Here is a 144179-nt window from a genome sequence, read left to right on the forward strand (position 1 = left end):
TGCAGACATGCCCCCAGACCAATTTGACCTGGGTTATTCCTTGATTGAGGCATTCCTTAAGGATGTCTCTAGGCCATGAAAATTGACAAAGCTATTTAGGGCACATACATTAGTAGAATGCAAGGTAGAAAACTTATTCTGACCCCAATAGATGCAGGAAAAGTATTTGGCAAAGTTTAATATTACTTTGTGGCAAAAACTCTTTTTAAAAAAAATCATTTTTTTGTATTTGTTTTTATTTCATTCTTTTTTTAATTTTTTATTAATTACACTTTATTCACTTTGTATCCCCCCTGTAGCTTTCTCCCTACTCCCCTCCCAATCCCTCGCTTCCTTCCCCTTCTCCATGCATGCCCCTCCCCAAGTCCACTGATAGGGGAGGTCTTCTTTTCCTTCCTTCTGATCCTAGTCTATTAGGTCTCATCAGCAGTGGTTGCATTGTCTTCCTCTCTGGCCTGGTAAGGTTGCTCCCCCATCAGGGTGAGGTGATCAAAGAGCAGGCCAATCAGATTATGTCAGCGGCAGTCCCTGTTCCTATTACTATGAAACCCACTTGGACACTGAACTGCCATGGGCAACATCTGTGCAGGGGTTCTAGGTTATCTCCATGGATGCTACTTGGTTGGAGTACCAGTCTCAGGAAAGACCCCTGTGCTCAGATTATTTGGTTCTGTTACTCTCCTTGTGGAGTTCCTATCCTCTCCAGATCTTACTGTTTCCCACTTCTTTCCTAAGATTCCCTGCACTCTGCCCAAAGGTTGCCCATAAGTCTCAGCATCTGCTTTGATAGTCTGCAGGGCAGAGCCTTTCAGAGGTCCTCTGTGTCAGGCTCCTAACTTGTTCCCTATTTTCTCCTTCTTCTGATGTCCATCCTCTTTGCCTTCCTTGATGGGGATTGAGCATTTTAGTCAGAGTCCTCCCTCTTGATTTTCTTTAGATGTACATATTTTAGTAGGTTTATCCTATATTATGTGTCTATATGAGTGAGTATATACCATGTGTGTCTTTCTGCTTCTGGGATAGCTCACTCAGGATGATCTTTTCCAGTTTCCATTTACCTTCAAATTTCATGATTTCCTTGTTTTTTATTGCTGAGTAATATTCCATTGTGTAGATGTACCACAATTTCTGTATCCATTCCTCAGCTGAGGGGCATCAGATCTTCTGGAGGTATCTCCATCCCTGATCTCAACCTGTACTATAGAGCAACAGTAATAAACAATTGCATGGTACTGGCATAAAAACAGAACAGTGGATCAATGGAACCAAATAGAAGACCCAGAAATAAACCCTCACATTTATGGACATCTGATTTTTGACAAATATGCCAAAACCATTCAATGGAAAAAAGATAGCATCTTCAACAAATGATGTTGGTCTAACTGGATGTCTACAAATAGAAAAATGCAAATAGATCAATACTCATCACCCTGCACAAAACTAAAGTCCAAGTGGATCAAAGACCTCAACATAAAACCAGACACATTAAATTGGTTAGAAGAAAAAGTGGGGAAGAGCCTTGAACTCATTGGCACAGGAGACAACTTCCTGAACAGAACACCAACAGCATAGGCTTTAAGAGCAACAATCAATAAATGGGACCTCATGAAACTGAAAACCTTTTGTAAAGCAAAAGACACTGTTGTCAGAACAAAACGACAGCCTACAGATTGGGAAAGGATCTTCACCAACCCTATATCTGACAGAGGATTAATATCTAGTATATATAAAGAACAAAGAAGTTGAAAAGCAACAAATCATGTAATCCAATTTAAAAATGGGGAACAGAGCTAAACAGAGAATTCTTGATAGAGGAATATTGAATGGCAGAGAAACACTTAAAGAAATGCTCAACCTCATTAGCCATCAGGGAACTGCAAATCAAAACGACCCTGAGATTTCATCTTACACCCATCAGAATGGCTAAGATGAATAACTCAAGTGACAACACATGCTGGAGAGGTTGTGGAGAAAGGGGAACCCTCCTTCATTGCGGGTGGGAATGTAAACTTGTACAACCACTCTGGAAATCAATCTGGTGCTTTCTCAGACAACTAGGAATAGTGCTTCCTCAAGATCCAGCTATACCACTGATAGGCATATATCCAAAAGAGGCTCAAGTACACAGTAAGGACATTTGCTCAACCATGTTTGTAGCAGCTTTATTTTTTAATTTTTATTAATTACAATTAATTCACTTTGTATCCCTCCTTCCTGCCCTCCCAACCTCACCCTCCCTCCCTCTTCTCCACCCATGGCCCTCCCCCAGTCTACTTATAGAGGAGGTCTTCCTCCCCTTCCTTCTGATCCTGTCTATCAGGTCTCGTCAGGAATGGCTACATTGTCTTCCTCTGTGTCCTGGTAAGGCTGCTCCCCCCTCAGAGGGAGGTGATCAAAGAGCAGGCCAATCAGTTCATGTCAGAGACAGTCCCTGTTCCCATTACTATGGAACCCATGGCAGTTTAGTGTCCAAGTCGGTTCCAAAAAAATCAGTCTTAAAAGGAAAACTTTCCCAACATAATAATCTGTTGTGAAACTCACACAATAACCTCCATGATCAAGGAGAAAGGCAGAAATGTTGTACTTGATCGCTCATACAAAACAAGTCTGTGCACCCTCTTCTCTTCTTTTTACATTATGCTTCCAGTGTAAGTAAGAGCTGAGAGACAGACAAAAGAAGGAAATAAGAGGTCTCTAAGCCGGGAGGAAGAAAAGCTACACTACCTTCACAGCATGAGATTTACAGTGTTCAGGAAACTCTAATGATTTCAAACACACAAATGTTAAACCAATAAATGGATTTATTAAAGTTGCAATGTGCAGAAAATCCACATCCCCAAACTACTTGCATCCTTATGCCTGTATGAATTAATATTAAATAAATCAAGAAAAAAACAGGCTATGGTGACACACCCTGCAATTTTAGCACCCATGATTGAGACAAGAGGATCAGGAGTTGAGGGTCAGCCTGGCCTGCATGTCAAAACACTGTCTAAAAGTTAAACAAATGAGGCTGGCAGACAGCTCAGTGGATAATGGTGCTTTGCTTCCAAACCTGACAACCTGAGTTCTATGCCCAGGGTTCACATGGTGGAAGGAGAGAACTGACTCTCACAAGTTATGCGTGCATACCATGGCATGCACACTTCCACACACAGAAGATAGGCACAGGAAACAATCCAATGTATGATATTGTCAATAAAAAAAAAATAGTTAGAAGGGGCTGGCAAGATGGGTCAGAGGTTAAGAGCACTGGCTGTTCCTCCAAAGGTCCTGAGTTCAATTCCCAGCAACCACATGGTGGCTCACAACCATCCAAGATGACGTATGGTGCCCTCTTCTGGTATGCGGGTGTACATGCAGGCAGAACATTGTATGCATAATAAATAAGTAAATAAATAAATAAATCCTAAAAAATAATTAGAAATATATTTATGGAAGGAAGTAAAAGATGTATACACTCAAAACTCCAAAGCACTGAGGAAAGAACCTAGGGATAATGCAAAAGGGTGAAAGAGTAGTGGTGCTCATGAGCTGAAAGAGTTAATGCTGTCAAAAGGCCCAGACTATTTCAAGTATCCTACAGATTCAGCACGAGTGTTACCAAAATTCTAATGCTTTGTTTACAGATAGAGAAAAGGAATTCCTATGATTTATATAGAGATACAAATGGCTACAAATAGCTATAATGAAATTAAAATATAGACCTAGTAGGGAACACATGACATGATCTCAAATTTTATTATAATACTATAGTAATCAAAACATTGTCGTCATGGCATGAACATATATATGTATGTATAAATAGCTCAGAATGGAAATCCCAGAAATAAATCTAACCACTGTCAATCAAATAATATTACAAGACTACCAAAGCCACATAGGGAGTGAATCTTTTCACTAAATCATGTTGGAAAACTGGATATTTACATGTAAAACAATGAAATTGGACTTTCTCACACTGTACACACACACACACACACACACACATACACACAGCACAAAAAACTAGTAGCAGAGCAGAAATGTTTTATCTCCCACACACATGACGAAGCTCTTCCCCTCACTGGTCATCAGTTCATTGGAATCTTTCAGCTCCAGTATAGATTTAGGGACACCATAGTATACACAGCCTTTCATTGATCCATGAGAAAAAAAATCTAGGTGGAGAAGCTCAGAGGTTTGTTCCTTCAGCTCTGCAGTCCTCCTTTGAAGGTCTGCAGAACATGCCAAATCCCAAAGGACCTTGACTTGGAGCCAAGGCCAGTGGACAGCTGCACAAAAGGAGCCCATATGAGCCGCGAGCCCCCAAATGCCCGCTTCTGTGCCATGTGGGATGAAGGTTGTCCAGTTGTGTCACCATGGCTGGTTTAGGCACTGATGTGAATGGCTCCAGCAGCGTTGTACCTTTCAGGCAAGGACTCTGCCCACTGAGCTACATCCCAGCCCATTATAATTCTTGATTACTCAAACACACACAAATTTACCTTCAACACCAGAGACCTGTGCTTTGAAATTTCTAGCTCAAGAGGCACCAGGAAAATATTAGCCCCCTAACCACCTGATGGGATGGAAATGACGCAGCAGTGGCCACAAAAGGACAAGTAAGTTTCATGGAACCAAGAGAGAGCTGTCCTGGTATACCCTCTGCCCTATCCAGCATGGTGATGAGAGAGGCTTAGATCATTGTTAACCTTATTTCAGAGCCTTCCCTGAGTCCGTCACAAGGCCTCCAAATCTTCTCTAGAGCTATTACATCTTTGCAAAGCCAGGCAGAGGATGAGACATTGGCTGGGAGTCTGCTCACCAGAGCTGTAGCCACCCCCAAGCCCCCGCTTGCTGAACTTTTCTATTTGTGGCTTGTCTCTATGATTAATTAACTAAGATTGTAATCTCATTGATCAGGGCTCAAATGATGTTGGCTACAATGTCTAATGTATTGATGAAGCTAAGAAATGTCAAATAGCCATTTATATCATGGCCATGCTCTGAGAACTTGTGTTCGTCCACTAATTAGGCGTGCTTTGGCAGGATGCCACTGGTTTTACCTGTGACTTAAGAGGAATACAGCCTTCTTAAGGGCAGAGTCTCTATCCACTAGGCTCCAGAGGCAGAGCTACCTCCAGACTGTGAGCTCTTGAGTCCTTAAAGTTCAAAACATGAAAACCAAACATTTAAAAATAAAAGTGCTTAAGGCTTAAAACCTAGTTTTTCATCTCAAGCACACAATTTCAGATACTTGTGTGGTCTTGCATTTTGATGATATCCTATCATTGCAGCCCAAGAAACCTCCATATCAGTGCTCTGGGCTCTGTGACCCACCTGATTCTATATCTAGTTAGTTATGAATCCCCAACAGTCTGCAGCCCAGAATCTTTTTTTTTTTTTCAATGCAGTTTATTCAGGAACCTTGAACAATCATCTGACCCTGGGGAAAGCCAGCCCACAGCTTAAATAGCCTCTGGGTAGCCAACCCAGGCGTGCCACGGGGGCAATGCAGATAGGTCCACATACATGGAAGCAAGCCAGATCCTCAGCCTTAGCCAAATGTGGAATTGTTCGTGACAGAGAGCACTCACCATCGGGAAGGTGGAAGGCGGAAACCAGCTCCATCTTTAAGGCACAGCATTCCGCAGCTCTCTACACTTCCCCCTTTTTGTTTTAGACGCATCAGGCAAGAGTAGAGGTCTGATCTCTGATATTAGAAATAAATTGGGACTTTGTACTGATGTTCATTTAGGTGTCATCCACCCAAAGAGCATCAGACCCGTCCGATACCTTTTTCTCAGAGGCGGGACCTGGGGTATCAACCCGCATGCAATCAGACATGCTCTTCTCTGGGTCCAAAGCGGCTGACCCTGAGTGCAGTGCTTAGCCTCGCATCCTGAGCTTAACATTTTAGCTTTTTATGGTATCCAACCATGCTTGGGGAGAATGTCCTGCTTCAATGGCTGTAAAGGCCTGAATGATCATGGCTGCATCACACTGTTGTGAGACTCTAATCTTGCATATATACCACAGGCAAACCAAGGAGACCAACACCAGAAGGCCTGCTAATGCTCCCATGCCTGCCCATTCCTTCAGATGATTCATGGCTGCAGCAATCCATGATGATAATCCTGTGGCTAGTCCTGCGTCCACTCTGGTAGAATTAACTGTGATAATGGCCACTCTCAGCTGCTCCATCGTAGTATCGAATTCTCCAGTCCAATTACCTAAAATATAGCTCGACAATTGTTTAGACAGATTTGCAGCACAGGAAAAATTCTCATGTTATATGCTAGTGACTCAAAGTCCAGCATATTTTCATTGACAGCCAAGTTGAGTGATTTGCCATAGGGTATCAATTTGCTCCTGCACGAGGTCAATCCTCTGATTGAACACCATCAAGCTTCCTTTTAGTTGAGCATTAATTCCTTTATGTACAACTAAGGCATGAGCTACATTGGCTAAATGATTATTCAGGGTCTGAGCAGTCTGCCCAGTATGACTCATGGCTAATGCCCCAGTGGTAGCTCCAACAGCCGCCAATGAGATAGTAGTAACAATGGTGCAGCCCAGAATCTTTATGCGCTTCTTCTATATTGCCTTGAGAGCAAACACACTTCTGATGTAGGCTGTGAGATTTGTTCCAAGTTGAAACTCTGAATCGATAATTTAGGTAGCTCCTGACTTTGAGGAAAGGTGCCTGACCGCTTTTTTTTTTAAGCCTAAGTGCTCTGGCCTATCTATGTTTGAAGAACAATCACTTCTTGCTTGTACTGCATGCAAAGCAGTGCAAGATGGCAGAAAGAAGTGGCTAACAGCCAACCATTGAAGAAGCTGCCTGTGCATCCCCGTAGAGAAAGAGAAGTGAAGCCACAAAGTATAGCATCAGCGTATTGGTTTGCCATCCCACCTTCATGACTATGTCAAGAATCCAGAATGCTGGACTCTGAGATTAGCACCATGAATCTGCAGCTACTCTCATATTGCAAGTATCATTCCCTACGCATCAGAGGCAAATCATCATTTAGAAGGCTAGGGTGGTGTGACCTGGTAGACAACAGAACTTAATGTGAAGAACTATACACAACAATTTCAGCTGCATCTGTTCTGGCCCAAACTCTCCAAGGAGCTCAGTAAATTTTGTTAAATAACTACATCAGTTAAAAACAATACAGAAATGTGAGTTATAGATATATAGACTGAAGGTGGCAACTATTTAAAAAATATTTCAAAGTTCAAAATTAAAAAAAAAAAACAAAACTTCTGTATGTCCACTGCACTGAGCAAGTGAACATGTCTGTCCTTGTCTGTGCTTCCTAGGCTCATGCCAAACAAGGTCTAAATGAGAATTCTGTTTCAACCTAAACTCTGCATCCAAGAGAGGAGAAATGCTTGAATTACTCTACCTCCCACTTCTGTAACTCTTCAGACTTCACTTTAGCAGTCAAATGTCTCATATTAAAACCATCTATGGATGCCAGATGGCAAAGTTTCTAAAACAGTAGGGAAACAAACAAAGGGCAGGAGAGAAGCTTTAGCAGTTAACAGTGCTCCATTTGTGTAAGAGGGTTTCAGGGCAGTGCCCAGGACCTATGCTGGGAGCTCAAAACTACCTATAACTCTACCTGGGATCTCAAGTCCTCTTCTGGCTTCCACGCACACATACACACGTGTGTACACAGACACACATAGACACATTAAAAAAGAACAAGCAGCATATACATAGGAGAATTACTAAAATAGCTGACAGTACCTTATATTGTAACTTTTTAAAAACATTTTGTATTAGGAACTATTTTTGGAATGACTGTTGGTTTTTGTCAGAGTCTTCATTTCTTTGTAATAAATAATCATTACATAAAATGTATAATTACACTTCTAGTTGTGCATCACACTGGCAGTAAGTTCATTCACAGTACTGTGTACTATCACTATCATCCATCCATTTCTAGAACTTTCCATCTTCTCAAACCAAAAACTCGGTTTTCCTTAACCCCCAACCCTCATCCCTTCCTTGTGGTCCATACTCCATCTCCATTAATTTGACTAATCTATGTAGTTGGTGTGGACTCGTGCAAGGATCTGTCTGGCTCACCAGGCTGCCTATGTCTTTGGAGTTATCCTCCATGAATCCTTTGTCATTTCATGTCTACTTCCTGAAAGCATTAAATTGTATATGGACACCATATTGCACTTACCCATTCATCACTAAGGATATTGGGGTATTTGTATCTTTGGACTGCTATAAATAATGAAGCTATAAACATGGATGGAAATGGGCATGTTCAAGTCTGGCTTTATACTCTTGGATGCATGTTTAGAAATAGAACCACTAGATTATACAGTAGCTGTCTAATTTGCATTTGTTTTGCATAGCAGGTGTAGCATTTTACATTCACAACAGTTTTGGACACAGGTTCTAGTTTCTCCACTTTCATGAAACAGCTGTTATTTTTTCCTTTGTTTGATAATAGCATCCTGCAGACAGCATGCAGCACCTCTCGTGTGACTTTGATTGGAATCCCTGAATGATGAGTGACATTAAGCACCTTTTCATGTTCATCTTATATGCTGAGTGAAAATGCCTACTCAAGCTCTTTACAGATTGTTAAATTAGGCTGCTTGCTTTTCAGTTGTTGAAATAATGAATTCCTTATATTTTTATATATTTATAATTCATTATCAGACACGTGATTTGCAAACATTCTCCCATCTTTGAACTACCTTTTGGCATGTAGGGTGCTACCGTTTGATATACAAAAGTCCTTAATTTTAATGAAGTCCAGTTTGTTTGTTTTTATTGTCTGTGATTTCAGTGCCAGATCAAACAATCATCGGAATACACTTTTGCGTGTGGAGTATCCCTTTTTCCGGGTTTTACTTTTTCATCTATGGTGACTAAGTCACTTCCCACGCTGCACACAACAAATGGCCACCCTGAGCCGCTCGGGGAGCACATGGACACACGTCGTTGAATAGCCCTTTATGACCATTGATTTAAGAATTTGAAAATAAAATTAGTGGGTCAGCTGTTTAAAACTGTTCAAGTGTTTTCTCCGACTACCTACAAAATGCTGTCAGGAGGGGAGGTGCAGGTGGCGTGCGCCATCTGGCTTGTGTGCTATGAGGTAAACTTAGATTCCTTGAAGAGCAGCAAGCTCTCCTAACCACCAAGCCGCTAGCTCCTGCAGATAGATTTTTAATTGCAAAATCTGTTAGACTTGGACATTTGGTTATGACTTAGACCTTTAAAACATACAACTTAGCAAAAACTTAAGTCAAGTAATTGCGTTTGAAAGCCCAGTATTCTTTAACATAGAGAGAATGAATTACCAGATACTTGCCCATCGTGAAGTGAAATATTGTTTAAGTTTTTCCAAATAGACTTTAAGGTTTTAGGTTTTATGTTTATTTGCAGTTGATTTTTGTGGGAGGCTATCAAGTTTTCACACAATTTTTTTAACGTTTTTCCCTATGGTGTACTTTTGACACCTTCGTTTAAAAAGAAAAAACTAAAACTTGTTTCATTGACCTACATGCCTATTTTTGTACAAACACCATACTGTTTTAATTTCTATAACATTGTAATATATTTTTAAATGAGAAAATATGACCTCAAATAATACGAACATTGTCCCCCTGTGCTTTCTGTAACTGTCTTATGACATTCCTTACATATGTTAGAATGTTTCAATTTGTGTGAAAAACAGTAGTATATTTTTTTAAGAACTGAGACGGAGTAAAATTTATTGAAGAAATGTGTGGAAAGTCTAAAGACCTTAATCTGGACAGTGATTTGGGAGTCTATCCATTAAGGAATAAACAATAAAAATGAACTTAGGAAGGGAACTGAATCAACCCAAAAATCTACTACACAGAAAAAAAACTATCAACAAAGTGAAAACCTACAGGATGTAAAAAAAGAAAAAAAATGCTGGAGAGCATGTGGAGAAAGGAGATCCCTCCTCCATTGCTGGTGGGAATGTAAATTTGTACAACCACTTTGGAAATCAGTCTGGCACATTCTCAGACAAATAGGAATAGTACTTCCTCAAGATCGAACTATACCACTCCTAAGCATATATCCAAAAGAAGCTCAAGTACACAACAAGAACATTTGCTCAACCATGTTTGTAGCAGCTTTATTCATAATAGGCAGAACCTGGAAACAACCCAGATGCCCCTCAATGGAGGAATAGATACAGAAATTGTGGTACATTTACACAATGGATTACTACTCAACAATTAAAAACAAGGAAATCTAGAAACTTGCAGGCAAATGGTGGGAACTACAAAAGATCATCCTGAGTGAGGTATCCCAGAAGCAGACAGACACACATGGTATACACTCACTTATAAGTGGATACTAGACATATAAGATAGGATAAGCATACTAAAATCTGTACACCTAAAGAAGCTAAACAAGAAGGAGGTTCCTGGGTAAGATGATCAATCTTAACTTAGAAAGACAAATGGGATGGACATTGGAAGTAAGAGAAAACAAGAAACAGGACAGGATCCTACCTACAGGGCCTCTGAAAGACTCTACCTAGCAGTGTATCAGAGCAGATGCTGAGACTCATAACCAAACCTTGGGCAAGTGCAGGGAATCATATGAAAGAAGGGGGACTTTATTAAGACCTGGAGAGGCTGGGTGTGCCACAAGAAACAAATATATCTGGGCACAGGGGTCTTTTATGAGACTGATTCTCCAATCAAGGACCATGCATGGATATAACCTAGAACCCCTGCTCAGATGTACCCCATGGCAGCTCAGCATCCATGTGGGTTTCCCTAGTAAGGGGAACAAGGGCTGTCTCTGACATGAACTCAGTGATGGGTTCTTTGACCTTAACCCCCAAGGGACAAGCAGCCTTGCTAGGCCACAGAGGAGGACATTGCAGCCAGTCCTGATGAGACCTGATAAACTAGGGTCAGATGGAAGGGGAGGAGGACCTCCCTTATCAGTGGACTTAGAGAGGGGCAAGGAGGAGATGAAGGAGGCAGGATGGGATTGGGAGGGAATGAGGGAGAGGGCTATAGCTGGGATACAAAGCAAATAGCCTGTAATTAATATAAAAAATAAAAATTATATATATATAATTTTATATATGTATGTGTATATATAATATATAATTTATATATAATATATATAATTTATATATATGTGTGTGTAAAAGAAAGACCTGCAGAGGATAGGAGCTCCACAAGGAGAGCAACAGAACCAAAATATCTCCCCACAGGGGTCTTTTCTGAGACTGATACCCTAACCAAGGACCATGCATGGAGATAACCTAGAACCCCTGCACAGATGAAGCCCATGGCAGCTCAGTGCCCACTGGGTACCCTAGTAATGGGAACAGGGACTGTCTCTGACATGAAGTGATTGGCTTGCTCTTTGATCACCTCTCGCTGAGGGAGGGGCAGCCTTACCAGGCTATAGAGGAAGACAATGAAGCCAGTCCTGGTGAGACCTGATAAGTTAGGGTCAGATGGAAGAGGAGGAACCTCCCCTGTCAGTGGACTTGGAGAGGGGCATGGGTGGAGATAAGGGAAAGGGGGTGGGATTGGGAGAGAATGAGAGAAGGGGCTATAGCTGGGATACAAAGTGAATAAACTATAATTAATATTAAAAAATTAAAATTATTAAAAAATGGAAAAAGAAAATATTTTAAATCCATGTATCTGATAAGGGTTAATATGTAAAATACACTAGAAACTCAACATACGTAAGCAATTAGCCAAGTACAAAAATAGGTGAAGAACCTGAGTAAGAATTTCTCAGATTAAGGCACAGCCTTCCAGTCTATCTGGAAGCACTCTCTACATCTCCAATCTGAAATATGCAAAATAGAGCTTTACACTGCGATATAAGCTTGGAACCACTAGGATGTCACTATAAACAAAAAGTTAAGAGAAAACCAGTGCTGGTAAAGATGTGGAGAAAAGGAACCTTGAGTTCTACTGGTGCAAAGGTCAGTTGGTATGACCATTATTATATTACCATCCTACTAGCAATCTCTAGTTGGTATTCACTTTCAAAAGATGAAATGAAGATAGCAATGGCACACCCGCACTCGTGTGTTCGTCGAAGTAGAGCTTACAGTAGCCAGGACAACACGAATGTCCATTGGCTGAGGGATAAAGAAAATGCCATACATGGTGGAATATTAAGTCTTTAACAAGTGTATCAGCAGAGATGAACCTGGAGAGTATGTTGGATGGGAGACAAGCACTGCACCCCTTACACATGGAATCCTAACAGTGAACCCCCAGAGACAGAAACTAAAGCAGCAGTTGCCAGGAGCAAGGTGCAAGGGAGAGATATTGCCAGAATAACTGAATTTCAGTTAGAGGTGGTGAGGTCAGGAGACCCATCTCATGATACATATGGTACCAACGGTTAATAAAGCGTGCACACATGGAAAACTGGCTAAGGCTGAAGAGACTTGGTATTTCCATCTCAGGTCCATAGTGAGCACGGGTGGCAATAAGCACATGAACAAGCTTTACTTAGCATTCCAGGATGCAAACATGAATCAAAAGATAACAGCAATAAATAATGGCAATTTACATCTTCATTAAGAAGTTAATGTTAAAATTTTCAACCAAATACAAAATAGTTTTCAAAAATTGGTACTATAGTGAGGAAAATACAGTTAATATTGGTTAATGTGGCTTTTGCCACCTGGGACTCTGTGACGGCTACTTCTAAGGTTGTGTATTTACCATTGTTTTGATGTGAATGGTAAATTTTAAGCCAACAGGAGCCTAACACTGCACCGCAATTACCAGGATTGTGAATGAGCCACATTCACTCTAGCATGACGTTAGCTCTGACATGATCTTCTGAATTAACACTAATATTAAGCTGCCCGTCTATAACCTCCATTGTCTACATCTTAATATATTTAATAACTGGAAATGGTCCAGGAATGAGTATTGACTAGCTGATCCAGCACATACCGCCTGTCCATCCTCCCCTCCATCAGTCCAAACTCTATCTTCTAACAGAATTCATAGAGAGAATATTCATCAGCAAAAAAAAGTCGTTTCATATTCTTGATTAGTCATATAACTTGCCTCCGTCAGCCAGATTCAAAAAATAATAATCTTTCCTACTTAGATATGCATGTTGAAGTCTGGATACTTAGTTAAAAATAAGTTCTCATTTTATAAAGCCTATCTTTACAAAATAATTTAAGTCTGTCTTAAAAGACACATGGGTACTGTGGGGGTTTTATGACTTTGGTAAATTGCACCTGACAAAATAATGAGGATATTAAATCCGTGTCCTTGGAGAGCATGAATGGTGGCGTGGAAGGGTGGGAGAGCAAGTTTAGCCAAGTTTAACACACAGCCTTCTCAAGCACTGGATCTGACCTCTGACATCTGTGGTTTATATTTGTTCACTCTTGTGAATTTTTTGTTCTAAGAACAACTTGCCAAAAAATGAGGGATATCTCTTAGGCATTGAGTGGCTCTTGAAGGTCAAGTGTACATGACTGGAAATTTGCATCAGCCAGACTGTCTTGGTGACTAAAGGGAATGTCTTAGATGAAGTGTGCTGTTGCTGTGTCTGATTCCCTTCTGCAAAAGGCACAGCAATATTGACAGGAAACTTGCTTGTGGGGGGCTTTTCTCAGCACCCTCGTGGTGAGTACATGACCTCACCCCCTCCTACACCAAACCAGCTACATCTCAGTTGTCAATACAAGTGATTCCACCAGAAGTAGAAAACCACTATCAACTTCTTACGATCAGGGGTGAAAGTATGCCTTTCGATTCTCATTGTGTTAATTGTCTTGAAAGTTCATGTAAGGCAGCTACAGGGACATTTTGATAGGCAAAGCACTTCTGACATACCTGGGTGGCTGCACAACTTTTAGCTCTTTACTCAGTCCAACAGGTCAAAATTGTAATAGTTCATTATGTGGTCAAAAGCATGTATTAAACTTGGCTATCCAGATGAGAATGAGATTTAAAACCACAACTTAAATCTATCTATTCTTTTAAAATTACTTTTGAGATCATAATACAATTACATCATTTTCTCTTTCCCCTCTCCAGGTCTTCCCAAATACCCTCCTTGCTATCTTTCTAATTCATGAAATATATTTTTCCAAAATATATGACACAACCTGTTTAATCTATACGTTATTTGTGTGTATGTTTTCAGGGCTGACCATTTGGTATTGGATAACCAATTGGTGTGCTCTTCCCTGGGGAAGACTACTTCTCCTGCTTTCAGAATTCCTGAGCTACCTGTAGTTCTCTGTAGAGGGTTGAGTCCTTGTGAGCTTTCGCCCCTTCCATGTTAGCATGTTTGTTGGAGATAGTCTTGTTCAGCTTATGTTTCGGCAGCCATGCTGGTGAGACTTTGTGGTGTAGCTCCTGACATTTCCAGGAGTCTCACAGCAAATCCCCTGTTCCTCTGGCTTTTACAATCTTTCTGATCCTTTTCCCACAATGATCCCTGAGTCTTGGATGCAGGAGCTGGGTGTAGATGTATCCATTGGGACGAGGCTCCACAGCTCTTTATTTTGATTAGTTGTGGGCTTTTTGTAATGGACTCCATCTGTTGCAAAATGAAGGTGTTGGGTTTTTTTTGGTTTGTTTGTTTGTTTTTTTAATGAGTAGTGAGAGGACGAGCGTTTTCATGGTCCCAGCAAGTCTCCAAACGAGGAAAACAACCAAGAGTCCTACCCAGCTATGATACCTATGAACCATCACAATGACTGTTGACGCATGATAATCCCAAGGGTGCAGTAGTGATGCACACAGACCTTGGCGATAGATAACCAACAGCTCTCTGATTGGACTTACGACCCTACCCACTCAACAAGAAGGAAAGCATGCCTGGTACTGGAAACCTAGCCAATCCATAACTATATTCTAATTGTTTGTTCCTTATACCCATTGATAACAATTTAGTTTTCCATTCCACAAAAGCACATAGAAAATGTGGGATAAAAGGGAAAGGAAGAAACAGCAGAAGAAACAAAATAGTAAGGTAAATGTAGTACAGAGAAGGAAGAACATTAACCCACTCTTAGTTTGCTTTCTATTGCCAAAATGAAACACTATGACCAAAAGCAACTTGAGAAAGAAAGGGTTTATTTCACTTTATAGCTTAATAAAGAGAAATCAGGGCAGGAAGTCAAGACAGAAGCCTGGGGGAAGAAACTGAAACAGGAACAGAAACCATGGAGGAACACTGCTTACTGACTTTCTTAGACTGCTTTCTGACACAACCCAGGGCCACCTGCCTATGGGTGGTGCCACCCACAGTAGGCTAGGCTCTTCTGCATCAATCATTAATCAAGAAAGTGCTCTACAGGTGATCTGTAGAAGCTTTTCTCAGTTGAGGTTCCACTTCCTCAGTGTCTCTACATTGTATCATGTTGACAAAAGTTAATCCGGATGGGGCTACAATGCCTTCTTGTAGCTTAGGAGTCGGAAGCCTACAGAGAGGTAAGGAACACCCAAGGCCTCAGGAGGATACTTTCTTCCAAATAAACAAATAACTGAAATTCAATGGGACAATAAAGGAAGGTGACATTGTATGCCAATGTTTAAGTTTACTTAATAAATATTAGTAAGTAAATAAATATAGATGTATTAATGTCATTTTTTTAAAAATTGCACAGTACCATAAATCAACTTTCATAGATCATTACTTACAGTAAAATGAAATTAAAAATTCTCTTAGATTTTCATCTTTTATTGGAAAATATAACATTTAAAGAATATTGAGGGAAAGGGCTTAAGAATGGAGGGGTGTGAGAGTTTGGGAAAAAATTAGGGGTAATGAGGAAGGTTAACCCAAAATAGGGGTTATATAAGACAATTCGGAATATTATCTCACATCCTAATGCAGAAAAAATAAGTTAAGAGACAGTACAACACATTAAAAGAGGAGGAGGGAGGATATTGAGGGTAAAAGGATTAAGCTGGGGTGAGGAAGAGGAGGCTGAAGTGGTCAAGTTAACCAAAACTAAGGATGCATTTAAAAAAATAAAAATAAAACAACCCTCATAGAACCCCACTAGTTAGCAAGCTAATTTCAAAATGCAACTTAAAAACAAAACTTAGAACAAAGTCACCCTGCACGGGTGGACAATGTCATTCCCAGAAGATAGGGTTGTTAAAAGAAAATTGCAGTGCAAGGTACAGTATCCATTTCTACATGTTACTGGTCAAGGAGACCCAGAGGGCTTCAAAACAACACAGGCGGCTCCCCCTGCCCTCGGTTCCCCGCCGTAACTAGGTGGCAAGATCCTGTTGTTGCACCACACACTTGGCCTGCAGGATACTCTATCTCAAACCGAACAGGAAAGTCCTTCTCTGATGGCTAGCTTTCTCTGTGCCCAAAGATCATATGTAATCCCCTGGGGAAAGGACAGACATCAATGGTCTTTCCTAATTCTACACTCTGAACCCTCTAATACCAACCTTCCAGGCAAGGTGTATCTGCTGATACCATATCCGTACATCTGTTATTGGGCAGATAATCACTTTCTGACTGGGTTTGACAGCCCTGTTCCCCATGAAAGAATCTCATGGATGGAATTATAATCCTAGTCAAAAGCTCGTGGCTGGAGAGGTCACAGCTCCTTATACAGATTATGCTATTATTATTTTATTAAATGTTCATGCTACAAATTGCCTTCTAAATATTTGTATTTATAGCCATAGACCTACTCTTAAACTTTGTTTTTATTTCAGTGGACAGCAATCAGTGGAGAAATGCTAACTGATCAAAGAGACTGGAGGCTCCTCCTAAAACCAAACGTCCAGATTAAATCCACCACCATGGCTCAGAGAACACTGCAGAGGAAGCAGAAAGAACGTAAGAGCTGAAGGACAGGAAGGAGTGAGGTGAAATTCTGTCTTCTGGACATGAATGCAACCAAAATTATGATCTCACATCAGCTGTGGTTACCTGCACAAGACCCTTATAAAATTAGGCTAGCAGAAAATCAAGCATAGATGGAACAGAAAATCTCCAGGTCTGTCCCCAATATTTGGGAGCTTTGGCGATGGATAGCTGCTGGTAGGTTTTTCATGCTCCAGTGGATAACCCAACAATATATGGGCAGCAGTAACTAGATTTAGTAGTTTATAAGTAAAACGTGACAACTCACAAAAAAGAAGAATTATCTCCATCCCAGGAGTGTTGTTTCTTGGCACATACCAAGCCAAACATAATAAAATACTATGTGATAAATATTTAACTAGGAAAAAAAAACCATTTCAAAGCTGAGTTTAATTACAAGTCACTATCCGTAAATAATAACAAAGGAGTACGGAGCTCACACTCAGTCCAATTTCCTAACTGTAATCCCATGGCATATATTGATGTGATACAATAGCAAACACTTTGCTGTTTTGATTTTAAGGATCCATAAATATGTGTTCATTTTACCATTACAAGTTTTCTTATTAACTGTAGTAACTTGGTAAGCCTTGGTAAGAAATCTATATGGAATTGAAACCTCCCATGAGTAGGAATCCATTTGCTAATGCATGTTTTCCTTGATATGACTAATTTCCACTCCTGTGAAATGCTCAACTAGCAAACATGTAGTTGATGGCTGTCCAAGTCACTCTGGCTTTGAGCCTAGACCCAACCTCTCACCAAAGGAAATTCAGTCTCAGTAGCATAACAACCACATCACAGTTAAAAATTAACATTTCCTTTCAGCACATGAAACCAAACAGCACGTCCTGAGGATTATACACCATAAATAGTTAGACACAGCAGAAGACGAGTTGCTCCAATAATATTAGTGTAGTTGCAAATAAGAAAACCCATTTCTGTGATATACAACATAGATGAAATATACCTCATAAAAGACTGCCTCAATTGATACATAAATAGCATTTGACAGCATTCAAGATCTGTTTATGATAAAGATATTCAACAAAGTAAGAGTGTAAGGGAGACGTTGTCATGTGTTAAAGGGCAACTAAAAATCCACAACAGACACCATACGTAATTGAGAAAGAGCCTATCTAACATAAAAACCAGGGGAGATGTATGCTTTCATTCTATTTTCAGCGCTTTGCTGGACCTCCTAGCAAGATCAATCAGGCAAGACACAGACGCAAGAAGGACCAATGTCAGAATCGGAAATGAGGATGTATTGCAATCTCTATTTGCACATGATATAACTTTTGCATAGAAAAATTTATAGAATACACATACAAGCTACTAGAAATAATAAATTAAACAAAAGTTACATTTTTATACCTCTGCCATAATCTGTTAAAAATAAAATAATTTTATTTACACCATATAAGAATAAAATACTGATAAATTTAACTAGGAGCTTAAGTCAGCCTGAACAGGACAGAGCTGGCCACAGCCAGGGCCCAGGTATGCACCTGCCTTAGATGCTGCCAATAGGAGACTTAGATGCTCAGATTGCATCAGACAAAATACAGCAAGACATTGTCTATTTTAAAGTTCAGTATGTAAACTAGCAGGTTTGGAATCATACCCAGGTGGGGCTTCCTGCAGAATGAATCCTGTAAGCGTGTGCCAGTGTAGCAGCCATCCCACACTACATGACGACACTTCTGGCAGCACCGGCAACTGTGCATGTGTGCCCTTTCTTCTGAGTGAGCGCAAATGGAGGCCTGCTGGCCTGGAGTGCAGAGTTCTGGCACTCATCAGAGCCAGATGAGGGACACAGATTGTGTATCCCAAGCAACTACATTTTAAAACATGTACAAAGTTATTTTTAACCTTTTACAGCCCTCTTTGGTTTTCAAAGTTCAGAAACAATATTAAGCCTTTGCTTGTCTATTAGGTTCAGAGATGCAGATGAAGGCATGACCTGCCAACTCTGGATAACAAAGCAATGGGTCACTGTATTAGATCTAACGAGGAGACCTCACAAGAGCCAGGGGAGAGATCATCTGAATGAGAAATTCAGCATCCCAACTCAGGGGAAGGGCGTGTCTGAATCATTGGACAAACCCAGCTGAGTCAGAAGTTTGCCCCTTGGTCAGCTGAGCACATGTGCAACAGGAGAGGAGTCAGAAGAAGAATGTGCCAGTCAGCGTGTGGCATCTTGGTCAAGTGGGGAGGTTCTCACTTGAGATAGAGAAGGACTCACTTGAGTCAGGAGGGACTACAGGAGCAAATAGGCTGGTCCTTGGAGAATGCCAGGGCAGATAGCTGTCCAGGCTTGGATCTATCCCCATGCTCTCCTAGAGCCCTGTGCCTCCTGTCTGTTACTTCCCAGTGTTTCCTGTTCCCCTGAAAATCTGAAGACAGGCCACAGTTTTATCTCACCCCAGAGATGGCAACAATGAGAAACTTGGTAAGCCTTTCTGAAGTGTATTCTACTGGTTCCCATTGCACCTTTCCCTTCCTTCCCTGCAGCATCCCGAAGCATTCTCTAAGGAAATCCCTACTAATCACATGAGATGATGGGGAAGGGACACAATAAGTTCCCGAAGCATCCTTTAGCCGCTATCTTTTCACATTTATCCCTGACGATGCCTCATTCCCATGTCATTTTTCATGGCATCCAACTGAAGCCCTCTTTGATTCTGTATCATTATTCACCCTCTGTCTTCCTTCTGAAGGAAATGGGCTTTTGAGGCCCTCCACCATGTCTCTCTGCAGGCACTTCCATTCTTCCACTTGCTCTTTAGAGACAACTGAAAGAAAAAGTCACTGTGGCCTGCATATGTAGTGGGAGGAGAGGTAGAAAACCCACCCTGCTCTGTGAAATGACCCATGAAAGCAAAGGCTGATGCTGTAGCAGGATGCAGCTGGAGTAATGAAAGCCAACATTTTACAGCCTGATTTACCTTACGACAATGCTCTAGAAATTCATGTTTGATGGTATCAGCTGATGCTTAACAGATATCAACCAAACCAGAAATGCTGTATTTAAATCTCCTGGAGGAATCATCGACTACTTTGGACTTTTGTTTTGTGAAGGGAGTGAGGCAAACCCGTTTTTGTATCTAAGTATGGAGTAGATACTTTTACTTATTTTATGTTGTTGTTTTTAGAGTTTTCTTAAATTAAGGTGAAGTTTTCACGCAGTCAAGTACACTGACCTGGAAGAGAAGTTTTGATACTGTGGTAAAGACAGTCATGAACGGACCATGCCAGTCTTACTCATTTCCTGAAGCAGCTGTAAAAAATTACTGTCGAGTCCATGGCTTAAACAGTGCGATTACCTTACAGTTAGAGCAACTTGATGGACACAGTGGACACACAGGCAAAGCCACAATCACTCAAGGACTTGTTCTCTTTAGAGCCCCTGCTGGTGCTCCTTTCTCTTCCGGCTTCATCAGCACTATCCTGACAGGGCTAGTGTCCCTGAGTCACACCCATCAGCCTTTCTTCCCTGCATTGTGGTTTTGTCTGGTCCTCTTCTCTGTTCAGTCCTTCTGTCATCTGGACACTCGTGCCTACCCTTAGAGATCACCCAGATCATCTGGCATGGTAGATGACTTTCTCTATCCTAACTGCACCACAGTGCGGAGGCCTTTTCTTGTGAAGGTCACAACTCCAGGGTCAAAGCCTGGGCATTTTCATGGATCTGGTTACCATGGCAGTTAGAGAGTCTATATCCAGTGCTCCCAATACCTCCTATTCAGATAGACCCACTGCTCTCCTTTCCCTAAACACAGATGGCCAGTGCTTCGGCTTCATGGAAGGAGAAAAGGCGAGATGTGATCTTGGATGCCCAAGTTCTTTCGTCAACAGACATTTCTCAGTTCCCTACGTCATGTGAATGCCAGCAGTCACAGCCTGTTGCACTATAAACAACGTGCCAGTGGGTGGTATCACAATGCAGAGCTTGGCAATTATGAGTGAAGTTACTAAAAATGTTTTTAAGTCTTTTAGTAGACAGATGTGTGTTGATATACTTTTTTTTATTTTTTTTAATTACACTTTATTCATTTTGTATCCCCCCATAAGCTCCTCCCTCCTCCCCTCCCGATCCCACCCTCCCTCCCCTTTCTACATGCATGCCCCTCCCCAAGTCCACTGATAGGGGAGGTTCTCCTCTCCTTTCTGATCTTAGTCTATCAGTTCTCATCAAAAGTGGCTGCATTGTCCTCTTCTGTGGCCTGGTAAGGCTGCTCCCCCCTCAGGGAGAAGTGATCAAAGAGCAGGCCAATCAGATTATGTCAGAGGCAGTCCCTCTTCCTATTACTAGGTAACCCACTTGGACACTGAACTGCCATGGGCTACATCTGTGAAGGGGTTCTAGGTTATCTCCATGAATAGTCCTTGGTTGGAGTATGAGTCTCTGGGAAGTTCCCTGTGTTCAAATTTTCTTGTTCTGTTGTTCTCCTTGTGGAGTTCCTGTCCTCTCCAGCTCTTACTATTTCCCACTTCTTACATAAAATTCCATTCACTCTGCCCGACAGTTGCCCATCAGGCTCAGCATCTGCTTTGATAGTCTGCAGGGCAGAGGCTTTCAGAGGCCCTCTGTGGCAGGTTCCTAGGTTGTTTCCTGTTTTCTTCTTCTGGCTTTCAGAGGCCCTCTGTAGCAGGTTCCTAGGTTGTTTCCTGTTTTCTTCTTCTGATGTCCATCCTCTTTGCCTTTCAGGATGGGGATTGAGTGTTTTAGTTAGGGTCCTCTCTCTTGCTTAGTTTCTTTAGATGCACAGATTTTAGTTTGTTTGTCCTATGTTGTATGTCTATATGAGTGAGTATATACCGTGTGTGTCTTTTTGATATACTTTTAAAAAAAATCTTTTATTTACATTTCTGATATCTTCTTCCCACCCCAATCTACTCCACCCCAATCCCTTCCAACACCCCAACACTGGAGAGGAGAAAGGGTTAGTGGGAAAAGGGGCGCAGTTCTTTCTTAGCTGCTTCCTGTTGATTAGGGTCGTCGGGTTCCTTGGAGCCCATCCAATCCTTGTTTCAGGAGATCTCCATCTTCTGTCTCACAAAAGCAACTAGGAGCAGCAAGGGGGAATCAGGAGCAGCCTTATTCTTTCTCTACTCTCTACTCTCTGAGCTCTGGCACTTATTCTCTCTCCAGAGTCCTCAGATTCAAACTGTCTGCAGCTGGCAAAGAGCTCCTCTCAGAGCCCACATGAGGCAAATAGTCTGTGGCTGTGGACCATCTGAATCAGTCCCACATCCCACACCTGGGACCAAAACAAAACATGTTTATATCCACAGCAGATGTGTTTATACAACTTGGGTAAATATAGGTGTAGCATTATAATCATATAGCAGGTATAATTTTACCTTGCTATAAACTGTCAAACAGTTTCTAAAGCCATTAACCCTGCCTTATAATGTATGAGAGTTCAAGGCTTCTATTATCACCTCAATATTTGGTGTGGTGTTTTTTGTTTGTTTGTTTGTTTGTTTTGTTTTGTTTTTGTTTTTTTATTTCAACAGACGCTAGCATTCTGTGAATTTAAGTCACACCACTCTAAAATCTAATGTTTCTAAGAAGCCTTTCACACCCTTGTGGGATACACAATCTTCTTAAAGGGGCTGGTTCTATAAGCTTCTCAATGAGTTATTTACATAACCAGTATTCAAACCCATTGTCTGATATAAGCATTATGAATGTTTTCTGCCAGTCTCTGACTAGATTTTATATTTTCTAAATAATGCAATAAGATTTAATTTTCTAATCTGTTTGCAATAACGTAAACAGGCTTCTCTGAAGTGGCCAGAATATGCTCCGATGTGCGTTTGCTTTCTTTTCGACAAGTTTGTGGGTTCTTTGCATATGAAAATTAATTTGTTCACATGTACAGGGAGAGGTAAGAGTAAAGGTTGTATTTTCGATATTTACTCTGAAAATCTAGCATCAACTGAAAATATATTCCTCTCTCCTCTTTAGCTTCTTTAAAATTTGTGTGGTAATTCGAGTTGCCATTCCGAGACAACAGAATCTTATGTGCTGGCTCAGAGCTCTACTACCCCAACCTTGGAGTGAGTCATCAAATCAGGCCAGTGGTCTCTGACTTTATTACCTTTTACACAATATTTGAGATATTCTAGGTCCTTTAAATTTCCCATCTAAGTTTTAGTTTTCAGAAGTGGCCCATTGATATTTGAGTTGGGTTTGTTTTGATGCTGAAACACCAACTTTTGGATATTTCAATTCTTCATATTTTGAGCCTCTGTAATTTAAAAAGTAGCTCATCTCTCCACTGAGTTAACCCTTCTTCAATTTTGTTTACATATCTGGACAATTTTTACATAAGATGTTCCTGAATATTTTGTATTGTTTTTTGATCTTAATATAAATAAAGTTCATTTCACTTTCCACTTGATTGATCAGCTACGAAGAAATACAATTAACTTTTTGTTTTGTATCTTATGACCGTGTTGCATTGATTTCTTGGGTTTATTTATTTATTTATTTTGCAGATTCCTTGGCTTTTTCTGTATGAACAATTATAAAATGAGATCAACAGCACTTGTTTCTTCCTTTCCAATTTATGTGCATTTTATTATATCATGTTTGTCTACACTAACCAGGAGACCTAGTACAATGCTGACCTGAAACCACAAAGAGCACGTTGTCCTGTTCCTGGTTCCAGCTGGAAAATGCATTAGCTCACTATGTACAGAGGTGTGGGATTTTTCACTAGGCCCTTGTCAAACCAGGAAATCCTCTGATAATCTTTCCTTGAATTTGCTGAAAGTTTATAAACCACAAATGGGTTTTTAATTTGTTTCCATTTATTAAAATATTCGTGTAACTTCTCTTTTGTTAGACTGCTAACATGCTGTGCACAGTGATTGACAATCTTTCATTCTTGTAACTTATTACACTTGATAATATTCACTCTCCTTCATTTAGTGCACTTAGACTCTTGGGACTAAGCTAGTTGGCAATTCTGGCCTACATTTCTTTGAGGGAGTGGTTTTGTCCTGCTTTGGTGTTAGCACTGTGTGGACATATTACATGCTGGAGAGTATTCTTTGTTCTGAACATTCAGAAAGAGCTTATATCAACTTCTGTTGTTCTTACAGTTTTACTGTTGCACCTTGAAGTCTCTTTGCAGCAAGGTGCTTTTATAAGCTTAGATAATTTTTAGCACAAAAGTTCAAAATCTGTATTACGTACGTGGTATGGTTGATTTCTCATTGCTGTGACAAAAATCATCTTAAAAGAAGACTTATTTACTTCAGCTCACAAGTCTTGGCTTTGATGATCGTGCTCACACTCAAGTGACTCCATTACACGAGGAATGGGGTGAAGCTGAGCGTCATGGTGCCTGGAGTACGTGGCCAGAGAAGGTGGGTGTGTAGAGAAAGGGTTGAGTAGGAGGACAAGGTTGTGCATTTATGGTGGGTAGGCTTGTGGGAAACAAGACTGAATGTGTGGACATTGTAGACATGAACAAGACTATAGCATGGTGCCACACACGTTAATGGGTGTATTCCTGCCTCAGTTATTCTCCTCTGGAAATGCACACCCCTCAACACACACACACACACACACACACACACACACACACACACTAAATTTCACTAAGCTATGATGCAGTTCTTTGTACAATTAAGTTGACAGTTGTGATTAGCAATAATGTGATTATTCAGTCTTCTTTTGTATCAACTATGGCAAGCTTATCTACAAAATAATTTTTTTTCTTTTTCTATAGCTATCAAATTTATTTGAGTAGCTTTGTTTATAGCGTTCCCTGTATTTTTTGGAATCATGGAAATAATAATATTTCTTTTGCCATTTCAAAAATTGATAATTTCTGTTATTTTATTTTCTTGTTAAGAATTTATAAATTTTATTATTTTTGTAAAGAAAGGCCTTTTGGTTAGCTTTAGTTTTTCTTTGTCATTCACTTACTTAGTTCTTTATTTTTCCCTACATTTTATTAAGCTGGGTTTAGCTGGCATCTTTTTTTCTAGATTTTTAGGCAGAAATATAGAACAATTTTAAGCTCAACTTTTTTTAACTATCAATCTGGTGTTTCTACCTAAATACTGGTATTTCTATATTTTGGGGGGTAGGGTTAAAATATTTTCTAATTTCCTAGTTTTTTGTCATTTATCCCTTGAGTTATGTGCAAAGGTGTTTATGTATGTGGGAGTTTTATAAGTTTTTCTTGCTTCTATCTCTTATTTCGAACAGAATGTTGATAATCTCCACTGTAATTTTGTCTGCTTCCCCTTTTGTTTTTCTGGGGTTTTTTTTTTCCATTTTTTAAGTCTCTGCACATAGATTTATCATTATTGGTGATTATGGCATCTTCCTACAGATCTGCCTATTTTGATATTTTAAGATTCCCCTCCTTAATTTTCCATAAATGACTTTGCTCCTAATTATACATTGTCTAGACCAACAGGGATGTATCACTTATACTTATTTCTTAGCATATTATTTAAACTAACTTGTGGGGTTTTTGTTTGTTTGTTTCTTTGTTGTTATTTTTAGTCAGTCTCTTAAGGAGCAACCAGCTAAGTCTCATAGTTTTATTTTCTCTGATTATCTATGCTTTCAAGTAAACATAACTTACATAAGTATTTGCATTTAATGCATAGTTGCCATTAGTGATTTTGAAACCCGGAGCCCCAAAGCTGCCTTGCTTGTTCAGATTTTCTGAGACATGTAATGTCTCAGAATGAGGCTCTGTTAGATATTGTTGGTTCTTGGTTTGTAAGGCTGCCACAGGCCACCCCCTAACTAGCTGTGGCCATCAGCAGACCTTTACTCGTCCACAAATAAGCAAGACACCAGGTTACCTAGCCCAGGCCAGAAGTTCCACATACCTGAGCTACAAATTTGTGTACTAAATAAAATGTTACGGCTTGAATGTGTAATATTCCCACAGGCTGGGAGTGATGCTTTGGAGACTGTAGAGTCTTACAGACTTGAATCCTGGCCGGCAGGGACTTGAGAATTAGAGACTGGGCTTTTTCCCTTCTGGCTGTCTGCATCCTGGTTCAAAGAAGGGTGAGCACACCTTGACACGACCATCTACCACTGTGCCTTCTCTGCCATGGTATTTATTTAAACTGTTGGGTAAAAGGAAACCTGTTTTCCCCCTGAAGTTCCTTTTACTGAGTTATTCTGTCACAGCGAAGCAAAGAGAAGTAACTAACGCACTTGCATATCCCGAACTAATTGATTTGCTGTGTCACTGGCTGCTGCTAAATTAATTGATTGTACCAATATGCCTTCCTCCAATTGCCTCCCTTTTAATTTAGGCCAAATGTTTCCTTGCCTGAAACTTTTCCCACATTCTGCATCCACTTATAATCTGTTAAGCCAGCCTCTCGCTAATTTTTAAATGTTAGATATGCTTTAGAAGATGATGTGTTTGAGACCGTGGACTTCTCAGATATCTGCCAGTCTTCAAGAGAAGCTATGCCTTTTCAGCTCATCCCTAATTGCCCTTTAAGAGCTCTGATTTTCCTTTGCTTGTATTTATTTATTCTTTTTTAATACACTATTTTATTAATTATTTGATAATTTCATATATACATATATATTTGTTTTGATCATATTCAGAACATTCTTTCCCTGATTTCTCCCAGGTCTACTTTCTGTCTCCCCATCATTCCCCAACTTGTCTCCTCTGTTTTTTTTATAAACCCCCAAGTCCTCTTTGTGATGCCCATATACTCAGTGGGACCATCCACTGAGCACTGTAGACTACCTTCCAGGGACCAAACCCTCAAAGAAAACTAACTCTCCGTTCCTCCCGCAAACCAGCAACTGTGGCTCCTCAGTTGTGGGTGTGGATGCATGAGCCACTCCCCTTCTGTGCTAGAACTTTGTTTGCTTGATCTTACACTGGCAATCACAGCTACTGTGAGTTCATGAGTGCAGTGGTGCTGCCATCTTCTGAAGGCGCTTTTGCTGTGGTGCTCCCTAACTCTGAACTCTTACGCTCTTTCCATCCCCCTCTTCCACAGTGGTACCCAAGCCTTCCAGTAGTGTGAAATATAGATGTATCCTTTGTGGGTTAGGACTCCACTTAGTCTCTGCACTTAAACCAGTTGTGAATTTCTGAGTTAACTGCCATCCACTGCCCGCACAAAGAAACTTCTCTAATGAGACCTGAAAGCTGCACTAATCTACAGATAAGGGGACATTTAGCAAAACAATAGCATATTCACCACAGGGCCTCCCGAACCATAAATTCTTGGTGAAAATTATACTACCAAACATTTTAATTTGCCTGTGGACAAGGCCTTAAATCCTTAAAAAAAAAAAAAGTTCCGTTGGTCACTCTCTAAACATTTATTTTGTTGTTTCCATGGGCATATCTTGAGGGGAGGATCATTTCTTTTTTTAATTGAAAATATTTTTTTCATGCAATATATTCTGATTATTGTTTCTCCTTCCTCAACTCCTCTCAGACCTTCCTTACCTTCCCATTACCCAAATCCACACCTTTTCTCTATCACTCTCCTGTTAGAAAACAAAAGGCACTCCCACAAAAAACATAAAAAACACATATACATGCAGAGGCACATTCTCTCTCTCTTTCACACACACACACACACACACACACACACACACACACACCACATCCCACAAAAACACAAAACAGGAAACCATGACATTTAAGCCAAAGACCTGTCCTTACCTCACATGGTTTATAGTTAAATGAGCTCCCTCAACAGCTTATGAAGTACTCTCTGGTCCTATGAAAAGCTGGCCATCAGGGAAGAATTAACTTGGTGTTTCCACAGCCTGCCATCAAAGCATGTGATGTTTTCAGTAGTAGTATCTGGTGGACATCCCACAGCAAGGGCACCATCCTGTGTTGTTTCAAGGATCTCGGGGACATCCCAAACAACAGCTCCATGCAAGCAAACCACATCGGACACTGGGATTTTTACTTGGCAACCTATGGCTTCTGGGAGGAACACTGTTCCCTGTGTAGGACAAAATATAATTAAATTCTACATGTATACATACATACATGCCTCCTGTGCTCTACCCTCCACTATCTCTTCTTGACTACTCCCGTTCTTTCAAATACCTAGAGCTTTCCAATATTCTGATATCCCCTTTGTAAAACAACTAATATCCTCCCACATCCCTGCCATATCTGTTACTGAATAAATACAGTAGTAGGGGCCACAATATTAATGTGAAAAAGTAATGGTACTAAAATAAAAATACATGGAAAAAATTATATATTTACAGATTTCTTCATGTTGCTCTTAATAAAGATTGAAATTTTCCCAGGGGGAAAAAATAGGACCCATTTACAGAAGTGTCTATTATTAAATTACAAATACCCAAATATAACAACTTTGTGTGTTATCTTATAAGCACATGTCATAAACATGTTTCACTGACAAAACAAAAACTCAAATTCTCTTCTGCCCCTCGAGAGCTGGCAAGTGACAAAGCTCTGCCAGGACCGGGCAGAAGGGCTCTCCACTATGGCCACAGGCTATCAGACCTGTGCTGAATCACTGAGTCCCTTGTGATGAGGAAAAGGGCTACACAAAAGCGATTCTCAATATAAGCAAAGAAAGACATGTGTGTTTTGATACCATTTTTTTGAGCACAATAATCTTTTTCTAATGTAAATCGTAAGGTTCCTAAGGTTCTCTGACATCTAGAGTATTGGCCACTGCTCTGCGCTAAGCTGCGTTTTTTGCCATGCCCTCACATTCTCAAAGCACAATGTTTTATTTATGGGAACGCTATATAAAACTTGCAAAATTAAATAAAAACAAACAGATATGCTTTTCTTCTGAGTCATGAGGGCTCAGAAATGACCAGCTCTGTGTGAGCTCCTGAACCTTACCTTCAGAAACAATACCAAGTAGACGCAAAAGCCATCACTCTCTTTCAAGTCATGTAATATTTCTATTAGACTTGACATGCACAGAGAGTTTCGAGTTCAGCAGATGGCAAGTCATGGGGGCTTAAAAATGAGATTTCTGGCTTCTAGATACTGAACCTACAAACCATGAAAGTTTACATTCTGGATGCAAGAAACAGGATGGGGTGTTAGCTGAGGCTCCAACAAGGCCTTACTCAACGACTTGCTTTCATGAAGAACTCTTTGTCCAGCCTTGCTCATGGTTGCCACAGTGTGACCTCAGAACTTACACCAGGTGAACAGCCAGAGACTGAATTCCATCTTTACCTTTTTGGATTCGCAAACATCCAAAATGGGTCTATGGAGATCGTTTTAGGTGGTTCTCCAAACTCCGGAGTGCTGAGGCAAGGCCTGGTGGGAATCAAAGTCTTCTTGCCCACTTGGAGTTAGTTTATACTACTTTTAGAAGCTTGTGTGAGGTAACAAGTGCCAAGTTGCAAAGTCCCTTTGAAGCATGAAAACGACACTGGCCGACAAATGCCATCCAGGAAAACCAAAGCTTAGCTTAAGGTGAAAGCGATTCCAGCACCAGGCGCCTCTAAGAGACGTTGCTGCTTCTTTCCAAATGCCCTGGTCTTCTTCCACTCCCTCTTCAAATATGGAGTCTACCTGTGGACAAATGTAAACTCAGGAAAACTCCGAGGATAAAAACAAAAACACTTCCTTCCACGCATACCTCCATAGTCCTGGGGGCAAGCAGTTCGCATGGAGCTGTCCATTCTGGAGCTATGAAGGCGACGCACATCCATGTCACTGTCATGCTGCCATCCAGAAGCCAAAGACCTAAGCTCACCCAGTCCTCTCCCCACAGGAACTCCAAAACTCAACCACTGGAGGCTTGAAAAGATTAGTCCCTCTCAAAAGTTCTGCTTATCAAAATAGATTCTGGGTTAGTGATTGTATTTGATCCCGAACTCAAAGCAATGTAGATAATTTGGTAAGTAAAAACTGAGTACTGCCGTTGTCACCAACATCTTCAAGCAAAAGCACTTTCCCCAGATATTCTCCATGAGGCACTGAGGACTGGTTGCTGAAAAAGAAAGAAAGAAGATGTGGATTCTGGCTGGAGTGCATATGAGTTCATTTTGAAAGTGTCTGTTGCTATAAGCTAAAAATAAAAATAAAAATAATTTGCCAAGTAGCTTGTCATGAAACATAAGCGAGTGGGCACCTAGAGACCCAAAGTGGTAACTCCTAAAAGTCCAATACATTTTGATGTGTCATGTTGTTAAAACTTTAGATACTTACTATATTTTGAGCTTTCCCTTGTGACATAGATTCTGACCTGAAAGTGGACTATGGTGCTCTGAGTTGGGTTAGAAGGAGACTAGGCTCCATGTTAAAAATTTCTTGTTACTAAGTAACTCCATTTCCTGTCACCCAGTAGGCTGGGCGTGATGAACAGCAAATGTGAAGCATACCTAGGTTTCACAGGCTAGTGAGGCTCGGAGCTTGGACCACAGAGCTAGTCTCATTCCTGCCAACTCTTTCCAAGTACTTTACTCACTGTCCACAATGTCAGTGGGAAGTGAGTACTTCTATTTAGAACATAAAAATCTTTGTATGTGCTGATCCAAAGCTTCAAAGATGAGTGTCGTGAGAATCACCCAGACACAGCAGCCCAGTTTCTTTGTGATTGACTGCAAGAAGGCTAGGAGAATAAGACCTACCTGTGCTTCACATGCACCAAAATTTAAAAAAAAAAAAAGAATTGGGGGGAAATTATTTGCCCATAAGTACAAAGTCATAACTCTTAATAGCCTTGTACCAAGATCCTCTGGGCTTATCCTGAAGTTCAACAACACTCCAAGCCCTAGGAAATGTTAGAGTCTTTAATGAGCAGATGGAATTCATGATCATAGGAACAGTAGACTAGGTTTCGCTGTGGCTAGGACATAACCTCCAATATGGAACATGTGTCACAAAAGCCTGGAGACGAGAAAGAGGCGGAGGTGTTGACTCTGCCTCTCTAGCTTAGGGACATCAGAGACAGCCGTGCAGTCAGAGTGACGCACTCAGGCTAGCAAAAGCAATGAAACCATGAACTGGGAAATAAGTGTCTGTTTCTACTTCTTCATTTTGTTTGTGTTGTAAGTAGGAAAGAAGAGAATAAACAACTCAAGTTTATGGAAAAGAATTGAGATTCGTGGGGCTGGAGATATGGTTCAACAGATAAGAGCACTGACTGTTCTTCCAGAGGTCCTGAGTTCAATTCCCGCCAACCACATGGTGGTTCACAACAATCTGTAATGGGTTCTGATGCCCTCTTCTGGTGTGTGTGTGAAGACAGAGAAATCATATGCATAAATTAAACAAGCAAACAAAACAACGTTTACAAATGTCTGTGGCAGGGTTTAGATGGCATTAAGCTGTTTGGTAATAAAGACTCAGCCTTAACAGCGCTTTACCAAATCTGTGTGTTTGAAGAGTGAGAACTCCAAGAAAGGGAGGGGATGCCAAGTAGTTCTTCAAAGCTTCCGTCCATAACCAAAGCAGCATAGGCAGGTTTCTCCTCTGGATGCCCCAGGACTTCACCCACTTCCTCTTCCAACAGGAAATTTGTTGAAGTCCTGAGTAGAGCCCTCCCAATGATGACAGTACAGAGAGGTCATCTAGGCCTGAGAAATAGGTTCCCTTTATCCACCAGCTTCCCAGCACCCACATGACAGCTCACGACTGTCCATAACGCCAATTCCAAGGAATCTGACACCTTCACACTAATGTACATAAAAGTAAACAAAATTTTTAAAAGCTTTAAAAAAAAGAATAAAGAGATAGGAAAAACAAGGTTTCAGTGCTCAGCCAAGTTTTATGGAAAGGGGAAAAACACACACACACCAAAGCACACAGAAACAGATTCTCCACAAGTGAGGGAACAGTTGGACAACACAAGCCGGTCTTGGTGGGAAAAAAAGAAAACTCCAAGTTGGATGTGTGGGGAGGTAAGGTTGAAAAGCGTAGACATGGGAGGAGTTTGGAAACTAGAGAATAATTTCGATCAAAATACACTGTAAGAAATATTAAATTTAATAAATAGCTATTACTTAATTTTTTAAAGCAAAGAAAGTCTATGGATATATAAGCTCAAACTACTCTGATTTACATTGCTTAGGAATTCATACAAGTGATAATACATTAATATTATTATATATTAAAATTTCATATTATAATAAATTATATAGATAGATACAAATATAGATATCAAAAAGAAAGATTCCATTGCAGACCTCCTCTGGTATCAGCCTCTTCTAAGCCAGTGTGTGCTTGCTGACTGGACCCCAATAAATGTCCAAGGCTCTAGACCCTATCTTGCCCAATTCAAGGAGGAACCCTTTTCAAAAAGTCTGGTTTTCCCTTCAGCTCTGCTTCCTTGCATGCATGAGAACTTCAAAGCAAAGTAGGTGTGACAGCCTGGCCTACCTTTGATTAATAGCTCAGTCCCTTGCTTGCTGCCCTTGGGAAACAACTTTGTCAGGCTGTTTGAAGTGTCAAGTCTGATCTGAAATGAAATCTCACACTTTAACAGGCCTCTTATAATTAGCATGTACAGTATCAGTTGTGCTGTCCAGGAGGGTGAGTGGCTGAATTGTGCCAGGTCCCTTACACCACACAGTGTTTTCTGGGAGGGTCTGGCTGGCCACTTTCCAGCCTTCCTGCTGGCTCACTGTGCTGTTTACATCTGGGTGCTTTTCCTGTCACTTGCTAAGCCACCAGAGGAGGATGAAAAATTTTAGTCCTGTTGGTGCATAAGATATTTGGCCAGAGTCCAGAGAAGTGGCCCGTGGGCTGCTATGCCACATGATTATGGAATTCTGCCTTTATTTGGGAACCAGACAGGGTACAAGCAAGATGAGTGCAAGCTACGAGCACGTCTGATGAGGATTTGTTTGGTTTGTCCTTCTCTTCAGTGCCAATGAGCAAAAACTCTATGAGCCTTGATCTTCCTTGCCCACGCACACATTCAACAGATGTCTTGCGTTATAGACATAATGCTGAATGGCATGAAGCTCATCTAATCAGAGTTCATTAAGCATGTCCATATAAGGCATCCAGATCCTGGCCAGCTTGTCCTTTCTGTCAGGCCACAGATACTTGACAATTCACACTGAGACACTAAAGAGGGGCGCATGTGCCCTGGTGTCTCCCTGTAACTGCGAAATTCACTTTACAAAGACAGGAAATAATTTTTTACTTATTTTTGCTTTTTTGAAACAGGACTCTTCCCCCACCCCAACATCAGATTCTGCAAGCATCTGGTTGTTGTTCTTTTCTGAAAACAACATAAAATGTGGGTTTCCTAGCCACCCCCTCTTACATTATCCCAACTACAACCGTGACTTGGGTTTCAAATGAATGCATTTCTAAGTGTGAGGGGTTATCTCTATAAAGCAAAGCTGATAAGTTGTGAGGCAATGGGAAGCCTGAATCCTGAAGGGTAACACGCCAAAAACAATTTTCTTCCACAGAGAGAGGAAAACTCTTCTGCCAAAATGACAGAAACATCTCCTGAAGTGAATAAGAGCTTCGATAATAATTATGGTCTCTGCCTCAATAACTCTTTCACAGGCAATCTTTCTATTAAAGAGACATGATGGAGACAGTGCAAACAGGCCTCTGGGGCCTGGAATGGGGATATGAGGAGGGTTGTCAGATGGAAACAGACATCGAAGACCTAGTAGTCTGGCCTGCTTGGCGAGATGTCTCCAACTTCCCTGTTTTTTCATCCTTTGTGCATAACTCAGAGGCTAAGCCAGGACAGGTGAGCTTCCAGAATCAGAACGAAATAGTCTGCAACCCCATTGGCACAGCCACACACACACACACACAAGCCTTTCTCTAGAGCGCCTGCTACAACGAGGCTGATTGCAACAGATGGTTTTTATTGTATCACGATAAATACAATAACTAAATTAAAACATCATAGTCTCCTCTTGTGTGGGTTGACAGGTCTGTCTGTACAACGAATTTAGCTGAACAATGAAAAACAGCATTTACTTGGATGAATGGTGACTCATGGTAAGTGCATGGAGTATGCATGGAGCAAGAATAGGCCAAAGGGACCCTCCAATGTCACAATGAGGCCAGAAGCCAGAGGCCTGCCTCCTGCTCAGAGTCAGACATGACTCACAGTGAGAACCGGCTCATGGCAGGTGGCTCACAGCGCAATGCAAACTCTTCAGACCCTCTTCTTCATCTTCCTCCCCTTTGCCTAGAGCTCCAGGCGCCACTTCCTTCTCACCTGACGTGGCTCAGCTGAGCTGGTCCCTTTTCCATGGTGCTGGGATTTAAACTACGTGTTTCTCCCTGCCTTGTTACTTCCCATGATTGGTGCCGCAGGCACAGCCATTAGTCTCTCAATGCATCCATATGTCATTTTCCTTTGATGCTCTCAGACCAAGTGGGTAGTGCGACAACCAGCTCCTTCCACAGCCCCCGCTCTGTCCTAGTAATATCTCCTCACCAGGGAGGCAAAAATAACATCACCAGCAGATTCCATAATGTACATCTTAAGTACTATAAAGTATTCATGCAAGAGACGTTTCAGGTCCTCTACCACAAATGTAAATTCTGGGTATGTAGGCTAGTCTTTGGCTGCCATTTGCTGATGGTCTCAGTCAAAGAAGATCTTCCTCCGAGAGTCCATTTTAAACCATCAGGCCTTTCAAGTAATCTATTGGATAACCTTGTAGCACTGTTTGTTTGGAAAGCATTCTATAGAAACAGTCTTCAACATCACCTAGGTAAGCAGCCTTGATTTGAAGATAATTAAAACCCTCTAATTAAAAATATTCCCTACTGACCTGTCTAAAATTTTCACTCTTAATTAAACAAAATAAAAATATTGATTTAAACATTCAAAATACTTATTGAATGTCACTATATTTTAGTCACACAGCTAAATGAGGCAGTCTGTCAAAAGCAAAGCAGATCTCTTTTTACTATTCTGATACCTGCAGTCTACAAAAGACAAAACAAAACAAAACAAAACTAACTGAGATCTCTGATGGTGACCTTCATCCCTGCCATTCACAGACACAGGACCCTGCAGCCATAGCCACCAACAGGATCACACACCCACTGTGCATCTTTGAAGCTCCCTGATACATTGGGAGGAGTTGTAAGATGCCTGTGGTGGATCAGCACCCAGGGCTTTCTCAGAAATGACTAGATGTAAGACATCTTTATCTTCCTTCCTGACGTGTTACGTGGCCACATTCTATCACACACATGTCACACTGTGTTGCAGAAAAATATAACCAGACTCTTGAAAAGAAGGCATTAGATGTCCGTACTCTTATGAACAAGGAAAAAGGAAAGGAAGGAATGAAGGAAGGATGGATGGAAGAAGAAAAGAAGGTTTAAACTTTTGAAGTTCACTTTTCCTTTTTCTCACTTCATAGGCTTCCTTTTCACAGAACCCATGAAGAATAAGTCAACTAAATATTAAATAAGCAAACTTAGGATCAAATGAGAAACCAAAGCAATATCTCATTAATGACACGGGAGCACAGTACAGAGGACCACGCCCCAGCACCAGATGAAATCCATTCCATTATGAGGACAAAGGAGGACAAGGAAGACTGGGTATAGCAGCAGGTGGCCTCCTGGGTACTCAGGCTGCAAAAGCCTCAATGTGTTTTCAGTCTCTGAAAAAATCCCATCCCCTAGTAGGAAGTGTCCATGGAGAAGCAGATTCAACTTTAGGTACCACTAAGCAGGGGAACCAATGGGGTTACAAATGTACTGTGCACTCCTTGAAACTGTCCACTGCCTCTGCTGACACTAGATAGGCTTACTATCCAGTGGACCAGCATCAGGGCTCTGCTAGAACTAGAACACAGGTCAAACCTAGCCCTATGAATAAGGGTAAGTATAGCCTAGACTGGGATGTAAAACCCAAAGAGAAGAGTGTAGAAGTGGGTGATCCCTCAAAGGCCTTGTCTACATGGACAGAAACACATTGTCTTATTTGACTTTGTACTCTTTCTGTTTTCTTTGGCTGCACCCATGTGCAGAACAATGCATGAGTGCAAAACATACGCACTCATGAGACAATCAATGCTTCCTTTCTGAGAGCAGCTGACCCAGGGATAACAGATATGCAGAGGCCCCTAGCTGACATGAAGACTCCCCACTAAACATAGACCTGCACGCACATTGCTCAACAGGATTCCTTTTAATTTTCATCTGAATCAAATTGCAAATGTTTATAAGAACAGAGTTTGTGATCTGTCCTTCACTAGAACCATGTAGCCCAATGAAGAGTCCGGATGGGAACTAAGACACATTCATAACCAGGTAGCATAAGCCAAGCCATAAAATAAGACCATCTTGTGTAAAAGCTGTGTCTACATTACTGTGTCTTAGACAGTAGTGGACACAGTTAAAGCACTTAATGTCACATAGATCTCCAGTTCTGTGTTCCCTGAAATTCATTTCACATCTTTCTGATTCATTCCTTTTGTCTCCCAAATTCTTAGATTGACATTCAGTCCTGATTCTTTGTGGCCTTGGGACTTTACAAAGGCTCTGTCTAAAATCACTGAGCCTTCACTGTCTGTTCTCCATCCCCTACAGAGTCATATTTCTGTCCAATATTTTGTGTCTGATGTGTATTAAAATGCAGCCATCTAAAATGAAACTAGACAAACTTGCGTGCTAACAGAATCCTGTAAGTCAGGTAAAGTGAGTCACTTTAAAGATGGGAGTACTAGTTTTACATATATAGTCAAATGTATTCATTACACTACTATTTACATTGAGATTTTAAATGTTAAGACTTCTTATGATTGAGCTAATATTTATACTTTTGATACCACATAACTGATCAATTCTTAAGGCTAACACTTGTGGCTTCTAATTCATTTGTAGATTCTAGCACAATTTGTTTGAGGGTAATTTCCAGCTGAGAACAAAATACCTTTGGTGACGATTGGCTATCTGGAACAAAATTAGATACTTAAGCACTTAGAATCATATTTCTAAAAACTCAGCCAGCTTGTCAAACCCACAGAGCTACACCAAGTCAATTATTACTGAGAGTGATTACACACTTTCTATTTTACTAATTTGAATGCTCTCTGAAGCCGTTGACAGAAGAGATTTCACCAAGGAGGCGGGACTCTTGCATGCACTCACCAACTAATGGTTGGTGTCCTCCAACATGGACTTCCAATCAGTCTTCAGTTATCCTGCCAAAGGGAAATTTGGTCTTAGGCTAAGTAAGAAATTCTTTAGCAGAATGGATAAGCTTTGTTTTTTTCTTAAAAAAATTTATGAATGATTCAGAAGTTAAGGTTTGGCAAACAAGAAAGAAAGAGAGGGAAAAGGAAGATAATGAAATGGTATGCTTCATGCTCCCAGAAGATACTTTCCAAATGTAGGCAACAAGAGGCAGAGAACTTGACTTTCTGTATAAATCAAACTGTTTCTCCTAAGTTAAACCACGTTCTTCCCTTAACTGATGTTACTTGCCAAAATGCAAGAGAAATATTATATCTAATTGTGTTCTCTCTTAAGTATATTTGAGTGTGAAGTAATAACCCAACACAATAAATAATTATACATATCGTTGGGAGGGTGTAAGGAGTGAAAAAATAATAATACAATGGAGAAAGAACTGGCTACAAAATCCACATATTGAAGTATCATGGCTATCAAAGAGATCAAAACCTTATAAAAATTAGTTTCATTTAACAGAACTATAAACTGAAAGATTATCATAAAAACATCTTTTCTGTTGACCACAGATTTGCAAGCTCACATAGCCTAATATCAGTTAGTGGAATCACTATTGAATTTGGTCCAGGTTGGTGATGTCCTCAGCACTCAGCCTCCAATGCCCCTGTTTATATAAGCAAAGCAGGTATAGAAACTCAGTTTTACTCACTCTCCTCCCCCATCTTTTCCCAACTGGACCCAAGGGCCTGTTCTCTCTGCGTCTATCTAGCCCTTGTTCTTTCTATACAGTAAGCCTGCCATCCATCTCATTTACTTAAAAACTAGAAGCAAGTGAAAGGAGCTCCTGAAAGCTCCTCAAGAACCCCGCGTCCTGGCTGATTTTGCTGTATGATCTTCATTTTTCTGAGAGATGAGCACAGATAAGTGGTTTTCAACCTCTCAAACAATAATGTGTGTGTGTGTGTGTGTGTGTGTGTGTGTGTGTGTGTAGTGCTAAGCCATATTTAAAGGTGAAAACAGAGGGGTGAGTAAAAGCACTTGCCTATACAATCCACATTACTTGAGTTTCATCCCAGGAACCTACATAAAGGCTGAAGGAGCAACTCCCAGATTTGCCCTCCACATACACACTGTAGCCTGCATACACCTACTCACATAACACCTCTCTCTCACACACACATAAAGACTCATAATAATGATGATAGCAATTATAATAAATAATAAAATTGTTTTGTTTTATTTTGTTTTAGAATAGTCTAGCCTATTATAAATGACCTAAATAAGTCTTCTGCCTTTAACATACCTATGATCAGCATCTTACTGAAACCAAGGTTCAGGTCACCAAGGATGTCCAAGCCAGGCTTAGATTTTATTCCTAACTTGCTGATCCTGAGAATCTCATTATCATCTCCCACATCAGGAGATGCCAAAACTTCAAGAGAATTCTGGAGAAATGAGCAGTTTCTGAATATGAAAGAAATCTACAGGCATGTGTTGGTTGAGCTCTGTTTGAAACTTGTTTATTTGTTCTTTCCAGTATGTTAATACTTTTGAAAATGCATGTATGAGAAAGAATACATTCAGAGTGAGAATTTGCTCTTGACCCCAAAGATTGAGTAGAAGTGATGGCAGGGTTAGAAGAATGCATTTTCTCCAGGTAACAAAGAGACACAACATGCTCACATTTTCCCAAAGCTTCAGGCTCAGTTGAAGTTTGCTCTTGTTGAAGGAGATTTGGAAAAGCCTATCCAACAGCCCTAAACAGAACATCTCTTTCTTGTGAGAGAAGAATAAACCTTAAATATTAATAGTTATAACCTAAAAATAGATGGTATAAAATATATGTAATACAAATAATTCTAAAACACCCACAACTTGCTTTTAAAAAGCCATTTCTACATAGTGACATAAAAATTTTTATACATTTACTTTTTCCAAAAAAAAGAAAGAAAAGAAAGGAAGAAAGAAAGAAAGAAAGAAAGAAAGAAAGAAAGAAAGAAAGAAAGAAAGGAAAGAAAGAGAGGATAGCAACTTTCCTAATGGAATGTTTATTTAAAAATAAGTTACCCATGGGTTCTTGAAATAACAAACATCTTTAGCACAATTAAGAACCATGTCAGCTTAAAACTCACCAGTATTCCCAGGGATATGTGTAGGTAATTACAGGCATATCCTCAAGAGCTGGCTCGGCAAAATGACTTTGTAAGGAGCTGCCCGTCACTTCAGTGGAATTTCATAGATGCCAAATGTTTGGGCATCTGGATGGTTGATTCTGTCTTTCCTGTGTGTCTGAATGTCCCTAAGCTTGATGGGATTGACACTGACATTTGATGTAACAGTTTCTCAATGGTGGTGTGTTTTAAAAGGTGAAGGAAATTATAATTGCTCACTCTCCATAAGGAACCATTCTTTCACAGATGTGTACTAATCATAAGAGTTCAAATAAATGTCAAACATGTGAAGAGCTTTCACTTCTCTATGCATACAAATTACAGGAAAAAAAATGCTGGCTTAACTAAGTTATAGCTTCGGAATGGCTATAACTTTTTCCATTATTTTCTACCACTCTCTGATTTCAACCTGCTGAAAAACACATTTTTTTTCATATTAGATGAAATTTATATGAAACTTGTCCTTAGAAATATTCATCAAAATTTGGTAAGAACATAATTTTCAGCTGTAAGAGGTGTTGCCCACAGTTTTAAGTAGAACTCAGCAATTAATTTTAGCAAAATTGGTCCCTTAAAAGCTAGTTTATCTTCATGCTTTGATAGGAGATACCTATAGAACTCATTAATCAATATCAGCTGTTGCTTCTATCTAGCCCTCATTGTATTGGCTATGATAACAGCATGGGCATTGATACATTTTAGCTCTCAAGGTCTGTATCTAAAGAGTCGGGCTTCACATACTCCAAATAATGCCACAGCACTTACTCTCTGCTTCATGAGCCTGCTATTGTTTTGTAATAAAAATGTGTGCAGAGTCAAATACTGTGATATGAAAGACTAGAAACATGTTTTTATTTCAACAATGTTATATCAGTACGAAAATATAGACTTTCCAAGAAAAAAAAAATCTGTGATGGCTAGTATTGATTGTCAATTTGACTAGATTTAGAAGCATCTAGCAAAATGAACTGAGGGAGTTTTCAGATTAGCTTAATTGCTGGGGGAAGGTCCAGTCTAAATGTGAGTTGTGCTCTGCCATGAGAAGGGCTCTTGGACTAAACAAAGAAGAAAAAGCAAAATGAGAACCAGTAATTTTCTGTCTCTGTTTCCTGACTGTGAATGCAACAAGATCAGCTGCTTCATGCTGCCGAGGCCTTTTCTACCACAATGATCTAATATGCTCAAACCGTGAGCCAAAGTAACTCCCTCTCTCCCTAATTTGCTTTTGCCAAGATCTTGTGTTTTGTGAGCTATTTTGTTTGTTTTTGGTTTGGTTTAATTTTTCAGCAATGAGTAAAGTGACGAAAGAAGAAAGAAAGAAAGAAAGAAAGAAAGAAAGAAAGAAAGAAAGAAAGAAAGAAAGAAATCAACCCATTATTCTTTCTTAAGTCCAAATGTTTTTCCTTGGGGAAACAGTCATTGTCCATTGCATCCTTCCAAAACTCTCCTTGCACAACACAATATTTAGGCTTCTGATAGAATACCACCATTATTGCCTTACCTAATCTAATTATTTTCTGATTTGTAATTTATAAAATATGTTTCAGTGACTATATCTGAAATTAAAAATTACAATACGATACTGACATTCATCATTTCAGCATGTAGCTTTACACTTTCAATAACCAAGAAACCTAGACCCAGACCCAATGTCAAAGCAGAGACAGTGAAGGCAGTAGATTTATTCTTATCACCACAGATAAGTATAGTTCTTACCCTTTATCAGAGAAGTCTCTTTTCGCAGCAGACAGAGGCTTATAACAGAAACTCTCAACCAGTCAAAATGCATAGAACAAATGCCTATCTCCAAGCAAACTTCTACAATACAACGGCTACACCTATTGGAACATATTACAAGATGGGGTAGAAAGACTGTGAGAGCTGGGAAGACTTCTCTGACATAGTATCTTCTGGATATGACAGGAATATTATGCCCATAAATTCCCAATAGTACAAAAGTCCTTTTTAAAGACTCGACAGTGTTAAAATTACTTCTAATTACTTATTGCTGTACCCGTAAATCAGTGCATGTCTTGACCCCCATCAGAAAACTTTCTTCTTGCAATAGGTGCAATTAAGACAAATCCACAAGAAAAGAATTAGGAGATGGTGGAGTGCCTGCCCCTCGGGGGGACATACCATACTTCCCCCGCCCCATTACCAAGGGTCTTCAGGAAGATTCTTCAAGGAAGGGGTTTGGAAAGCCATGAGAGACAGAGGTTGTTGATGACTCTAAGGAAACAGTCTTTTCACAACAGGGCAGTTGCATATATGACATATATGAACTCACAGTAATTGGGACAGCATGCACAAGATCTGAGCAAGCCCAAACTAGATAAAATACTAGCATGATGGTCTGCTCTAGTCTGCATGCATGCGTGCTCAAAATAAAATCACATTAAAACCTAATTCTCAATGCAAGAGTATAGGGGGTAAGACTTTGGGAAACTGAAGAGGTCACAAGAGTAATTGCTTAACCCCTTCCACCACTGAGGAAGCCACAAGAAGGCACATATATGTGAAAAGGTACTCACCCAAATCCTGATGCTATGCATTATCTTGGGCTACTCAGCCCCCAGAATTGTGAGAAATAAATATGCTGTTGATATACCATTCTGCCTATGTTGTTTTCTTTTACAGAAGCTTAAATGAGTTGAAATAATATCTAATTGCTCTTCTCATAAGGACTGCCTAATAACAGTGGGGAAAGTGTCAGAAGGAGCAATAAAGCTATGTTCCAAGGTTCTTGGGATTTGTAGGTAAGGGTTTGATGGGCAAAACGTAGACATTTCTAATAAACTCAGTTCTGGAATGTCTGTAGCCAGAAAAAAACACCTCATATGTGTCTGCTTAATTGTAGATACTTGTCTTCACTTCATATTGGAGCAACAGACATTACCCACTTCCATGGACGCTCACCCACTGGCCTAGAGTCTCAGGCGTAATCCAGATTATAGCTTTAGGCTTGGCCTGAACACTGCTGGCTTGGACACTGATCCACTGAACTGAAGCTCAGTCACTATCCATGTCATGATTGCTGCTAGCTGCTACTCTCATGGAAACTTGCTAAGTGAGGATATTTAACTGCACTTACATATTTACCCTTTGTGTTTGTGAACAAGTTACATGTTCTGAATCAACACGTGTTCTATCGGACTCCCGGTGATTAAGACTTATACACTATTATACATTAAATTGGCAACTTACTGTGTGTGTGTGTGTGTGTGTGTGTGTTTAAGCTTGTTGAAAATAGACTTTGGGCACAAGAAAGCCTTTCCTTATCTTAGATTCAGGCATGTTTATGTCAAATGTCCTTCAAACTCCATGCCTTAGGTGACGTTTCCTTGAGAACAGCTAGAAGGTAAACCGTTGAAAACAGAGGCTGCTATTGTTCAATCCCACAGTATAAAAGTGCCTGTGATTGGAATGCGAAGCTCAAAGCACATCTGTAAAGGAAAAAAAAAAAAACTGTATCAGGAACTCCCGCTAATAGCTGCAACACAGCTTCCCCAGTTGATTTCACGTGCAGCTTGAAGAGATGGGGATCAAGATGTCCTGGCTCATCTACAAGGAGAGGAACAAAAGCCCAAGCTGTATTTGTGGTGTTTTTGCATTTAATTCTGGAGAGACCGGGAGAGGAGTCAGTGGGTTTCCTATCCTCCTCTCTCCCTTTCCTTCTTTTCAGCTCATATTTCTATCTTGACCTCTGACATTCCAGGCGTGACCTAGGGAGCTTTATTATGTAGTTGCCTCTGCCTGACCCCCAGGCCAATATGAACAGTTCCCTGCCACCACAGGGCATATTGAGTGTCCCCTTTCTTACAAAGTCGTTCAAATAAAACATCAATACTTTTATTAAGATATAGTTGTTAGTCTTCACTATGTGATCACATGCCTTCAAAGAAAATGGTCTATTTCAAATTATATTTTGGCAACACTGATTCTCATAGCACAGGTGCCTGTGATTATTAAGCTTGGTTGTAAGCTTGATGAAAACGAGAGATGGCTAGAAAATTGGTATTTGGCTCTATCTGATGGTGTTGAATGCTGCAAACAGAATGTAACAAGAACTTTTGGTGAATACAAAGAACCAATGAAGAGTTTTGGTTCTTAGCTAAAAATAACCAAAAGAAATAGAAGAGCCAAATTATAAAATTAAAGGTGAAAACAGACACTTAGGAAAATTTGAAATAATAAGGGCAGGCTTTAATGAAAAATCTAAAATGAATGAATAAAATTCTACATGCATTTGAGAGCTCAAAAGGCCATTATGATAATAGGAATGCAGGCAAGAAAGGTGATCCTGATGAAGGCTCTCATGGCAATTCCAGTTATTGAAAGGCTTCTCTATAATATTCTGGCAAAGATTAATTTGGTTAAATTTTGTCCATATCTTGGGGGTCTACGGAAGGTCTACCTTAAAGGTAATGAACTAGGTTATCTGGTAGAAACTATCTCAGTACTAATGTTGTAGCAGGAAGACTGATGGTTACTTTTAGCCAAATTTGCAGTGCTAATGAGAAGCATAAAGGAAGAGAGCAGATATCTCGGTTGAGACTAGAAACACATTGAGAAGAGTTGTTTTTTTTTCTAACATCAAGGAATATTAAGCCAAATGTTTTCCACCTGTATAATAGGAAAGAAGCCTCAAGTGAATCAGCAAGACCTCAAACACCAGAGATTTAGAAAAGTCATAAATTCAAAAGCATTTTGAAGACTGCAGGGTAGAACCCTTTGGTAAGAGAATCACTACACGCCCATAGTGTCTACACAGTTGTATCCAATCAGCAGAAGCTGTTGCAACTGCTGTCCAAGAGAATCTATGTGTAGCTTGTCTTTGCTATTCTGCCAGTTCTTTTTACCCACCCTTGAACTACCCCCAAACACACCCAGGTTTGACTCTATGACTAGATTAGAAGAAGGATAGAGAGTCGAAAGAGAGAGAAAGAGAGAGAGCCCTAAATCTAATATCTTTCTTCTTGTTTCTCCTTTGACCATGACTACTAACAAATTGTAACCTCCCCGAATGACCAACAACCACCAATCCCACCGATTGGGGCTCTAGCATTTACATATTCTCTGAGAAGTTTCCAGAATTCCAAACATCACGTAATCACAGAAGAAACTATCTGCAGCTGGCAAAACCATGCCTCTTCTAGAGCATGAGGCAAATCATAGTCAGCTGCTGCTGCAGACAATCTGAAGCAGCGTTATGGTCCCACACCTGGGATTAAAGCAAAAACATAAATTTCTGCATTTTTAAAGAAACCAAAATTCCAGAATTCCCACTACGCTGTTGTACAGTTCATTTGGCATCAAACCTCGGTGTTATCTACATGACACCTATTTTGCAGGCATGCAAAATGCAAGAGTCATGTTCAGTCGCAGTTTCGGCCGAGATTTTAAATAAAAGCCTTAGGTCAGGTAGTACGTGACAGGGTAGGATGCCCCCTCACAGGATGAACTGTGAAAATGAACTATAGGTTGTAACAGAGACCCCAGGAAGTTAAAGATGCCAGATAGGTTGAACATCTGCTAAAGACAGATGGGAAAGGAGAGTTGAACAAGGAGAGGCTCTGTGGGGTTTCAAGAAGCACGGCCCCATGGGTGGGCTCTCCCATTCTTGGGAGCCCACATCTACTCTAAAGAGCACTGGTTGAGGGTCACGGCATTTGGGGATTTAACGTTCGGCTTTCTGACTTTGGTCTTGTTTGGGGCTTGTCCCATTCTGCTCCTTATACCTCCCTTTTTGGTACTGGTTGATTGCTCTGTGCCTCTTATGTGGATTGGGAGGGCATGGCTTCTTTTTTCACTTTTTTTCATGGACTAATCGCTGAGTCTGTCTTGAATCTTGAAGGAGAATTTGAAGTTTTACAATTTCTGAGACTTCAGAGACTGAATAGATTTTGTGTTTGTAAGATGGCTGTGAAATTTGGAAACCAGGGGTACACATAATTTGCTATAATTTGGATCTTAAGTATTCCATAAAGACTATGCATTGGAGAATGGGTACCTGGCTTGCACTATGGGGAGGTGGTGGTTTCTTTGAAAGATGAAGCCTAGTGGGAGGTCTTGGGTCATTGAGAGTGTGCCCCTGAGAGCGATAGTGGAGCATTAGCATTTTATTCTCTCTGTTCTATTCCTGAGATGCACAATTTTGCTCCACCACATGCTTCTTTTTTGTGTTCCCACCATGATGTGCTCCCTTGCCATCTATCCTAAAGCAGTGGCCTGAACTTTAAAACTTTCTCTTTATTATTATCTTCATTATTTGTTTTAGTAATGAAGAGCTGTCTGATAGTGCCCAAGAAATATTTGCCTTAGTAATTATTTGTATCTATCAGCAAAAAATATGTAGCAATAATACAGTTAGTCATTTTTAAAACTATATAACTAAACACAGTGTTATATAATGATCAAGTACTCTACTGTTGAAAGAGTAGCAGTTGAATGAAAGACACAGAAAAGCAACTTAGTGGGGCTGGGGAAATAGCTCAGCAGGTAAGAAGGTTGTTTCACAAGCCTGGGGTCCTGAATTCAAATGCCTAGAACCTATACTAAAGAGTTGGCCCCAATTACATATGCCTGGAATTCAAACATGCTGAGAGGCAAAAGCAAGAGGCTCACTGGGGCTTGTTGGCTGCCAGCCTGACTCTAGGTTCAGTGAGGACACCTGACGTTCCTCTCCAGCCTCCTCATGCGCACAGGTACATGCCCCAGCATGCACCTGTGTGCACATTCCACACACAAAAGAAAAGAAAAAAAAGCAACTGACATACCAGGAGAACCAAGTAGAGCAAAGCAGATGAGCATTATAACAGAGAAAACACAGAGTGCAAGGGAGCCCCCACCTGGCCTGCAGAGGTCGGTGGGAGACCAGCTACAAGGTTAGACTAGGGTGTCGGTCAATGAAAGCCAGGAGTGGGAAGAAAGGGAAGTGTAAAAAAAGAATAAATCTTAAAAATAAAAGAGATAGAATTCTAAAATACACATGGTTCACATACATACAGGCAAAATACTTGTAAACATAGAAAATGAATTAATCTTCAAAAAATATCTTTTAAAATGCACTAGACAAGAGAGAGTAAATTTCTAAACTCTCGGATTGGCTGGAGTCAGGGTAGGGCTCATTGTCACTGTGAAGAGCCTCCTTTTTGTCTTTAGTACAGGTCTCTATCACTTCACCAACAAGACAGGCAGCCCTTGGAGTAAAAGCAAAGCTCATATTCTCCAAACTGAGTATTGTTGGTGGTTTACACCCCTCTGTTGTCTCCAAAGCATCCTGTTTTTAAACTTGTCTAGGGCATGTTACCGGTTTCTTCATGGACTGCTTAAGTTTTGGGGATGGGGGTGGGGTCCTAACAGCAAATCCATTTTGTTTATACTGAATTTAGTCTTACCTGTGTTGGAAAAGCAGCCTGAGCTCTCTATGCCTAAAAGACCAGCAGCAGGCCTGACTCTTCTAAAATTCTACCCCTCCACCTCACTTCCACTCATGCCTCAATCATGCATCCCATGGAGAGGCAGTGTCCCAGAACAGAGGAACCTGAATACCAGATACTCCTCTGGTATATGAGTGGTGAGAAACATATCGTGTATGAGGTTGCTACTATGTATTGATAAGTCAAAACAATTAAATTATCAAAAAAAATCAGAGTTTGATATATGGGACAGTGTAGCACTTTTCAAATCTCTACTTGACCCTACATCATTCCATGTGTTACTTTTAATCTTCTGCAGAAAATATATGAAATGTAAATAGGTATTACTCCTGGGTACATAAAATGTTATTGAACTCATATATGACTAGTTAGGCTGTTCAAATGCTCTTTTATAACACAGACAACTTTTTTCATGTTGAAGATTAATCTGCACATCCAAAGTTGTTTCCGCTGTTGCCATAGAAAGATGGTAGGCTGCAGCTTTCAAAGGGCAAGACACTGTGGTGTTCTGAGAGATTTCTCCCAACTTGGTTGTATAACACCAATAAGGAAGCACGCCTTCCCTTCAGGACTTTCTTACATAGAGCATTCGCTTCTTCTTGGCTATGGAAAAATATTGAGCAAGTGTAAATCAGTCATGGGTATCAAGTATCTTGGTAGAAAATGTTGGCTCATAGGTCTTCCCATGATACAAAAAAAAAAGGCATCAAAGAATGGGAAGATGCAAAGGACATACATAGTTTTACACATGAGGCAGAAGACTTAGAATTCCATATAGCTGCCATTCCTGAATTCTTAGAGAGCTGCATTACTAAATTTTTGTTAGAAAGATTGGCCCAGTAGTAAGAAGTTATAAGAACCTTCTAAGATATTCACACAGTGTCTAGTACATCCTTAGCATGCTAATGTGTATTGGCAGTAAAATCAACAGAATTTTTCGATAGTTTCTTGTAGTCCATAATGCTGTTGTTTATGAAAGATGATTGTTCACCTTTCTAATAAGATGGTTGCTAAGTAGCTAATATGCTGGTAAACATATATGACTGTTCACTTTAAGACATGTTGATGCTCAACTGTATAAAATACTGTACCATGGAGGAGAAGTAGAGCAGTGGTTCTCACCTTTTCTAGGGCTTCAACCCTTTAATGCAGTCCATGTTGTGGTGACCCCTAACCATAAAATAATCTTTGTTGATTCTTCATAACTGTAATTTTGCTATGAATCATAATGTAAATATCTGTGTTTTCTGATAGTTTTAAGCCAACCCTGTGATAGGGTCATTCAACCTCCCCGAGGGGGAGGTTCTCACCACAGGATGAGAACCGCTGATTTAAAGGGAGCTGATATTCATCTAAAATTAAATATGTGCTTTTCAGGGACCAGGCAAACTATTCTTGAAATGTTGGAGCTTATTTTACATAGTTTATCATTTGAGAAATTTATTCAAGAAAATAAATTTCTCAAATGATAATTTGACATGGGGATGCAGTGAATACTGATTACATATAACTTTCACCTCTCTGTTGTTTTCTTTTTTATCACATAATATAATTTTCTCCAGATGTAAATTAACTCAAATCTAGCAAAATAAATAATCTCTCTCATAAATCTGTGTATTGGTTGGATTTTTTTCTGTCAGCCTAACACACAAGCTAGTCTTATCTAGGAAAGAGAACCTCAATTGAGAAAACCTCTCTATCAGATTGCCTATAGGCAAGTCTGTATGGCATTTTCTTGATTGATTATTGTAGTAAGTTTTAAAATGAGAGTTATAAACAAATAATAATATTTATTATTAGCCCTAAGTTTATCACGGCAGTATTCTTTAATTGGCTATCACAAATAATAAGACACAGACACCTTTTTCATTCTATTGTAGGAGTCCTTTTTCTCCACCCTCATGGTTATTTCTCCCTGCTAACCCATCGTGGTGTCCTCCTTCCTCTTCTCTTCCCGTCTGTCTCTTTCCCATGATTCCCTGTCCTCAAAAGCCCATGAACCTTAACCACTCCTATTCCATTTTGTTCTGCCCAGGTACAGGCCATTTAAATAACCAAACAGGTATGTCTTAGGCAGGTTTACAAAACAAGGATAGGTGTAACCAGATCTTGTGAGAGAGTAACACGCATCAGACCAACCTCCAACAATTGACAATTAATGTGGAAGGGCCCAATCTGTTGGGGACAGTGCCATCTCTGAGCCGGGCCCTGCATTTTATAAGCAAGCAAGCTGAACAAGCCATATGGAACAAGACAGTGAGCAGCACTCTTCTAAGGCCTTTGCTTCATTTCCTGCCTTGGTTTCCCTCAATTGACTGTGACTAGGGATGTATAAGCCAAATTAACCCTTTCCTTCCCAAGTTACTTTTGGTCATGGTTTTTATGACACCAAATAGAAAAGCAAATTAGGACAAACTAGAATATAGTTTCTTACTAGTTTTTTTTTTCTTTTTACCTCACAAAATCCTTGACAGTAGACAGTTGTTCATTTAGTAAACATGGGAATTACATAGATTTAATAACTTCTATTTCCCCAAAATAGACGTTAAGCTAACAGTAATGACTTCAAGTGAATTACCTTCTGCTTTTTATAGGAAGTTTTTGTCGTTGTTTGTAAATAACAATTATCTAGTTTAATATTAGGGACAATGTCCAACCACTAAGGCCCACTTTATGCATAAAGAATTAGAGTGACTAAGTAATATTCTACCTTGGGAATTTGCATGCATGGTTCTTTATTTAATCCTGGCTACTGAGGAACTTAAATAAAACACACACCATTCTGGTAAGTGGAGAACTCCACAGAATTCATCTTCACAACAGCATGTAAAGCTTGAATAGACACTAATCATGAGTACATTGTTTCAGCTAAGTGTTTAAAGCCTGGAAATGTTTATATTGTATCAAATGAGAGATGCTTGGAGTCATTTTAGCATAGAACTTTGCAAGATTGAACAAACACAATCTTTTCTGATTGCCAGAGTTCATGTCCAAAACCCAGCCAGTCCCACAATTTCTCTATTGCTTGCGCACATCACTATCTTAAGTAGTACACCGAGTTAAGCACAGTGCTTGGGTGATAGGAACCCCATGAGGAATCTGTTTGTCTCACAAAAAAAAAAAAAAAAAAAAAAAAAAAAAATTACTCATTACTAGGAAGGCTTGTTGAAGGGGTGAATTCTGTTCCATTATTGTTGTTTTGTTTTAGTTTGTCTTAAAAATTGAAGCTTTTGATTCTGTGAAGCACTGTGTTAAACACGTCCAGGTAAGTCTCAAATACTATGTGATTAAGCAAAATATAATCACAGCAACCTAGAAGCTTTGTAGGTTTCCATTTCCATTGCACTGTGGCTAGTGGTGCAGAGATCTGCAGAGCCCCTGAAGAGAAATGCTGTCGGGCGGTTGGAGTCTCTATTACCAGAGAAACTTTGTCCTTTTATACATAGATAGTGAAAGGGAGGAAATGAGTTTTGTCATCTTGTCATTGGATCTGTCTAAGATCTTTCTTCATCTTGCATGCATTTCAATAGGAGCCTACGCATTTCACCTATATTGCATGCAATAAAACTAAATAAACTGAAAAAATAAAACTAAGACAAAAAAATTAAATCTTTTTTTTTCTTCTTCTAAGGCTTGATAACCTCCCGAGGGACCATGCTTTAGGGTCTCCCATAGCTACCATCCGACTCAACCAGGCACTTGATCTTCTAGGAAAACAGAACCAGTGAGGGAAGGGAGAAGGTGATGGAGAGAGGAGACAGAATGAGAACTCGGGAATCCACGCAGAGCAGGGGCTTGGCACACAGTGGTCCCCTTCTCACCCCTGGCCACTGCAGGTGCGCACCTGCAAGGCACTGCATCTTCGCAACAGCCGGAGCAGCTGCGGGTTAAAGATCGAGGCTTTTAAAGCCTGCCTTCTCCCTTTCTGATGTAGCACTAAGAACACCTTTCCCCGATGCCATCGCAGACTTGGAGGACGTCCAGCTCCTGCCCAGAAAGCACCAATGAAATGGGAAACCGTGCAGTTGGTAATACTTATCACAAGGAAAAAAAAAAATCAAGCAAGTAAATTGCTGAGCCCTTGCAAATGTGCCTGGCTATATCCAAAAGATCAAACTTTCTTAAAGATGCAGCTTCAGTGGCAAGAGCTCTGGAGCCAGCCCGGCCTAGGGTCCAGCGTGGTTACAGCAGCAGTGTCCCTGCTCCAAGAACCTCCGCAGGCTGCTTGTGTCCCTCCAACTGTGGGGCTGGCTGCAAGACGCTTCTTGCTCCCACTGCCTTCTTCAGACCCAGAAACCTGCCCGTGTTCAGCAGATCCCTCTTCAGATGAGTCCGGACTCTAGATGACACTCAGTGTTTCGGCAATCAAGCAGCTCCTTTTAAATAGCCCAAGATCTACATTTAGACAAAAACAGATCCCAGTTCCCGGTAAAGGCGGTTCTGCTCATCCTGTCACTTGTGACAGGAACGGAGGGAAGCAGACTGCGGGAGAGGGAGACAGGAGAGGCAGAGGAAGGACAAGAGAGGGAGAGACTAGACGCGGGTGGAGACGTGAGGGAGGGGCGGAGACTGAAGCCTGGGCCAGGAGGGGACAGGGGAGGGGAGGGGAGAGCGAGAGGCGGAGGGGCCTGACGAATATCCGCGCCCCAGAGCGGCGCTCCGCGGTTCTAATTAAAGCGGCGCTCGGAACCCGGGGGACCCGCCTGACGTCGGCGGCCGCGGGGATAAGAAGCGCCCGAGGACAGCGGGACTCGGAGCGGCAGGGTCAGCGCTGTCCCCATAGGAGCCGTGCGTCCTGTGTCCCTGCGCTGGACAAAGTGGGGCCGGAGCTCATGAAGTAGAGTCGGGACTGGAGGGGCCCGAGGAGCGCGGCAGGCGCGGGACCGGACGGCGTGAGCCCAGGCGCCCGAGGGCAACGCGGGCTCCCCGGCGTGGGCGCAGGTGCCCGGGGGCAGCGCGGGAGCCCCAGCCGGCAGGTGCCCCGGCCGCTCCAGCCCGGAGCCGCCCACCTGCCCTGCGTCCCCGGACCTCGGCAGCCCCCGCGGGAGGCCGGCCTTCACCTGTGGCCTCGCATCTCCGAGAGGTGTCCAAAGACCCCGCGCGCGGTCCCCGCGGCGAAAGAAAGTTGTGCGCCGCGGGCTGCGCGCCGACTCCGCGTGCGGGAAACTTGGGCGCCGGCTGGTGGGGCGGCGGGTCCCAAGACCCGCCACGCAGGCCACCAGGGCCATGCGCGTGTCCCGGCGCCCGCTGCTCCTGGTGCTGCTGTTGCTGCTGAGCACGGTGGGGGACCGGGGACACGCGCAGCCCCGGGGGCCTGCAGACCGGCAAACGCTGCTGAGGTTGCTAGTCGAGCTGGTCCAGGAGCTGAAGAAATTCCACACGGGAGACTCCAAGAGGCTGCAGCTCCTTGGAGAGTCCGACTTTGCCCTGGGCCGCAGAGAGGCCACGGATTATGGGGCAGAACAAGAGGAACAGAGAGTGGGTGAGTGTTCCTCAGTGTAGACCTGAAAGGCTTAGTTAGAGTGGGCGAGAATCCAGCAATGTGGACCATCACATGAGACAGAGTGAGGGAGGGTCCTGGAGGCACATATTTGAAAGGTGGAAAGTAAGTTGTGAGAGTCTGGCAGTGTAGACCTGTGGGGATGGAGGGTCGAAGAGGCAGCGCTAGCAATGTGGGGTCTAAGGAACAGGGTGAGCGCCCAGCAGCGGAGACCACAAGGTACAGAAAGTTAATGAGAGTGAGCTGAGGCAAATAGGGTGGAGAGTGGATGAGGATCCGGGCAGTGTAGACTATGAACAGAAAGTGAGTATCTTAGCAGAGTAGACCTGAGGGGTAGAGAATAGGACACTGTCTGTGCCAATCTACAAGGCAGAGTGAATGAGGGTCCAAAGATGTGGACTACCCATAACGGAGTGGGTGAGGTCCTGGCAATGTGGACCTGAGAAACCAAGGATGTGAGTATGCCCAGCAGTGTAGAGCTGGAGGAGAAAAGAGTGAGTGGGGCCCTGAAAGAGAGTTCTAGCCACAGTGTGGACTGAGGAGCAAGAGTGGGTCTTGCCAGTGTGGGTGAAAGGGCTACCTTCCATGTCTGAAAAACACATTATATTAGTATTTTCTTAGAATTGTTTTTCAGAAACACGGCCTTAAGGATAAATCAGTTTTTAAAACTGTTTGTTTTGCTTTGGTTTTGCTTGTTTCTCAAGAAGAAACTGGCAGAAACACAGAAAGGCTGTGTGTGAGCCTCTAAAATAACAATCCTAATCCACCTCCGAGACGTGCTGGTACCCAGTTCAGAACGCTCTGCTCTTTCCCGGGGAGGGTTCCGAGCCCACCGTTTCCAGGAGAGGAAGAAATCGCCAGAGCTTCCCTGATGGAGCCCTTCCCAGACTGGCCCGTGGGAATTTCTTAGGGAAGCATATAAGCTTTTAATGCTTTCATGACACAATTAGGTCAGATATGATAGGGCCACTTTTGTGTAAACTGGTCAAATAAGGAGTACATGAAGAAAGGCCTGGGGGAGCGGTCTCCACCTCCCTCGTGGAAGACTCAATGTCAGTGTCTCTCTTTGGCTGTTGGGAAAATAGAATATTTCTGGTAAAATAAGATGTGACATTACACAGTCATAGAGAAGTCATTGGCCTCATGTGGGTCAGAGACAGAAAATGATAGCAGAGACTGAAAATAAAGCAAAAACAATATCCAAACTCAGAAAAAAAAAAAAATCAGGGAACCATCACTGGAGACCAGGTACCAAAGACTATGAGATGCTGTGTAAAAGCCTTTCCTTAGGTCCCCTACTTTGCCTTATAAACCAAGGTGATGTACATTCCTATCTGTTCACACCAGCCTATCAGAAAATTGTAAAGAAATTTGATCCTTAAAAAAATGCCTACAATGCATAGTGTTCAATGACACATTTTTGGGGATTGAAGGTTCAGGTTTATTTCTTGAACTTTAAATACTGTGGAGTTTGATTTCAAAGTTCTTCAGATTAGAGTGTACACAAGTGATTCATCCATTGGAATCTTTCCAAAAAACCTTTTTTTCCCCCATCCTGTAACTTTACAGCCTCTGACTATTATGCCCAGAGAGAATACACTGGCAATATTGACGGTTTAAGAGTAGTTAGTGCTGCTAGAGAAAAATCATGTCCTGATCTAGGCATCCACATTGTATTATGTGCAATTACCAAGTGTTCTCCTGATTTATCCAGTGCATTTGCAGTGTGGATAACGCAGTTCTCAGAAATTTCCCCCACATTCACTTAACATCACACTTAGTAGGTGCTTTGTTCAAGTAATACGATTTCTCACCCCTCATAGAGATTGTTCCTCGAGATCTAAGGATGAAGGACAAGTTTCTGAAACATCTCACAGGTGTGTGCTCCCTTCACTCCTCTGCCCTCCCTGCTCCTCTTCGCCCTGAGTCTTGGTGACTTTCTTCCTCTGTGTTCCAGGTCCTCTTTACTTCAGCCCGAAGTGCAGCAAGCACTTTCACAGACTTTACCACAACACGAGAGACTGCACCATCCCTGCATGTAAGTGAGCACTCAGTAGACAAATGGCGCTGCAGTCTTCCTTTTCAGTGCAGCAGGTCTGCTCTCAGACAGGTGTGGGGGCCTGACTGTCCCTACCTGACTGGATTGGGGTGGGATGCCTAGACCTTGGAGCAGATGGCTTAAAGTCTGCTAATGCCACTGGATTTACCTCATGATGACCCATTGGACCTTATCAGCTCTTGCAATGGGCTGAACCCTTTCATTCACATCCTTATTTGTTTACGAAATCTGGCACAAAGTCCACATTCTATTCAATTGGACGTCACCCAGGTCAGACGTGAGTTGCTCAGGTGTCTGCTGGTCAGTGTTAGGGTATAAAGAGTCTGGTTAGCCTGAGGTTTTTTCATCAAACCTTTCTGACCATCTCCACTACACTGAGCAGTGGCGTTTGCATCTCACCCATAATGAAACCCTTGTCAGCCAAGAATTTTATTTGCTTTTCCAAATGCTGCTCTTCTGGCTGTTCTTCAGCTCAGAGACACGGGGCTCATACACTGGCCCATTTCTCAGTCTTTCTTTAAGTTTCTTTTCACTTTCAACATGCTTCATCTATTTATCCACCACAGTATATTTCACTTCCCCCAAACAACTCATGCACTCTTCATAAAACCAGTTTTTTAAAAAATGGGGTGATGACTTTCACTTAATTTAAAACTCACAGGAGAAAAGCCCTGCAGACACTCTGGGACCTGGCTGGCTGCTTTCAGAGATGATAAAGAGGCGAGCAGCCTACTCAGCAGGCTGAAGAGGTTTTTCGATTTACCACAAATACAGCAGTTACATGAAGTAGGAACTTTTCTGTTTGGGCAGCAGAGCTTCTCTCAGTAATGCTGGCTGTCATTTACGGACTGCTTCTGTGTGGTGGACACTGCTAGGGAGGCTCAGAGCCTCACACCTGTGGGTCTCGGCCCTGCAAGGCTGTCTCACTAGCACGTATCAGTCAGTCAGGCCTGAAGGTGAGCAGACATGCTTCCTGTAAAACTTGATTTTCCATTTCAACTTGCTCTATGGAATGAAACTATCTTCTGAGAATTACCAGAATTGTTTCTTGGGGCCACAGAAACTTTTTATTGTTTAAGTATGTGTGTGTTATATAATAAATATTCTTATACGATAATACAATTCTAGATTCTAAATTTGGACATGGCCTTCTAGTATTAAAAAATCAATTCACTTTAAGATTAGAAGATAGAATTTAAATTGTTTGTCACACAGACATCAACAAGACCAGGCTCAAGGCTGAGCCTCCTCCCTCCAGCCTCTTCAGGCTTCTCCCAGGCTGTCATGCTATGCTCCACATTGTTGTATCCTTTTGTAATCATATATACAGACTTTTGGTCACAGCTCAAGCTGAGTCCCCAGAGGTGGAAGGTTGACACATTTGTGAGTTGAGAACATTAGTCGCTTCCACCTCTTCTTTCATAAGGAACAGAGCAGTAGCTCTTCAGGGATGCTTTGGTATGCTCAGAAATTCACTGAAGACCTGGGGTATGGGAATTGACATGGACCACAGCCTTCTTCTCCAGCCTTCTTAGGTAACCACAGGAGCTTGGAGAATGAAGAACCAAGTCTCTCTTAGTCTCGATAAACAGAGTATGTTCTGTTCGACATGCACAGTAGTGGCTGAGGAACACTGTTTGATTCTTGGACTAAGGGAGAGGGAACACCTAGGCAGATTGCAGATGGAATTATTTAGTTTGTTAACTAGCTCACTCCTACACCCACCATCTACTCCACCTTTGTATTGTTCGGAAAAACTACACTCTTGAAGCGTGGACGAAGAGCAATAAAGCACGAATCTAGGCAACCAATTACAAAGTTAGGCTCTCTTTCCTCTTTGAACCAAAAGGATATACTCCATAAACACTTAGAAGCTGATTTTTTGGGAGTGTGTAAAAATTTATCACTATCACTCATTTATCATTATCACTGTCATTCATGTGAGGATGAATACTTGCTCTTTTAAAGATTTTTGTTACTGCTGAGAATAAACTTTAGTAAACCAAAAATTACTAAAGCTTTTCACATAATTGTACCCTGGGGAAATTCTCTTATAGCTGTGGTAATTGAACCTTTCTTCATATTTTTGATGGAGCAGAAGAATGAAGAGTGCAATCATAGGATGCGGCAGTGGGCGCCAGGCTATATGTAACCAAAATTACCTTTTTTTTCCCAGTCCATCCTTGGAAATTTGATTAACTTTTTCCTTCTTCTTTACTGTAGATGATTGAGTCTAGGGCTTCCCATAAGCACTTCATCACTGAGCAATACCCACCCCCATCTCTTTACTTTTGGGGGACATATTCTTGTTAAGTTGCTCAGGGTGGCCTCAACTTCATTCTGTAGCCCAGGCTAGTACTGAACTTCTTATCCTCCTGCCTCAGCTTCTTGCATAGCTCTCAACCCGGTCTAGTGTGCCCTGCTCATTTTGATCTACATACTTTCAAACATCATTGCAAAAGTCTATAAAAGGCTTGATGAGGACTTAGTCTACATGCAATCTGAAAGAGAGTTCAAGGGCATGCAAAAAGCACAATTCACTAGAAGCAACACTTGTGGCATTTCAGTGACTCTGGCAGCCATGGTTGAGAGGCTGTGGCCTGTCTCCTCTGTAACTTTTTTGATTTCTGCTTTTAATGCCATTTTCCCCCTAAAGTAAGCAAGCAACTTAGAGCTCATGATTGCAGGTGAGACTCTATTGAGTCTTGGGGCTTCAGAATACGATAGATAGATAGATAGATAGATAGATAGATAGATAGATAGATAGATAGATAGATAGATAGATAGATAGATAAAGTGGTTATGGTACTTTATATATTTGAAAAAAAAAGTCAAAAGCAGTCTGTTTAATTTTAACGTGCAGGCAACTGACAAGGGCCCATGGTTTGTTTCCACTGCAGACTATAAGCGATGTGCCAGGCTACTTACCCGGCTGGCTGTCAGTCCCATGTGCATGGAGAGATAAGGTAAGCTCCCAAATAACTGTGTGGCCACACAGCAGGTGTTGGTAGCTCATGTAGGTCATAAAAAACACATGGTTGTTCGGACTCATGCATTCTTTCACTACAGCAGCCTCGCTCTGAGCAAAAGACAGCCCACTTGCCGCAAAACATTGGCCATGAGTAGAAGGCTCCCCCTGCTGGCTATCCACAGCGGGCACTGTCACTGAACGTTCACCTAGCACATGGCTGATTTCAAGTTTACATCAGGACACGTTTCAGCCTATTGCTGTTAACGTCCAGGCTCAACTGTCACTGACATTAATGGATGAACACAAAGACCCTTCAAATTCAATTTAGTAAACAACAGAAAATGCAGCAGGCCAGTAATGCAGCTCCCTACGGCCAAACAATGCACTGCATGCCAGCCCGTGAAAACAAACTACAACACTGCAGCATGAGGGCACAGACATTGCTCAATGGGTGCAAGCATGAGGCTCTAAGTTCAATTCCCTATTAGTCGTGTAAAATGGCAGACATGGCAACAGACACCCGTCATCCCAGAGCTGAAGTGGCTATACAAGACGATCCCTTAATCTTACTTTCGGTGAGAGACCCAGTCTTGAAGGACTGAGGAGGAGGGCTCTATTATCAGGACAGTCAACATCCTTCTCTAGCTTCTGTAAGCGTACATGGGCATTCACACCTACATACTCATGTGTACAACATACCACATACACACAAAACCCAGAAACATGGAACTTGTCAAGCGTGCATTCCTTTTACACTGTAGTAAAGTATAACAAAAATTTAAGTTAGGTTATATTATTTGTTACTAACCACAGACACAGAAGTTTTACATATCTGGTAAAGGTTTATTCTTATCATTATACAGAAAGCCTAACACAGCTAACATAAATGTGTCCGAGTGCTCATCCCTAATGTTTAGTGGCAGAAATGTAAATGTATTATCAGGCTGTAACTGTACACAGGCCTCTTGAGGCTCTCAGCTGCTAACAATGTGTAAGTGGAAGATGGGTTTACTTCCCAACACAAATTCCACAGTACTCAGTTATTTCAGACAGACAGACAGAACTTTAATCACTTTGGTATTTTTATGTCATGTGTCAGGCATTGTCGGGTGGGAATTCATACCACAAATAAGACCTACTTCCTGAATGCAAATGGCTCTTCCCAGAAAACAGGCCTGCTGTCCAGAAAACACAAAAAGTGAATGTAGTATTTCTTTTTAGTAATTGTTTAGCTTGTCTCATAAAAAAAAAAAATTCAATGAAAACAGCACTCCTATATACAGACATGCTTGGTACAAAGGCAGCACTGTGCAGGGGTAAACCCTGGACCTGGCTGGGTCAGCAGGGCCAGGACACAGCAGCCTCACAATCTGGATTGATTTCTTTGTCAGGAGCAAGAACCACTAAAAACAAGAGGCTCTCTACTAAGGATAAAATGAAAGAGCAGTGATGGATGCACAAGCATACTGGCTCTTTCTGAAGGAAGCAGGTGTTTTTATGCCAGTTAAAGCTGAGAACTGCATGCTCTCATTTCCCTCCTTTCCATTTTCTCAACTACTGCATTTAGAGCAAACAGAAGCGTTTTTCTTTTAAATGGACAAACACACACATATACACACACATACATACTTATGCTGATAATGTACTGGGGATAAAAATGTCACTTCCTTTATGTGTCTTGGTAGTGTTGTCAGCATCTTACTAGGAACACCTTAGTGTTCCTAGATCCATTTACTTCTAAGTCAGGAGAGAATGTCCAGCTTATCCCGAAAACTGTCATGCCTTTGGTATCACCTCACCTCCTGAGGGCTGGCTGCTCCTTCACAGGATTCAGTTTCCCCAAGAGCCAAACTACCACCAGCTCACTGTATTCATGTGCCTACTCTGGTCAACGTATGCCAGGTATCAGCAGCACATCTCTGCTTGCCCAATAGAGTACATCACAGAAAAACAGGAAGGAAAAAGACAAGGCATGTTTAACAGATGCTATGCGGCAGCCATAGTTACATATTGGTGTCTGCTACATTCCCTTATTCAGTGTGAATATGACAGGATACTGCAACGCAGGATGGAGGTAGGAAGGTCTGTGTTCGCAAACCTACACCGAAAGCCACCTATTTCAACAGTCATATGGAATAGGTTGTTTGGCCAAAATATTGGTGTGAGACTGTTATTATTTTTTTAAAGATTAAATAACCTTTTAAGGCAGAAAGGTTTAAACTGATAGCAGACCTGTACCTGGTGGGCACCAGTATAAATGTAGGTAGGTGTCGCTGTACTCTGCAGATTGGTTCAGGGTGCTGGTCAGAATATGCATCGAGCCTCACCACAGTGGAGAAACCCCCGAGCACATGCTCTGCTGGACCACAATGGCCATACCAAGCTTCTGCTATTTCAGGTCCCCATTTTCTGTCAAGACCACTGGACTAGATTCCCGTCCCAGCTCTAGACCAAGGCGCAGGTTTTAAAACTCCTATAAGAGAAGCAATGAGCAAATTCATAAGGTGTCCTTGGGAAGCTCAGCAACTGTCCCCTGACCAGAGAAAGCAAATTCTGAGTCACAGATAGACCTCATCACTGCACCTACTGGTCAGCTAAATGAAAAGCCTGAGCTCTGGGACATTTCAAGTGTGCGCTTAAGTATCTTGTTTAATCTGAATGTAGCCTAGTTACCTTGCTGCTAGACCAAAAAGGAAGTAGATTTTCTAGCAAGAAGTACTAAAAGGGTTTCTTTTTTTTTTTTTTAAAGTAGCTTTACCATGTGAAGCATAAGGCCAGGGAACTTTCCCAGAAGTGACAAACTGCAAATCTGTTGGTGAAATACCCACAGAACCCTGTCACACATGTATGACCAAGAACTTAACTTTAGCAAGTACTTACTCACTGGTGTGCATGACGGCTTCCATCCCTTGGGCACAGTGAGCACACGTTAACCAAAGGATAAAGTTGTTTTCCAGGAGGGAGTGGGGAAAGGCCCTAGATTCTGAACAAAGAGAAACAGACTCCTTGTTTATAAATGTGTTGTTATACTGCTGAACTCCTAGTTCCTCTAGCATTGGTGATAAAAAGTGAGGAGCTATATGAAATCAAGTGTAATTGTTTTCAGATGCAGAGGAGCAACACACCAGGAACCCTGAAAAGTGCCTTGGAAACCAACAGAGAACAGGACCATCTTCATGCCCATTTCCTGTGGACAGAGATTTATTTTTGCACTCTTCCATAATTCCTTTGCATTTTCTATGTTGCTGACAGTGTACAAATATACATTCAGCAAATCTGTGTATCTGTCATTGAGAGTTGCTACTCTTAGATTATAAGAACAGAGAACACTCCACATTCGATGCATAGTGCTGTAAAATGAGGTAATTCCCCTTTAAGATTAGGTGGAACCACAAAAAATATTTCTTTAGAAACATAGGCCAAACATTAAACTGTATTTTCATAGAGCATATAGTATGATTTGACATTTTGTATTACTTCTACAATTAAAACTCCCAAAGTATAGTTTGGAACTGCATGAAAAATTTTAATGAAAACCAAAAAACCTCAGTTGTTTTAAAGTCAGTGGCATATGTATCTGTGAATATGCCCAGGCTGGTCCCATTTGTCCTCTGTAAATGTAAAAGTACATTCCAGGTATTGTACAATATGTAAATACTGTAAATAAATACAAGAAAATAAATGTTTGGTATAATGAAGTCTTCAGAGTGACTTTTCTAGATCATTGATTAAAATGTATATATTGCTCTATACACATTATATATATACATACAGATACACATACATATATGCAGAGGTAACTTACTAAGCACTGAATTACATAAATTCCTGATCACTTGGTCTCATTTGGCCATCAATACTCCAAAGTTCATATCCGCCATTTTCTACTTGATCGTAGAATGCTAAAGGAAGAAGAATCACTAAGAACAGTTCCAAATCGAAATGGATATTTTTAAAATAAATATAATTTGATTGAACTCTCTGTTCATGAGCCCTTATAAACACATGGTGCTCATACACACAGCCACATAACAAAGCAGCCATCAGAGTCCCACATTCCAGGGATCTGCATCTAAGATATACATGTAAAATTTCAAGAAAACAATGGGATTTTACATGAAAGAGAAATCTGGGATCCAGAAGCAACTACCAGACTAGACGGAGAGCTCTGACATAATGTTTCCTTACTGAGGATGACTACTTGCCCTTTCCCTTCCTAATTTTTAACTCTGTGAAAACTCTGACCCGAACCCCAAAGGTGCCAGAAATAATCAATTGGTGAAGTATCTGTCTTTGCCATGACATCATGGCCTTTCTGTGAGAAGAGGGTGTTGGGATAGCTGCTTTCCTCCTTTCAGAGATTGGGCCCTGGCCAAGCCGCCACCTGCACATTCCCAGGACTCTGCGCTCCTTTCAAACATAGGGATGCCTCTTCTTCTAACTAGAAGTTTTCCGTGACTGGAGGTCACCAGCTGTGGCCAGTTAAGATAGGCTAAAACAGATAGTAATCACCTCTTTAGCTAGGAAGTCCGCAGGGTACATCAGCTACATGAAGAAGGCCCATAGGTAAGGACAGTTCCCGGAGTCTCTCATTCAGACGCACAGCACAGCAATGTGCTTATGTTTTTCATCACTTTACTTCCAAATTCTGAGAATAAGCACACAAACTTAACACTAGAGCAAATAAAAAGGCACATGGAGACAATGTTTTACATTTTTTCACTTGTCAATAAGAATGCAGACAGACACCAGATTTGCATTTGGGTTGTATTTGATAACTTCCCGGTTTAATTCACATTCTTTTCTGACATATATCCATATGAATTTGAAGTCATTTTCTGAAAATGCACTAACATTACTTAGGCTTCCCTGTGACTTTTTCAAATGTGGATTGAAGAACACTTACGAACATATACCACCATTTAAGCTCACTTACCTTTTTTTTAAGAGGCAAAGTGGCTCAAATAGGAACAAAGCTTTCAAAAATCAAGACAAAAACCAAGTAAGAGTAAAATGTCGATTTTATCAATCTGGTACTCCCATCTTTTGTTATTTCTCCTGATTTTTTAGACAGGGTGTCACTGTATAGCCCAGGATGGCCTGCTGGATTTGCGGGCCCATTATCACATCCAGTTTCTCCTCTCTTGCAAAGACCTGAATGCCCTCAGTGTGTCTGAGTTTAAACTCCTCCACTATTAAGTGGAAGGCTGCTATGCATGGAGTCAGTGTCACAATAAGAGTCTAGAGGAGAGAGGTGTAAGGCAAGTGAACAGCACCAGAGGGTGCAGGCCACACACACTCCCAGGCTGGCTGGGCTCAGGGGCTGACCTGCACTTTGGAGGCCAGCCTTACTTTACTGCGTTCTATTTTGTTCCACATTTGCTTGTTCCACTATTTCGTAATTAGGGCAAGGTGAGATGTTCGATTAGTCTAAGTTAGCCACTCCTCAAACTGTCTTACTTAAAATTTTATCCTTTTGAATATACACCTAATTTCCACCTACAATTATTTCAAAGACATACAGTAAGTCAGCTGAGAAGACAGGTGGGACACAGGGCTGAGGACTGCCACCACCTTTGGGCATGGCACTGGTGACTGAGTTGCTCAATGGTGGTGGGCAGGGACAGCTAGCGAGTCTTCTCCAGGAAGGCCTTGCAGCACCTGAGACATTGCTGGTACACCACCTCAAAGTCAGAGTCATTGCCCTGCAAGGACAGAAGAAGACAAACCAGCGACGGTTTACGATGACAATGTCCTCAGAAGACCGAAACCTGTCATTTTATACCACAGAATACATCCTGCCCGTCTTAACAGCAGCTCCAAACCTGAAGTGTACTTACATAATAGGGATCTTCAATAATGAGCTGTTTCTGTGGATCATAGCTCCCAAGTAGCTCAATTTTTGCTTTGCAGTTTTTAACTTGATTACTTTTTCTATTCAAATCTCTGTAAAATCGAAACATGCACTTAGATTTCTGATCTATGGTTTTAAGTTAAATGGGGACATCTGTTCAGGGTTTATGAAAAAGCCTATCAAAATACAACAGTGCAACCTGATGTGAAATGAAACAGAGCGCTCAGCAGAGCTATGGGACTCCTCCCGCAGGTGCCACCGTGCGGATTCAGACACCCAAAATGTACATCTTGAAGGCACACAATAGTTAAGTTTCCTTCTGTGAAATGTATATTGATACAATAAAAAAGATACCATTTCAGATACATGAAACATCAGGGGGAAAAAAAAACCTCAAAAAGCCGCGCATACCATATCCCAAGACCAAAGAATAGTATGGACAATGTTCAGGGCAAATGAAAACAGGACAAAGTGTAGGACTGAGTGCAAGGACAGAGTGCAAGGACAGCCAAGTGAGGCCAGGAGCAAGCGTGGTTAGAGCAAGTAAGCTCGGTGGAAAGCATGAAGGCCAAGGCGGCAGCAGCTATGGTTTTAGGCCCTTCTATACTGCCACCTATCTGTCCTATGAACTTAGGAAGTAACTTAGTCCACTGACCCTCAATTCCTTCCTTGGTAATAAAGTGAATTTACTGATGAGGGGTGTGGACCTGCAGACCACATCAGCATTACGGAGTCAATCACTGCTACTTAACACCCTACCCCATCAGTATGGACTAATCAAAAAACCATAAAACCAGTGAACTCATCTTGTCATATTCCTCTAGAGTGCAGCATTTACGAGGAAATAAGGTATGAGATAGCCTCATCTATTACAGCAGTAACAGAATCAATGCATCCCCTCGACCCCTATACTCCAAACCAGCAGGTCTCCACGTCCATTCTCTGCACTAGCTGGGCTCCCTCTTTTTGAAGGCACACTCTATAAACAGATGTCTGAGACAACTCTACCTTGATCTTCCTGCCTTCCTGAGTAAATCTGTAGATTGTCATCCACCTCGTACATTAAAAACCGTAAGACAATAGAAAGTCATTCTGGACAACTTGCTGGGCCTGCAACACCATTGAGAGAAGGACGGAAATGCTGTTTAAAATATGATTACCTCATAAACTGATCAGTGGTGGCACTTGCCTTTAATCCCAGCACTCAGAAAGCAGAGGCAGGTGTACCTCTGAGTTCGAGGCCAGCCTGATCTACAGACTGAGTTACAGGACAAACAGGGTTCAGAGAAATCCTTTCTCAAAAAACCAGACAGACAGACACAGACAGAAAGAAAAAGAGAGAGAGAGAGAGAGAGAGAGAGAGAGAGAGAGTGAGAGAGATGATTACCTCAGGTTGCTTTCATCCATACATAGTATATAATCGAATGTGGCGAAGTCTTCTCTTGTAATCTACAATTAAGAAATCAAAATACAGTGATTATATTCATAAAATAGTAGTAAAAAAACATGTACTTACATGTTAACTCATTAACTAGTTCAATTATATGTTCACACATCAACTAAAATTTTAACAAAATATGAAATTTAGGGTTTTTTAAGTTAAAATATTTAATTATTTCCAAAACTTTATTGCAAATAATTTTGTAAAAGGTTCTTTGAAATAAATCAGAAATATAAAATCTGGGCATCAAGTTTACTGTTAGTTTTTATACAAAGTTTTTTGAAATAATTAAAAACCATACAGTATGTAAAGTTTATTGTTAGTTTTGGTCCCTCAGTACATAAATGTAGTTCTGAAATGACTTTCATGCAATCATCTCCACTACTTTATTAGTCATTCCACCGACTGTCCTAGGCCTTGGTAAGACCATGGTAACATGCTCTTGTGGGGCCATCCATCCATGAAGGAGAACAAAGGAAAGCAAGGCAGAGAGGAGACCCAGGGCCTCAGAAAAGGGAGAATAACTGGTTCTCAAAGGGTAGAAGGGCCTCTGCATCCATGACTGCAGATCTCACTGAGGCTGGGTTGGAAGGGATTCCTGCAGGACTTCAGTAGATGTACTTTTCTTCTGGCCCCACAGAGTTTAAGGCATATAAGCTTCCCATGCAGTTGATCAAATTTATCTTCTAGATTTTGACTACCCAGGAAGCACCCGGGTTAAAGGAACAATGACTACAGCCAAATACTAGTACAAATGGTCACTTGCTTGTTACTCTATTAAAAATGGGAAATTTTAACTTTTAGTAGGCACTTCTACTTACTTTTAGCATTTAAATAACTACAAAAGACTGTATTGTTTCCAAGTGATGAAAAATACCTCAGCATTAATTTTCGACTTATAATTAATTTGTCCTAAAAAAGAAAATGTATCATTTAATGACTGAGTCAAACCACACAGGGTTTTTGGATTTTAAAATAACTGAGAAGGAAGAGCAGCTAGAACTTCATCTCATGAAAAATGCACAGTAAAGCATTTTTAAAAATTTATTTATTGTTTTATTAATTAGTTTATTCACTTTGAGTAAAGCATTTTTGCATGCAGCCACACAGGATATGGCATGTCACAAATTAATCCCATTACCAAACCCCATTGCCAAAGATGATCAGAAAACCCACACAGAAAGTACGGTTACGCATATGCTCCTGAGGACACCTGGCTCACTACAGCAGTGTGACAGAACTGCAGCCACAGATAACAGATCACCTCCTGCTGACTTCCTATGAAGTACTCTTAACCAATGAGACATCACTCTAGCACATAGGTGTTCTTAATTTTCAGTTAGAAAGAATGGCGTTTTCATACAATTTTCTTATTTGCCTCTGCCTAACAATATCTAACTAAAATATACCATCTAAGGTGAAGTTATGTGCAACTTAGCAATGCTTCCAAAGATCTTGTGGATCACTGTGAATATTACTGTTTGATACTAAGCCACACTGAGTAAGCAATGATTAGAAGTTAGCTGTAATGCCCATGAAGCCCTGCACGAAGAGCCTTCAGGACTGAGATGGCAATGGTGTCAAGGGCCCAGAAGCCTCAAGAACAGAGACCCAGGCAAAGGCCATGGTGGAAAAGCAGGGCCCTGCTGACAGTCTGAGATAATGGAGAGGAAACTGGGGCCAGGCCTGGCAGGACAGTGAGCCTTGGAAAAGCACAGGTCCAGAAAATGAGAGCTAGTGTAGGCTGTCTTTCTTTCCCTGATCAAGTTCTCTCCCACCAGAGCAAAAATCTCAATAGGCCAATGAGAAGTTATGTGGACTCAGTAAAGACAAGACAACAGTCTACGCACTGAGCTGCTCCTGCTCCCCCAGTGTGCTGTCCATGTCATACCTCAGGCCCAGCAGCAGGAGGGCACTCAGAGGTAATGTAAGTCTCCAATCCTACTGAGCTACTGCACCTGGCAACACCTACCAGCATCCTGACAGCAGTGGGGTTAGAAGTGTGATCATTCAAAGGCACTATGACTATGCATACACCACCGCAAGGGCACCACACAACAAAAGAAGAAAGCAGACCTGCCAGGCCTAGCAGTACAAGCCTGTCATTTCAGCTGCTTGTGAATGGGGAAGCAGGAAGATCATGTTCTAGGCCAGGCCACAGAGAGAAACCAACAAATAAATAAATAAATAAATAAATAAATAAAAATAAAAAATAAAAAAACTGGGGATACAACTCAGTGGAAGATCACTTGCATACAAGCATGTACCACCAGACTCTACCTAAGGTTCAATTCCCAGTCCTTCAAAAGAGGAAAAAGAGAGCAGGCTCAGAAATGACCCAGAAAGGCATTAACAGAGCTTACTTAAATACTAACAGTGTGTTCACCTGTGAATTCACAACATCTTTTGTTACCTGGACAACATGAAGCCCACCAATATTCTAGTAAGAATGGAGGAGGAGCACATGAGGCCTTCCCCCTAGCTGAGAGAGTAATTTTTCTTCATTGGTGCAGCCAATGTAAGTTACCCACTATCCAGTAAATGGCCCCACACCATAGGCATGCAAACAATCCAAATTAAACTCAGTGGGATGAATAGATGGATGGACACACACACACACATGTACATGCATGAAAGTAAGTAAATATGTTGGAAAGGAGTCTGAGGGAGTGAGGAGATAAAAGAACACAGAGAATAGGAGCAAATATGTTATGTATATGTATGAAATTGTCAAAGAATAAATTATAATAGTATGATGTTCAAAGAGGCTGCTATACCAGAAAACTATAATTACAAAAAGATCAAATAAAGTAACAAATGTGAATAAAATGACAGACACTAAGAGTGTTATAAATACACTGCCATGGACTCTGGAAATAGCACAATGCTTAGTAGAACAGAACACTGGTCAACAGGAAATTTCATAAGAACAGAGAGAGTAACAGGATGCAAGCAAGAGAAAGATATATATATACATCAAAGTTGTCTCTCAGAAAAAAAAAGAAAAATTAAATCTAATTTTCCAAAAATTGATTAAAAAAACATCAAGTCACAATTCAAAAAGCATACTTTGGACTCTTACAGCAGAGCTACTTAACTGTAGATCAGAAGAAAAACAAGCAGCCAGAAAAAAAAATACGTAATTTCAAAGGATCAGCAGAAACAATTGATCAGATCAATTTTCCAAACAGAGACCTATTGGCTTTTTATATACTTCTTACAGATAAGAAAAAACATCTCTATAAATTGACTAACCAGAAAAAAAAAAAAAAGGAAAACATCTCTAGTGTATTTGATGTGGGATGTACAGGTGCTGGGTACAAACCCATCAGAACCCTGTACTCATGCTCACTCTCCTGCAGAGGCACCCACAGAACTCTCACACAGAAGCTGCCCAGGTAGTACAGCCCTTAACCCTGACCAGGGCAAACTGCTGTTAAACTCAGCAGCGACACGGAAAAGACACTATAAATGCATGGACTCCACTTCTCTGCCAGGGATATGGTGCAGATCTGCCATCCCAGCACTGTGGAGCTGAATTAGGAGGACTGCCTTGAGTTTGAGGCTAGTCTGGGCTATAGTGTATGACCCTGACTTGACAAAGCAAAATGTAAATGATTCTATTCCTATAATGCTAAAAAGCAAAATAAAACCTTGACCTCTGCGTGAAAGAGAAGCAGCAGCCAGCTAAGCTCGATGCTACACTCAGTCCACGGCCAAGTTGAGAAAAGGACACTGAAAAGAAGGAACACTTGAACAACAAGGGCAATTCTCCACAGCTTGCCATGCTAAAAGCTCACATCCCAAGACATTACTACGAGTTAAAAAGAACCAGCACCCTAACAATACACCACTTATTAAACCTAGGTAGACAGACTAGGAAAATAAAATTTTAACAACCCTACTAGAATAGTATCATAGTGTAGTATCATAGAATAGTGTCATATAGTTTTCATTGACCACTCAAAGAAAGTCCACATTCCCCAGAAAGGAACAGATTGGTCAAATATGCAAAAGCCTCAAGTGGGTCAAATGAACAAATGATATAAAATCCTTCATCTTCTGCTTAATGAGAACTGTGCTAAAAAAGGGTCAATGAACTACTTAATTTATATAAAGAACTCAAAGACATATAGCTGCCATCTTCTGATAATATGGATACAAAACTATCTTCATCTGTAACTGAAGCATTTACTCTTATTTCCACAGTCTTCAAGACAGGCTATTATGTGTTCAGAACAACACCAGGGCTCTCCTATATTTTTAAGGTACTTCAAAACAGAAAAGATAATTATATGTACCAACAAACCAAGTTTGTACATGGTAATGTAATGAAGACCACAACTCAGGTGTGGCTCACAGCCAAGACTGTCTGTGCTTAATGTCTTTTGCCTGTATTTAACAAGTCCCCCAAGATCATCCAAATCTTCCAGAACTATAAAGATAGCAAGTTAGTTCACCCCAACTAAATACATTCAGTACCACACAGGGTGGTCAGTCTCTCAAGTTATGGGATTCTATGTAGTAGAAATTAAACAAGATCTTTTCTACCTGTCTTGCCTTATGGGCTGTGCTAATGCCATGATTTCTTAGGCAGCTGACAGCTCTTGAGTCTGGGGGCCGGCCCACATTCCAGTCGGAAACAGCGCTGCTATCAATGGCCCACTGTAACACAAAACATATGTCAAGTTCCAGTACCTGCCGGGCAATGTGATTCATGGGGATGCCATGTTTTCTCATGCAGCTCTGCCCTCGATAGTCAGGGGGATTCCCCACTTCATAGGTGGATGTAGCCGCACTGTCTATCCTCCACTGTAGGAGAGAAAAAGAATTTTCTGGCACCTTGCTGCCCAAAGGTATTCAGCCTGGATGCTACGCTATTGAACAGTACTCACATTCTCTGAAACATTTTCATCAGTTACCAGTTTTCTGAAAACTGCCTCTGCAATGGGTGACCGGCAAATGTTACCTTAAAAAAAGAGGGAGAAGACATACAAAGGTTGTTAGTTGTGGCAGAAATGCAGATATAATCTACTGGCCTAAAGAGTCAGTGGACTACTTCCAAAGTAGCTGCATTTAAGGTTGGCAAGGCAGTATAGAATTCCTTAACAGAACAGTTTATCAAACCAGGTTCAGGGTCTGGACAGAATGGCTGAGGTAACCAGAGTTCAAGAAAGCAAATAAAACTCTAATCAATTTTCATCAGAAATGAACCAAAACCAAGTCTTGAAACCAATTAAGTGAGTTGCCATCAGCCTAGCTGAAAATGAAGCACAACAGAACAGAGTATTTTCAAGTATACCTAATTTTCAAGTATACATAATAAAGATTAGTAATATGCTAAGACTACTACTGCCAAGCCAGGAAGCTCAACATAGTACTGATATTTAAGAGTTCCTAGTTACATGTGAGGGGATGATGACTCAGGACCCAACTGAGTCCCCAAACAGCACAAATTATGGGGCCACCAGGTGTCAACAAATACTCCATCACTCCAAGAAAAAAACAGAGAAATCAAAGATGAACTTCCAAGAGCCAATCTAGACAAGAACCAAATTCCTTACTACACCAAGAAAGACAAAAGACACCTTAGCGCTGCAAGCGTATCAACCATGAGGCAGGCTCGTACACTGAGAAGACACACTAGTAAACAATAACAACTGCTAATAAACAAGTGCTGTAGTAGTACAAGACCAGAGAGAGAAAGACTGCACAGAGCTAAATAAGACACCAGGGAACCCAAGCTTCAGCTAATGTTCACGGTATAAGAAATTTAAATGGCATTGTGGGAGGACCTGAAGGTAGGACCTGCGGATGCAGGGCTGCATCTACTGGTCCAGACAGAGAAGGCAGGGAGGGCCTTGAACATGGAGCCCTAATCCTATGCCAGGTCTGCACATGGTGCAGGCAGGGAGAACAACCTGAAGGTTCTGGCAATGGAGCTTACCAAATACAGGTACTTTGTATGCCTACTACTTTTGAGCCAAGTACTACGATAGGCCCACAGATAGAGAGCTGTTTAAGGTACAACTTCTTACAAGGTGGGAAGTTCAGCAGCACTCAGGATGGAAGGCAGTGATACTCTGCGAGGCTATGAAAAAGGCAATGGAAAATAGTCTAAGGTATGAAGGTATGACTCCTTTCCTCTCCCATCCTTAAATCAGCCCATTCAAATCTAATAAGGCGGGTTTGTAAGAGAAGAACACAAAAGATTTAGTTTCACGTGACATGAAAACCTTCAGACCAAAGAGCCAAAGAGTTGGGAAAAACTGTCCTGTTTTCCCATTTTTAGTTGGCATATATAGTTTATAACTGAGTCTGATAAGAATGAGTAGATGTATAGACTGGGACTGGACAAAGCAGCGCTTCCTAATGAAGCAAACACAGGGAGACCTGTGGTATCTGACCTCCTAGGGCAGGATCAACGCTGGCACACAGGGCTTTGATGGAGATGGGGGACTAGTATTTCTACATTCCAGGTTTCTTAAAGGAAACTAGAGGAATCATTGATTCTATGTCCTATCTTAGGAGTTCTGCTTGACCTCAGGAGTCAAGAGGCAGGACGGCAGGGGATAAGGCAGACGTTGTTCCAGTACACAGCAAGACAAAACACCATATTTTGGTGTATTATATAAGCTCCAAAATTAAGAAAGCAAGCAAGAAACTGTGTATGACAGGTCAAAAATCTCCTGGCTTTTGATATACAATCAGACATTCTGAGATGTGATGAAACAGATTCTCGGGTCCCTGGACCAGTTCATGCCATGACTGTGCATCCTTCCACACCTACAAAACTAAATAAGTACTTGGCTTCTTGCTATACACTGTGGGTTTTGTTTTACTGTTTTGTTTTGTTTTTTAATAGCAATAAAAGTCTTATCGATTAACCATTAAAGGTAAGACAGGAACTCACTTTGAATGTCCTTCGTATACTACTCCACTCTAATTTTGTTTGCTTTTTCTGTGTAATGTGTGGGTGCACAGGGAAGCATGCAGGTGCATACAAAGCACGGGGGACAATGTTGAGCGATACTCCTCAAAGTTGTCCATCTTGGTTTGTGAGACAGTTTCTCACTAGTTCAGGGTAACCTTAGTCAGATAGACTGGCTGGCCAGAAGGCTCAGGGACTCAACAGCCTCTACCTACCCAGTGCTGGGATTATAAAAGTTTGCTGCCAAAATAAACAAACAAACAAATAAATGTATATTACCATGTACATTTTATTTTGTTGTTTTTTGTTTTCTTTTATTTAAACATTGACCTCTTAGAATAAAACCCAGGTACCTCACAAAAGGCAGGATCGTCACCAACTAAGCTCTCCCTAGCCCTGATTTTTTTTTTTCATTAAGATTGCCATCACTACGGTTTCACCACTAAAAGGCTTTTTGCATATCACCACATATCCAGGCAATATAGCCAAAAATGGTGGGCAAGTTAGACAGCTGTTTAAGTATTTTGGAACTTTGGTAAGTAACTGATGTGTAATATTTTAGCATGTAAAAATAAAATGCAAGATGTCGCCATCTCTGTTTAAAAAATTTTATCATTAACTGTGAAGTAAATTTTGTTTTTCTACAATACAGAAACTTGGGCCATTTCATCATTTTAGCATACTCACTCATACTTTCCCCCGGGCAGCTGTAAAAGTATAGATTAAAGTAAGGTAAGTAAGTACAGATTAAAAGTACCATTTTTCTACATGCAACCTACAAGATCAAAAGAAGGAAACTCAATGCTAATAATTTCTCTCTAGCTTCTCAATTTATGTTTCTAAAAGATGAAAAGTTGAGGCTAGACCTCTGACCCATCATTAAAATATCATATATACACATTTATACTTTATACACACACATATAAACACACATTAACAGTGAGTACACTGACCATGAAAAACACAGAGCCTTGGGTTCTACCTTCCACATATCCTGGAAACTTAAATATGACCTCGTTTCCCTTATATGGCAAGAGCTAAGACCACATCTGCCTTTGTGGGATCTCAACCAGCTTAATACAGCAAAAAGCACCTCTCCTAATCTTGCAAGAACAAGCAGCTCTTCTTAACCAATAACCCCAGGAAACCCTGATGCTTCTGTACTTTGATCTTAAACAGTTCCATGAAAGGTTCTGAAGGAATAAAACTTTTGCATTTCAAACACAGCAGCTTTTACTGTACTCCAAATGGGCTCTGGAGAGAATGCATCTGCACCATCCTCAAATTTTCCTGGACTAGCAACTTACCTCCTGACTAGCATACACTTGCATAGGAATGATTACCCCTGCATCTTCCAGGGCCTCCTGCAGCCTAATCTCCACATTGCAGATGGAACAAATTCCCTCCCCATTTCTGCATGCCTTCTCTCACTCAACCCATGATCAGACTCCCATGATCTACACATCAAATAGGGGTCCAGAAACGATTACTTATGGCCTAACAAATTCACATACAGCCCAGAGTTAACAATTTTTTTAAATGATTAAAACTAGTGCGAATGCAGAAAACCTTGTGGTATGTGAAAATTTCATCAAGCCCCAATGCTGGTATCTATGAACAAGTTCTACTGAACAGAACCAAGCTTGACTGCTTATGGGCCATCTGTGGCTACACTAAGTTTTTACCTCACAAAGTTCAAGGATTTACTCCAGCTCTTTCCAGGGTATGCAGACCCCTACCCTAAAGTAGCCACTGTACAGAAGGACCCCGTGTACTAAGAATGATACAAGTTTGGGCCCAAAGGCAAAGAAATCTTGCCTGAGAAAGCCTGCCTGGTCTCCAAACTCAGGAATGATGACTTCCATGTTTACAACTTTTACCTGAAAACCACATGCTCTGTCTTCTAGGCCAGAACGACAGGCCTCCTGCCCACCTTCAGGTCGCTGCTCACTGGTCACCTTCAGGTGAGTCCTGACTACAAACTATACCCTGTTCCCTCTTCTTCTGCTCTACTGAACACTCTGCACCAACTGAGTGAGGCCATGGGCATTCTTTGACCAATGACTGACAGCTTATGGGCTTCAGAAAGGCTGGGACCTCATCTGTGGTGTTCACCACTATGTTTGTCTCCAGTGGCAAAAACAAAACACCGAGTTATACTGAAGACAAAGACACCAAGCATGTAATTCCCTTTAAAAGCCGTGCTGGTGCAATAAGCCAGCATAGTTAACTAGGATAAGCAGAAACAGAGCCATGGGATACCAAAGGGTCCTGAAAGAAACCAGTGTTGAAAGAATGTGTTGTTCCCACCAGTCAGCCTTCAATAAAGATCTTAATGCACACTATCAACATGAAATAAGGCCAAAGTCTTACTTTTCTCATCAGATACCTTGTACAGATACTAGTACAAATACCTTGCAAATACCACACACTACGGTGTATTGAAAGTGGAAAAATAAAGAAAAACAAGCTATTACCACAAGAAAGATAACTCTTGCTAGGAACTCAGCAGGCTGGGAAATAAAAATGAAATCTGTGGAATTAAGGAAGTGACTAATGGCCTGGAGAAGAAGAAATTTTTACTTCAAAAATATAAAGTGAACGAGACCATCAGGTCAGGCCAGAGACAGTTTCTTAAAGGCAGTCCCCACAGGTGGGTCGAAAAGATAAAGGGAGGCAGACAGAATAACTCTTGGCAGACTTCTGTCCTAAATAGGAGGATTGCTACTCTGTAGGAAACACGAAGGGCAAAGACCTCAATAACTAATTGGACTGTTGGCAATTTAGGCTTTCCCTCTCAGAGTGGAGGCAACGAGGCAAGAACTCTGAAAAAAGAAATTAACTGAGAATTCTGTTTAGCTCTGTCCCCCATTTTTTAATTGGATTACTTGATTTGTTGCTGTTTAACTTCTTGAGTTCTTTATATATTCTGGATATCAGCCCTCTGTCAGATATAAGGTTGGTGAAGATCCTTTCCCAATCTGTAGGCTGTCGTTTTGTTCTGACAACAGTGTCCTTTGCTTTACAACTTTTCAGTTTGATGAGGTCCCATTTATTGATTGTTGCTCTTAGAGCCTGTATTGTTGGTGTTCTGAACAGTTGTCTCCTGTGCCAATGAGTTCAAGGCTCTTCCCCACTTTTTCTTCTAACAGGTTTAGTGTGTCTGGTTTTATGTTGAGGTCTTTGATCCACTTGGACTTTAGTTTTGTGCAGGGTGATAAGTATGGATCTATTTGCATTTTTCTACATGTAGATATCCAGTTAAACCAGCATAATGGGTTGAAGATACTGTCTTTTTTCCATTGTATGGTTTTCGCATCTTTGTCAAAAATGAGGTGACCATGGGCTTATTTCTAGACAGGAGCCTACCACAGAAGACCTCTGAAAGACTCTACCCAGCAGGGTATTAAAGCAGATGCTGAGACTCATAGCCAAACTTTGGACAGAGTGCAGGGAATCCTATGAAAGAAGGGGGAGAAAGAAAGACCTGGAGGGGACAGGAGCTCCACAAGGAGAGCAACAAAACCAAAACAATCTAGACACAGGGTTCTTTTCTGAGACTGATATTGTAATCAAGGACCATGCATGGAGATAACCTAGAACCCCTGCACAGATGTAGCCCATGGCAGCTCAGTCTCCAAATGGGCTCCCTAGTAAGGGGAACAGGGACTGTCTCTGACATGAACTCAGTGGCTGGCTCTTTGATCACCTCCCCCTTAAGGGAGAGGGGCAGTCTTACCAGGCTACAGAGGAAGACAATGCAGACAGTCCTGATGAGACCTGATAGGCTAGGGTTAGATGGAAGAGGAAGAGGACCTCCCCTATTAGTGGACTGGGGAAAAGGCACGGGAGGAGAAGAGGGAGTGAGGCTGAGATTGGGAGGGGCTGAAGGAGGGGGCTACAGCTGGGATACAAAGTGAATAAATTGTAATAAATTTTTTAAAAACTTTAAAAATTAATTATATATTAATTATATATTATGTAAAGGAGAATCAGCATTGAAATTCTGAGAATGAAAATTCTGGGTTAGAAAGTATTTGAAACACTATTCATCTTAAAAAAAACAAACAAACAAAACTATTTTTCATGTAGCAAAACTGAGTGATTGTCCAAGGGACTGAAAATCAAGGTTTCAGAGACAGAGAGAGAGAGAGACCTAAAGAGAGATCATTGGCTGAGAGCCACAGCAACTGTGACCCAAAGATGACATTGAACAAACCTGTCTGGGACACTCATGTCACAGAATGTTCTTCCTGCAGCCTGGGCTCAGCTTGGTACAATGAAGGGGAACCAAGATCTCTAGCCATTGTAATAGCAGTGGCCAGCTTAGGAAGTCACACTAGAGATATGAAGCAACCTGGACCGACTGGCAGGTGAAAGGGTTTGGAGGAAAAAAACAAGGTAGGTGAAGGACAAGTTTGAGGAAAGGGTAGGGTGACGATTTATCTTCACTGTGACCTTGACTGATCTGAAAAACACAACTCTCAGTATGTTGGTGACAGCATACCGAGATTGGATTTAATCAATAGGGGCTCTGAAATCATCAATGGTTCAATCCATTAGACTCACAATATGGTGAAGTGATGAAAAGGAGACGTGGGACCTAGCAGAAAAAAGTACATCACGGGTGCACGTTCTCAGAACTAAAGTTTGTCTAGATCTCTACTTCCACGTCCCCCATGCTGTGCTCCCGGTCCACACGGAATGAGGAGTCTCTGACTAGTGCTCTGGCCACCCTGATGACCACGATGCATTGCCCTCACCACAGGCCCAGAATCAACAATCATTCAAAAAAAAAAAAAAAAAAAAGGCCTGAACCCTCTGAAACTGAGCCAAAACAAATCTTAGCAACAGAGATAAGGAAGTGAATACCACAGCAGGTAATGGGCGACACAAGACTTAAGGGTGGAGGAGAGGCAGATGAGAGGAGTCATAGGCTTGGGAAAGGAGTAGGACAAAGGCTTGTGGAGAAAGGGCAGTTGAGAGGGTGACATGGCTTGAGAAGGGCAGGAAGGAGAGCAGGGGCATAATCTGGGACAAAACTAAATCGGTCTTAGGTTCAGAGGAGTACCAGAGGATGGGGGATGGGTACGAAAAAGCCCACGTTCTTAGACGCGGGCCCAGGCAAGACCCGTCTGTCTCCGCTCGCCTCCGCCCGGTGTTCAGGAGCTTAACACGGGGAACGCTTCAGAGTTCCCCAGGAAATGGCTCTTAGGTCGGCGCATCCTTACCGAGACACACGAACAGCACTGACTTGGACCCAGCCTCTGCCATGTTCCGGTGCAGATCCTGGCGCCCAGAAACCGCGTCGGGACGTGACGCATGCGCACTGCAAGGGCTCTCCCGCGTAAACCTGCGCAGTCTGCTGCGCTACGTCCGCCCGCCGCAGGGGGGGCGGGGCCAGAAGGCGTCCCGAGGGCGGAGCTCGAGAGGCGGGGTCTGCTGGCACCGCTGGGCAGTGAGGGTGGGGTGGCGGCGGGAAGGCGCCCAGGGCAGGTCGCGGTGGCGCGGTGTCCAGCAGGGCGGATCAGGACGTGCCGGGGTGGCCAGTGAGCTCAGGGACAGCGCCCTGCGGACTCTTCTAGGGCGGCGCTGCTCCGCTCGGAGCTACCGCCGCCCTGGGCTAGGTTACCACGTTGGACCACCGACCCTGGGCCCCACCGCTGCCCCAGCAGTGGGTTTTCCCCGATTAGTGTGAGAAGGGGTGGTCCAGAAGGCTCCAAAGGAATGAGGCGGGTGCACGCGGCGGAGCTATGTTCTGAGCAAGGGTGTAGGGCTAGGGATTGCATCGGCGAAAGCGGGGCGCACACCTATTCCCTCACCTGGTCAGGTGTGCGCCCACGGGGCGGGTCTCGTCGGGGGAGGCGTGCCGAGGAGAACGCCTTCCTCTTCCTGGGGCGGTGTGAGGAGCTCGGGCACGGAGCGGAGCGGCGGGCAGCAGTGAGTAAGGGTCTGGACGGCTGGGGCGCGTCGGTACCGCGGCCACCCTTCCTCTGGAGGAGGGCGTTGTGAAAGAGAAAGAGAGAAACGGCCAAGCCCCTGGGTTTGCCTGTGCGTGCCCACAAGTTCACACTGCACGGATCCTTTTGCAAACCCTCAGAACTCAAGATTAGTTTTCTCCAGTCTTGGCCGTAAAGGTTTTGGTTGACTGTTAACCACGGTCCTTTCAGTTCGTTACAGAAAAACTGCTCCTGCGTTGTCAGTTTTGAAGACTCACTTTCATTTCGTTGTTTTTCTAATGTCTGATATTTTACCGTCTTGTGGTTTCAAACTGTTTTGGGAAATGGCCTACTGTGTGCTTGGCACAGATGAGGGAGAGCTGCGCCTTTGATGCAGAGCCAGTATTAGTACAGCGCTTTTGTGGGAATGGGATCTCTGGGAAGGGATATTCCCCTAGAGGAGGGCTCACACGGGGTTTGGGCTTCCAGAGGAAGAGATGTCAGGTCTTTCACACAGGGTCCTTGGTCCCACAACAGTTTACATAGGGAAGGGCGGGGGGAGTTGGCAGGGGTGGCGGGGAGAGCGCCCTGAAGCTGCGTCTCTGGGATGTAGTGCCTCTCTCTGCCTTTCTAGTGATCTGAATTGCTTCGGAACAACAGGAAGCAGCTTTCTCTGTTGTCAAAATGTGCCATCCTCATTTTATTTCAATAAATGATAATATTGCCCTGCTAAGGCAGAACAGGGAAGAAAAACTTGAAGGAACCACCTCCCTCCACCGGAAGGAATGCCCCGCCCTGGGGCAGAAGCCTTGCCCTGTTCAATGTTTACCATATGAACAGGTTCTGTATTCCTGTTGGCCCAGGTACTTCTTTGAGATATGAGGAAATGTTTGGATTCGTCATAAGTTAAGAAGCCTGTTTACAAAGTTTTAGAAAATAACAGGGCTGGGCTTAAAAGGTGCTGTTTTATTCTACTCTGCGGCCTGTTATTGAAATACCGTACCAGCATCTGGTTGTTTGCAAATTGCTATGTTGGAGGTTAAAAGAGAATAAGTGATAACTTTCATCTTGTTTATTGCGTCTTAATTAAGGAAGATTGGTTATTGGCTCACTATGTTCGATTTCCGTGAAATGAGCCAATATTACCATTCCTCTTTTTTAACCTTAAAAAGTTGTTTGTTTGTTTGTTTTTAACTCTGGTGCATTTATACTTTTTTGCATTGTTAATGTGGTTTAATAATTACGTACACAAATTATGTACATATTAGCAGAATCTCTTGCAATTCTGTCATTTACCCTATACTTTATTTTTGTTCGTACATTGTGACTACTAAGAGCCCGTCTCTACTCACTCATTTGCAAATGATGTTGTGAAATGACAGGATTCTTTACCATTTAAGGCCTAAACACATTAATTTTTTTCCTTTTTTAAATGACATATTCATACAATCATGCATCTGTGATCTTGTCCTAATCCAACATCTCCCTGAACTTCTCTGGGAAGCAGGTACAAGGTAAAGATTTTTCTGCCAGTTGCTCCCAGTTCTTTGTCCCCATTAACAGCCGGGTGTTGGGGGGAGGGCGTTGGCAATGGGGGCCAGTTGAGGTGGCACATGCCTATAATCCCAGCACTCGGGGAGGCAGAGGCAGGCAGATCTCTGTGAATTTGAGGTCAGCCTGGTCTACAAAGCGACCAGGACAGCCAAAAATACACAGAGAAACCATGTCTTGAAACAAAACAAAATAACAACAACAAGAACAAAAAAAAAAAAAAAAACAGAATTCAAAACAAAGCAAAACAATGGGGTTCATGTGGATAAATTGGTTGTAAGTTTTGTTTAAGGAGGTTAGTGGTCTGACCAGGAACATGGATTCTGATTTACCCATTTGACAGACTTGGTCTCCTTTAGACAAAGTAGTTAAAACTCAAGCCCCAGAAGGATTACACTGATCTAGAAATAAAAGTGGAAGATGTCAACAGCAGTGTTTAAATTTGTGCTTCTCCAGAAAGGCAGCATTTCAGAGTCAAAGCCTCTTGAGAGACTTAACTTTTTCTTTCTTTTTTTTTTTTTTTTTTTGGCTATGGTTTTATTCTTCTAAACTTAGTTGTGTTCTATTTCTTTGATTTTAATGGAATTTTATCAAATTAGCAAATTAACCTTGTAAATTAAAATTTAAAAACATGGATTAATACAGAATGAAAATTTAGATGTAATTTTCCCATATATACTCTTTTTATATTTCTATTGATGTTTATTTTTTGTTTATTTAAGAGCTTTAATGTTTTTGAGAGTTGGTTATTGATGACATTAACTTATGATCCAATACTCCTAATAGAAAGAGAAGGAGGGGCCCTTTACTCTCTGGGCTTTTGATCTTGACCCTGTTTCTAGAAGTAGTGATCACCTTTCTTATTCCAGTGCAGATTTATTCAGAGTAAGGTGTGACTGACACTCTTTGACCCCTAGCCTGAATTACTAACAATTTGTTAATATGTAAACTGTTTTCCAAATCTTAAGCTTACTAAAGCTGTGAGGTTTACAAAGCAAAGTTTTTCTACTCAATTTTTATAAACTCTTCTTTTTTTTATGAATATAATAGATATTTTATTGATTCATTTATTTGAATTTTATGTATCTACATTAAGATATGAGTGTCTTCATTTAAATAGGAAAATTTCACTTGTACATCAAAACATTTCAGATTGACACCTCTAATTCAGTCATCTTTGTTTCCATAATGTAACTAGAAATGGAATAAAAATTTAAATTTTAACTGAAATAGGATGTTCCTGAGTGGCCTCTTAGGTCCTTCTCTCTCAAGGAAACTTAAAAAAAAAATCATCTAGACGGTGAACTCTTCTTAATATATTGATAGTATGTCATTATTTTTAAGATAGAAATTTTCAAATATTTTAGTTGCTTCTGAAAAAAACACTTTCTTTGCTTGACTTTTTGTAGTCACACTTCTTTTCAGAAAAGAAAACCTCATAGGCTGCTTGGCTTTGGAATTCAGTGGTTTAAGGCTTTTATGAGTATTCAGATCTTGATTGTGATGTGAAGTTGAGGAGATGGTGTGGCCAGCAGAACTACCGATACCTATATAAGTATCAATCTAACCTGGATCCAAGGGGGCTCATAGAGACCACAGTACTAAGCACAGCCTCTCCCACCAGGGAGTGACAAGGTAGCCTAGCTAGGGGAGAGTGACCCAGTGGAAGGTAGCAGATTCAAAGACTGCCCCTGTTCCTCTTGTTAGGGGACCCATATGATGACCAAGCTGCACATTTGCTACATATGTAAAGGGGTCTAGGTTCTGTCCCTGCAAGCTCTTTGGTTGGTGGTTCAGTCTCTATGAGCCCCCTTGGGCCCAAGTAAGGTTACTCTGTAGGTCTTCTCCTGGTGTCTTTAACCCCTTGTGCTCCTTCTATCCTTCCTCCCACTCTTCCACAGCACTCCCCAAACTTGGCCCATTGCTTGGTTTTGGGTCTTTACATCTCTCTCCATCAGCTGCCTGATGAAGCCTCTCAGAAGACAGTCAGGTTAAACGCCTGTCTGTAAGCAAAGCAGAGGGTCGTTAATAGTGACAGTTGCCAGCCCTCTCATGGGGTGAGTCTCAAGCTGGGCCAGTCACTGGTTTGACATTCTCTCCATCTCTGTTCCATCTTTGCCCCTATGCTTCTTAACCCAATTTAAAAAATGGAGTACAGAGATAAACAGAGAATTCTTAACAGAGTAATCTCGAATGGCTGAGAAGCACTTAAAGAAATGCTCAGTGTCCTTAGTCATCAGGGAAATGCAAATCAAAATGACTCTGAGGTTTCACCTTATACCAGTCAGAAAGGCTAAAATCAAAAGCTCACGTGACAACACATGCTGGTGAGGATGTGGAGCAAGGGGAACCCTCCTCCATTGCTGGTGGAGCTGCACACTTACACAACCACTGTGGAAATCAACTTGGGGTTTCTTGGAAAATTGGAAATAAATCTACCTCAAGACCCAGCTCTACCACTTCCAGGCATATGCCCAAAGGTGTTCCACCGTACAGCAAGGACAGTTGCTCAGCTATGTTCATTGCAACCTTATTTGTAATAGCCAGAAACTGGAAACAACCTAGATGCCCATCAACTGAAGAATGGGTAAAGAAAACGTGGTGCATTTACAAAATGGAATGCTAGTCATAGAAAACAAGGAAATCATGAAATTTGTAGGCAAATGAATGGAACAGAAAAAAAAAATCATCCTGAGTGAGGTAACTCAGACCCAGAAAGACAGACTTGGTATGTACTTGGTATGTACTTTTTAAGTGGCTATTAGCCATATAATACAGGATAACCGTACTACAATCCACAGATCCTAAAGCCAAGGAGGGCCCAAGGGAAGATGCTTGACTCTCACTGAGAACAGGAAATACAGTAGGCATTGGAGGTAGGTGGAGAGAGGGACCTGGGTGGAAGATGGGGTGGGGAAGTTAATGGGAGTGGGGATCAGATGGATGGAGGGAGGAGGAGGGCAGTTGAGGAGAAAAACTGGAGAGAGAACAGAAGTGGGGGCATCTCTGGGACAGGGGAGGCTCCTAGGAGTATATGGGGGAGCCACTAGCTGAGACTCCAAGCATTGAGTGTTAAGGAGCATAAAGTCCACCTCCTGTAACCAGGTGAAACTCCCAGCAGAAGAAGGGAGACACCAATCTACACATTAAACCTTTGACCCAAAATATATCTTGTCTACCAGTGCTGGGATTTTGAGGGAAGAGTTTATTGTTGTTTAAGGAGCATATCTGAAAGAAGAATAAGAGCATGAACTTGAAGAATAGTAACCAAAATGCAGAAAGAAGCAAAGGGTAGTATGGGCTGAGAGAAAAGGTCCAAACCCTCAGTGACACATTTGGGGGAAAAAAAAATATCAAGTAAACAAATAGATCTGGAACTTGAGAACCAAAATAGGGGAGGAAAATTTAAATGATTATAGGAAATGATGCCCCATAATTTAAGAAGACATCCCTGAGAAAATAGTCAGAGGAATCATTTTGAAAAATATTCAAGATATGTATGTGTGTGTATATATGGAAGTGCATATTTACACTTGAGAGATATCCATGATATATAAGGATAATTTACAAAAACAAGACAATGTGCATTTTTAAATGGGCAAAATGTTTTAGCAGACATTATAACAAGTAGAAATAAGCACTCTGGTCGGGGAAGCAAGTAGGCTAACTGCAGATCTTCACTTTTCCCTCTGCTTCTCCAAATACAATCCTCCCGACTCACCCCAACTTTGCAGCAGAACAGCTGCAGCCTCTCTTCCTCCACTCCACCCATCTCCAGTGGATCCCAAAGATCTTCCATTCCTAAGCACACCCACCCACCCACTCACGGCTCCCAAACCTAGCAGGCACTCCCTGGGAACCCACAGGCCACACCTGCCAGGGAAGAGGTATGCTGGCTGCAGATCTTAGTTCTCCCTCTGCTCCTCCAGGTCCAATCCCTCAATCTCATCACCAGCTCTAAAACAGAAAACCTATTGCAGCTTCTCTCCCCCACTGCCTATATCTCCAGTAGCTCAAACAGATCTTGCTCTCCAATCTCCCTCCCCCCACCCCTTGATTTGTTTCAGCCTCCAACCTCAAGACCTTCTCGGGAGCTTACAGGCCACCATGACCAGGAAAGCAAGAAGGCTCACAGGAAAGCTTCACCTCTTCCTTCATTCCTCCAAGTCCAAGCCCCAGTCTTATCCTCAGACCTGCTGTGGTCTCTCTTCACTCTGTCCCCATTCCAAAGTGACTAAACTGATCCTGGGGGAACACCCTGCTTTCCTCCTTCCTGTAGGCTCCCTCAGCCACCCCCTACTCCAATCCATCCCCAATTCTGTCAGCTTCCAGAAACACATTTAACCTAGAACCCACACTGGCCCCACCTATTACTGTTCCAAAAATACTCCTTCCAGGCAGCACACCGCCACTACACTCTAGTTAGAACCAGAGAAGATACAAAAACCAAGGAACAAAACACCCACCCAACAAAGAAAAGGCCAGATATCGGCACCTTGAATTACAATCGTCCCAAATCTCAGATGCTTCTTTGCCCTTGTAAAAGCACAATCAGTAACATCTAGTACAGCATGTCTCTGCTAGAGCCCAGCAATTCTACCACAGCAGGCCCTGAGCATTCCAACATAGCTGAATCACAAGAAAAAGACCTTTAAACATTTACAAGCACGATCGAGTTCCTTAAAGAGGAAATTAATAAATCCCTTAATGAAATTTATGAAAACACAAACAGTAGAAGGAGATGAAAGTGGAAATAGAATAAAGAAAAACCAAACTGAGGGAAATCTGGAAATGAAAAAATTTAGAAACTCAGATAGGAACCACAGAGGCAAGCATCACCAACAGAATACAAAAAAATTAAAGAGAGAACCTCAGACATTGAAGATACAGTAAAAGAAATGGATACATTAAAAAAAAAAAAAACACTTGAAACAAAACATCCAGGAAATCTGGGACACTATGGAAATTCAAAATATAAGAATAAAATGAATAGAGGAAGGAGAAGAAACCCAAGTCAAAGGCACAGAAAATATTCTCAGCAAAATCATAGAAATTACCCTGACCTAAAGAAGGAGATGACTGTCAAGGTACAAGAAGCACACAGAACACCAAATAGATTGGACTAGAAAAGAAAGTCTCCTTAGTACATAATAATCGAAACACTAAGCACACAGAACAATAAAAAATATCAAAAGCTGCAAAAGAAAATTATCAAGTAACATGTAAAGGCGAACCTATTAAAATTACACCTGATGTCACAATAGAGACTCTAAAAGCCACAAAGGCCATGGACAGATGTGCTGCAGACTTTAAGAGACCTCAGCTGCCAGCCCAGACAACTATACCAAGCAAAACTAATCATCACAGATGATTTACATTCTGTGAAAAAGGTTTAGCATTATTTATCTACAAATCTATTCCTGCAGAAGGTTCTAGAAGGAAAACTCCAACCTAAAGAGGTTCCAAAATATATGGAAATAATGTCAGAACAGCAAAGTCAAAAGAGGGAAGCACACATCCAAACACACCTTAACATCAAGAATAGGCATCACTTTGGGGCAAAGGGATGGAAAAAGTTATTCCATTTGCTAAGAAGCAAGCTGTTGTAGGCATTGTAATATCTGATAAAGTAGACTTCGAACCAAAACTAATCAGGGGAGATGGGAGGGGACACTACATAATCATCAAAAGGAACAGCTTCCAAGATGACATTTCAGTTCTTAACATATATGCTGAAATACAAGGACAGCCACTTTTATAAAAGAAACACTAGAACAGCTTAGATCACACATTGACCCTCCCAGACTGACAGTGGAAGAGTTCTATACCCCAATCTCACCAACAGACTGGACATCCAGACAAAAACTGAACAGGGAAATACTGGAGCTAACAGACCATATAAACCAAATGGACCTAACAGATATTTACAGAACATTTCACCCAATACACAAAGGAATATACCTTCTCAGCATCTCATCAAACTTTCTCCACAATGGACCATATACTCAGATACAAAGAAAGTCTCCATGGGTACAGGAAATCCTATCAGACCACCATGATTAAAGCTGTCTATCAATAGCAGGAACAAAAGGAAGTTTACAGGCTCATGGAAACTGGACATCTCACTACTGACTGAAAAATGGGTCAACAGAAATTAAAGACTTTCTAGAATGAAAATGAATACACAACAAACTTGAACTCATGGAACACAATGAAGTCTGTTTGCAAGGAAAGGTCATAACTCTGGGTGCCTACATAAAATAATTGGAGCAATCTCTTATTAGCAACTTAACATAACACCTCAAAGCTCTAGAACAAAAAGAAGAAATCACACCTGAAAGGAATAGACAGCAAGAAATAAGATTCAGGATGAAATCAATAAAACAGAAACAAAGAGAACAATACAAAAAAAATCAACGAAACAAAGAGAAATAAATAATATTGACAAACCCTTATCCAAATTAACTAAGGGGTGGAGAGCAAATATCAAAATTAGAAATGAAAAGGACATAATAACAGACACTGAGGAAATCTGGAAAACCATAAGGTCATACTTTAAAGGGGAAAAAAAAACTGTACTTCACTGAAATAGAAAACCTAAAAGAAATGAATACTTGATAGATATTATTTCCCAAAGTTAAATTATGATCACATAAGCAATTTAAGCAGACCTATATCCTCTAATGATATTAAAAGAAGCAGACATTAAGTCTCCCAACTGAAAAAGTCCAAGGGCCTTGCTTTACCATAGAATTCTGCCGGGCTTTCCAAGAAGAGTTACTCGCACTCCTCCTCAAATTATTCTACTAAATGGGAATAGAAGGAACATCTCCCAATTCACCTTATGAGGCCATAGTTACCCTGATACCCAAACCACGTAAAGTCCTAACAAAGAATTATTGACCAATATTCCTTATGAACATAAATGTACAAATTCTCAATAGAATACTTGCAAGCCAAACCCAAGAATATAGCAAAACAATCATCTACCTGATCAAGTAGGCTTCATCCCAGAGATGCAGGATGGTTCATATTGATAAGTGTAATTTCACAAACTGAAAGAAACAAATTGCATGATGATCTCAATAGGTGCAGAAAAGAGCTTTGACAAATCCAACACTCCTTCATGATAAAAGTCCTGGAGAGATTAGGGATACAAAGAACATACCTCAACATAATAAAGTTTACAGCAAGCCCATAGCCAATATTAACTTAAATGGAGATAAACCCTTCACAGCAGTAAAACCCTAAGATAGTCTTCAACAAATGGTGCAAACTGGATGTCTCACAGACCCTAACTTCAACAATTAATAAATAGAACCTCATGAAACTGAGATACTTCCACACAGCAAAGAACACTGGCATTCATGTAACCTGACAGCCTACAGAATGGGGAAAGATTTTTTTTTTTTTTAACCAATGCTACATCCTGTACAGGACTAATAGCAAAATACATGAAGAACTCAAAAACTAGATATCAAGAAAACAAAATAATCCAGTTAAAAACTGGATTGTATGTCTAAACAGAATTCTCAATAGAGGAAACCAAAGTGGCTGAGAAACATGTAAAGAAATGTTCAAAATCCTTAGCCATTGGGGAAATGCAAATCAAAACTATTTTGAGAATTTTCATCTTTAACCTGCCAGAATGGCTAGGATCAATAAAACAAGTGACAGTTCATGCTGGTGAAGTTGTAGATCAAGGGGACCACTCAGTTCACTGCTGGTGGGAATGCACACTTATACAGCCACTATGGAAATCAGTGTGGAGTTCCTCAGGAAGATGGGAATCAATCTACTCCAAGATTCAGCTATGCTTTCAGCTTTGGACATATACTCAAAGGATGCTTCATCATACCACAAAAATACTTGCTGTATTTGTAACAGCCAAAAATTAAAAACAGCCTATCCCTCAACAGGTGAATGGATTTAAAAAAAAAAAAAGTGGTACATTTACACAGTGGAATATTATTTGGCTGTTAAAAAACGACATTATGAAATTTGCAGGTAAATGGATGGAACTAGAAAAAAAATCATCTGAGATATCCGAGACCCAGAAAGACAAATATGGCATGTATTCTCTCTTACGTGGATATTAGTTATTAAGTCAATGATAAGCAAGCTACAATCTGTAGAACTGCAGCAGGTAGGTATAGAATAAGACTCTTGAGGGTACAGATAGTTGTGATTAGAAAATCAGAATACATAGTTATGGATGGATGGGGACAGGGCTGGAACAGGAGGATCCGGTGGGGAGGGGAGAGACAACTAAAATAAAGAGCCATTTGAGGGGATGTATGGAAACCAAATACAGTAGAAGCTTCCTAAAATATATACCTAAAGGTAATCTAAATACAGTCTACTTATAATAGAGGATACACAGTGTAAAAGTAACTTTTATTCTCCTGAAGTAATTGTCATCTTGGAGGCTTACTGCCTCTGTCTGCTAACCTAGGCCTACTTCTGGAAGCTTCTAGCCTCCGTACAGGCTTATCTAGGCCTAGAATGTTTTCAGCCTCTGAGACTTACTGCTGAATAAGATCACCCTTTCTTGTTCTTTCTGAACTCATGCTGGATGGTTCAACTGAGCTGTTGTAGCTCAAAATCCTCAGAAGCTGACTGTTTGAATCCACCTTCTCTCTTGATTTCTGACGGAATTGCTCTGCTTGGCCTCATACTAACTTTGGAAATATGTTCTTCTGGCTCCTTCACATTCTCTGGCATATTCTTTCTTCACCTGTGTCTAGCTTGTTCCCTCTTCAACCTATCTCTGTAAAACTCTCCTGGTAAAACTGCCTCTGAATTCCTAAAACTGAACTGTCACAAACACAACTCTACTGCACTGTCTCTGAATTCACTGACTCATCCAAACTGCCTGAATAGAACTGACTAGAACTCAGAGATCTGCATGCCTCTGTCTCCTGCGTGCTAGGATTAAAGGCATGTACCACCACACCTAGATCTAAGGTTTTCTTTACCAGAAATTTGCTCTATACCAGGCTGGCTTTAAACTCAAAGATCTGTCGGCCTCTGTCTTCTGGGATTAAAGGTGTGTCTGCATTCCAGCAGGATCATACAGATCTAGAAGGTCTTTGGATGTGACCTATTGCCAGAGCAGCCAAGTTCTGAATTAAAATTCCTCTTCACAGAATCACAACTGACCATCTCTTGTCACCAAATGAAGTTTTCAATACTAAGATTCAGTTACATCTAATTGAGTTGTTGGCCAAAGAGGTCCCATGGGAATCCCCAAATACCCAAGCTTTTGCCAAGACAGTAAATTGCTCTCCATAAACTGACAGCAAGGCCCCTTTTGATGACAACGCGTGTGTAATTCACTGAACATGGAGTAGTTGAGCTGGTGCCTACAGAGAGCTTTCTCTCCTGTGCTCCAGCATCTTTGGTACAGGAAGGTATTATTCCAAAGAGAAACATAAATACCAAAACTGCCACAACCCTTTTATCTACAGTGGTGTCCTGTCTTCACCACACTAGGGCAGTGGTGGCACAACGCCTGTGGGAGTGACCAAACAATATCTGATTTGACTTAGGCTCACTCCATGAGACAGAACCCATACCCAGTACTGCCTGTGAGACCAACAACCAGACACTAAGAAGTAGAAATGAATTGACTCCTAATGACATTCTGCCTGCTACACTCATAGATCAGTGCCTTGCTCAGCCAACATCAGAGAAAATTCCTCCTGTAGCAGATGGGAACAAATATACCAACCTACCGACAGACATTGTGCGGGGAGCAGAAGGCCTTGGAACACCAGTCCTAAATGGAATGTCTTCAGGAAACGTCCTCAGGGATAGGGAACTCAAGGAAGAGGAAGTGGAAAGATTTGTAAGAGTCAAACTGGATAGAAGACACCGAGAAAATGAGGCCATTTAAATTAACATGCTCAAAGCTCATATGAACTCACAGAGACTGAGGCAGCATGCACAGCGCCTGCATGGATCTGCACCAGATCTTCAGTGTATATGTTTCTGCTTCCATTTAGTGTTTTAATGGGATTCCTGAATGGATGGTCAAATGGATCTCTGATTCTTCTGTCTTCTCTTGGACTCTTTTCCCTGTTTGTTTCTTTCTACAACTGTGATGTGCTAGTTTTGGCTTAATATTTTATTTTGTTTTACTTTCTTATTATTAATTAGAAGCCTTTTTATTCCCTGAGAGACAGAAAAGAGTGGATCTGGATGGGAGGGGAGCGGGGAGGAACAGGGAAGAGTAGAGGGAGAAGAAACCATATTCAGGACACATTATATGAGTAAAGAATCCATTTTCAATAAAAAGGTGAGGGGATAGAAATGAGCAAAGTTTGCAGCTTTGCCAGCAATGTGAGAAATCTGCATTGAAATGCCACCCGGATAACATTTAATAGACTGTCTATGCCATGGGATATTTATACTGGGAATGCAAAATGGTCTGTAAGAGCAGGCATATATTGCTGGGCATACTAACTCAATTTCTGAGTATGCCACAATTTTACTTGTGACAAGCCAGCCATATCCAAATTTTCTGACAAGAAAAACCAATTGTATCAAATTTGATATTGATTAATGACAATTAGAGAATATATCTAATTCAATATATCTCAATTTCAGTTGTCTTATTCATTCTAAAGTGATTTAATTTTGGAGAAAAGATAATTAGGAAAGAAGACCAGCTAGCTTTTGCCTAGGATCACAAGATCACATGTTTTCATAGTGGGAAGAGTTTGAGTGTTAGCTATCTGTAGGATTTCACAACTTAAGAAAACAGAGGACTGGAAGTCATTCCCTTTGGTAGCATTTGACTTTAAATGCTTAATTGTGAGAGAAAAATAAAACTGAAATACATTCTCAAAATAGATATTTCCCCCCCTCTGAAATATGTTTTTAATCTTTCAGTGAATAACCCTATACCTTCTAATCTGAAATCAGAAGCAAAGAAGGCTGCCAAAATATTAAGAGAATTCACAGAAATAACTTCCAGAAATGGGCCTGACAAGATAATTCCTGGTAGGTAAATTTCTAGATATGTTTATGTTCAACATTGCTTTCTGCATTCCTTCGCATTTCTCCATAGGTGTCCTGTGGAAACATCAGGCATTTGGACCATCCTAGTCTCAGATGTCAGAGGGGCAGCACTGTGCAGGCAGTCTTCCAGCCAGTCAGCCTAGGAACACATGTTGTGTTCCTCCGCTTAGAAGTACCAACCTAACCCCTAAGTCCATTCAGCTTTTTAAACCCTGTCCTTTTAAAATCATTTTTGGAGGAATTTGCAAACTGATTTTGAAAACTTACTAGGTAATCTCTCAGTTAAAAATTTTTATGGTGTTTTTTTAAATTAAGGAAATTGTATTTATAAGTAACAAACATATGTAAGCAAAAGGCACCAAAGAGAATTTGGGCCACAATTTTGATGGATTCCATAATTAGCTCTCTGTTTTTCCAAATGACACTGTTATTTTATGTCCAAAGTTTTCATCAGCAATACCAAATCCAGTAACTCCTGAAGTGGTACATAACAAGTGCTGATGCTAGGGCTTTAGTTCCTGTGTTCACACACATGCTAATGTAGTTCATCAAACCCAGATCTTCCATGGCAAGTAAATATACTGAATATATATTATTTTTCCTAAAGCAAGATTTCTTTTTAGTACCAAAGCATAGTTAAACATGAGTGTTGACAGATAAATTTTAATTTGTGATTTTTTTTTTTTACCTCTACATAAGATATTTAGTTTCTATGATTCTTTTAAAAAGACACTGGTCAGTATTTCTCAATACAGTTTTATATCAGTATCTCCTTAGATATCAAAATTCCAGTCCTGACTCCCATTCCACTATACTGATTAACACTCAGAGCAGTAGTCTAGAAATGCCTGTTCTTACATGTTCCTCATAAGCCTTTTGAGTGGTCCAAATGACTGCTTGCAATCTGACCCAGAGCTGAACCTTGGGAACCATTACCAGTTGGTTACTATAACCAGTGTCCAGTTATTTCCAAGAATGTATCAGGAAATGCCTATTTTATAACAAAAAGATTTGTGTGCAGTTAGTTTGGATGGTGCTGTAAAACAGTTTCTCTCCTAATTAAAGTATGTGAGTGTCGTTCAGTCAAGAAACAATTTTTTTCTAAGCATCTCTTTGCGATTACTTATTGGAGATTGAAAGGACAGCTGTAACAACTATCAACAGTAGTTATAGCAAGGCATCTTGGCTATGCCCTCCATCTCAGGAGGACATCCCTGTGTGCGCAGTGCTCTGACCCAGCTGCTCAGCATCCCTCGAAGCATTGAAGGGATCTGCTCAGAGTCATGGCTTTGCATTTCCCACAAGTTCTCCAGTGACCTGCATATACACACTCATTTCTGAAGCGCTGCTTTTAAGCTTAAGGAGGATTCAAGAAGGGAATCTGGATTTTGAGTAGAAGCATCCTGAAGCAAAGGTGGAAAGCAGTTCTGTTGCTACCATGTGATGTTAAGTGCTGAGGGATAAACTTAGTCCAGAAAGTAAACCTGCATTTGCTTATTCCATGTGGCAAATGAAGACACAGTGGCAAATTATTTAGGGATCAGTATACTAGTGTTTTATTGTCTCTGAATCTGAGTAGGTGATATATTAAAAAAAAAAAAAGTCAGTTAGCATATGAAGTATATTCAGTTTTAAAAGCATGAACAGGAAGGTACCGTTGTCCTCTACCTCCTATAGAAGAAAGTTCCCCAAGTTATGTGTGCTGACCTTACCATGTCCTAGGGAACGTGATTTCCGGAAGGCTTTTACTATTGTAAAATTAGAAATTACCCATTTTCTAGAGGAACGTATAAACCTTTTCTGTATTTGTGTGTTTCAGAGTATAGTTGATATATAAACTTTTTCTTTCTTTCTTTTTATAGACAGGGTCCCACTAGCCCTGGTTAGCTTGAAATTCACTATATAGACCAGGCTGGCCTTGACTTCTCAGAGATCTCCTTGCTTCTACTTTCCAGGTTCTAGAATTAAAGATGTATACTAGCACCCTTGGGCTTAAACTCCCTTCTAGTGATGTCTTAGAAAGTTTGAAAGACAAGTTATCACATAAGCAAATTTACATTGTAGTGAGGTTGTTCCTTAGTGGGTGTACTCACTTATAAATCTCATCTCATGTAATGAACTCTTACTTTTATTGTCATATTAATAAATAATGGATTCGGCTAGATATGTTTAAAAGCAAAGCTCTGTCACAAGCTTTTAGTCATTGCTATTTTGTTTGTTTGCAGCCCATGTGATCGCAAAAGCAAAAGGTCTTGCTGTTTTGTCTGTGATTAAAGCTGGGTTTCTGGTGACAGCCAGGGGAGGCAGCGGGATTGTGCTGGCACGCCTTCCAGATGGAAGTAAGTTGATACTTTTAGGGACCTCAAATCCTCTGTGCCCCGCATCTCCTGGGCGCTCTCAATCAGGAATATGACCAGTGAATCTACCTTGGGGGTTTCTTCTTCAAACATGTAGTCTGTGTCAGGAAACAACTCGGAAAGCTAGCCTTAGATTATTACCACATGGTACTCAAGGTATATCAATGTTATATTACATTTTGTAGGCCTTCCATGGAACACTTTCTTGAACATACATGTACCTTTCTCTTGTTAAATGTGAGTTCTTACTCCTCAGATTTGTGGGAAAGCCAGTTTCTTCTGTTTATGAATGTCATCTCTAAACTTCTTGGTTGCTCTGGAAGACTTGTGAAGACCTACCCCCTCTTCCCAGCATGAGACTATTCAAAGGGCATTTGCAATGAATCCAAAGAACTAATGCTTATAGTAGTTTTTAACACTGAGTCACATGTCAGAACCAACTAAAGGGCCTTCTCAGTTTGACTTGTGTAGTTCCTCATGTAAGGGAATACATTGTTTGGCCAATAACTGTTTTAACAGAAATCATTTATGCTTTCAGGTAGTAAGCATGGATATTGATAAACATGTTCTTCATCCCTAGGTTAGATTCATTGTTTCCCGCCAGGTGTCCCCAGAGCCAGTAGGGTTGTCTTCCCACAGTTGTGGGTCTACTTTGTATAGTTCAAGGCTGCCTTTGGTGTTGGGGTACAGTATAGTTCTAGTGTAGCATCCACCAGTCAATTTCCTGCTGTAGGCCCTTTAATAAAAACATCTTACCATGTAGATACCTCAATTAATTTTTAAAAAGTATCACATCTGAAAATAATGAGAATTCCTAAATCTTCTAAAGTTAGAAAATATGAAACTCTTTCTATGAAATATTGCCCAAATGCTCAAGGGTATAAGTCTCAGCAGCGACTCCAAACACAGATTTAGAACCTTCCGAGAGGATCGCTGTTGGAGGAGGGCTGGTCTCCACAGGAAGGCTCTGCAGATCAGTGTGCTTTCCACTGGCTTAAAGATGAGGGTCTGTCTCTACCAGCCTCCCCATCCCTGCTCTCAACCACTCTCTGTTGTTCTCAAATGCTAAGTTTCTTTCCCTCATCTTCCAGAAAAAGCAGTTATACACCTGCTGAAACTAACAGAAAGGCTGCCCAAATAAGGCAAAGCAAGTTTCTCATCCCAGAGAACAGATCTGTAAGGTGGATGGTTCCTAGCACAGGAGTGGAAAGCAGCTTTGGGCTTGTCAGGCACTACTTCCTGTAGTTGTCAAAACTCTTCCAAGACTGGCAGGTTAATTCTATACATATCAGTCATACTTGTCTAGGATGTGTTCTCTAGAAAAGGGAGGCCACCATAGGCCATTTAGAGATAAACACTCTCAATACCAACCTAAAAATAGCGATTTTATATTTGTTTCTATACAGAAAAGGTAAGTACACATCAACTTTTAAACTCCAGATATAATTATTGTGCTTAATTTACAAACATAAAGGAAACTTCTTTTGCACTACACGAGGCAAAACAACTTATGATGACAGCAAATTAGGATTATGTTGCCCTTCCCTGGTTTGATTGAAACAAACTCTTGAATCTTGAGCTCATATGTCTATGATATGCCCTTCCTTGGTAGTGATTATAACAAACCCTTGAATCTTGATGGGCTTGTGACCCAAACATAGGCAGTTAAGTTTTAAAAGTATTAATAGTTAAAATCATGTTAAGTGGATAATAAGATCATAGTCTAGTTTTATGTTGAGCTACTAGGGAAAGCATGGGCTACATGAGTTTGTAAGTATAACACTCTTGGTGAATATTCAATATCTTTAAAAAAAAACCTTTAACTTTGAAAAGATTTTGAAGTAGAGGATTCATGAGTTTTTTGAAAAATAAGTATTATTTTCCTCATATGACAGACAGTGTATATGTTACAATGTTTTGTTTTGTTTTTTATCAGAATGGTCTGCACCTTCAGCCATTGGGATAGCTGGGCTTGGTGGAGGATTTGAAATAGGAATAGAGGTAAGTAGACTGTCTGCGCCATTGCCACAACCCTAAGGGTACCCCAAATACAGCATGATATAACTGAGGCTTTTTAGTGCTCTTATTTTGCTGCTTACATCTGTGGGGTCATTTCCCTCTCCCCTCCTCTCCTCTCTTCTCCTTTTTTTCCCTTTTGTGAACTCGTCTGCCTTTGGCCTTCTATATTAACTGTTGTTTATATACAAGACAACATAAGCACAAAACATTTCATTTCTCTTCAAGGTTTCATCTTATTGTTTACTGTAGCCTTCATTTTGGAACCTTGGAAGTGGAACTCCCAAGCAGCTGTGGCCTCTGGCACCTTCTCTGGGTAGTTTCCTTTCCACAGATGAGCTACCCAGACTTCCAGCTCTGATGTCCCCACACTTCTTCCTTTAACCCCTACCTCTTATTTCCACAATCTCCAACTCTTCTTTCCACAACTCCCAGTCCTCTTTTTACAACCTCCTAACCTTTCTATAGTCCCTGTGCCCTCCCATTACTCCAACTCTATGTGAGCCTGCTTGAGCCCTAGGTCAAGTGTCATTGTTTTGAACGTGTTGGGAGATGAAGTGGTAATAAGTACTTCCACCCTTTGTCCAGCCAAGGATAAGCACACCACCTAACATACTCTCCATATACCTCCCTCCTGCACGTCATCAAGTGCAGATGGGACAGACAACCTAGTTTACTGATGTACAAACACAAGGCTTGTTATCTTCCAGAAAGTTACCTGTTTTAGGGCAAGCGGAGTGTACAGGCTACAGGTATTTTTGTTTTATAGATCTCTTAGGCACAGTAATTAAAACTTAAAAAGTCACTTTAGCCCTAGCATCAACTTTTCTCCACCAAGAGTCCTCTTTGCAGCTCAGCTTCCTTCCATCTAAGGAGGACTTTCAGCTTTTATGCTTACTCTGCCAGGGAAGAGCCTAATGAACCTAGTCAATTTCAGGGACTTCTTGAAGCTATTTTGAGTTGTTTACCTTTCTGCTTAAGAAGCTTCCTGTAGGAAGAAATATTTCAATGTTATACAGGAGGCAAAAGGAGAGTATCCAGGCCTCCTATCAGTGCGCAGAGGTAGGATTGATGGCTAGCTGCCACCACTCAAATGTTACTCTGAGCCTATCCTGAGATTTTGCAAAACCTCCTTAGCAACCCATAGAAGTGACATAGATCCCAAGTAGCTTCCAGAGTAGCTGAGAGAATAGACTCCTGAGAACATTTCCTCAGATTCTACTTTGGGAGCTGTCGTTTTTAGCTCTCATGTTTAAGGATTTATTTAATTGAAAAACTTGCACATTTTAAATTAAATTGTAATACAAAACATTCAAACTTTTATCAGATTCTCCAGTGCTGTCTTATGCTGTCTCACTGTTGCTCCATTGCCCAGCCTCCATCAGGAAGACTTCTCTGCTTCTCATTTTCAGCTCTAGAAATATGTGCCCTTGCTATTGCCTGTTTCACTAGTGACATCACAAAAAGAACACAGGATCTCCTTACTCTTACTTCAGAGAAACCAAATACAGAACAGATAGAAAATTAGAAGACTGACTTTTTCTAAGTGGCCTCTCACAGTTTCTTTACCTTACTTGACTGTCCTGAGTTGTTCCAAGTGTAGGGTAAGAAGTCTGAGCTTACTTCCGGGTTTGAAAACCCACCAAACTCCACCAGTTTCTGATCTTGAAAAATCCATGAATCCCTGAGTTCAAAATCTGACAGCTTAATATCCCGCCAACCCTTGGGCTTGCCCCAGGCTCAGGACTTGAAATACTACCAACCCCACCCTGGAAATCTCACCCTGGAAAACTCCTCCCCCAAGAAATCCTGTCTTCTGTTCAGTTCCCCGCTGCTTCTCGCCTGAGCAGAGGCAGCCACCGTCTGTGTCTTTTCCAATAAATCTCTTGTGTGAGGTTGGTAGCGCAATGTGACTTTGTTGTATTCCTTGGCTCCAGACTGCCAGGATATTTTTCCCTCTTAGAGTTGCAACACTTCCATTGGGGAAACCTAACACTTAACACTAAACAGTGTGCAGCAACTGGTGCAGCATTTCTGGAGAGAAATGTCCATCTATTGTGTGAGAGAGTACTAAACAATGCAAGAGGGTTTTGTTTTCTCCAGGTACCTGTGAGACATGGTTATATAATCACTGCAGGAACTGCTTAGTTTTACACAAGGAATGCTGTCAGATGTAGTGGAGCAGGCCTGTAATCCTATTATTCAGGAAAACAAGGCAGGAAGATTATAAATTCAGGGCCAGCATTGGCTGCAGAATGAGACACTATAGTAAGCGAACAACAATAAAGAAATGTTATGTCATTCTATTATGTGACTGTAATCCTCCAAAGTTATGTAGATGTCAAATAAGAAGAATAGTTGGGGGTAGAAAAAAAGGAGGAAGGAAGAAGTATGTGGCTGGCATGGATGGAGGAATTGGCTCTGGTGAAGAATATTAACACTCTGATCTTGCTCTTATGTCTCCCTTTTAATGGGTTCTTAGCTGTGTTCTTCTCATTAACAATGTGGATCATGCTCCAGACTCTGAATTATGAGGTTCTGAAATACTGAGACCAGATTCCTAGTCCAGGACTTACAGTTTTTTCCAAAACCACTGACTGCCTTGGAATATGCATACAGTATGTCTAAGCTATGTGCTTATGAAAAGTTCACTGAAGACCTGAAGAAGTTCCTAAAGCCACATTCTGTAGATGAACAAAAGAATCTCACGGGGTGTCCTGACAAAGCACTTTTTGAACAGAAGGGTCTAGATTATTATGCTTGTCAGTTTCCAGTTTCCTTGCCTCAAGAGTATAGTGGTGTGAATGATGCTGATTTTGGCTGTTTCCAAAGGATGACCTTGTCTTTTTGGGAAAATGAACAAAATAATCAAATTAATCCCAGAAGGAGTTCCACAGATAGCATGTGTGACAAATGATGACAACATAGCAAATATATCGACTTATCCTGATCATGGACTTAAAAGTATTTTCCATATTATGGGGAAAATGGCATGTTGGGTGTCCACAGCCTTTGAATCTAGTGCTACCAATGAAGAAGTAACCATTGAGTGCAAAATTGTTGGCTCATACAACCTAAAAAACAAGGATATCCGTGACAAGTTTTGGGGATGATTTATGTTCAAAATCACAGCACGCACAGGAGTAGAGCATGTCCACAGAATAAATGTGATGCTGACTCCATTTTCTCTCAGCTGGACCTGCCGTTCTAGGATTATGAGGCCTCCTTGGAGGAGGAGGTGGTGTGGTACACACACTGGGCTGATATTGTAACGTGCTTCCAGATCACAGTGTTCAGTGTCCTAAAGAAACTGCCTGCTGCCTCAGCTGCCCTTTGAACCAGTGTACAATGGCCAGATAGGGACCGATGAGCTGCCAACATCAAGTGACTATGGCTGCAAGAAATGTCTGAGAAGTTCTGTATGTGAGAAGGAAAAAGAAAATAAAGGTGGCTCTGAAAGTATCAAAAGAAGAAGAGTAGTTAGTTAAAGTGATTGTACAGAGAAACTACTGAAGTAGGCCAGTCTATGGGCAGAGTTTTGGGGGATCAAACTACCCAGGCTGTATGTTTGGGAGTGGAGGGTAATGGGGAAAATGGCGGAAAGCAGGTTTTATATGGCAGTCAGCACAGGAGGGATCTAAGCTGTCTGGATTAACGGGAGCTCTTGCCCAAGGAAGTTGACCTTTGGGGGAATGTTAAGGGAAGTTCCTGGAGGGTTAAAGGTGATTCTTGGCAAACAGGAATGGGCCTTAGGAGATCTGCTTTTCTGGTAAACAGGAACCCTGCCTTCAGGCTTTAGTCATTCTGTTTACTTGGCCAAAGTCCTTCTGTTTAGGACAGTGGCATTCTTACTGCCATTGGGTTGGGGGTTGGTGGTGATGACTTTGCACTCAACAGTTGGCAAGAATTGAAAAGAGGTCAGAAGACTTCTGCATTTATTAATAAATGCAGATATCAAGGACTGCTTATATCAAGGATGTTTTTTATGACAAGGTTTTTCTGTACATTAAATGAAACATTGACTAGAAAACATTTAGAAAAGTTTAAAGAACTGTTTGAGTTAGGGCATCTTTTAGGATTTGCTTGGCCTGTTATATGGCCATATCGGGTTCATAAATGGTTTCTTTTCCTCACTAAATGAACATGCTACCATCACAAAGAAGGAGATAGGCTTGAGCATCTATCGAAACATTATTTCCCCCGTGATTACACAACTGAGAATTAGTGGCATTCACACCCAAATATTTTCCATTTGAGCCCAGTTTCTTAGCACCTGCCCTTATGCCTTCAACATTACAGATACAGAGGATGTGTGTAGCTGATCCTCATAACAGTTGGGTGAGGTAGGTTCTGTGTTAAGACTTCAGGGTCCCAAGATCAGTACGCCACCTAACATATCACACTAAAGAAGGAGGGAATGTGGAGTCAGCACTGCAGTCTCCCCTGTGTCTGAGCACTCTCATGTGTGACTTCACACATGAGCATGATGCTCTTTTTCACTTCCTGTGACCATTATGAATTTGAAAGAAAAACTCTTATGTTGTATTGACCTAAGCATTCACCTGAGTCTTATACTTTTTATTCTTGTTTAGAGAAAAATAAAGCACTGCCTTAGACATTACTAATGGAAGCCAACAAACACCACTGAAATATCCAGTATTGTTAAGTTTATGCAAACTATGTACAGCGTAGAAGTCACCTCAGACATGAAGCCTCATGTTATGTCCCAGCTCTGCCTTCCATGAGACTAGATTTTGTAGTTTATTTTGGGATCAGAAGATGTTTAGTCTTCACCTTTTTTGATCTCTTCTGGTTATCAGTGTGATAATGTACAGGCTCATTGGCACATTATCAGCCTCACTGCCTGTTGTTGGGAGGGATAAAGGAGATTACTGAAGGCTGGATGGCTCACAGGTATTGGCCATAACCACCCTTACGAAAGCAGTTTCTGGCTTTATCTACCCAGAGGACTGGCAGCCCCTTCATATCAGGCTTCCTGTCTATGTTGAAAGTTTACATTATGTATGGTATAGCTGAGTTTAAGTCAACATGTATTTTATGCAATATTTAAGGATGGTTATTTTTTTTTTCCTTCTTGTGTTGGGGTATTGTTTGTTGAGACAGTAGACTACCTAGTAGCCTGGCATTTGATGTGTAGACCAAGATGGCCTTGAACACACAGAGATACACCTGCCTGTGCCTCCCAAGTGTTAGGATTAAAGGTGTTTACCACTACATCAGGCAGTATGGCTATTTATAAATGAGTGGGTTTCTTTATTTCAGGTATCGGATTTGGTGATAATTCTGAATTATGACAGAGCAGTAGAAGCCTTTGCAAAGGGTGGAAACCTGACACTTGGAGGGAATTTTACTGTAGCAGTTGGGCCCCTAGGCAGGTGAGTAAATGCATTCTGAATCATTAAGATGAAAAATGTCATATTTTTTTTAGGCTAAAAAGAAATTTGAATTAAAATGAAAAAATATGATTTCTACAATTTCCAAATGAGTAAAGGTCTCTTAAACAAGAAATTTACAAAAGTAAGGAAGAAAAAGAAAACAGTGAGGGAAGTAAACTCTGAGCCCAGAACACACAAGAAAAAAAATGGAAGTTTTTCACAAGCACAGGCCATGCTTTCTGTTGAACTGACAAAAAATCTTCTGTAGTCTTGAGGAAGCTCAGTGTAGTCAAATTTTACCAACTGATAAAGGTTATCAGTGTTCTAGAATTGAAAAAAACTTTTTCTTAAACTAAATCATGAGCGTGAAATGGTTGAGTCTTACTGAGCAGTGCTTATAACACCTAACGATACCGTTGTTGGGTTGGAATCATGCTACAGACTTTCAAGTGCTGCCTGTCTGTGGAAGCTAGACAGTAAAACATCTGAACTGCCCCGTGTAAAAAGAGCCCACACGCTCAGCACTGTGCTCTGCCTGAGAGGGCTAGCTTGCAGATCTCTCTCTCCAGTGTCATCACTCCAGCTTTCAGCCCTTCTACAGAAGTTCAATGTGATATGTTTTGCCACAGCTGCCTTCTCATCAAACCACATGAAAACTCCAGCTAAGCCAAAGAAAACCGTGGCCTAGGAAGACAGGCCTTATGGCTAAGTTCCATGATGAGCAGTTATTTTGGTTCTGCCGTCTTTTGTAGGAACCTGGAAGGAAACGTAGCCCTGAGGAGCTCAGCGGCCGTCTTCACTTACTGCAAATCCCGGGGCCTCTTTGCTGGCATTTCCCTGGAAGGCAGCTGTTTGATTGAAAGGAAAGAAACTAACCGGAAGTAAGTTCGTATAGGGTTACTTTGATTATGTTAAAGTGTGTGGTGAGAAGATAATATTTCAAAATTCTTCATGGTTTAGGAGTTTACAATTACATTTATATTATCAATCAAATACATCAGGGTCTATATTTAAAACCTTTAAGATAAAGTTGGTATTGCTTGGGGCTGAGGAGATGCCTCAGCACTTAAGAGCACTTGTTGCCCTTATAGAGGACCTAGGTTTGTTTCCCAGCACCCACATGGTAGCTTACAACCACCAACATAATTCTAGTTCTAAGAGATAAGATGCTTTCTTCTTACCTTAGAAGGCACCAGGTGGGCATGAGGTGTGCATAGACAGACCCAGGCAAAACACATAAAATATAATAAAATAATTTTTAAATTTTGAGAAGTAGTATATGCTTATGAAAATAAAACTTGGAAAAAATAAACAAAACTGTTACATTTTATTTTACTAATGCTTTTCAACTACCTCCTGTTCCTCTATAGTCTTCTCTTGCCAAATATGACAACAATAATGACACTATTCAATTGCAAACGTGTTTTTTTTTCTGCTTGGCATTATAATAAGCATAATCATGAGTTGATGGCCAGGCAGTGTTCAGCTAGGTGACAATATGACATTATCATTCCTTGTGGTGAGCACAGCAAATAAGCTTGTGAGTCAGTGAGAAGTGCCTCACTGTGAAGGATTTCCTATCACCACACTCTGGATTTGTCTTCTTTCATACTAAATAGAGTCCAATTTTGATTCAAAATCCAATTTGATTTTTAAAATATTTGTTACTGTCTCAGAGCTTCTTTAATCTTGTATCTGAATAGTTTTTCCTCAAGTGATTCTTAGAAATCAAACCAACAGACTCCAGAATCACAAGCCCAAGGGGGCCAGTGCCTTAGTGATACAGGGACAGACACTCCACTGAGGGAGTGAATGCTCCTCCCAGGCTCACCCCAATTTTCCGAAGAATACAACATCAAAGTGCTACCTTGCACATGCCAGGACTAGTCTGAATGAGGAAAATTAAGGTTTGCAAAAGTCTTCATCATATTGAATCACGAGTGATGTATCTGTCCATTTCTGGTTTCATGAATTTCTGCTTTTAGAAACTCCTAATTCTAGGTCTTAGGCACTCTTTTCCATAAGCGGAGCAAAATCCCTTATGAACTTCAGGTCTTCCAAATTTGCAAGGCAAAACTTTGATAAAACAAACATTTTAAAGAAATCATAAAGCTATGCATAGTACTTATAGAAAGCATAAACATAAAGCTTACGGAAGCGTGTACTTTATATGTTTATGTATTTCTATTCAAATGTGTGTATATGTGACATGCTTTTTATATGAAGACATGTACATATCAATGTCTGTGTGAATCTAAGAATTAGACATGGGAAAAGACTTGTGGTATATGATGTATTTCATAAGCATGATTACATATTTATCCGAATGTGCTACATTTACCTCCAAAAGCAAATATGTATGTTCCAGACATGTTCTTAATTTTTTATTTGCTAGGTTTTACTGTCAAGACATTCGAGCCTATGATATTTTATTTGGAGATGTTCCACGGCCTGCTCAAGCAGGAGATCTTTATGAAATTCTTGATTCCTTTACTGAAAAGTATGAAAGTGAAGGACAACGCATCAATTTGAGAAAAGTAGCGCGGGAGCAGAGAAAGGTGCTGTGGCAAGATTTCCTGTTTTTCTCAGTGGATACAAGAGGGGTTCTGACTAGGACACTGTTTCTGATAGGGAGTTCCCAGTGGTAGAGAACTTCCTTTATGATTCATTTATGTAAAGTCTTCAAAAATGTCCTGGAGTTGTGACATTGTTCAGATTTTAAGAGCGGCCTGTCTTCTGTAATTGTTTGTCTCTTAGAATGAAATCTGGTAATGTTAGAGAACCAACACTAGTTGTGCCTTTCTTTCTTTGATCTCTCCTGGATCCCTTTTGTGCAGAGTGAAATTGAAGTATAAAATTTAAATTATCACTGCTTTTCTCTGGCTTTCTGTTCCCTGTGTTCATATCACTGGACTTACAGCCCCCTCCAGACCACATAGAGGGGGAGGGGTTCAGGTGCAAGCATGTACTAGACCACACACCTGTCAGAGGGGAGGGCCCACGTGCAAAGTGTACTAGATTAACCCACATCAGAGTCTCACATCCATACATGTGAGTTTCTGGGAACCAAGTTAATAAATGCCAAGAATGAACCCTGCCAAATAAACAGGTTAGAGGCAAAGTTGTCCTATCCTTGTAAGTAAAAGTCGATTTTTAATTTTTTGCGTATTTATTCCTGTGCCTCCCAGGCTAAAGAATTACCCCCAAAACCATCATCAAGACCACAGCAACGCCTGCCACCTGTCCAGCCGAATGCTGGCTCCCAGAGTAAGTGCTTCTGTTGCAGTTTAAATATAACAGTACTTAAGTAATTACTAACATTAAGAAAGCAGGTAACACTGTTATATTTCAATATCAAATAGAAGAAATAGTGAGCATTTAAGAGAAAATTAAATAAAACAGGATCAGATGAATGGGGAGGAGGTCCCCCCTATCAGTGGACTTGGAAAGGGGCACGGTGGAGATGAGGGAGGGAGGGAGGGACTGGGAGGGAATGAGGGATCGGGACACGGCTGGGATACAGAGTTAATAAAATGTAACTGATAAAAAAAAAGAGAAAAATAAATAAATGTTCACCATCTTCTAAGCCATAATATATACTTTTGTATGAATTTTCACTGTCATAATTTGTGAAGACTTCTCTCATTCATAAGATATTTTCTTTTCAAATTTATAACCTCTTCCTCTTTAATTTTCATCAAAGAGGAACTGTGTGTGAATGTATATATGCATATATGTGTATTGTATATATGTACAATTTTTATATCCCTCCCATCTTTTTCATTGTGTATGTGTAGAATCTTTCTATCCTTTCTTCCATGATGTTTTCAGTGCCTTGTTTGCAGGGTTTGTATCATAGATTTATTAGCTAGGACTGAGAACCCCCACAGTCACTTGTTGTCCAGGAGTGGCCATCTCTATAATGGGTTCTATCTGCTGTGAAAAGAAGCTTTGCTGAGTAACAAGAGCTGTATTTATCTATGGGCATGAAGATAAGTATTTAGAATGCAGTAAAAAATTATACTGGTTTGGAAGAGTAGAAATGATAGGCTCATCTGTAAGGTCCATGGCCTCACTATATATGGGTAGTTGACTGGGTTTCCAGTCCCAGGCATGAATTCCCACCTACTGAGCAAGGCTTAAGTCCAGTTAGATGGCTTTTAGTTACCACTGGTTGTAAGTGCCACTGTTGCACTATGGGGATCTCTTACCAGGGTGGTCATTGTTTTTGTGCATAGACTTTAGAGACAGGCAGACCTCCATTGCTTTTCTCCTTGGCAGTTTGCATAGAACCTCAGGAAGGAGGTTAGTAGGTCAATTCCAGCCTAGTTCTTCCAAGTCCTGTGTCCAGAGTGTGGTGTCTTCAGCAATAGGGCCTTACCTTTAAGTTCTAGAAAGCAACCGGGGCAAAATAGCCTGGAATGTTTAGGAGGCTCTTGGACTCCCCCAGCCAACAGGTGGAGGAGAGGATTCCCATGCCTAGCATTGGGATTGGTTAGCAGGTCAATGGCTCTTGGAGGGATTGCTCCTGCTCCCAAGTGGCATAACTTCATTTAAACTGTAAATATGTGTACTTGGTGTGTGCATGTGTGTAAATGAATATGTTTCCCTATGGCTTTCTCAAACATTTTTAGTGTTGTTTCACCTCCCTTGCTCTCCCTCTGGATTGCCTTCTCTTCCCAACCCCAATTTCCCGTGTCCCCTTCATAGCACCATGTCCAACCGTCTCATTCTCTAGAGCTCATTCTCCTCCTCCCCATAGTCTCCTTTAACTTTACTGCTTTAAGAGCGAGTCTCTCCAGGTTATTTATTCACACCTTAGGATTCATAAATAAGAGAAACGTGGCATTTGTCTTTCTCGGTATGGGTTACCTCATCCAGTGTACTGGTTTTTAGTTCCCTCTGTTTACTTGCAAATTTTATGACCTCTCTTTTTTTTTCTGGGCATATGCCAAAGAGTGTATAGCTGTGTCATATGGTAGATTCACTTTCGGCTTTTTGAGACGTTTCCACACTGATTTCTGTAGTGGCTGCACCAGTTTACAGTTCTACCAACAAGTGAACAAGATTCCCCTTTCTCCACATCCAATCTAGCATTTGTTATCAGTTGTTTTCTTGATCTTGGCCATTCTGTCTGGGGTAAGATGAAATAGCAAAAATAGGTTTTTTTTTTTAGTTGTATCTATTTTTATTTTTTAATGAAGAATATTCAATCTCAAAAGATGTTTATAAAAGTTAAGGCATTTTAGAATACATTGTGAAATAGTAAATATTTTTATCTTTTTTTGGAAAAAAATTAATTTTTTTAAATTTTTTATTAGTCACACTTTATTCACTCTGTATCCCCCCTGTAGCTCCCTCCCTTCTCCCCTCCCAATCCCTACCTTTCTCCTCCTTCTCCACACATGCCCCTCCCCAAGTCCACTGGTAGGGGAGGTCTTCTTTTTCCTTCCTCTGATCCTAGTGTGTTAGGTCTCATCAGGAGTGGCTGCATTGTCTTCCTCTGTGGCCTGGTAAGGCTGCTACCCCTCAGGGTGAGGTGATCAAAGAGCAGGACAATCAGTTCATGTCAGAGACAGTCCCTGTTCCCATTACTATGGAACCCACTAGGAGACTGAACTGTCATGGCCAATTTATTCTTTTTTTTTTTATTTGGATACAGCAGAGTTTGATACATACTTACACACATATGCATGGATGATAATGTCTTTTTATTTAGTTAGAATGAAGTGTTCTTCTTTTTCTCTTCAGATTATCTTGTTTGAAGTCTATTTTGTCAGGTTTTAGAATAGGGACCCTACTTGCTTCCTGGTCCCATTTGCCTAGCATACTTTTCAATTCTGTCCCTTTAAGGTGGTATCCTATCTTTGAAGATAACATGAGTTTCTTATACACAAAAATGATTTTTTTTCTCTTAATCTGTTCAACTAACCTGTGTCTTTTCATTGGGAAGTTGAGGCCATTAGTGTTTAAAGTTACTGTTGAAAGGTATGTATTGCTTGCTGTCATTTTGTTGTTGTTGCTTTTCTTTGTGGGCTTAGTTATATTTTGTGCTGTAGTAATTTTAGCTTCGTTTGTTTTCTTTCTCTAATGTCTTGACTATACTCATTACTCTATTCAATCCAAAATATTGCTTCCAGTCTTCTCTGTCAGGCTGGTTTGTTGGACATTAATTCTTTTAGCATGTTTATATTATGGGATGTATCCCTCCAGCCAGGTGGACTCCTCAGCATACAGCACACCCCCTCCTCTACATTCCCACCATAGCATCTATCATGGCCTCCATCAGCTTATACATGCCTCACTTCTGTTTATATTGAAACATTTTGATGTGTTTCTCAGGCAAGGATGATATATTTACTTGTTAACAGGATCATGTCCATCCCTATATGTCAATGAATTTAAATTTCTTCATATGTTTTCTGGTATCTTTTATTTACTCTTTAATGGTAAACTCTTCATTTTATTGGTCAGTGTTTTTCCTATTGTAATATTTATTTTCTTGCTTAAATTCTGAAAACATTTGGGTTTTTTAGGGGCTTTTTCATTTGTGTTTGGTGTATTCTACACTCTATATTTATTGTGGGTATATGTTCGAGTATTTTACTTAGCCCTGTCTTTCCTGGAACTTGCTTTGTACACTAGACTGCCTTGAACTCACAGAGATCCGCCTTTCTCTGGCTCCTGAGTGTTGGTATTAAAAATTGTGTGCCACAATTGCCTAGCAAAAGCTTTCATACTATGTGAAATATGTCTGTCTTCTACGTTTTAGAAATTTTTTTATATTTTTTAAATTTTTTGTTAATTGCATTTTATTCACTTTGTATCCCCCCTGTGGTTCCCTCCCTCCTCCCGTCCCAATTCCTCCCTTCCTCTCCTCTCTGCATGCATGCCCCTCCCCAAGTCCACTGATAGGGGAGGTCTTCTTTTTCTTCTTTCTGATCCTAGTCAATTAGGTCTCATCAGGAGTGGCTGCATTGTCTTCTTCTGTGGCCTGGTAATGCTGCTCCCCCCCCCCCAGAAGGGATGTAATTAAAGAGCAGGCAAAATCAGTTCATGTCAGAGACAGTCTCTGTTCCTATTACTATGGAACCCATTTGGACACTGAATTGCCATGGGCTACATCTGTGCAGGAGTCCTAAGTTATCTCCATGCATGGTCCTTGGTTGGAGTATCAGTCTCAGGAAAGACCCCTGTGCTCAGATTTTTTGGTTCTGTGCTCTCCTGTGGAGTTCCTGTCCTTTCCAGATCTTACTGTTTCCCACTTCTTTCATAAGATTCCCTGCACTCTGCCCAAAGGTTGCCCATTAGTCTCAGCATCTGCATTGATAGTCTGCAGGGCAGAGCCTTTCAGAGGTCCTCTGTGGCAGGCTTCTGACTTGTTCCCTCTTTTCTCCTTCTGATATCCATCCTCTGGATAGGGATTGAGCATTTTAGTCAGAGTCCTCCCTCTTGATTAGTTTCTTTAGGTGTACAGATTTTAGTAGGTTTATCCTATATTTTATATCTATATGAGTGAGCATATACCATGTGTGTCTTTCTGTTTATGGGATAGCTTACTCAGGATGATCATTTCCAGATCCCACCATTTACCTGCAAATTTCATGATTTCCTTGTTTTTTATTGCTGAGTAATATTCCATTGTGTAGATATACCACAATTTCTGTATCCATTCCTCCACTGAGGGGCATCTGGGCTGTTTCCAGCTTCTGGCTATTACAAATAAAGCTGATACAAACATGTTTGTGCTAATGTCCTTATTGTGTACTTGAGCCTCTTTTGGGTGTATGCCTAGGAGTGGTATAGCTGGATCTTGAGGAGGTGCTATTCCTAGTTGTCTGAGAAAGCACCAGATTGCTTTCCAGAGTGGTTGTACAAGTTTACATTCCCACCAGCAGTGGAGGGGGGTTCCCCTTTCTCCACAACCTCTCCAGCATGTGTTGTCACTTGAGTTTTTGATCTTACTCATTCTGATGGGTGTAAGGTGAAATCTTAGGGTCGTGTTGATTTGCATCTTTCTTATGACTAGGGACGTTGAACATTTGTTTAAGTGTTTCTCTGCCATTCGATATTCCTCTATTGAGAATTCTCTTTTTAGCTCTGTACTCCATTTTTTAATTGGATTACTTGATTTTTTTTTCTGTTTAACTTCTTTAGTTCTTTATATATACTGGATATTAGTCCTGTCAGATATAGGGTTGGTGAAGATCCTTTCCCAATCTGTAGGCAGTTGTTTTGTTCTGACAACAGTGTCCTTTGCTTTACAGAAGGTTTTCAGTTTCATGAGGTCCCATTTATTGATTGTTGCTCTTAGAGCCTATGCTGTTGGTGTTCTGTTCAGGAAGTTGTCTCCTGTGCCAATGAGTTCAAGGCTCTTCTCCACTTTTTCTTCTAAGCGGTTTAGTGTGTCTGATTTTATATTGAGGTCTTTGATCCACTTAGACTTCAGTTTTGTGCAGGGTGATAAGTATGGATCTATTTGCATTTTTCTACATGTAGACATCCAGTTAGACCAGCACCATTTCTTGAAGATGCTATCTTTTTTCCATTGAATGGTTTTGGCATCTTTGTCAAAAATCAGATGTCCATAAGTGTGTGGATTTATTTCAGGGTCTTCTATTTGATTCTATTGATCCACCAGTCTCGTTCTATGCCAGTACCATGCAGTTTTTAGTATTGTTGCTCTATAATATAGCTGGAGATCAGGGATGGAGATACCTCCTGAAGATCTTTCACTGTAGAGAATTGTTTTAGCAATTTTGGGTTTCTTGTTGTTCCATATGAAGGTGAGAATTTTTCTTTCAAGGTCTGTAAAGAATTGTGTTGGTAATTTGATGGGAACTGCATTGAATCTGTAGATTGCTTTTGATAAGATGGCCATTTCTACTATATTAATTCTACCAAGCCATGAGCATGGGAGATCTTTCCATCCTCTTATGTCTTCTTCTGATTCTTTCTTTAGAGACTGGAAATTTTTTTCATACAAGTCTTTGACTTGCTTGGTTAGGTTCACACCAAGGTAGTTTATGTCCTTTGTGGCTATTGTGAAGGATGTTGTTTCTCTAATTTCTTTCTCGGCCCTTTTGTCTTTTGTATACAGGAGGGCTACTGACTTTTTTGAGTTAATTTTATATACAACCACTTTGCTGAAGGTGTTAATCAGCTGTAGGAGTTCCCTAGTAGAATTTTTTGGGTCACTCAGGTATACTATGATATCATCTGCAAATAGTGATACTTTGACTTCTTCCTTTCCAATTTGTATCCCCTTGATCTCCTTTAATTGTCTTATTGTTCTAGCAAGGACTTCAAGAACAATGTTGAAGAGACATGGAGAGAGCGGGCAACCTTGCATTGTCCCTGATTTCAGTGGGAATGATTTAAGTTTCTCTCCATTAAGTTTGATATTGGCTATAGGCTTGCTGTATATTGCCTTTACTATGTTCAGGTATGTGCCTTGTATCCCTGATCTCTCCAAGATTTTAAACATGGATGTTGGATTTTGTCAAATGCCTTTTCAGCATCTAAGGAGATGATCATGTGGTTTTTCTCCTTCAGTTTGTTTATGTGGTGGATCACAATGATGGATTTCCACATATTGAACCATGTCTGCATGCCTGGGATGAAGCCTACTTATAGGCGGAGACACGTGTGTCTGTACCGCTAGAAATTTTTTTAAAGTCATGACTAAGGAGATCTTTTACCTTCTGTTGAAATATTGTTTTCAGTTCCTTGGAGTTTTTTGTGATGGTTTTTAGAGCTGATTCAGGAATACTTATTTTTCAAATATTTTTAAATCTTTTTATCAGTTCTTCCTTCCTGTCTCAATACCTAAGCTAGAACAATGTTAAATACCTTTGTTCCCCTGTAACATTTGGATTTTATCTGTCGTCATGTTTGTATATTCATTTGCACTGTATCGTAATTGGCCCTTGCTATGTTTTCTGTTTGTGGAGATGTTATTTCATGTCTCTCTGTAAAATTTTGTTTTTGTCTTTTTTTTTATATTTCTTTCTGGTATAGTAAAATCATGGTTCCTATTTCCATTTCAGAGTTGAGGAAATCTTAGTTGGCATATGTTTGTCTAATATCTGGTAATCTACCCAAAATTGTTTTTATTCAGTTTCTTTATGTAGGTTCTTCTAGGATACCTGTACTTTCCCTCCTGTGATGACAGCCTTTTCTGTGTCTTTACATTCATGAGCTCCATAGTGTGTTTGTGTCCTCCGAGTACATGAGGCTGCCAGCACATATGGAGAGAAGGCAGTTTCCAGACTCCAGCTCATGGAGGAGCTCCTCAGAGCCAGCCCAGCTAAGAGCATGAAAATATGGTTTAAAAGCTGAAAGTGGGAGCTGTATATGCTTTCTGCAAAGACCTATTGGTTTTCTTTAATCGTCCTTAGTAAGATTCAGATCACTAATTGGTGTTCATAATACATTGCCAGCATACTCCTTATGGCTGTTTAAATTCATCCTGAACTTCCGGTATCTGTCAGAAGCTGTGCGGTGGCTCATGTGTGATGTCTGAAATTATCTTAGGGTTTGAGAAAGACAGAACATTTAGAGATCCCTGTGTAGAGCTATCACCTTTCTTTCTGAGGTGCCCTTCGGTTGCTTCAGGAAGAGATGTACACGGACCATGGACTAGTGTCAGGCACTTCAGCTACCTGCACTTTTATGTAGCCTTTTGCAGGGTATTTAGGCATCTCTCAGTTTATAGCCTGGCCCAGTCGTGTAGACCTTTAACAAGATCCGGATTTGATGGTTTTGTACGCTTTGTGTACTGTAATAAGCGTTTAAATCTCCCCCATTTTATTTTTTTAAACAGGCAATGGAAACGAATATAAACTATATCCCGAGCTTTCTAGCTATCATGAGAAAACCGGTAAGTAAAAAGCTAATGGCTATAAACTTATGCATAGCCACTCCACAATCACAGAATTTCCAGCTAATTTGATAGGTTATGAAAATGCCTAAGAAAGTGTTCAGAACTCTATTTGTGAGATTTTTTTATTATTATTTTTTTTTTTATCAGTTACATTTTATTAACTCTGTATCCCAGCCGTGTTCCGATCCCTCATTCCCTCCCAGTTCCTCCCTCCCTCCCTCATCTCCACCGTGCCCCTTTCCAAGTCCACTGATAGGGGGGGACCTCCTCCCCATTCATCTGATCCTGTTTTATCAGGTATCTTCAGGATTGGCTGCAAAGCCCTCCTCTGTGGCCTAACAGGACTACTCCTCCCTTTGGGGGTGGGGAGACCAAAGAGCCAGTCATTGAGTTCCTGTTAGAAATAGTCCTTGTTCCCCTCACTTTGGGAAACCAATTGGTTACTGGGCTACCACAGGCTACATCTGAGTGGAGGTTCTAGGTTATATCCATACATGGTCCTTGGTTGAATGTCAGTCTCAGAAAAGACCCTGTGCCCAGATATATTTGGTCCTTGTGGAGCTCCTATCCTTTCCCCATCAGGCTAACTCCCCTTCTTTCTTATGATTCCCTGTACTCTGCCAAAGGTTTGGTCATGAGTCTTTGCTTTGAAAACACTGCTAGTTAGAGTCTTTCAGATGCGCTCAGTAGACTCCTGTCATACGTTCAATGCACATCCCATCTGTCTTTCTAAACGAGGATTGATCTTAAAAGTAAATTTAACTGTAAATATTTTTTAGTGACAAATGGTATTCTTTTGTTCTCTGCTAGACTTTGAGAGGCCAGTGGAAACTACAGGACCAAACATTGCCATTGGCAGCCCATGGTTTTCTAGTAAAATTATTTCTCAACTTGTTTTACTTAAATATTCCTTCAAAAATTTTCTTTAAAGATTTAAGCACTTAAAAAAATTAGTGAGTTGTCCAGGCATGGTAGGACATGACTATAATCCCAGCCCTCAGGGAAGCAGAGGCAAATGGATCTCTAAGTTTGAGGCTAGCGTGGTCTATAAAGCAAGTCCAGGACTGCCAAGGCTACCCAGAGAAACCCTGTCTCAAAAAACCAAAAAGAAAAAAAGGAAGGAAGGAAGGAAGGAAGGAAGGAAGGAAGGAAGGAAGGAAGGAAGAAAGGAAGGAAGGAAGGAGAAAGAAAGAAAAGGAAAGAAAAGAAAAGAAAAGAGTTGAATACATATTGAGGCCAAAGATTAAGCAGTCATTAATTAAATGGCCTAAACTTTTGCCACTGAAGTCATCAAATTATGTGCTACAGAATTTATGAACTATTGAGGAATTAGCCATTTTGTGTTAAGTACAAATAATATGTCAAGAAATTAGGTAATCAGAATTTTAAATTGGGTAATCAAAATTTTAAATATAGATAAAAATATTTTAAATGTCTTTCCTGGTGAACCTGGGACTTGATCAGATGGGCCCTGCTGTTCCAGGCTTTCATGTTTTCTGCTGTGATCCCATGGCAGTGTATATATGCAAAGCATTTGTGGAGGCCAAAAGACAACCTGTCGGAGTCAGTTCTCTCCTTCTATCATATGGCTCCTAGGGATCTGTCTCAGGTCTCTCATCTTTTATAAGGAGAAATTCTAAGTTTAACGTTGTAAACATTGCAGAGCTTGTGCAGTGTGGGTTCTGACACCCTTCGGGAAGGCCAAAACTTAAACCCTAACTGATCAGCTTCTATCTTACCAACCATACTTTTCAACTTCTTTCCTGAAATATTTATCATTTGATTACATTTTCTTGTTCTAGGTGGCTTGAATCAGCCAGTGGAAGTGACGGCGTTATACTCTTTTGAAGGGCAGCAGCCAGGGGACTTGAAATTTCAAGCTGGAGACAGAATCACGGTTATATCGAAGACTGACTCACATTTTGATTGGTGGGAAGGAAGACTTCGAGGTCAAACTGGAATTTTCCCGGCCAACTATGTAACTATGAATTAAAGTTCATGCTATTTTGTTATTTGATAATTCCACAAAAATATTTCTACACAGACAGGATTCACTATTTACAGTAAACAGTAAGCTGTTTAAACACATCCTTGTTCTGTAAATGTTTTATCCAGTTGTCAAAAGATTTTTCTCTGCATATAAATAAATGATTAACTTAACATGTCCCTGAAGACTCTTTATTAACTTAATCACATAACCTACTGTACAGTGATTGTCGACAGTTTCTGTGGTCATGATTTTTTTGTGCCCCTCAGACCCCGCTACCCCTTTAATCTGACTGCTCACAACCACTGTTTTCCTATAAACCATGCCTGTCTGAGGAGCACTGTTCACTTTTACATGAACACGGGTCAACCTCCAAACATCCGGGTGTGGTAGAAGTTTGTTGCTTTCATTTAACTACATTTAAGTGATTATGTAAGATTGTGAACATAAAGACTCAGAGGCGCCCACAAAGGACAGGGGCCTCAGGGCCTTCCGCAGGGAAGTCTGTGTCTGACTCTTTCCCAATCTGCCATATTTTGCTGTTCTCTCTCAAGATAAACCATAGAAACTAAAATTTCCCTTTCCGAAGAAGTATCATAGAAACAAGAATCCCTTTTTCTCATACAAATCTTCATTCATAGAAATAGGAATCTTCCCCTGTTCCTTCACCTTTCTATCTCGGGACTAACCGTAAAGAAATTCTGTGATGTGCTTTGCTTGATAAATCCTAAGAGCCACAGTAGGCACGGGCAGGGAATATCAGATACTTGCCAGATGCAGTTGTACACAGCTGTCCATTTATCATAGAACCTCAGCGTAAGTCAGTCTGGAAGCTCCCATGAAGGTGCCCCATAAAATGAAGATCAAAGATATTTCTCTTGCTTCTCCCCTGGTAACTTGTCTTTGGGGAAAGTTATTGTGTAGTTGGCAGAAAGTGGATCGGTTCCTTTCCATCTCTGAAGGGAACAAGATCAGATCATCTTACATATCATAGTAAATTCTTGCCCTGTACAAGAATGTGTATATTTTGGTTAATTTATAAGCCTCAGACCAACCTTCATGACTGATCTGGAACAGTTTGCCCAACCTCTACACCTCACTTTCCCCACCTCTGATGACTGCATAAAATGCTGAGAACAGTGCTGTGCATGTGAATAAATCATTAAACATTAACAACTAATGGTACATTCTTTACACGGCAAAAGAGTGCTGCCTTGTCTAGTAACCAGTTGGGCTGCCCGTGTACCTAAGACACACTGAAAAGGAAGAAGCCTTGCTTTGCATTTCCTGTGTGTTCAGGTGCTGAGGTGGCTCACCGGTACAGGCACCACAATGTTCAGGATGCTGAGGCTAATTCTGCCAGGCCTGTCACCCCTAGAGTTCATTCTCTGCTCTGAGCACCTTCTTTCAGATGCCTGCCCAACCCCTCTGGGTGCAGAGTGTCAGGCCACTGTCTCACCTGCTGAGCCCTGGCTGGGAAGCTCAGATCCCACAATCTCTGTGTTGTCCAGAAAAAGTGTCTCAAAGCTACAGAGGTCAAGTGAAGATACAGAGAGTTAAACTTGTGTGTTGGCCCACAGATATTTTCAGGCCACATGTTTTGTTCAAGAAAAACTCAATGGAGAGGAAGAACAATAAAAACTAAATCAAAAAAAAGTAAGAAAGTATAGCAGGTTTAGCCACTGATAAACACTATAAAGAATATTATTGGTGGCACATAGGAGCAGGATGTGGCTCCATCAAAGATGGCTAGGGAAACCCATCCGTGGAAGATGTGGCATAAAGACACGAGGAACAAGAGAGCTCTGTACAGAAGTTCCAATTTCTTGAACAATGTGATGGCTGTACTTGCTAATGACATGTCCTGTTATTGAAAATCACTAAGACGGCAGAATTTAAGTATTTTCACCCCTCTTATGGGGATGTGAAGTAATATATACTGTAAGTAAATTTAATCACTCCACAATGTTTACATAGTCCAAAACATTTTCTCATACATGGTAATGGCATCCATTTTACTTTTTAATTAAAGTAGATGTTTAGAAAGAATCTTTAGGCTAAATTAGAATGCGCTGGATGTATGAAAAGATTTTGTAAGTATAAGAAACAATGGGTATTGTACCTAGAGAGGTCATGAAGGCAGAAGGAAGACTTCTTGTACCAGCAATTGCAGATACCCATGAAGGAAGTTTGTGTTCTGTGTATCTGTGTTCTCATGACAGGGAATATACTTGTCCTAGAACTGTAGATAGACGCTGAGAAACACGAGCTGTGAACATGACCCAGTTAGAGGTTGTAGAGGCTTATAGTGTAAATACAATGGTTTTCAGGATAAAGAAAGGCTGTCAGTAAGTGGGCTGTGAGCATGAGCAGTAGAAGCAGAGAAAGCAGGATCTTCCCAGCAAATAAAGTTTGCACTCCATAGTTGAGCAGTGACATGGAAGAGGTGGGACAGGCTTGGTAAAGACAAAAAAAAGATGTGCTTATCCCTTTTCACCGTGTTAACTTTAGGGGTTCCTCACCCCAAGACACATCCAAGTGGGTCTATAATGTAGTGGAAAGATCTGAAGCCAATATTGGAATCTGGAAACATTTGCTGTATAGTTTATTGTCAAAGACCAGCTTCAAGGTAAACTGAGGTAGGCATTGAGTGGGCAACTGGTCACTCAGCAGACTTTTCTCCAAGGGAACAAAGGTTGATTCACTGGGACCAGCAAAGTACTCCCTGTGGCCGGGGGAACTCCTCCTTGGGGGCCAGCAAAAAAAGCAAGGAGGGGAAGAATCATACACACACACACTTGGTGGATAAAGTAAGCTTCAACAAACTCCAACAACTTCACACACACACCTACATACATATAGACAGACAGACAGATGGACATATGGACAAATGCATTTGGTGGATGGAGCAAGGCTCCAACCAACTTCACATACATACATATTGGGTGGATGGACCAAACCCCAACAAGCAAACTTCAAAAAGTTTACACATATGCACATATACATGTATATATATCTTGGGTGGATGGAGCATAGCTCCGACAAGCGACCTCCAACAACTTTTTTTTTCTCCTACAGCTTATATATCTCAGCAAAATCTTTTAAGTAATACAAAAATCACAATGTGGATACATTCTGTTCTTCTTTAAGCATATGATTACAATGAGTATATGCAAAAAGAAATGTGTTCCCTAATACCCGCACATGGTCAAATGTTTTACATAGTATGAGTGAAAAACAAATTATTCCCAAGAACCCACATGTGCTAAACAAGCAACTTGTTGTAGATTAACAAAGTGTAAGCAAGCAAGAAATTTTCTCAGCCAGTTTCTCTTTACTGGGAGGCTGCAATTTGAGGTTACAAAGAAAGGACCAATTATTATTTATCTTAAGAAGTAATCTTATAAAATCTTAAGACAATCATAAATCTAAACTTTGGTATAAAAAAAAGTCTTTTCTAATTTATATCTTAAATGTACACATCTACTCACTAACAATTTTTTATTAAATCATATCAGGAAGCTGAGGACAAAAATGAGTACAAGAAATTAATCATCACCTTGATCACCAGCCCAGCTTTAGCCAAGAGAGTCATGTCAGCGAGTGCTGATTGGGCTGCCATTGTTTATCTTCCCTGACATCAAAAAAATCCCTAGCTCACCTACTAAGAGTGTGCCTTTCTGCAAATGGAACAGACATCAAAAGTGGGTGAAAACAAGGAACAAGACAGGAGCCTACCACAGAGGGCCTCTGAAAGACTCTACCCAATAGGGTATTAAGACAGATGCTGAGACTCATAGCCAAACTTTGGGCAGAGTGCAGGGAATCTTATGAAAGAAGGGGGAGATAGAAAGACCTGGAGGGGACAGGAGCTCCACAAGGAGAGCAACAGAACCAAGAAATCTGGACACAGGGGACTTTTCTGAGACTGATATTCCAACCAAGGACCATGCATGGAGATAACCTAGAACCCCTGCACAGATGTAGCCCATGGAAGCTCAGTCTCCAAATGGGCTCCCTAGGAAGGAGAACAGAGACTGTCTCTGAAATAAACTGATTGGCCTGCTCTTTGATCACCTCCCCCTGAGTTAGGGGCAGCCTTACCAGGCCACAGAGGAAAACAATGGAGCCAGTCCTGACCTGATAGGCTATGGTCAGATGGAAAGGGAGGAGGACCTCCTCTATCAGTGGACTGGGGGAGGGGCATGGGAGAAGAGGGAGGGAGGATGGGAATGGGAGGGAATGAAAGAGGGGAGCTACAGCTGTGATACAAACTGAATAAATTGTAATAAAGAAAAAACAAAAAGTCTAGATTCATTAAAAAAAAAAGTGTGCCTTTCTGAACCACAAATTGTTCCCTAAGATTTCATACATCAGAGCCACTAATAAAAACTTTAAACCTAACTTTACTAACAATCTGCTTCTCAACATTCTTTCTAAGGGCGGTGGTCATTGCTAACAATCTATATGTCTTTGTCCTTCATGAGGGTGGTGGATGAATCATTAATCTGCTCCAGCAGCAATGCTTGAAAAAGATCAATCACTATTTTTGTAAGTGCCTATGGTACTGCCCAATGAAGGCTTGGAAGCCCTTTAGAGTTTTCCTACAACTCACAGATTATGAGGGATGTGATGACTGTGAAGGCATCAAGCACAGCAAACTCTACAACAGCATGAAGTCCTCAGGATACATAGTACTCTAGTGCTCATCGAGATTGGGCTGGCTGGTGGGCTGCATTCCAGGAGTCCTAAGCTGCTTTGCTGTTCCTCCTGCACGGCCCCCAACAGTTTGTGATTTAAAAACAGGTTTTGAGGGAGCAGAGCTACACCTGTGCACAGCTCCTGACAGAAAGAGAAAAACTTCTGTATATGGGGAAGAGGTGTCCATGTGGGCTCAGTCTGAACACACAAGGAAATGAGCACTGCCTTGGCACGGGCGGCTCAGTAGTTCCCTGAGTCACCATGGGCACCACAAGCAGAGTCCCACTGGACAAGTGCCTGTGTTGGTGCTGGCAAAGGCTTGGAGGCTGGTACAGCGTCTGGGGCCAACTTCCATGCTTACTCTCATAGGAAGGAATGAATAAAGTCTTAACAATAAATCCTGCTGGCAGAATCAGTAAGTACAACCATGCAACTTTGAAAGCTTTTGCTGTAATCTCATGAAAGCTTGTTTGATTTTTATGCTTAGTATTTGAAAAGTGTGAAAGAACTCTGATTGGTCTAAAACTTTAGGAATTGTATAGACTATTCATTTTAGTGCCAGAAAGGTACTCATTACTCAACTGCATGCAACAGTAAATTTTAAAATAGCTTATATTACATTTGAAAACTGTTGACTTTAGGTTAGACAGTCCAGAAATAAAGCTGTTTCTTCCAGGGATTAGCTGATGAATGCAGTCCAGACAGGCTTCCCAAGCTCAGAGCAGTAGCTCTGGGAGCTGCCTTAGGAACCTGCTTATGAAATGAGCTCAGTGAAGTTGGCACAGTCATTGATTAGTTCCGCGATAACCAAAGCATGTCTGTAAAATCTGAGGATTACTTAGTAATTTACAATTACTAATTCTATACTACTGAAATAAAAACATTCAGGGTATAAAGCTGTATGTCATTTAATTACACTGTAAAGGTATATATTAAAAGGGAAAGCGTTCATTCCAACTGATAACAGGGCTGTATCTATCCAGACTGCACAGGAGACCTCATTTGATAATAAAAGTTCTTTTAAATACAGAAGTCTGTTTTCCATGCTGTGATCCCGGGAGCACCAACCTCACTGGCTACATAGATAGCCAAGGGTGGTGTGCAGTGTGGTGCGTGTTGCCTTATTACTGGATGCATACATGCTGCCAAAGGCCAGGGCACCAGCGAATCACAGTGCCATCTAGCTGAATACAGCTGTCAACCCACGGGCTATGGCTCTCTCTATGTACCAAGGAGGTACATAGATTTGCAGGCACTCAATTGTTCTTTCATAGAAATAGTGATGCCTTCTCCTCTAAGATACTGCTGCTTCTCCCAGAAGGCCCATGCTGATGCAGAGGCCAGGAACAGGAACCAGGGCTGAGCTCCTGGGTTCACCTGGGCGTCGTCAATTACACGTCCTGCAGGCATACCACTTGGTCTATCCAGAGCCAGCCCCGCCAAGGAGGCCTATCTAAGTATCTGCTTTCCATTGCAGGGCATAAACGCCTGCTGGTGGTCTGGTGTAAAAGTGTCAGGGAGGACAGCTCTCATGGGAAGAAAGCCTGGTCTCTAAGATTAGAATTCTGGAGGCTTTGGGTTTTCAAGGGAAAGGTCCTGGCTGCAGCCCCTAAAGCCCGGTCGTCTGGAAAATGTCTTGGAATCTGAGGAAGGTGCTGCCTCGTTTTGGTCCTGCTGCCTTTGTGCCAGTGGGCTGTCCCTCACCTTCCCATGCACACTCTCGATAGAAAATCCTTCTGAAATGATGAAAATTCTACTATACTCAAAGGAGTCCTCCGATAGAGAAAACTCCTCCCTCCTTCCATCCCCTCCCAAGTTCCCTTTCTTATTTACTTTCTTCTTAGTTTTGTTTCATTTTTTTTTTCATGAATTGAGTTGAACGGGGATAATTTAAGTTGAAATAACTTGCAAAAGGATTGAGTTATGATAAGAAATTTTATGTCATAAATGAGGAAAGCATGCTTAAAATTGATCATTTCTAAACGTGATATTTGTAAGTGCGTACTCTAACAATTAGGAATAAAACTTGGTGTCTGCCTTAATTTCATGTCAGACTTAGTTCTGCAGACATTGTTTTGTACAAGTAAACAAATGATAATTATAAAAGATATTTAAAGACAGAATGAGAAAATAAACAAACAAAATATCCTGATGTAACACAGTATAGACACTCACTCATGGTCCTTGACAAATAAATAATAGAATGAATGGTAGCTCCACCTGAGAGAGGGTTCAAGTTCATTTACTATAAAAACAACCAGGCAAGTAAAACATTATTAAGCACCAGACTAGCACAATAGTAAGTAAGCCTTGTAAGTAAAATTCTTTCAGTGTTCAGTTAACTGGAAATGGGTTACATGCACAGATTTAAGAAATCCCCCTTCAGATGCCAAGAGCAGGAGTGGTCTTCTCCCATGGAAGGGCCCCCTACTTGGTTAAACAATATCAAGGACTCATCTCTGAAATCATGTACATGCAAGAAAAACTGGATGGCTTTATCAGGTTGTATTCATATATTTATATACACCTATATAACAAAGACAAGGAGGCCAGGAATTTGAAAAGAAGTTGGGTGAATGGGTGGGGGAGGGAGTTGGAGGTAGAAAAATGAAGGAAAGGAAATTGTATAATCATATCTTCAATTTAAAAAGAATCTCCCTCAGATTTATAATTGTAAGGAAAAAATCATGTTTATCTTAGTAGCATTCTATTGCTGTGAAGGGACAACATGACCACAACTCTTACAAAAGAAGGCATTTAATTGGGGGCTTCCTTACAGTTTCAGAGGGTCAGACCTTTATCATCATAGCAGGCAGGCAGGAAGGGCATGGTGCTGGAACAGCGGCTGAGAGCTTTCTATCCTGACTACAGACAGGCACAAAGAGAGAAACTTTGGGCCTGATGTGGGCTTTTGAAACCTCAAAGCCCACCCCTAGTGACATTCCTCCTACAAGGTCACATCTGCTCCAACAAGATCACACCCAATTTCTCTTGAACTGTTCCACTATCTGGGGACCAACCATTCAAGCATATGAGCCTGGGAGGGCCATTCTAATTCAAACTACCCCAGAGTTTTTGTGCTAGCCTGGCCGATTATCAATTTTGTTAACAATTTGGCATTGATAAGCAGTCAAAAATTACCTACCATCCTCTCAGAGCTATTGACCAGTAATACCCTGGTAATATGCCAACTAGTCCTCATCTCAGGTATCAAGTAGTATCCTCCCAAGAGTGCTGACCACTGCCCTTGAAAGATTTCTGACCATTACCTTCAGAGGTCCCTGACCAGTGCTCTCCCAAGCTCCCCATAATACCCTCCAAGGTATCCAAGGAAGCCACGCTTCCCAGCCAGTGCCCTGCCAAGGATTCCCATAATCCTTGAGGGTAGTACCTTCAAGGTACCCTCCAAAGACACTCAGCTAGTACAGGTGAAAGGTATCCGACCAAGTTGTTGCACTTGGCATCTTGAGGCCCTGTGTTTCACGGCAATACCAGGTTAATCTTTGGTTGGCTAGGCTGCTCTGCCACTTGTAGAAGTGTTTGGCGCTTCTACATGTTTTTATATGTGTATTTACATTATTCTGTAACAATGTTCCAAATACAGTGGAGAAAACAAGTTGTCTTCTATATAAATTCTGTCAGGACTCACAGCTCAACAGAGGGCAAGAGAGGAAAGAGGGGAAGAGACTGTGTACAGAGGGTATGTACGGCTACAGTCTTGGAGGGACCTTGTCAATCTTTATACTCCTGTGCTTCAATGTTGAATGTTTCTCCCTGAAAAGCTCCTCATACCTTGATACACAATGTAAATGAGAATAAATCCATCTTCAGTGGCCTTTTGCCCTGGGTGGACAAAGCCACGGTATGTACACACTACTTCATGATCAGAAATTTCTGCCAGCATAGATCCCCAGATTCGCTCTGTGTTATCATTTGAACATAAAATGCCCCCCCATAGGCGTTTGCGTTTGAACACTTGGTCCCCAGCTGTTGGCACTATTTGGAAAAACTATGGACCTCCAAGGAGGTGGAGAATAAGCCATCTTCCTGCCTTTACTGCCTGTTGCCATGTCTTTCCCTCCACAATGGACTCTGTGCAGGTAGAACTGTAAGCCAAAACAAACCCTTTTCTCCAGAGTTGATTTTTCTCAGACTGTTTTAGATCAGCAAAGGCAAGGAGCCGGGGACAATCTGGTTTCCTATGAAAAAAACTGACATTTATTTTTATTCAGATAATTCCAAAACTAGCTTAATGCCTAAGAGAATGACCTTATATATGGCTACTGGTTATGGAGAAAATTGACATAATTTACTAATCCAGATATATCATATTGAGAAAGAAGTGATTAATTCAATTGAAACCAGCAACAAGACAATTTAATTTTATGTAACTGTTTTATTACTTAAAATGATGAAAACTGACTGGGTGCAGTGGCACATGCCTGTAATCTCAGCACTCAGGAAGGCAGAGGAAGCTGGATCTCTGTGAGATCAAGGCCAGCCTGATATACAAATTGAGTTCAGGACAAAGAAACCCTATCTCAAAATGGTGAGAATTTTTGACATGTAAAAAATGATATATTTTATTTAAATCATAAAAATATGATCCATGCATTTCACTATTCCATATTTTCTAAGTACCTTCCATTCAGCTATTCTCCCAATAAACCCTCACAGCCGACCAGGTAGGTATAAGACAGCTGTGCGGATATCAGTAGTGAGGAAACATGTCCATGATATTACAAGTCTACAAAGGGGTGGGAGCAAGCCTGTGGCCTGGGTCCAAACCTGCAGGCAACCCCGCTCAGCCCAAGATGGCTCTCAGTCACTATCTACTAAGATTTTTTATAATGCATCTCTGATCTGGAATTGAATAAATTTATACATTGTCACATAATGTTCATGTCAAGGTGTACGGCATGAATGGACAGGCTACTGAGGAGTACAATATTAGTTCTGGAGCTTGGCTGCCTGCTAGTTCGGTGCCTTGTGTGAGGGACCTACCATTCTTGTTAATGGGCATGCCATTATTGCCATTGTTGCAAAGCATTTCAGACTTGGACTGTGGACGTGTGAACAACTTACCAGAAACAACTTAGAAACACAGCTGATAACTAAGGCTTCAACTAGAAGCAGAGCCAACACTAGAGGCAAAGCCAACACTAGAAGCAAAGCCAGCACTATCTATGTCTCTATACCTTTCTAGAGTGAAAATTCATGCTGTCTACATCAAGGGACACAGAGCATCCTTCCGGGCTCTTTGTGTAGGGCGTGGAATCTCAGCGATCTCTGGACACCTTTTGGCTCTCATGTCAGTCTCTCTGGCCGTAAACTTCGCCCTTTAAAGCTGCTGGTTCCGGCTGAACTATGTCTAATGCATATTCTATCTTCTGTCCCTAGTCCTGCCTGTATATTTAACTGCCATCACCAGAAGCAGCAGCAAGGAGCTTCGAGAGAGTCAAGCTGTGTCCTTGCCTTCGCAGAGCTTGGCATGCTAACTGAAAGGTCATAACCACAAAAGCGCCCTTTTACTGAATTAAGGCCAAGCTAGCAAATGAAAGTGTCTTATAATACTCATGCTAAAATACTATATCCATATATTTAGTGAGACTATTAGAATTTAAGAGTTTAATTCAAGAATGTGTTGGGCTAAATGACTTCTCTGTTGTCTGTGCAATCAATCAAGAAGTGTTTGTTGAGTAGCTACTGTATGCCATGTGTCAAGCAAAGTTCTCTAAACAGTGCGGAGAAATAAAAAGGCAAATGTCATGTTCTTGTGCTGGTGTGAGAATTACTGAGCAGCCAAGTGGAACTGTGTCTTATAGTGTTAGTGTGAAGCAAGCTACCCACATATTTGCCCCTCTTCTGAACTTAGAAAGATGCTATGAGATGCAGCATTTTGGTATTCTGTGGTGTCTTGTTAAGAAAGATGACAGAGGAGAGTGTTTGGTGGCCTGTCGCAGGTAATCCGCAGCCATCCGTACCTAGGTGCCAAGATGAAGTTCAATCCCTTCGTGACCTCTGACCGAAGCAAAAACCGCAAGCAGCACTTCAACGCGCCTTCTCACATCCGGAGGAAGATCATGTCTTCCCCTCTTTCCAAAGAGCTGAGAAGTATAATGTTCGCTCCATGCCCATTCGAAAGGATGATGAAGTTCAGGTCATCCGAGGACACTACAAAGGCCAGCAGATTGGCAAAGTGGTCCAGGTATACAGGAAGAAGTACGTCATCTACATTGAGCGAGTACAGCGGGAAAAGGCCAACGGCACGACAGTCCACGTGGGCATCCACCCCAGCAAGGTGGTTATCACCAGGCTAAAGCTGGACAAAGACCGCAAGAAGATCCTGGAGAGGAAAGCCAAGTCTCGACAAGTATGAAAGGAGAGGGGCAAATACAAGGAAGAAACCATTGAGAAGATGCAGGAGTAGAGGCCTCTCACAAAACTGTCATTAAAGACTGTTTCAGTAAAAAAAAAAAGAAAGAAAGAAAAAGAAATATGACAGAATCTTGGGTATATACCCAAAAGATACCCCACCATACAACAAGGACTTTTGCTCAACTATGTTGATAGCATCTTTATTTGTAATAGCCAGAAACTGAAAACAACCCAGATGCTCCTCAATCGAAGAATGGATAAAGAAAATGTGGTACATTTACACAATGGAATACTACTTAGCTATTAAAAACAAGGACATCATGAAATTTGCAGACAAGTGGATGGAACCAGAAAAGATCATCCTGAGTAAAGTAACCCAGACTCAGAAAGACACACATGGTATATACTCACATATAAGTGGATATTAACCATATAGTACAGGATAACCATATGACAATTCACAGACCCAAGAAGATAAGTAACAAGGAGAGCCCAAGGGAGGATGCTTGAATCTTACTCAGAAGGGGAAATAGAATAGACATCAGAAGTGGTTGAAGAGAGAGAACAGGGGAGGAGGAAAAGAAGGGTGAAGATCAGATGTGGAGAGAGTGGGGGCTGGAGGCTAGTGGGCTTGGAGAGAGAAGAGAAACCAAAGGCAAAGGCATCTCTGAGACAAGCTGGAGACCCAAGACAGGGTAGGCTCCTGGGAGGACATGGGGATGACTCTAGCTAAGACTCCTGTAGCGGGTATTATGGAGACTGAAGAGGCCATCTTCTAGCCAGACAGGACTCATAGTGGAGAGACAGGGGCACCAACCCACCCACAAAAACTTCAACCCAAAATTTACCCTGCCTACAAGATGTGCAGGGATAAAGTTAGAGCAGAGATTGAGGGAATGTCCGACCGATGCCTGGTTCAACCTGAGACCCACCCCGTGGGAGAGAGCCAACCCCTGACACTACTAACAATACTTTGCTGTGCGTGTCCTCTGAGAGGCACCACCTAGTAGCAGATTGAAACAGATGCTGAGACTCTGTTAGATAGGACATTAGATAGGGCATGGAGAGCCTTGTGGAAGAGTTGGCGGGGAAAGGGAGGGTGCTGGGAGGGAAACCCATTATTGAGGCATTCTATTATCACCAATCTTACAAAAAGACATTCTTTCGTCTTTTCTGTCTCCTCAAGAAAGTGATTTTCTAGTGACAAACAGGGTATCTATCGTAGCTTGCTCCCCTAGAGGTGCCATGCAACTCACTAGATGAGTCCACACTGCTCAACTCAGGAGGAGTAAGTCTCTAGCTTACATTCAAGGAAGCTGAGAGCCAAATTAGTGCATCAAAATGACAGAGATGTGTCTGGGAGCCTGTTTGAGGAGCTCAGAAATGGTGACTTGACTGGCAGCACAAGCTTGTCCCAACGCTTTATGCCTTTCTCTGTCTATTCTGTTCTGAAATGATTGTGTCATTGTCCTCCCACAGAAAGAGCACAGGTGGAGACAGATGCCACCCTTAGCGGCCCCTGGGTGTTGTGATGTAGCTCATTCCCACCCCAAAAAGAACAGACTTCGTCTGAATTTATTTTCTTAATTACATGTGTTATCTGGAAGCAACACAGAACGCGGGAAAGAGTAAGTTCAAAGTAAACTTTACACTTTGGGAATGCAGGGGTAGGGGTGAATTCAGGAGCACCGCTTCATGGCATCATAGTACACAAGTGCCGTTTTACTCCTGGGCATCAGGGGCTTGTGGCCAAAGCAGAAGTTCTAGATTTCAGGATAAGATGAACAGATTTTATTTTAATATGTTTAATTAATTTCATGAGACAGAAAAATCAGCAACTATGGACCTCTTTTAACAACACAGAGTTTCTGCCTCCCATCAAGGTCCAATAGTGTTTGACTCACATGTTAACATGTAAAACTCTAACAGAAACCATGGCTGTCGCAGTGGAACAAGAACACAGGAGACTATGTATGACAAATGTTTGGAAAACTCACAGCACACCACATGAACTCTGTTGCAGCCTGATAGAAATGGAGTGAAACTGTGTGTGCAGAGACCAGCAGGAAAAAAAAAATGGATGTGAAAACATTTGACATGACACTGGTTTGCACAGCAAGAGTTTTCTTTATGTACAATTTTATATCATGCTTTATTTTTTTTTGACACTGATGTCATATGTATGGCTAGGCTTTGTTGGCATGACACAAACTGGAGTCACCTGGATTAGAGAACCTCAGCTGAAGATTTGTGTTGATCAGATTGGTATGTGGGCCTGTCTGTGGGATATTTTCTTATTTAATCCTTGACATGGGAGGGCTCAGCCTGCTGGCGCAGTGTTATCCTTGGACAGGTGATCCTGATTGTCTAAGATAGTAAGCTGAGCCCGGGGTACGGTGAAATACACCTTTAATCTCAGCACGTGGGAGGCAGAGGCAGGTGGATCTCTTGAGTTTGAAGCCAGCCTGGTCTACAGAGCAAGTTCCAGGACAGCCAGTGCTACATAGAAAAGCCCTGTCTTGGAAGGAAAAACAAAAGACAGTAAGTGAACCATGGAAAGCAAGCCAGTATGTCAGATTTCTCTGCGGTTTCTGCTTCAGTTCCTGCCTCCAGGTTCTTGGTGTGGCCTTCCTTGGTGATGGACTATAACCTGTAAAGTCAAATAAACCCTTCTCCTCCCAGGTGTTTTTAGCCATGTTTTATTGCAGCAACAGAAAAGCAAACAAACCTAAGCAAAAAATATTTTTCAAGTGTAAACACAGTTAAAAGCACCATTTTCATCTGCTCTGCTTTATTCATTATCTTTCCCAAAGTATCAGTGATCTCTCCAGTGCCTCCAGGGAGATTATAATTACAATAAAGAGCCTGAAAAACAACCTAAAAAAACAGTACCAGGAGGTTATACCTGAGAGCCTTGGTCAAAAAGAGGGCACTACAGTATGGTTCAATACAGTTTCCATTGCAGAAATACGCACATCGTTAAAAATAACAACAACAACAAAACTTTAACTATGAAGTCTTTTGCTCAACAGATGTAAGTATGGGTATTGAAAAATTGATTCTTTTTACCTTTGAAATCAGCACTGACTGACCAATCTATCCAAGGTCTTCTAGGTAATGCATTGTAAGGTTAATATGGGTTTTTGATTTTTCAATACTTCTTTTTTTTTTCATTATTAATTGGAAGGGTTTATTTTTTATTTATTTTTATTTTTATTGATTACAGTTTATTCACTTTGTATCCCAGCTGTAGTCTCCTCCCCCATCCCTTCCCAATCCCACCCTCCCTTCCTCTTCTTCTCCTATGCCCCTCTCCCAGTCCAGTGATAGGGGAAGTCCTCCTTCCCTTCCATCTGACCCTAGTCTATCAGGTCTCATGACTGGCTTCTTTGTCTTCCTCTGAGGACTGGTAAGGCTGCTGCTCCCTCAGTTAGAGGGGATCAGAGAGCCAGCCCATGAGTTCATGTCAGAGATGGCCCCTGTTTCTATTATTGAGGAACCCTCTTGGACACTGAGCTGCCATGGGCTACTTCTATGCAGGGGTTCTAAGTCATCTCCATGCATGGTCCTTGGTTGGAATGTCAGTCTCAGAAAAGATCCCTATGCCCAGATTTTTTGGTTTTATTGCTCTCCTTGTGAAGCTCCTTTTCCTTCCAGGTCTTTCTATCTTCCCTTCCTTTCATAAGATTTGCTGCACTCTGCTCAAAGTTTTTTCAATATTTCTTGAGGGAATTCTTTAATATATACATTTACAAGCATTTAGTTGAAGACTCATATCACATTTATACATGTGGTCACAATCATTGTACACTAAGAACAGAAAGAAAGAAATCCTTGCACTTTTGCCTAACTATATAACAATGCACTAAAGTACATGTAACAAGGTGAAATAAATATCTCAATATATTTTAGTATTGATTAAATAAGGTGAAACATTATATATGTGTGCATATATGTGAATGCAGAATAAAGGAATATGTGGGAAAACAGAAATGTTTTCATAAGGCAGAGAATGATAGCAAAAATAAATAAAATTATTCTGAGTTCTTTTATAATAATATCTTCAGCTCAGATTCTCTTTAAGGGTCCGTACAATATCTGCAGACTCAGCACAGGTACCTGTCGGGCAGCACATGTCATGGGGACACAGGTTATGGGTGGTGTTCACACATTCCCAATGTACCTGTCAAGAAGACTTGCTTCCTCCCAGCTCCTGCTGTGAGCGTCTTTCCTCACACATTAGTAACCTGCTGATCGAATGAGATGGCAGGAACAGACTCTGACATGTGTTGTCCACAAAGTCCTTCCTTCTCCCCAACACCAGTGCAGCCTATGCAAATATGCACCAGGCCAGTCAACAGAAACAATTTCTACCTTCCTTTTCTCCTTTTTATTATTATTATTATCATTATCTTTTATTATAATTTATTCACTTTGTATCCTGGCTGTAGCCCCCTCTCTCATCTCCTTCTGATCCCATCCTCCCTCTGTGTTCTCCCTTGTCCCTCCCCTAGTCTACTGACAGGGAAGATGCTTAATCCTCATTTAGAAAGGCAAACAGGATAGACATCAGAAGTAGGAGAAGATAGGGAACAGGACAGGAGCCTACCACAGAGGGCCTCTGAAAGACTCTACCCAGCAGGGTATCAAAGCAGATGCTGAGACTCATAGCCAAACTTTGGGCAGAGTGCAGGGAATCTTATGGAAGAAGAAGGAGATAGAAAAACCTGGATGGGACAGGAGCTCCACAAGGAGACCAACAGAGCCAAAAAAATCTAGGCCCGGGGGGGGGCCTGCAGAGACTAATGAATCAACCAAAGACCATACATGGAGAAGATGTAGACCCCCTGCTCAAATGTAGCCCATGGGCAGTTCAGTCTCCATGTAGGTTCCCTAGTAAGGGGAGCAGGGGCAGTCACTGGCATGAACTCGGTTGTCCGCTCTTTGATAACCTCTCCCTGGCAAGGTGGCCTTACTAAGGCCATAGAGAAAGAGGATCCTGACAGTCCTGATGAGACCTGATAGACTAGGGTCTACCTTGCTTTCTGCAATGGAGGTGATCAGCTAGAAAAAAACAAAGGATCTTCCAGACTTCCAGATTGTCTTTTCCAAATCAACTTTTTCCTACAGCTCATGAGTATTATTAGTTATGGGAAAATGTCTGTATAGACAGGAGAAGGGCCAAGAGCATGTACATTTGGAAGGTTTAAAAAGAAATCTAAAATAAACATCTCTCTTTCTCTGCATTCCCCCAAAGCTAGAAAACATTAGCAGTCAGATGTTCTGGAAAGAGAAGTTCCCAAGAGGAGTTGATAATTATGAATAGCAGAACTTTGATTATATGGCCTGTTTATAGTCATCCTGAGCCTGGGAGGTGAGAGCGATTGAAGGAGTGAGTGGCTAGGGGTCTTGAGCACCAGTGTACTTATCACAGGTCCAAACAGCTCTGTGGAATCTAGACATCAGGCAGAAAGCACCAGGAGGGACGGGTGCTTCAGCACACTTCTCAAAACAGCAGAGAACAAGACACAGAAAGGGGCCACACACCACACACTGGAACAAGAGGACACACATAAGCAGATCTGAGTAACAGGGTCCATGCCTACTCCTCAGAAAGGACAGTTTTAGAGCTGCCTTCCCAGGAACAGAGAAACGAAGATGCTGAGCATCGCTAAACATCACAATGACTGACAATTAGAGAAAACACTTCTCAAGTCTCCTCCCACTCCATACAGGATGTCATCAGCTGCTTGGTAAAAAACGGGAGAAGGGCTGAGAGTGTTCAAACAACTAGAGGCCCTGGTGTGGCCCAGTGAAAAAAGCTTACACCTGGGATTTTGAGAATTAAACTGCCTACCCAAGAACAGCCACCAGGCACCACAATAGGCCTCGTAGCAAATGAACAGGTTACACAGCTGAGTGTAACACACAAAATGCTCAATAAAAAGATGCAAGGGGAAAGCCACACAGTAGGCATTCACTGAAGGGAAGTTCCCTCTTTCTAGGTTAGTGTTGCTACTCTGCCAAACAAGGCCGTATTCTCTTTACTTGCCTTCCATTACAATTACAGCCAAACTTAGGTCCCCTCAGCTCAGGTCTCCAGTTTCTCTGCTGACCACAGATGTGCAATCTTCCCTAGACCAACCACCCTCCAGCCCACACACCTTTCTCGGCAAGTGGCCGGCTGCTCTCCTCCCTCGGGGTGGAAGGGAGCAGGGTGACAGGACTTGCTGTGAGGAGCTGAGATGAGAGACCGACCATCAGCCACTATTGTTCTTCACACCAAGTCCTGTGTGGTATCTGTCGTTTGTGGCTGGCTCACCTCGCTTAGAGCAATGTCCTTCAGAAAGGGCAGGGGCCTCCATGTTGCAGCTTATTCTTCTTATTCCCTGTTTTTAAGATTGCACAATATTCTGGCTTATTATATATTCTCTTCATCCATCCATCTCTGCGCACTTGAATTGCTTACATCTGTTGGCTGTTGTGAACGTAGATATGCAATCATGTCCTTAAGATCTTGCCTTGAATTCTTTGAGACACACAACCAGAAATGAAATTATAGGAGCACATGACAGTGTTAGCTTAATTGGTGGAGGCTGAATTTCCAGTTTCATGTAGCAGCTGTATCATTGAGATTTCCACTGCGATGCCGAAGGTTCTAAGTTTTCTACACTTTTACACTTGCTTTTTATTTCTTTGAAACTGGCCATTCTAATGCTTTTGGAGTGGTGTCTCCTCTTGGTTCTGGCCAGCACTTCTCAAAAGGAACAACAACAACAAAAAGGCAAAGGCAAACAAACAAAACATCCAACAGTGAGTCTAAGGGAATTTTTTGATACTTTAGAGAGATGTAAACTTTATTTATGCTTCAAAATCTTATCAGCAAGTAATTAGAAAGCCACATGCAGAAACAATTTGCTTGCAAACAACAAACTTAGTATTATTTCAAGTATATTTGGCATGTATACTAAACTCTAAGAATATAAAAATAAAACATCTCTCTAGAGCACTTATAAATATTCTTAAAAAATAAACAATTTTCTTAAAAAAACAGTTACTTTACATAATTGTTTTTTAATTTTGGCTATGAACACAAAACTCCTTGATTTTTTTTTCTATTACTTATTTTAGCAAATAAAACTTGTACCTTTCTAAAAAAAAGTTAAGCATAACTCATATTTTTAATGTCTTAACTATTAAATAGCAGACAAGCCATACCAATTTCTAGTATTTGTACAATATTTATTGTCTAATCTTAGTATACACATGTTTGTAATACATTCAATGGCTAAATTGGAAATGTGTAAGCATAAAAAGAACTTGCTTTTCCTTCAAGTATTTTTATTAGTTATAATGTGACTGAGAGCACACCCTGTTACCATCTTCATATATTTCTTTTTAAACTGCAGTACTTTCGCTGTATAAATGGTATTCCTCTCCATGTACTAAATCACGTCAGGTTGTACCTATGCCCCCCTGCCCTGTTTACGTGGGGCACTGCCATCCAGATGTCTGTGCTTGTGTCTTCCTCAAATCACTGTTTGGCAAGGGAAAGTTCCTGAGACATTAAGCTAAAGCTGCATAAATCTTCTTACACCTAGATCACTAAATTGTTTAACAATTTATGCAAATTTGTTCAACACCAGGAGAAATAAATATCCTCCCCATGACATGTGTCCAGAAGATCACAGAATAGCACTCCTATTGGCATTACAGTCATCCCCAGAACTCCCAGGTCCTCGGGATCCCATAGATTTCCAAACCCTCGTCATTCCAGTCCCTGGTGGAAGACAGAGCCTTTACACAGAGCTGTATACTTCCTCCCAAACAATTTCATCTCTGTATTGTCTGTTGTACCTCCTATGGTGTAAACAGTTCCTGTGCGCTTAGGAAATGGTAGCATGGAACATCTGTGTTCACTGCAGGAGCGTTTTCATATCAGCCATTGTAGATGAGTAGATGATGACGAGCCCGTGCGTAGGGAAGACACTGTGGCAGTATGGAGCACTGAGGGTGCTCACCCTTTTCCTCACAGGTCTGTTTTTCAGGAGGAAGCAAGTGAGAGAGCCTTCCCTGCATATCGTCATCAAACCCAAGGGAACTCAAGGATTTTTCAAACTAAAATCGCTAGGTGAATTTAATAAAATAATGTTCGTTGCTTTAGTCTCTTTCTTGTGTAAGTCAAGCGTGTCTCTTCATTTTCCAACCCTGCATTTTAGGTCTGTTCCAAAACTCACATGACCACATGGTCACATTTAATCATTTAATAACTTCTTCTTAGTTTATGTATATTTACTAATCTCAAGTTTACCAGCTTTAGCCACTCCCGTTTAAGTTTGTTCTTCTCCTTGACCTTATAACCCTTATAACCCTTAATCATGATGTAAATTTAAGCACTTGCTCAGAGAACTACCGCCTTCTAGCAGTTGTTTAAACTTTTCATACTTTGTCTCTGTACATTTTTGTGTGTACATGTTATTTCTCCTGAGCCATTAAAGAATCTATTGAAAACACAGGTCAGGTCTCCCCTTGGTACTGTCTCTTTAAAAGTAAGAACCCAGGGCAGAAGTATACTTTTTTTTCCCCTTAATGAGACACAGACAATTACCCCAAGGCTGACTCAGCTGGAGCAAAGTCTCTGACTTTGGGGACCCAGGTAGAGCTCAGCTGTGTGCTTTGACCTCGACACAAAGCTGCCATTGAACTGTTTCCAGGGCTGTTTTGTGAAGACTCTTTCAGAGATCCGTAGCCTGGCTGGAGGCAGGACTGGCACCTGAAGGGGGCCACTGAGGGCAACAAGACACCTGCCCGTCTTAAGGGAGCAGGAACTGCAGGGCACGGACAGTGTGTGGCCTCCCTTTGAAGGACAGCTGCTCTTGCTCTTGCTGTGTTGCATTTACCTTAAGGAAGCCCTAGTGCAGCTTCCCCTGCGGCACTGGAAGCTTGCTGGCAGCTTACAGGTTCGGTGGGCCTGCCATCCTCTGGCCACGGAACGTCCTCTCAAATTTGATTATGTGAGCTTTATGTTATAAAAAGAGGCAAAAGCAGATACCACGGTCAAGTGTTTATACCCGAGACATCTTTCTGTTTTAATTTTTTTTTAAATTTTTAAGTGTGTGTGTGTGTGTGTGTGTGTGTGTGTGTGTGTGCACTTGTGAGTACAGACAGATACCTGTGGAGTGCAGAAGAGGCATTTGATCCCCAGGAACTGGTGTTCTAGATGTTTGTGTGGAACCCAGAGTGGGGCCAGGAGCTGAGCATGAGTCCTCTGCAAGAGCAGAGTCTGTTCTTAACCACTGTACCATCTTTCTAGCCCCTCAAACCACATTCCTACTGGTGAGTGACCTAACTGTAAAGTTCACTTATCTCCTTCAGAAGAGCTCCGGCCTGTGCTCTTTAGGAAATCAGATACAAACCACACTCTCTTACAACTGGGCATGTGCGGAACCAACACCTATAATTCCAGGAAGCTGAGGCAAGACGGCTTGGAGATGTGATCTAGAGCAAGCCTAGGATACACATCCATTTGGAACGTTAGGGAGCTAATGCTGAGAACACAGGCTCGGCACAGGTTTCCTCCCTGTTTCAGATTCCATCAAGACCCTTTTCAGCAACTTTCCTCCCCGCAGAAGTGTATGCTTTTGTCAGGCCTGAACGCCTAGGTGAAAGGGGAGTCTGTGTTCCGAGCTATGCTGTTGGGAGCTTATGGCTTGGTGTGGTGTACTCTGGCTGGCCTTAAGTTCTCAGGCCAGAGGCTTTGCGTGTTCAAGATCTAGCTGACAAGAGTTAGCTTGTCAGAGTGCAAAACTCCAAACAATGACCTTAGCATCTTGGAGGATTTTATTTACATGACATTAAGCTACAAATGACCTTGGATTCTAAATAAAAGTTACACATGCAATTTGTATAAGACCCTTGTTTTTAAAGAAAATAAATTGTATGACAAGTTTAAGTGTGTGTGTGTGTGTGTGTGTGTGTGTGTGTGTGTGTGTGTGTTACAGATCAGGCTAGTGAACACTTCACTCAACATTTTAAAAATCTTTCATTAAAACCTTTCAGTATGCGAATACTCACACAACAAAATGTAGCAAAGAAATCTCTAAAGTCTAAACGGAGTTTTAAGAGAGTGGCAGTGACGCAGAGATTTGAAGGAAGGCCTGGCTTTCCGGGTGGCCATGCCTGTAGGCCAGTTCCTTGTCCCTGTTTTCTCAAAGGACTTTGGAAACAGAAATTTAGAAACAGCATGAACTGTGGCACTGGATGAGGCCTGCTCAGTGTGGGGTGTTGGTGTCTCAAGTAGCATAGCAACCCAAGGCCCTGGTCCTGGCATCTCTACAGTTTTCAGGAGCAGACTCATGTTTTCTCTCATCTGTTCTTTGAACTCTCTCTCTCCCCAGGTTCAGCCCATGCAGAAAGGGCTAAGGATCTTCTCCCCATATGACTTAAAATTTCTCTAAAGACAGGCAGACACAACTGAGGACACAAGATATTAAATTCCTAGCCTTTCCACGTGGGGTCACCACCCTATGTTCTTATTCTTGTGGAGGCTTTAGCCACAGAGTAATTTACATTCAAACCATCACCATTAGTGACCCCAGTGTACAAGGATTCTGTGGAGTTCTTTCTCAGTAGGTTCCATAGTGTTTTAACTTCTTCTCCTCCTCGTCCTCCTCCTCCTCCTCTTCCTCCTTCTCCTCCTCCTCCTCATTTACATTTCCATAACAGATCATTTGAGAGACAGAAGAGGTTCCTAGCACTTCTAGTGAAAAGTTTGAAGTGATTAGACAACTGACTGAAAGTCCCATCTCAGTTATGGCGGCTGCCATATGGAGCAACATGATGACAAGCATGGAGCCCACAAAAATAGCAGCTTTATTCCACTGCATCTGGACCAGAGCCTAGCCTCTTGGGGCTTCAGTCTTAGCCAGGAGGAATCAATCCATTTGAGAGGTAGAAGGGGCACTCAATAAGTCCTACAACCAACACAGAGTGAGGCAGGATAGTACTGCAAGAGGATCCACACTACCTCTCCACTGGAGGTAAGTGCTGTTTGAATAGAAGACATGAATACAAAGATAAAAAGAATCATTTGGACACATGTCTAAAGCGTCCTTTCATGCTAAGGAGATTGAGAAGATTCAACAGCACATGGTTCGTAGTATGTGAATGGAATCCAGTCTCATGATGAATGGCGCCAGAACCCATGTGGGGTTCACCCTGTGCCCCACAATCCTCCAGCCAGCAGTTTGCCTGTCTGTCCTTCACTCGTGTTACAAACAATTGCACAACCCATGTACACATGTGAGTGTGTGTCTTTGTGCATGTGTCCATATGTGCATGCAGGTGAAAATTACTGGTTTAGTCCCCAGACACATCTGACAAACATGAACCCTTTCCTACCTGTGTCTTCATGTGAGTACATGTCAATTCCAGGCTCTAAGCACAGAGATTTGTAGAGATTTCTGGGTTGCTACTTCCAAGACTGGGTTTGACTGCTCACATTTAGAAGATTTCCAGTTTATCCTTCTTGGAACTGGCGTCACGGGCATTCCCTTGGGTGAGCTTGAGAGTCTATCCACATGAAGTTCTCTCTTTGCACTAGTTCCTGCAGCTTCTAACCTTAGACATACGGTTTTATATTTAACTTGTTCCTTCTTTTACTTCTGTTTATATATCAGCTTTGGTTTGGTTCTTTTCCCATTGCTTCTGTCTTGAGTCTTCCCCAAAGCCCTAGCTTCAGGTTCTCTTAGGCAATGGAGAGTGTGCTTTGTAAACTTCGGACTTCAGTAGAACGTTCATAATAATCTTCCATTACATACTTATAAAACCTTCGCTCTCTTTGCTTCTTCCTCGGTTGAACATGTAAAACAACTGATATTTGAGTATGTAAATATCCAATACTTTATTGTAATCATTAAGAACATATCAAAGTGATGTATTTATAAGGTTGAAACTCCAGACAATACCACTAAGTGAACAATGGTATAAGGCTTACTTGTTTCTCATGTGGCTAGAGTGTTAGCTTTTGTCATAATTATACCTGCTTCTCAACTTTGGTCTTTTATTTGGTTGGAGCTCCCTTCCATGCTCTTCATTCTTGCTCTTGGCTGAATGATCTAATAAGGAGCGTGGATTTGATGGTCATAGAAAGGGTCCTCTATCATCTTGCACCAAGAGTCTGCGTTTCAGCCACTAACAAGTGATGCTTGGTTCTAGGCCATTTCATTTATCCAGAGACAGGCCGTGGCTATGGCTTTCCTGTTTGCTTACTGTTTGAAAGGAGCATGTTATAGGGTAGGCAAGATAGAACATGGGGATGGGATGCCCCAGGAGAAGACAGTTTAGATGAACCCGCCTGTTTTAGATGCCTGTCTCAAAGCTTTGGCATGGGCGCTAGAAGCACAACGTGGTGGTCCCTCTGCATAGGCTGGAAAGTCCCTTGAGGAATACCGACTCATCTTCCGCTCCTGCCATCAGCCCCCTCCTAACAGCCATGAGATTGACAGAGTGTTGGGAAGGGAAAGAGATGCCCCAAGTGAGACTTTGGTTTTTTTCTCTTTGGCTTGGAGAGTTTGGGGTTTCTTTTTGTTGCGGTAGTGGTGGTTTGTTTGTTCTGTAAGTAAAAGTATAGCCACAAGCTTAACATTTTAAAAATAAATAGTAACCCAGTCTTTTGCGATTATTTAGCTATCACAATACTGTTATCATTATCACAATAATGATCAGTATTATTTTACGATTCTGGGAACATGCTAAGTAAACACTAATGATTGAGCCAAAGCAGTCCTGTTTCCTGCAGCGACAGAAGGAAAAATAGGGTCTGCTTGTTTCAAACACGTTATGCTATTTTATGTTATTTTTCACCCTAAAGAAGCATAAGATCATGTTTTATTATATCATATTTGTAGCAATAGAGTCCACCCACGAGGTCCCACATACTTGCTAGTCCTGTGTTTCCCTAACAGTCTCCTGACGCCCTCTGGTGGCAAATTCTCAAAAGTGCTTCCTAGGCAAGCATGCCTTCACATTTCAGGCAGAAAATTACTGCCATGAAATTACATGCCATGCTGCATGTTTCTGAGGTGACTGACTCAGGGATTTAGAAAATGATTTGAGGAAATTTCAGTATACATGTTACACACACACATACTATATGTGTGTGTTTATAGACACACTATATGTATGTACTATGGATGTATGTATGTCTATACATACATGTGCACACATACACTAACACACACACACGTGGTCTTTCCCACTCTTGAATGCATCTTTTCAGGCTCTTAATGTGATGAACCCTCCTCTTATCTCTGAAAAGGTATTGGCTTATTAGTGGTGAGTTTTTATTTAGCAGTCTCTAAAATCATAAATTGTACCATGGTGTTAACGGATAAGGATGTCACTTCTTCATGTAGGCATATTTAGATCTGAAAAAAGTCCTGAAGGTCACTGAGGCTCCTCTCACATTTAGTGACGAACACTGGAGGCGGCTGTACGGGGCACTGTCTCCCTTTCTTTCACTAGCTAAAATATTTTATTAATTCTTTCATATATTGTATTTTGACATTGCTCTATATGAGTCTGTGGTGGCTAGTTTTATGTCAGCTTGAACACAAGCTAAAGCCATGCCTCCATAAAATCTGACTGTGGGCAAACCTGTAGGGAATTGTCCTAATTAGTGATCAATCAGGGATCAGTCCTGGGTAGGGAGGGCCCAGTCCGCTGTTCGTGGTAGTCCTGGGTACAAGCAGGCTGAGCACGCCAGTAAGCAGCACCCTTCCGTAGCCTCTGCCTCAGCTCCTTCCGCCAGGTTCCTGCTCCGTTTGTGCTCCTGGCCTGACTTCCTTCATTAATGAACAGAGGTGTGGAAGGGTGAGCCCTGTCAATCCTTTCCCCCTCCCCAGCTTGCTTTCGGCCATGGTGCATCCTTACTCAGATATGACTACAGAACATTTCCTCACAGTCTACAGCTTGCTTTCGTTCTCTCTGAGAAACAGTTCTTAGTTTTAAGGAAGTCCAATCTTACCTCTTATTTCCCCCCAGGAATGCTGTTCCTGGCGTTACAACGGAACAGCCTTCTCACGCCAAGTTCATCACATTTCTCCTGCATGATGCCCTCAGAGTTTGATATTGATAATGATGTTGTATTTTATGCTTTGTTAGAATCAGAAGACTGCTTAAGGAGACCTGGGCATGTTGCAATTGCATCTTCAACTTGCTGCATATGTGCTAGTACCTAGCAAAACTACAGCTTGAAAAGGTTCTGTCGACTGGCCTCTGAACTGCAAGCTAAATTTTCATTCAGAGATGTTGACTTGTTGTTCTTCCAAAGCTTTGCTGCTACTGAGACCATTACAAAACTTCTCTTGAGACCTCTACCTTATGACACCAACATCAGCAGGGAGGGAACATAGGACTGTGATGCGAAATTTATGTGACAAAACATGGAGTGTACTCAGTAACAGGTAACGTCGGCTTCTGAGCTCTTGCTGGAGATTGCCACGCTAAACCTTTTGTCTGCTGCACTGTCTGTAAAGCACAGCTTGGCTCTGCAGAGCGGCTCCTCTTATTCCCATGAGTCCTCACCTGTACTTGAAGCTGAACCCATGGATTTGATCCTTGACTGCAGGAATCCTGGTGGTATGTTCCCATGGCTTTTTCTCATGAATGTAGTTAAGCCTTGAATGGTTGCCTGCCTTCAAACCAAGGAGTATGGTTGGCATATAATTCTGAAAAGTTAAATATCCAACTGTGTAGGTAAGCCTCCATTCAGTGGTGGGCGATACGGTGAATGTAGGCTTAAAGCATGGGCTCAGAAACGTTTAGGTTTCTGATATGTAGCTCTTCAGCTGTTTACCGCATCAGCCATAGTCACTGGGACAAACAAAACAAAACAACACTTGTTTTGAAATGTATGAGAATTTTATAATTCCCTTTGAATGTGCTGGTAAGATGAAGATTTCCAAAGCATCAGAGGAAACACAGTCAACCTCAAACACTTTTCTGTGCATATATCATGAGAAAAATCAGTTCAGTGTCCTAACACAAGTCAAATTTGGACTTACTTACTGATTTTGCTAGCCAAAGACTATGACTAGTAAATCTTATTACAGCAATTGCAGGATGTCTACCAATCTGGCAGGCAATCCTATTTCTTGAAGATTTTTGGGCAGCCAAAATACTGAGGACAACAGCAGATTTATATACCACAGGGATTTTATTTTACCAGAATATTCATATACCATACTTATATAGTAGTAAATTATGCAGTTAGTGGCTTTGTTTAAAACAAATTGCTTAGTGCTTTTTCCTTCTACTGCAGATTTTTGTCTTTAGAATAAGAACTTATGATCACTGGTGCCAGGCCCAAGAAAAATAAAAGGGAGGAAAGAGACAGGGAGGGTGGAATGCAGGTAAAACCCTCCTCGGCCAAAGCTGAGGGCTGCATCAGGACAAGAAAGGTGTGATAGTTTACAGTTGTTAACTGTGCATGTAACAATTGGTTACCAGTGGATTTTCCTCAGAAACCTCCAAAAAGTGACCCTGAGAAAATATCTATGAGTCAGAGTCCAAACAGACACAGGTATATAACTCAGGATATCAAGAATGGTGAAACTGAAGTCAAGTGGGCCACTGCCCACAGGCCTCATTGACTCACCAGGAAGAGGATGGGAACTCCGAGAAAGATGATAGGAGAAAGTGTGAAATGATTTCCTTGAGTGTGAGAAAGTCTGGTCGACAGACATAGGAGGGCGAAGTATTGGCGCAAAGATGCTATGACTGAGATTGGATCAACAGTCCCCCAGTGGCACCCATCAAAAGGCGTCCTAGAGGGGACATTCATATGTTCTGTTGCCTCTTGTTTTGTGGATTGGGGTGTTTAAAAAATGGCTTTGTGAAGGGGAGGGGACTGTGAGAGCAACCGCCATGAGCAGCTGTGCTTTTCCTAGGAACCACAATGTCTTCAGCTGTGTTTTCAAGGGGTTCTCACTGGGCAACAAGCTATAACCACAACAGCAGAAACCTATGGAGTTGTCAGGACCCCATCCTGACTGCCTGGTGGGGTCTGACTAACTTCTGGAGTGGAGAAGGGATATAAGACTCTGTGTTAGACACTCTTTTCCTCCCAACCCTCCCCTTCCTCCCTCCCTCATCTCCTCCCTGCCCCCTTCCAAGTCCACTGATAGGGGAGGTCCTCCTCTCCTTCATCTGACCCTAGCCTATCAAATATCTTCAGGACTGACTGCAATGTAAAGGCATAGTTTTATGATCACATATTTTTCGTCTTTTTTCTAGGGAAGTGCCTACGGTGAGTTAGAAAAGATATTGTTTTCACTTTCATATATGTCTGCCTCATTTGGGAAATGTTTTTGAAATATTCAGGTGCTATCAGTCACAGGTAAACATGCTAGGAGCTGTGATTCTTTCTCGGTGTTGGTGGTGATATTTGGTACCAGCAGCACACAGCCAGATCGTCCATCTTCAGAATGCTACTTTTATTAAAAATGTAGTTCCTCGAAACAACCCAGATGCCCCTCAGCGGAGGAATGGATACAGAAATTGTGGTACATTTACACAATGGAATACTACTCAGCAATTAAAAACAAGAAAATCATGAAATTTGCAGGCAAATGGTGGAACTAGAAAAGATCATCCTGAGTGAGGTATCCCAGAAGCGGAAAGATACACACAGTATATACTCACTCATAAGTGGATACTAGACCTACAAGATAGGATAAACATATTAAAATCTGTACACCTAAAGAAGCTAAACAAGGAGGACCCGGGGTAAGATGATCAATCCTTACTTAGAAAGACAAATGGGATGAACATTGGAAGTAGGAGAAAACAAGAATCAGGACAGGAGCCTACCCAGAGGGCCTCTGAAAGACTCTACCTAGCAGTGTATCAAAGCAGATGCTGAGACTCATGCACAAACTTTGGCAGAGTGCAGGGAATCATACGAAAGAAGAAGGAGTTAGTCAGACCTGGAGAAGGCAGGAGCTTCACAAGGACCAGATATATCACAGGGGCTTGTCTGAGAATGATTCTCCAACCAAGGACCATGCATGGATATAACCTAGAACTCCTGCTCAGGCGTAGCTCATGGCAGCTAAGTATCCAAGTGGGTTACCTAGTAAGGGACCGTTTCTGATATGAACTCAGTGGCTAGCTCTTTGACCTCCCATCCCCGTGGGAGGAGCAGCCTAGCCAGGCCACAGAAGACATTGCAGCCAGTCCTGGTGAGACCTGATAAGCTAGGGTCAGATGGAAGGGGAGGAGAACCTCCTCTATCAGGGGACTTAGAGAAAGGCAGGGAAGAGATAAAGGAAGAAGGGTGGGACTGGGAGGGCACAAGGGAGGGGGCTACAGCTGGGATACAAAGTAAATAAACAGTAATTAATATTAAAATTAAAATAATAACAAAAAAAATTGTAGTCCTCAGAGAACATTCTATATCTGGCCACATGATGGCAGAATAGGCCCAAGGAGCCATCCAGTTCACTATACTATTTATCAGATCTCGCACTCAAACCCTGAATTCATGGGTTTTTCTGCACTGAACCCCCAAGGATAAGGTCTTGATCTTATTTTTAAATTATGTTTTTGTTAGAACCAATTGCAACACTCTGGGCCACGGAGAGCCATTACCTTGGTGTGAGTTCATAAAAGAATTTTTCATGTAATAGCTTACCCCTGCTACCAGTTCATAGCCTGGAAAGACGGCCAAGAATGGCAGGATCCAGGTATTTTCTGGGGTTTTGAAGGCACTTACAGCACCAGGAAAGAAAAAAAAATGACATCATTTACTGAATCCTAGATATTGAAGAATTCTAAAAGTTAGGATACTAAGGTTTAGAACGGTGTAGCCACAGTTTGAGCATTTGCTGCAGTCATCAGGAGCACCTCTGGCCACCCAAGTCACACCCTATCATTAAGCGATATTACAGAAGTTTCCTCCAAGCATCACATGGTTTTGGTTTCCATGGACTTCCTAAAGTTAGCTCAGGTGTTCTATATAAATAACAGTAATAATAATTAACAACAACAACAACAACAATAAATATCAAGAATAATACACTTTGGGGTTATTTCTTGAATTATTTAACCATTTTACAAATGTAATATCACACATAATTTGTTGTTAAGATTTCCAATGTAGAACTGGCAAGATGGCTCAGTGAGTAAAGGCATTTGCTGCCAAGCCTGATGACCTGATGTTGGTCTCCAGGATCTGCAGGGTGCAAGGAGAGAACCAACTTCAAAAAGCCATTCCCTGACCAGCACACATATGCTGTGGTCTGGACACATATATACTCGTGTGTGTTGGTATACACAAACAACATAAAAGTGTAACAGACAATAAAAATATTTTCTGTTTATTACTTATGTTAGTGCATTTATTGGTAGCAAGAAGAAGCCATTCCAGAAACAACTGGGATAGTAATAATTGCACTGAATTCCTCACTTTACCATGGTACTTGTCACTCTCCTAGTGCATGCTTTAGAAGCAGTAGAGCCTTGCCTTTCAGAGGTCAAATCTTATTAGGCCTTTATTCTTTTGGATATTTTCATCTTGTTACTGTCAACAAAGCCAAGATCTGTTGACAAAGCTGCAGTCACATTTATGTTCTAGAATGAAACTCTAGAGTCTCATTTCTGCTTCTGTGATAAAATACCCTGACCAAAATCAACATAGAGGAGAACAAAATTCTTTTAGCTTGTAATTCCAGTTTTAACTCCATTGGAGCAGGGGAGTCAAGGCAGCAAGAACTTAAAATAGCTAGTCACATCACTTCCATAGTCAAGAGCAGAGAGAAATGAATGCACACACACACACACACACACACACACACACACACACACACACACACGCTTGCTTGCTGCTCGCTGCTTCCTTGCTTGCTTGTTGTGTGTTTACTGCTTCCTTGCTTGCTTGCTTCCTGCTTGCTTCCTGCTTGCTTCCTGCTTGCTTGCTGCTTACTTGCTTGCTTGCTTACTACTTGCCTCCCTGCCTGTTTGCTTGCTTGTTTGCTTGCTTGCTTGCTTTTGCACAGCTCAATTTCTCCTTCCCCCAGACAGTTGGGACAGACTCTTCCTGCATCAATTAACTTAATGAAGACAGCCCCCTTGCAACCATACCCAGAGGCCAAACCAATGCAGAAAATCCCTGTTGAGATTCTCTTCCAGGTGTCTAGGAACTCAAATGCCTTTCTCACTAACAGTCTCACTAAATGTCTCACTAACAGGAGCTATCCACAAGACTGGTGGGGTAGGAGATTTTGAGCGTTGGCTGAATGAGATCTACGGATGACTGAATGAGTTTGCCATCTCATGATGAAGAGCATGGCTTCAAAAGTTTCTGCTGCCTCTACCAGCAATGGGATCCAATAGTGACACTTACATGTAACACATCTGGAGGTTGGCAACAAGCATTGTATCTAGCAGCCCCACATGATGTATGTAATTTCACAGAGATACCAGGAAAATCAGGATTCTCTCTCGGGGTTCTTAGACATTAATAGGAGAACTTAAGAACAAATAAATTTAAACACTAGGCTGGGGACTTCTTTAGACTTTAAAAGAGAAAACAAGTCTCAGGACAGGCAAGCTCTAGAACTGTCAACTGCCGGGAGGAGGAAATAGAGGAGAAAAGACAACCATGCAGTTTGAATAAGTGAGCACGGAGGTCAGCCACATGGTGGGGAGGGTAGCTATAGAGAAAAAAATAAATGAAAGGAAATCCAAAGTACTAAGGAAAATATGCTTATGCTGTACTCATCATCTGAAAAAAAAAAGAAAGAAAGAAAGATAGAAAGAGAGGCAGAAGAGAAGGAAAAGCAGTCCTGACTCAGGAAAGTGGGCACACCTAGCCAAACCTCACAGCTTATAGAGACAGCTCCGGAGAGAGGAATTTTACCACACAATCTTAAGGTGGCGCTGCCTTCCTCACGGAGGTCCCCCCTTCCTCGCGGAGGTCCGGCCTCCCTGGTGTGTGGTTCTTTAGCCAGGGCTTTGGCTTGCTCAGCTGTACTAACTCTTAAGGGAGGAGACGAGGACATAGCGCTCACCTGCAGAAATGTCTACCCTTCTTTACTCTAACACAAGGGGGAGACTGCAGTGGCAGCATGGCTGCTGCAAAGCTTTGTGCAGTCTGCTGTCCCCAGAACAACAAGCTGAAGAATAAACACGGAGAAAGGAGCGAGGAGCCAAGTGCGGGGATCCCTGTGCACTGCCGTAGCATCCTTCTGCTGGAAACGCAGAGCACAGTGGGGGCGTGGCGCACCGCTTTCTTCTGAGTTAAAAGATTCCTTCCCGGAGTGAGGAAGGAGGCTCATTAGACTGAGGGAGCGTGGGGACCTTACATGCGCTCTTCTGGAGCTGCCTACTTGTTATACAGGCACTCCACGGAAGCAATCTTCCTAAACCATCATGCGTGGTGGGCCAGACCTTTTCTGTGACTTGGAATTGCAATTGGTCCGTCTTAGTTGCGCCTGTATTTATGTGGGTAGATTGTAACTGTCACCCTGGTGTAGCTGGGTATTTAGATTTTTCTAGATTTCTTC

The 144179-nt window shown here is 41.4% G+C and overlaps 3 protein-coding genes and 2 pseudogenes across 5 annotated transcripts; 4 read left to right on the top strand and 1 right to left on the bottom strand.

The window, feature by feature from the left end:
- Positions 1-51250: 51250 nt before the first annotated feature.
- Alkal2 (ALK and LTK ligand 2) lies at positions 51251-60849 on the top strand. Of its 2 annotated transcripts, XM_021663610.2 has the most exons (5): positions 51251-52103; positions 53945-53998; positions 54079-54159; positions 57081-57146; positions 60258-60849. In XM_021663610.2, exons 1-4 carry the CDS (start codon positions 51848-51850, stop codon positions 57143-57145), a joined length of 456 nt encoding a protein of 151 aa, XP_021519285.1. In that variant the 5' UTR covers positions 51251-51847; the 3' UTR covers position 57146; positions 60258-60849. The 2 variants fall into 2 exon arrangements, with proteins under 2 accessions (XP_021519285.1, XP_060222698.1); XM_060366715.1 differs by lacking the exon at positions 53945-53998.
- A 1055-nt stretch (positions 60850-61904) lies between these two features.
- Positions 61905-76762, bottom strand: Acp1 (acid phosphatase 1). 2 transcript variants are annotated; one of them, XM_021663607.2, is made up of 6 exons: positions 76609-76762; positions 69342-69415; positions 69145-69258; positions 64393-64454; positions 62992-63097; positions 61905-62856 (listed from the first exon to the last, which is right to left on the bottom strand). In XM_021663607.2, the coding sequence occupies exons 1-6, from the start codon at positions 76649-76651 to the stop codon at positions 62779-62781; spliced, it is 477 nt and encodes a 158-aa protein (XP_021519282.1). In that variant the 5' UTR covers positions 76652-76762; the 3' UTR covers positions 61905-62778. The 2 variants fall into 2 exon arrangements, with proteins under 2 accessions (XP_021519282.1, XP_021519281.1); XM_021663606.2 differs by lacking the exon at positions 69145-69258 and adding an exon at positions 68998-69111 and having other exon boundaries at positions 76609-76761.
- Positions 76763-76816: 54 nt separating this feature from the next.
- Positions 76817-112706, top strand: Sh3yl1 (SH3 and SYLF domain containing 1). The gene is made up of 10 exons (XM_060366689.1): positions 76817-77317; positions 89764-89874; positions 92118-92231; positions 94186-94250; positions 99549-99661; positions 100414-100542; positions 102057-102219; positions 102850-102928; positions 110487-110543; positions 112349-112706. Coding segments are annotated over exons 1-10 (1023 nt in total). The 5' UTR covers positions 76817-77316; the 3' UTR covers positions 112540-112706.
- Positions 94548-97848, top strand: LOC132647125 (sodium/potassium-transporting ATPase subunit beta-3-like; annotated as a pseudogene).
- A 10477-nt stretch (positions 112707-123183) lies between the features above and the next one.
- Positions 123184-123670, top strand: LOC110558990 (large ribosomal subunit protein uL24-like; annotated as a pseudogene).
- Positions 123671-144179: the final 20509 nt, after the last annotated feature.

This window comes from Meriones unguiculatus, chromosome 1 (genome assembly GCF_030254825.1).
Source record: "Meriones unguiculatus strain TT.TT164.6M chromosome 1, Bangor_MerUng_6.1, whole genome shotgun sequence".
NCBI lineage: Eukaryota > Metazoa > Chordata > Mammalia > Rodentia > Muridae > Meriones > Meriones unguiculatus.

What these genes read in the sequence shown, in the direction of transcription:
- Sh3yl1 (XM_060366689.1), top strand. An exon ending in GCAGTTGGGCCCCTAGGCAG is followed by an intron (nt 99,662 to 100,413) that starts GTGAGTAAATGC and finishes CGTCTTTTGTAG; the next exon opens with GAACCTGGAAGGAAACGTAG. An exon ending in AGGAAAGAAACTAACCGGAA is followed by an intron (nt 100,543 to 102,056) that starts GTAAGTTCGTAT and finishes TTTATTTGCTAG; the next exon opens with GTTTTACTGTCAAGACATTC.
- Alkal2 (XM_021663610.2), top strand. Translation starts at nt 51,848, where the DNA reads ATGCGCGTGTCCCGGCGCCCGCTGCTCCTGGTGCTGCTGTTGCTGCTG. An exon ending in GTTTCTGAAACATCTCACAG is followed by an intron (nt 53,999 to 54,078) that starts GTGTGTGCTCCC and finishes TCTGTGTTCCAG; the next exon opens with GTCCTCTTTACTTCAGCCCG. An exon ending in AGACTGCACCATCCCTGCAT is followed by an intron (nt 54,160 to 57,080) that starts GTAAGTGAGCAC and finishes TTTCCACTGCAG; the next exon opens with ACTATAAGCGATGTGCCAGG.
- Acp1 (XM_021663607.2), bottom strand. Translation starts at nt 76,651, where the DNA reads ATGGCAGAGGCTGGGTCCAAGTCAGTGCTGTTCGTGTGTCTCG. An exon ending in ATGAAAATGTTTCAGAGAAT is followed by an intron (nt 69,259 to 69,341) that starts GTGAGTACTGTT and finishes TCTCTCCTACAG; the next exon opens with TGGAGGATAGACAGTGCGGC. An exon ending in ATGGATGAAAGCAACCTGAG is followed by an intron (nt 63,098 to 64,392) that starts GTAATCATCTCT and finishes TCGATTTTACAG; the next exon opens with AGATTTGAATAGAAAAAGTA.